This window comes from Mytilus edulis, chromosome 2, assembly GCF_963676685.1.
Source record: "Mytilus edulis chromosome 2, xbMytEdul2.2, whole genome shotgun sequence".
Classification (NCBI taxonomy): Eukaryota; Metazoa; Mollusca; class Bivalvia; order Mytilida; family Mytilidae; genus Mytilus; species Mytilus edulis.
Window position 1 is genome coordinate 80,555,843 of NC_092345.1, and position 119,364 is coordinate 80,675,206.

The 119,364-nt window shown below is 31.1% G+C and overlaps 4 protein-coding genes across 41 annotated transcripts; 1 reads left to right on the forward strand and 3 right to left on the reverse strand.

Annotated features, from left to right (window-relative positions):
* Positions 1-3,733: 3,733 nt before the first annotated feature.
* Positions 3,734-32,459, reverse strand: LOC139513116 (pre-B-cell leukemia transcription factor 1-like). Of its 29 annotated transcripts, none has more exons than XM_071301303.1 (10): positions 31,991-32,410; positions 31,780-31,853; positions 26,432-26,676; positions 24,563-24,652; positions 21,918-22,108; positions 20,077-20,212; positions 14,064-14,196; positions 12,658-12,758; positions 10,629-10,718; positions 6,008-6,507 (listed from the first exon to the last, which is right to left on the reverse strand). In XM_071301303.1, the coding sequence occupies exons 1-10, from the start codon at positions 32,176-32,178 to the stop codon at positions 6,364-6,366; spliced, it is 1,392 nt and encodes a 463-aa protein (XP_071157404.1). In that variant the 5' UTR covers positions 32,179-32,410; the 3' UTR covers positions 6,008-6,363. The 29 variants fall into 29 exon arrangements, with proteins under 29 accessions (XP_071157408.1, XP_071157412.1, XP_071157409.1 ...); XM_071301304.1 differs by lacking the exon at positions 20,077-20,212 and adding an exon at positions 20,249-20,384; XM_071301306.1 differs by lacking the exon at positions 20,077-20,212 and adding an exon at positions 20,249-20,384 and having other exon boundaries at positions 6,232-6,507; positions 31,997-32,391.
* An 18,647-nt stretch (positions 32,460-51,106) lies between these two features.
* LOC139513113 (outer dense fiber protein 2-like) lies at positions 51,107-83,576 on the reverse strand. Of its 7 annotated transcripts, none has more exons than XM_071301291.1 (21): positions 83,490-83,568; positions 82,467-82,579; positions 81,133-81,276; positions 77,910-78,056; positions 75,540-75,727; positions 72,828-72,957; positions 71,863-72,069; positions 71,518-71,589; positions 70,157-70,273; positions 68,824-68,939; positions 67,954-68,133; positions 66,097-66,147; positions 65,646-65,781; positions 63,425-63,535; positions 61,086-61,190; positions 58,720-58,878; positions 57,596-57,696; positions 56,103-56,184; positions 54,772-54,885; positions 53,978-54,070; positions 51,107-52,838 (listed from the first exon to the last, which is right to left on the reverse strand). In XM_071301291.1, exons 2-21 carry the CDS (start codon positions 82,575-82,577, stop codon positions 52,674-52,676), a joined length of 2,529 nt encoding a protein of 842 aa, XP_071157392.1. In that variant the 5' UTR covers positions 82,578-82,579; positions 83,490-83,568; the 3' UTR covers positions 51,107-52,673. The 7 variants fall into 7 exon arrangements, with proteins under 7 accessions (XP_071157392.1, XP_071157393.1, XP_071157394.1 ...); XM_071301292.1 differs by having other exon boundaries at positions 83,241-83,506; XM_071301293.1 differs by lacking the exon at positions 66,097-66,147 and having other exon boundaries at positions 83,490-83,576.
* A 9,178-nt stretch (positions 83,577-92,754) lies between these two features.
* LOC139513119 (uncharacterized) lies at positions 92,755-111,037 on the reverse strand. Of its 4 annotated transcripts, none has more exons than XM_071301336.1 (6): positions 110,941-111,037; positions 104,956-105,230; positions 103,475-103,616; positions 100,167-100,558; positions 98,634-98,775; positions 92,755-97,627 (listed from the first exon to the last, which is right to left on the reverse strand). In XM_071301336.1, the coding sequence occupies exons 2-6, from the start codon at positions 105,213-105,215 to the stop codon at positions 97,589-97,591; spliced, it is 975 nt and encodes a 324-aa protein (XP_071157437.1). In that variant the 5' UTR covers positions 105,216-105,230; positions 110,941-111,037; the 3' UTR covers positions 92,755-97,588. The 4 variants fall into 4 exon arrangements, with proteins under 4 accessions (XP_071157437.1, XP_071157439.1, XP_071157438.1 ...); XM_071301338.1 differs by having other exon boundaries at positions 110,796-110,965; XM_071301337.1 differs by lacking the exon at positions 110,941-111,037 and adding an exon at positions 106,370-106,479.
* A 1,516-nt stretch (positions 111,038-112,553) lies between these two features.
* LOC139513115 (ankyrin repeat and SOCS box protein 3-like) lies at positions 112,554-116,748 on the forward strand. The gene is made up of 2 exons (XM_071301302.1): positions 112,554-112,677; positions 114,151-116,748. Exons 1-2 carry the CDS (start codon positions 112,645-112,647, stop codon positions 115,603-115,605), a joined length of 1,488 nt encoding a protein of 495 aa, XP_071157403.1. The 5' UTR covers positions 112,554-112,644; the 3' UTR covers positions 115,606-116,748.
* The last annotated feature ends 2,616 nt before the right edge of the window (positions 116,749-119,364 follow it).

The window sequence follows — 119,364 nt, forward strand, 5'->3', positions numbered from 1 at the left end:
TTTTTTTGGCAAAAAGAACCCTTCTTTTATTTATGAAATCTGTAATGAGAAAAAATTGTCCCCCGCAGTTTCTTTTTTACCCCTCCCCCAACATTTTTTTTCCACCTCCCCCTTTTTCCAAAAAAAAAAAAAATTCTTTCCCTCAAGATATGGTCATAATCTCAATTTAAATTTCCAATGGAGTTTGCAACCATAATTACCCATTTAAATACATCATTATAAATGTCTTAAAATAGAAAATGACTTACATAATCATGGTTAAAATGAATATTCCTTAATCAGCATGTTTAAAATAGTAACTTCTAAAAATAAATTGACAGCTAATCACCGTAAGACAATACAACATTTCTTTATACATAATTTAAAAGCAGTGTAAGGTAGGTAATCCAAACTTAACATTGCACTTGTCCATTAACAAGGAAATCCTTGTTTTACCCCTTTTTTGCCCATGGTTCCTAAAGGGTTTGAGCCATAACTCCCTTAAACCAATCCCAACCATCCATTTGTGGTATGGAAAGTTATGGAATAATTTCAGAGAGATTCATACACAGTTTCACAAGTTATTGTCTGGATACTAGAAACATGCTTATTTGGACCCCTAATTCCTAAACTGTTAGGACCATAACCCCAAAAATCAGTCTCAACCTTCTTTTTGTGGTAATAAACCTTGTGTTAAAATTTCAAAGATTTCTATGTTCTTATACTAAAGTTATTGGCCGGAAACCATATGTCTTCGGACGACGCTGACGACGACGACGTGATACCAATATACGACCGCAAAATGTTTTGCAGTCGTATAAAAACAAACAAAAGTACACAAAACACAACATCGAAAACTAAAGACTGAGCAACATGAACCCAGCCAAACTGGTGGGGATCTCAGGTGCACCGGAAGGGCAGGCAGATTCTGCTTCACATGCGACACCCGTCGTGTTGTTCATGTAAGTAAAAACCCGGTAATAAGTCTTATTCGGGCATGTTACAATTGTGAAAAGGGGACGGCATTGTAGTTACGACATTGGGAACATGTCTGATATCTTCAGTGAATCGGATGTTCCATGACTGCCAAACAACTCGTGATGGTGTCCGTAAAATTTACAGAGATGTTTTTGATTTTATCAGTTAGAACATTGGTTTAATAAATTCCTTGTGATCAGCAACCCTATATCAAGGAAATCTAACCCGGGAATATCTTATCAATTGGGAGATATCTAATATGTATGCAGGCGCTGATGGAATGTTGCTTCATACAAATGGAAAGTTAAAAATTAGGAGCAGAAATCATCTGTTTTATCGTACATTTTTGTTTTCAACTTACCCTCATTGTCAATTTCTAGGTGTAAGTCAAGATATGAAGCAGACTTAATTGTATCTTGTATTATTATCTCAAGTTCGATGGAAAAGATGCTTTCAACAGGCACCTTTTGGATGATTAAGTGAGAGGACATCATCTACATAGCGGAAAGTAAAATTAAAGGATACTGCTAACTTCTTTTCTTTCTTTCATAGAAGTTCCTGTATGAAGTCAGTCTCTTAAGAATAAAGGAACAAGTCGGCAAGAAGAGGGACACAGTTGGTTTCTTTTTGAATGCCGATTGTTTGTTAAAAAAATTGGGAATGTGTCTATAGGGACACAGATGATGCCCCCGCTAGCATATAACGTTATGAAGGGACATAACACAAGAACTGTAAAAGTAAGCTGCAAATTTGAACTTAAACTGAGTTTAATGGTGTAAAGCATTATATATACATTTCATTAAATTTAATTGAGACAAACTGAAGTTAAAAGAACAGAAATGAAACAAATCATTAATTTTTCCATTTGTAAAGGGGCATAACCCTAGAATGGTAACCCAAGTGCATGTAAGCACTGAATGGCAAAGATTGCTTTAATCTATCAGTTGGTAGTAAAATTGAATACTGCATTGGTTTTAGTTGATTCAACTACCATTCTGGACAACGAAAGATAACTCCAATTTTCAAAGAAGATTTGAAAAAGCTTTGGTTGTTGATTCAACTATAATTATGGACAATGGAGGATAACTTTTAGAATTTTTTCCATTTGAAAAGGGCATAACAGTAAAAGTGACGACACCAAAATTAAACTTGATCCGTATATTGTAGTAAATATCATTGTGTATAAGTGTCATTACATTTGATTGGGGGGAAATTTAAGTTAGAGAACGGAAACAATTTTTTTGCATTTTTTTTTCATTTATAAAGGGGCATAACTCTAAATCAGTAAAATGACGCCCTTAAAATTCAAAACTGATCTGTATTTAGTGGTAATAAGCATTGTGTATAGGTAACATAACATTTGGTTGAGGCAAACTCAAGTAAGAGAACGGAAACCAACGTTGGGGTTTGTTACAATTGCCAGGTTTCCTATCCATACGAACCCTGACGTACAGACGGACAAAGGTAAAACTGAATGCCACCTCCGAAACAACGGGGGCATAAAAACACATCCTCCACACGTAACAAATATTTAGTCTATCAAGCATCTTGATAATTTCAGTTTAAAACAATTGTGTGTTTGAAGCATAGCGATATAAAGTAGAATGTATCTCTCCCGAAGACAATATACCCGTTTCTACATTGGCCATTCTTTTTTTATTAAATAAAGCAATACCAAATCTTTAAATTTGTAATAAAGTTTGAAATGGGGAATACTTGTTAGTCTTGTGTGCGTGTGTGCGTGTTTTTTTTTAAATTTTGGTTCCTTTGTGTTTCGGGGTCATCGTGGCGTCCATTTCACTGAACTCGTATACATTATTGTTTAGGGTTAGCTGAATCCCACCTCTGGCAGCAGGGATTTTTGCTGCGTTGAAGACACATTGATGGCCTTTGACCGTTTTTCTCTTTGATCGAGATTGTTGTCTCTCGGACAACTTCCCCGTTTCCAATCTCTATTTTGGATGAAGGCGAACTTCTTTTCTTGTATTAGGTCACTAGTTTCCGATGTAAAGACTGGCTGCAAGCATTTTACATGTAGATGGGAAGTTTTTTTCTACTGATCAATACACAAGTTATGTTTGGAATAAGTCCCAAGAGTTCAGAATGTTTTTTTGTTCTTATTTGATAAATTCAGAATGTTTTTTTTGTTGTTCTGATTTCATGAATTCAACGTTTTTCCTAGTTGTACTTGCAAGTTTTACTAGGGCTCCATCTTAATATAAATTCAACACGCACAGCTAGGTATGGTTGACGGTAAATATTAGGTTTCATTGTTACTCAACAATTGTTAAATAACGGTTAACCTATGAAACAGCCGAAACTCCAGACAAGTAGCAATATCATTCTCAAAACCTTCAATTTTTTTCTGTTCTTAAATATGAGAAGTTAAAGGAAAGCACACATAAATTCTATGTTGGAGGGCTAAATCCAGCAAATATTTCTTTGCCTTTGAATTTAAATTCACCACGAATCTTTTTTTTTGTACTGATCTAACACTTGCTGACAACGTTGTTATTGGTGACACATGTATCTTTTCGTTTCTTTTTTGTTTTGTTTTACCCTTTTTAAATTTCCAAGAAAACCAATGTCAGCAACCTCCTTCTTGGTCGTTAACTAGTTGACTCCAAAAACACATTACTACTTTTGAATAGGTTCCTATTTTTGATACATGTATATTCCTCATTGGACTAGAACTATAGGTAAAGGCATCTTCTAATTCACTATTATTAAATTAAAAAGTTAAGATGCCCCTCTTTTAAAACAAAATAACATTCACTGGCAAGAATAATATAATTTTGCATCAGTATAAAATTTTACATATTTGATTAACAATAATTTTAAACCATTTACCAAATGAAAATTCACAATTTGATACACATGAATATAAAAGATTTTCACGGAAGCCTGTATTGTTAAAATGTCATCACAAATATAATCCTAAAACTTTAAAATCAGATGGCTCAACTTATATTTATTTCTAGTTTCTATATTCAGGATAATTATCCTTAGAATTGTTTTGAAATTGTGAACAGTTACTTTCAGTTCATATATTTTATTTTCAAGCTGTCAAAATTCAAATAGTTATGGATAACCAATGATGAAGGGAAATAATCAGGAAAGTGAGAACAAAAAACCTCATTTATGTCACTTTTCAGAGATTTTTAACTGAATAACTCTATAAGCAGTGGTGATTCACAATGACTAGATAAAAACTGATTCTAAACAAGACTAGAAACACATAAAGCATAAAATAAATCCTGTCACATGTTATATAATAAGAAATTGCATCTGAAAATCAAGGAAATCAAGAAAAAATTAAAATTTCTCCATTCAGAATTTTCAAACAATTTTAGAAGGCAGCATTATACAGAAAGTAGACAACAAAAAAAAAAATTTGCTTATATATATATACATACCACACTAAAAGGAATGTTCACTATATATATATTTCGAAACTTTTCTTAAATATTCTTCAAGTTAGTGCAATTTTAAAGATCTTTGGCTGATCTGATTAAGCCCTCTTACAATTTACCTTAAATCTTCCCCAACACAAACCCACCATAATCATAAACTTAATATGAAAATATACTCTGCAATCATAATTTTTGCAAAAGTTCTATTTTATCATACTACAGTGGAATGAGTAATTAATGCAATTCTTCATTCTGTTGAACAATGGAATTTAACCATGAATTTTAACACTTCACTTTTATCATAAAAGCATTTTACAAAACATTAAATATTTTAAATGATTATTCATGATTGCAGTCAAAAAACCAGGTGCTCTGCAGTGCGCAGCTATATACGACTGCAAGGTTGAACCCTGAACAGTTGGGGCAAGTATGGACACAACATTCAAGCTTGATACAGCTCTGAATTTGGATTGTGATCAAATTCTTGACATTATATGAGTTTCTGACACAAAACAAATGTCAAGATTTTACAAATATATTATGCAATATTGTGCAATTATAGATTTCTTCTTCAAACTTTTCAAAAATTTGATGTTTGAGAAACTTGGAAAAAAAAATTGAAAACTACTACCGCCTCCCTTTTTTTGTTGCAATAAGTCCAAAACCTGACATTTCTTTATACATTATTTACAAGTAGTGTAAGGGAGGTAAATCCGAACATGCCAAACATTGTATGTTTACTGTTTTTTAATTACCTCCCTTACACTGCTTTTAAATTGTCTTAATTGTCCATTGACCAGAAAAAACTTGTTTCACCCCTTTTTTGTCCCCAGTTCCAAAAAAGTTGGAGCAATAAACCCCCAAAATCATTACTAACCATCCCTTAATGATATGGAAACTTGTGGTATAATTTCAGAGAGATTCATCCACTTAACCACAAGTTATTGTTTGAAAACTACAAAAAAGCTTATTTTGGGCCCTCTTTTGGACCCCTAATTCCTACACTAATGGGATCATAACCCCAAAAATCAATCTCATCCTTCTTTTAGTGGTATTGAACCTTCTGGTAAAAATTTACAGTGATCCATTCATTCAATCTAGTTATTGTTCGGAAAAAAAATTGCGGTCGTATAATAAGTAAGTCTTTAAACAAAATTTTCTATAAATCCTATATTAAGGAAGTTCGCTACTCAGTTTCAAAATAAATAACTTTCCACAAGACTACTATATATTGATAGGGAATTAATTAAGGAAGCAAAAAAGTAAAAAAAAAATATAGAGGTCAATGTGCTTGTTTTCGAGATATTAGCCATTGAAATTTTGGGGGGAAAATGTTCTCTTGATTTTTCATGGTTTTATCATAGACAAGTTAAAGTTCTCAAAAACTATTAAAAAATAAATAAGATTTAATAGGACTTTTACAAATGGCTTATTATTGTACAAGTAAAAGATTTATAAAAAGAAAAATAGGTGTCAATGGGCAATTTTTAAGGCATTCAAATGGATAAAACCAGAGGATCTCCAAAATCTGACAAAAGTTCCAAAACATGACAAGCGAACATCCTTAAAATGGAAAATGCATCCATTATATACAAATGATAAATAAAAATGATGTCGTATAACAAAAAATGTCACACAATTGTAGACTTTGTTCACAACAATTAATGAATCATTCAATGGAAAGAACTATCCAGAAAACATATACACAATTCCATTAACAGATGTCAAGTTTAAATTAAAGATCTCATTGGTTTTGTTCTTTGGACTAATATACTCTTTTGATAAAGTACATGTATAACCTGTTATTTATGGTGAAGTCTGTCTTCAGGTTTGTTAGTTTTTGTCAGTAATTAAAGTACAATTATTACGGAAACAGTATTTTGTATTACCATTACTTTCATAAACTCTGCATTTATATTATTCATGCTTAAAGCTTAGGTTTAATGAACAATGTTATAAATTCACAGAATGATCCAATCCAATGTCTTGTATTCTAAACTTTTGGATTTTTATCAACCTGATCATAGTAACCAGGATCTGCAGGATCCAGACTTTGCATAAATGTTCCCTGTAAGCTATCACTGCTGTCATCTGGTTTACGGTCAATAGGGGAACCAGCGTGACTTCTGTGGGAGGCCTGAAACAAAAAGTGATGTGATTGATCCTAGGAAACAATGTCACAGTTAGAACGTTGCCAGTGGAGAGTCTATTTTTCAATGTTTCGTGGAAAGCTAATCATAGCAATTAAGCCAAATTTTGAATAATTTTGGGAAGGAACATGCAAGTAAATGGTAAAACATGCATTTGTAATTCATGCAAGATAAAGAACCAATCACATCACCTTTATTATTCATTGCACCTTGAAATAAAAGTCACTGGAGATTTTATATCATGATTTTCAGATTCAGTATTATGTTGTTATACCATTAGAAATGTCTTACTTAAGATCTAGTTTTGGCAATAAAAGGTAAAAAGATACTGTAAATGATTAAGTTATTGGTATCTTTTTATTAATGCGATAAGGCAATTGGGTGGGTATTTCAATAATAAGAGCGCTCATTCTGATACTAGAAATTGCTACAGTTAATCTAACATTTTTGGCAATTCTTCAAAATTTGCAATAATAAATGCATCATCACTATTTAAATGAAAGTGACAATTTTTTTTTTTATTCAGCTTTTACAGTAACTTCTTTTATCTGACAAATTTGAAGCAAAATGGTAAGTAACTTAGTAAGAGATATCTACAAAATATATTAGAATTTGAAAATCATTGCATTCTAAATACAAAAATACACTTCTGTATATTATCGTTAATAAATATTTCAAATCTAAATCATAAAGAGCTTCAAGTGCAATTAAAAATGTATCCAAGCACAGTATGCAAAATGAAGCAAGTGCAACATCATTAATTAATGTGTTGTCAGATGTCAAGAGATGTGGAGAAAATAAGAATTAACTAGAAATTCAGGATTTTATTAATCATATTAGTAGAGGACCAAAAAAAAAAAAAAGAACTGATATACATAAAAGTATAAATGATAAAACTCTCCACTGAATAAAAACAGATTGTTAGAGCTGAAATTTAAATTAGCGAACTGATAATAAAGCAAGCAGATATGTTTTAATAATTTATAAATAGAACAATTAGTGTTAATGTTTTATAGATATTATATATAAACCAATGGAAGCAGTTCAAGTCACTTTATTTTTCCTAGGTGTTCACTTTTATAACTAATTATCTTACATACTGGTACGATGGCTTCAGTGGTTTCCAGGCAAATTTTAAGATATAAGAAAAGAGGTCTGCTAAAAAAGACCAGTCTTGCAATAAAACTTTTTTTGAATGTTTAACCTTGTGGTTAACTTAGAATGATCTCATCAAATGATCTAAGCATACATGCTTAAGGCTGTAAGGTAACCTGTAAATTTAATGAAATTCACTTTAGTGCATGTCAGGCTTTCCCATTTGATGGTTTTACTTTAGTAATTTTTGGGGTTCTTTATAGCTTGCTGTTTTCGGTGTGAGCCAAGGCTTCCTGTTGAAGACCCTACTTTGACCTATAATGGTTTACTTTAACAAATTGTGACTTGGATGGAGAGTTGTCTCATTGGCACTCGTACCACATCTATTCTTATATCTATTTTCATAGATAATTGACTCATTGGAAATTATACTACATAATCTTTCTCATTAAATGTGATTGTATACAGTGTAGGTGTTTGTGCGATAAATGCTTGCCTAGAGCATGTTTAACAGGTAAGTACATTCTAGTTATTGGTAAAGCAAAAAGGAAAAAAGAATTCCCGTTACATTTACTAATACAAGAACAAGAAAATAAGAGGCAACATTTCGCCAAAATATAAACAAAAGCAAAAGGATATGCTCATATCTTTTGTTTCAAAAAGTTGACAACACACCATTTTCTGATATAGGATAAAGGCATCACTAATAAACACTGACTTCCAGATTTTCTGTCTTTTATTTGATATTTACATGACAATGATATATCCACATTTAAGTGCTCTATTAACAAATGATGATGATAAATATAATGGTTTAACCATGTTATATTAATAGACTACTACCTATAATTGAACACTGTTTAAAGTATTGACAAAAAATATCTAAGACACCTATATATTTTTAACCATGAATTTGACTACCAATATTTTTATGTAAAAATTTTAATTAGACAGTATTATATTTATGTTTTCTACTATGACAAAATAGACTCAATTTGAATGTTAAAAGATCAATTTGATCATTAGAATTACTATTTAAGAGTCCTAAACTTGGATGTAATAAATTATTAGAACCAGTGTAAAAGTCTGGTTTACACCGACAGAATATTTATCTATTAAAAATACTTCATCTGTCCCGTCTTTTAAAATATACAGGATTAAAATTTGTAAAAATTAAAATCATTATACATTATTTATGTTGATGTTTTGATGTAAAAATGTATGTAATATGAATGACAATGTAACATGAAAAGTTGTCTATATATGATATGGCACAAAAATATGTTGAAATGAAACAACAAATCATATGGGCAGAGCGTAAAATTTATACCCTGCTCCATACCTCAATTCCATTGATATTTAACATCTCTGGAAGTTAAATCCATTCATTGGTTAAGTAGAATGTTGACTTGGGAGACAACTTGACAAACAAACAGAAGAATAAACAATAATCACTATATCATAAAATCTAAATGTTCATTTTAATCCATTTGACATGTTAGAAGAAAAAAACCCAATTGATTGGTTTAAAAATTTCTCTTAAGCACTAAAAACATTTAAATGTTTCACTCATGAACTACATCCTATACATTGAAATGTCAATCAAAGAACTGATCTGCCTTCACAGCATTACACCACTGCAAATTTTATTTTTTCCCTTTCAAATTGGGAAATGGTAAACAGATTACAACTTTACAACTCTTAATTTGAATAACAATTTATACTGCTATCAAAAACTGTGTGTGAGCCTTGAAATCCTAGAGCCTAACATAGGAATATCCTGGTAAGTGAGGGTGATTGGAATAATAGATCATCTCTTTCCAAAAAGAAAACAAGACCACTCTATAACACAACACAAAAGTCACAGTCAAACTTTCTGTAATTGTTCCGAAACGTAAAATATCAATAACTTTCATATGATTAATGAAAATTCTTTTGTCTTTTATTCATAAGCAGACAAATGTGATATTATGTAATGCCTCATAAAGATCTAATTCAGTTCAATCCCATTTAAACAAATGTTTTACATAACACTAACAGTTGTATTAGATTTAGGAGAAATAAGCCAATGAATGGTCCCTCTAAATTACGAAATCACATTGGCACACAAAGTTCTTTTAATAGCAAATACAGCACCCTCTCAGCAAACAACAAAATATGTTATCTTTATATCAAAATATGAATGACATGCTTAAATCTTCTCCTGGTTGTCAGAATAGTCTTGTTTACTGTAGCTGAAATTGACAAGGAAATGATACGTTGACTTAGTCCCATTCTATTTGTGTTTGGATTCCTATTATAGCATGGGAAATAGACTACACACGAACATGCACCAATGAACAAATACGGAACAGACAAACAGGCATATAATTCTTATGATGGCCTAAATAATACTTTACTATAAATTATTCCAAAAATAAACTCAAGTGTAGAAGTTAAAGTAACTTTAATTTTATGTCTCCAATCATATTGAATGTTAAATATTCATTAGAATCAAAGGCAGTCAGATTTGCATCCAAGAGAGAAGGGTAAATGTTCATGCAATAAACAACAGCCATTCAACAACATACCACTCAGTGTCAACAGTTTAATACAGTTGAAATGAGCCACATTATACTACATTCCTGGTTAACAAGACTTAGAGGATATCCTCAGTGGTTAAAGAGTATCTAAGCCCTACACTATACAATAATTAAAATATGTAGTCTTAAATAATCTATATCCTTGTTTGAATGCAATATCAATTTCATATCTTTTTCATTAAATTTTTTTTAATTTAACTAAACAGGTTTTTTTGTTACTCAAACACACCTTTAATCATGACAATATATTTACATGTACATTTTTAACAGTTGAACATCACAAATGAAAAGAAATTTAAGTATGTTGTGACTACATTTCTCCTAAAAAATTTCATTGTGTATTTTAACACACACAATTTTATATATCCCTCCCTATTTCTCTTTTATTGTATAATGTTTCTTATGACTCAGCTACGCGGTGAATGCAGTACCTGTGAAACCTGTGGCTGGTCGTAGGAATTATGCATGCTGTCGTTACTGTAGCCTGCCGACTGAGGCATGACATGCCGTAACGTATTCACCTAAATATAGAATACAGGTTATCAGACATGCAGAAAATATATCTCAAGTAGCATAGATTTTTTTTCGTAACAAAGTCTAAAAAAATGGGTTGTTTTTTTCTTTTTTTCCCCATCCAAAAACTTTGATTTTTCTCACGAGTAAATTAAACTGAGATATGTTTGTAAAATACAAGGCATTCCTATAGATACATAAATACAACATTGATAACATATATATTCTAGTTTTGTGGCATACAAGACTTTTGTTCACTTTTACAGGATATTGTATGGGTCAAAAATTTCAGACAAAAAACTGGATAACTTTAAAACCACCAAAAAATTAGACAATAAAATTCTTTTATTCCGACACAAAACTTATTTATACAACATTCATGTGTAATTCCTTAAGATGTTGAAACAAATAAAAACTAACAAAATGACTATTAAAACTCCATTTAATAACATAAAAATTTGATTTGACATAATAAGATAAATGTTTTACAACAAAAATCTAAAGTTTTTAAAATTATTTTCACAAAATGTGCTTGTTAATTCCAGGCAAGAAAGTCTATCTCAATTTATTCATACAAGTCCAAAGGTCAAGACGTTTTCACATAAAACCAGCATCTTCAACCTACAAGGAATTCAAAAGCAACTAGTTAGGTCAGGTTTTCAGGGTTATTTCTAAAGTCAGAAAAGATGTTATCTCCAAATAAAGCCAGAAAAATCACAGCATGCCACAAAACCAAAGATAACAATACACATAAAAAGACTTGTATTAAGCAATCGTTCTTCCTTGATTTTTACAATAAAGTTTTTTTTCTCAGTATTTTAAGTTTTCCGATCTATCAACAATGAATTTTCCAAGGTCTTATTACAAAAAATCTCAGTATTTTAAGTTTTCCGATCTATCAACAATGAATTTTCCAAGGTCTTATTACAAAAAATCTCAGTATTTTAAGTTTTCCGATCTATCAACAATGAATTTTCCAAGGTCTTATTACAAAAAATAGTTCACCCTGAGGCTATTATTTAGAAAATTGTCTTGTAGTTGCTTCAAACAATTATAAATTCCTCCGGAGAACAATAACATGAGCAATTATATTCCTATTAACCGGTTCATAAAAAAGAAAACAAACAGATTCTGTTATTATTAGCTGAAGTACAAGTCTTTTCATGATAATATAATCAAATCAATACTTCCATGCAACTTACAAATCTAAATGATCAAATTACATGGTGTACCAAATTAGTTTACACATCATCAATTATGCAGTAACTGTCAAAATGCTAATTATCAACATTCACTTTTTAAATAAAAGTAATGAAGACAACACATTTGCTTCTTTATCTGATCATTTTGACAGGTACTGGAATTAATGATACATGCCAAAGACATGCACAGTATTACAGATTATAGACAATACACTAAATATTCAGCAAGCATATATTTAAAACAACAGAAAAGTCACAAATTTTTCAGATTGCCATGGGCAGGGATGATTTTGCTTTCAATTTAAAATTATCTGACATCTCAAAATATTTATGAAAACATATCCATCCCCTTTCAAAAGTGTTTATGCTCTCAATTATAAGTCCAATAACTTTTGAAAAAAAAAAACCTTGGAAGAAAATTGAGACATTTTTTCAAATTACAGAAAACAAGCATCCCTGCACCAGTCAGTCATATTTTTTATTTGTACAGGTTTTTTGTTTGTGTCTGAATTTATGATGCATCTTTCTTTAAAGTTATTTTTGGTTGTATGTTAATATTTCCTTTGTTCAGTTCTTCTAATGATTTGTGATGTATGTCTATCTTGAGTGTTATCTGATTTCTAATTGTCTGCCTTTCAAAAGTATCTAAGAATTATAATTATCAGGCTGCAGTTTATATTCATTTTTTTTTTTATCTCCTTCTTCCCTAAAAATGGTTGTCTATCAGTGTGTGAGTTAGTCTTACCGAGTTGTCACTACTTTGGTAATTATCGCCATTAAGATTCATATACATTCCTCCCCCACCCATTCCAGACTGGGATGAACCAAGGTTGTAACCTGCTGCACCTAAAACATACAAACATTAAACTCAAAAACACACGTCTTTTTCTTTTGATATCATTGAATGTTTCCTTACACAAGTACACGGAGAAGAGTATAAATAGTCTGTGAATAATGGTAAATAGTTTTATTTATTATTTACTCTTTTTCAAAAGCATCTTATAATCATCTAAGCAATTCCAATTTGAAGATGACCACATTTCCTTGTTAAAAAAATAAGATTTTTTTAAAAGACTATTAACCTAATTGTAAATTTATGCATCCTATTTTGTGATGCAAGCTATATTAATACATATACGTGTATTTTGCAAATAGTCCAAGGAAATAAAAAAATGCCAACTCCAATGTAAATTTCATATGATTTTTTAGGTCCTCAACACATCCAGCTTCATATAGACCATACCTATCTAACTTTAGCTTTTTCCATGGCAATATATTATTTTAAGACCAGAACAATCTCTGTTGCAGAGGATCTTCATACCCAGGGGCGGATGCAGGAATTTTCGAAAGGGGGGGTGCTAACCCAGGGCACCCAGGGCAAAGGGGGGGTGCAAAACATATGTCCCGATACAAATGCATTGGTCGGCAAAAATAAAGGGGGGGTGCGCACCCCCAGAACCCCCCCCTGGATCCGCCACTGATACCTTTTATGAAACTGGTGTGGTAATGAACCTTTGTGAGTAAAATGTGCTTATAAATGTGGTTGTTCACATATCTCATATTTAACATTTCATATAAATTGGTATCCCAATAGTTATGAATAATGACTTAATTTGGTGGTAAACTTTTTTATATAAAAACTAAACAGATTTATCTCCCTTAGATAGTTAGATCACAGTTTTAATGTATTTTTTACTGTAGTAAGTCATCCATGACTGATGTGTCACAGTTTAACACAGTTTCTTTTTAAAGAAAGAGATCCATAAACTTGATAAATAAAAGTATCATCCAGGCCAGATAAGTTCTATTATGTGGTAATGTTCATTATTTCTAAACTACTGTACATTCAGAATTATTGATTATTAATGCTTTACTAATTTCTGAATTAACAGTAGTTAAAAGTGTTAAAAATTATGACAGTAGCAGGAAGTATTTAAAGCATCTGGAAATGATTGAATGAACAATACCAGAATAATGGCTCATGTCATATACTTTCTACATAGATTTAAGGTGGCATTAAGTTTTTTTTTTTTTTTTTTTTTTTTTTTTTTTTTTTTTTTTAAATATTTCCAATTAACAAACAATGGAATAAAGCAAACTCCTAGAATATCAAGACAATTGATATCTAAATAGATGTTTTCCAAATCTTACCTTGACCATCATGGCCACCCACATTAGCTGCAGCAGCAGCAGCCGTCTTTGCAGCATACATATTTGCCTCTTCTTGGGCTTTTCCTATATTTTTCTTGTATCTAATTCTTTTATTACCAAACCAATTTGAGACCTGAAAGATATAATGAAGTTGTAAATACAAATTACATAATATCATATGTTCAATTCCAACAGAAATAATCGAATTACCTACAGACTAAGCACTAACCGCTTTGAATTTGCATTGTGAGTTTTTGTTACCTTAAAATCATACATTTCATTGTAGTAGGCAATGAGACATTTTATCCAATATCACAATTTGAGTTATTTCCCTTAGTCCTTTGCAGCTAATCCAGTTGGCTTAAAGGACATAGCTATGGTTCAAACAAAAACAAAAATACTTTGTTTTTTTCTTCAAACATCTGGAATAGCGGAATATTGAAATACTATTTTCAATTACCGGTACATCATTTTGGTTCAATTAGGTCAAAATTATTCCAAACACATCATTTATACTGGCTTATAAAAATTCAACTTGAGGGATTTGAATTTACTTTGTATTCAGTTTAACCCTAAGCTGGAGATATGTTGTACATGAGCATAACACATTAAGTTATTACTAAGAACAGAATGTCAACATTGAAAAGTTAAACAAGGGAACCACCTGGGAGAACCAAAATCCTTATTACCAGTTGATTTAAAAAAAAAAAAATTCTTACAGTAGGCAGTACTAACAGGAAACCAGATGCTCCGCAAGGCGCAGCTTTATACGACCACAGAGGTCGAACCCTGAACAGTTTGGGCTATTCTGGACACAACATTTAAGCTTGATACAGCTCTGAATTTGGATTGTGATTAAATAGTTGACACAACATAGGTTTCTGACACAGAATGAATGTGGTCTAAGAACTTAAACTTAAAAACTGAAAAAATTTTAAATTGGACATTTATCTATTATGGTCCAATATCCAAAATCTAAAAAGGTTAGATTCAGCATATCATAGAACCCCAAGTATTCAATTTTTGATGAAATGAAATAATGTTCAATTTTAGACCCTTTAGACCTTTGGACCAAAATTTGAAAACCGGGCCCAAATATTAAAAATCTAAATACATGGTTAGATTCAGCATATTGAAGAACCCCATATATTCAATTTTTGTTAAAATCAAACTAAGTTTTATTTTGTACCCTTTGGACCTTAATGTAGACCAATTTGAAAACAGGACCAAAAATTAAGAATCTAAATATACGGTTAGATTTGGCATATCAAAGAACCCCAATTATTCATTTTTTGATGAAATCAAACAAAGTTTAATTTTGGACCCTTTTGGACCATAATTCCTAAACTGTTGGGACCAAAACTCCCAAAATCAATCCCAACCTTCCTTTTGTGGTCATAAACCTCATGTTAAAATTTCATAGATTTCTGTTTACTTATACTAAAGTTATAGTGCGAAAACCAAATGTCTTCGGATGACGACGACGCCAACACTCATACCAATAAACGACCAAAAAAATTTCAATTTTTGCGGTCGTATAAAATGAAAACAGTACAGAAGTATATGATATATAGCTATAAAGAAAGAGGCTGCAGGAATATGAAATTGCATTCTTCAAATCCACCCTCTTCTCCAAAAATACAGAAAATCATGAAATTGAATATAGAAATTTGAAGGATTTTTAGGTTTGAGTATGAGAATGACAGCTGCCACAATCCAGAAATCTTAAAAAAAAACTCAGTTCACTGACCTCATAAAATTTGCAAATACACTAACAGAATAGATTTCTATAAATAGTTATTAAACAAAAATTTAAATTCTAACCTACTGCTAAATGAAACAAGAGGCAAGTTCTTAATTTAACTTGGTCTTTCTTTTCATCTTATCTAGATATTTCTTTGTCTTTCTATTCATCTTACTAATATGTAACTCTTTTCTTTCTTTACATTTTATTTAGATATTACTTTGTATTTTTTTAGGTAAGGATCTGGTTTCACACCAAGTACAGTTTCTATGAGTCAAACTATTTAAAACATTTTAACTGTTATCAGTGAATGTAGAATTGTCTATTTCTACCTTCAAAATGACATAAATTATGTAGAGGCCTCATACAGGGTTGTTAAGATTTTGAAAATCAATAAAGTGTAAGCATTTTCTAGCATTTGGAACCCAACTGCAAACAGACTGTTAAATTTCTCTTGCATTTAAAACAAACTTTATTGTCCTTTTTAATCCAAATGTCTGTATTCTGCATTAATATCAATGATATTTACATATTGATAAAGAAAAAATGTTAAAAAGACTCTATTTGAACCAAGCTACTTAATGTCAATAGAATGGCAAAATACAATTACCATTGAGTAGATTAACCCATTTGTATTAACATTTATGGATTAAGTTTTCATTTCTACATATCTTTACATACATACCAAAAAAACATCCCTCACAAGGAACCCCAAGGATGCCCTGCAACTTAGAAAACTGATATAGAAGTCACATGACTAGATGTCAGCTATGACTGATTTGCCTGTCAGAATCACCCCATTTAATTCCTTCCCTTGAAAGCCCCAAGGAAACTTAATCTTCATCTTAAGACCTGTAATTATGACCTCTATTTAAACCAGACAAAAAAATCTGCTAAAATAACCTTCAATTTGCTTGTGAAACTGAAAACTTATCAGATCATCCAGTTGTTGGATAATGCTTTTTCAATAGAGGGGTATCTATAGGGACATAGTATCAACTTGGATCTTATTCTAATGCCTTACAAGTTGTGATGAATTAACAATGAATCAATGATTATAAGACAATTAGAATACACAATTGTCCAAAGCAACAAAAAAAAAGATCTGTCTATAAAGTTTTATGATTTTCCAAAAAAAAATTGTAACCATTCCTCTTTACACCAATAATTTCAAGAATTAACCCATAAGTGCAATTTAGGCATTACAATTAAAAATAATATCTCATTCCCAACGCCTCCAGATATTTTTTTGTTTACTGGTAATTAGAAGTACTTAGAAACCAATGTAATTGTAATTCACCCCCCACTAAACCTGAGAAAGATTCATAATTGATGTGTAATTAAACAGCATACATTGCACATTTACACAAATTGGTAAGTTCAACAATACTACTTCTTTTGCCCATTATATGATTTCTTATCACCCTTCAAATAAATGAAATGAAAAGTGAATATAATCTATTCAGTATCAGGTAAATGTCGTCTCCAGTTTCATTTTAATCAGGTGTTGTATAAAAACACCTTTTTCAAATTGCTTTTAAAATTTTGATTTCTTTTGTATTACTTTCCAGTATTTAATATTTACTTCTTCATTTATTCAGGAATATAAAGGCTTCCATTATTTCTCACAATGTTAGTCCGACTTAGAAATGAAATATGAAACCTACATAATGATTTGTTTAATTTACTCTGCTTCCATTATAAATTCTCAACATATTTTGTAACGTTTCTCCCTTAAAACTTTCAAGTAAGCATGCTTAATTATCTTTCCTAATAATAATATATTATTTCAATATTTATTTATTTATTATATCATTTTTAATAATAAAACAAAATAAATATGTTTTGATTTGACAATAGTCCTTTTCATAATTTATTTTTATTGTTAATCATTAAAGCTGTAAAATAAACCTATTTAACCAGTTCATTATATACTATTGTCATTGTTGTCTATAATTATGATAGTGCAAAACCTATGTTTGTCCTATTTATTGGTAAATGAGCCATTAAAAAGTTTATAGCAATGTAATAGCATTTCCACACCTTAGTACATTCAGTCATGTGTAAATATGCAAACTACATTGTACATGAACAGGTAAACAGATTGAACAGACAGAATATACACCATATATCTTTACTTCAGGGAAAACTTTCATACAAATAACTGGCATTGCTTTTGGAATAAAGAATATATAAGAGACTCTTTTAACAATTTTCACAAACTCAGGTACTTTAACATACAATATATCTTTTCATAATAAATCAGATACCTGTAATATATGATTCATTTTTTGTACCACACTCGTAATCAGGTTGGGTGGGTTTGGTCGAGTGGTGATATAAAAAATATATGATATTTATTTCAAGCTAGATTTCACTAGAAAACAAACATAAGTGGAACAGAGCAAATTTAACAACAAAAAAGAAATTGTTCATCTAAAATCAATTCAGTTGAAAAACTTGTCTCTGACTTTTTGGCTCCAATACTACGGTATCCGTTTGGTATAAGAACTTAATATAAATACTGGAAAAAGTCCTTTTTGTACTAACTGAAGCAATATGACATAAATAAAATAAATATCAATGCATTTGGAAAACATGATCCAATTGATATATTTGGTTACCTGAATTTACACACCAATGCCTCAAATGATTATAAAATGTTTATGTGATAATAAAATTTGCTGAAACTGTTGGTTTTCCTATTCACATGGAAATTAAATATTTCTTTTATAAGTCATTTATATGAGGAGTCTTTGTGTACAGATCATAACCCAAACAAATAAACACTACCAGCAATTTTAATTTTGTTGTCATTTTTATGGTATACTGTACATTGAAATGGCCAATTAAAGGTTTTTTAAATTTTGAAATTGGTCATAAATTTCTATTTTTCTAAGGAATATATAAGGACAAATACACATCTGTGTTATTTTGATTAATAAAATGTCTGCTGACTGTTTAACAGTCTCTATTAAAACAACTTAAATTTTATTCATTTAGTACCCAATTGATACAATTAGTACGTCGTCTTTTTTTCTTTTTAACTAGGACATACCAAAATGTGATAATATAAATGTCAATGCTATTTATTGCAATTCCCTTTAAAAATATTTTCAACACTATGAAAACACGTCCGACACCATTTCTTATTGGATTGACTCATGAAAAAACACTATTTTTTTAAACCACAAAACGATCTAGTTTCCAGAGTCCATATTATTCAATCAATTCACTATTGCAAGGACTTGGAACACTCAATCTTAATAATCATCACTATACTTTTATTCTAATATTAATCAGCTTAAAACTACATTTAACATGAATGTAGAAAGCGAATACCATTTCTGATTGAAATTCATAAAAATAGGGCCTATAATGAATGTAGAAGAGGCATACCATTTCTTGTTCAAATTCCCAAGTTAAGTGTCAAGTAAAATGAAGAAGGACCTCACATACTGATCTTAAAAGACAAATATGAAGACAAAAAGAATCTTGCAGTGTAAAGTACTTACTGCCAAATATGATGCAGAGAGAAAACAACATGTTGCAGAGGTGGTTGTTATTTATAAACTTACTGTCAAATATGTTGCAGAGGGAGTCTAAAATATCCTAATAGTTGTTATTCATAAATTTACAGTCAAATATGGTGTAACATATTTGGTTGTTATTCATAAAACTTGCTGCCAAATATGATGCAGGGGTAGAATAACATATTTTGGTTGTTATTCATAAACTTTCTGACAAAATGATTCAGAAGAAGAACATATTGGGTTGTAATTTATAGAACTTACTGCCAAATATGATACAGAGGAAGAATAACATTTGGTTGTTATTTATAGAACTAACTGCCAAAATGATACAGAAGAAGAATAACCTATTTGGTTGTTATTTATAGAACTAACTGCCAAAATGATACAGAGGAAGAATAACATATTTGGTTGTTATTTATAGAACTTACTGCCAAATATAAATGCAAAAGAGCTCACATAGTTCAGTACTTACCTGACAAATATGGTGTAGAAGGAACAGAACATATTTGTGTTAATCATACACAGTTGTAGATGGAGCTTAGTGTTCATAAATTGTTTAAAACTGCTTTTTAAATGATAAAGGTGATACTTAAAAATTTCAAAAATACTGTTAATTGACATTTATCTCTTTACTACTGCTATTTGATATTTTTGGCACAACGGTTTTTACAGTAAATCCAAGATATCTGAGATACAGTTGACATATCGCCTGAAAAAAGTAATCTGACATTTTTACCTGAGATACTGTTATCTGACATTTTCTAGCCAATTCTTCTTTGGCCTCCTCACTAGGGTAAGGATTACTCAAATGAGAATAAAAATATTCATTTAGCACTTCTGTTGCTTGTTTGCTAAAATTTCTTCTCTTTCGTCTGAAAAATTAAAACAAAGTATAAATCTAATGTTACCTGAGAGACTGTTATCTGACATTTGCGAGCCAATTCTTCTTTGGCCTCCTCACTAGGGTAAGGATTACTCAAATGAGAATTAAAATAGTCATTTAGCACTTGTGTTGCTAGTTTACTAAAATTTCTTCTCTTTCTTCTGAAATATGAAAAAAAAGACGCAACTGAATATTTTGATACCAAAAGCAAAATTCCTCATCCCACATTTCTTTATGATCAAAAGGCAATATATTAGCTAGGTATACACCATCTGCAGCCCAAACCCAAGTTAAACAGCAAAGTTTCAAACAAAGAGCGTCTGTTTCAAAAAAATATTTTAATTTCAAAGTCAAAATAAACTTTGACCTGTCCATTAATAAATAGAATTATTTCATTCATCTGTATCTTTCATTGGTCCTTTTTTTTTTAATTAATAGTCAAGAGAAACAGATGTCATCTGGAAAATATTTGTTTTAGGAATTTTATTTGTATAACAGCTATGTACCTTGAACTTTGACCTATTGACCACAGAATCAATCGGCTTCTTCTCCTTTCCTATATTGTCCACTGCTATAAGTCATTTTAATCAGGCAAGAGAAACTCCAGATTATATTAGAGAATTTTTTGCACATAAAGTTTAAATAAAAGTGACCTGGCTGAACTTTGACCTAATGACCACAAGTACAAGCTTTTTTTCAATTCCATATATTTTGAATTTCCATGGGAGTATGTTTTAGCATACATTATAAAGGGACATATCTCAAGAACAATAAAACTGATGTACCAAAATTTTAACTTGATCTGAGTTCTGTGGTAATAAGTATTGTGTATAGGTTTCATAATGTTTTGTTGGGGCAAACTTAAGTTACAGAAAGGAAACTAGAAAATTTGCAATTTTTTCGGTTTATAAAGGTCATAACTCGATAATGGTTTAAGTGATCCCACCAAAATTCAAATTTCATTTTTGTTTTGTAGTAATAAGCATTACGTATAAGTTTCATAAAATTTGGTAGAGGCAAACTTAAGATAAGAGATTTTTTTTGATTTTTTCCATTTATACAGGGGCATAACTCTAGAACGGTTAAAGTGACGCCACCAAAAATCAAACTTTTGTGTATAAATTTCATGTATTTGGTTGAGGCAAACTTAAGTTAGAGAACAGAAACCAATTTAGGGATGTACAGACGGACAAGGGTAGAAATTAATGCCCCCTCCACTAGGGCAGGGGCATAAAAAATATATCATAGCTAGCAATTGTTTGGTACCAATAGTCAATTTTTATTGTTTTTGTCATTTGATAAAACACTAACATTTAATACCTGACAAAACAGCAACTTTGCTATACTGTTCTGAGATGTGCTACTGTTCTTTGACTTGTTATTTGTATACCAATACAATGAATGTTTATTTCATATTTGTAAAATTTGATTGACCTGTGTGATATCATGATCACATTAGACAAAACTGATCAACTCTAATGTCCATAGAGTGCTATTGCTTCTCAACAGGCCATCCCAGCTCAGACTCGGCCTACATAAATTACTTACAGACAAAAAATTCTATATTTTACAAAAGATGTAAAATGGAGTATTCAACAATTTTTTTAAAACTACTTTTGGCACCATGTGTCACATTAGGCGTGAATGACTGATAAGTATACTACTTGTAAAACATTTCTTTAATGCATCCTTACCTGGCATCTAAAAATCTGGACCTTAAAATCATAACAGCTTCACATGTACTCTGTTTCAACTGCATTTCTATAGCAGCAAATTTCTTACGAATTATTCCAACCATTCTCTCTATTTCTTTTGGAGCTATTGGTCTTGTTCGACTTTGTTCCCTTAACAGGTTGACAACATGCGTAGTAAATTCATTACAGGCCTGAAAATAAACTACATATTGAAAATCATGCAAACATACTTAGGCTACTTTCAGATAGTTGAAGAATCTTTTACATGAAACTTTTTGGATTTTAAAACTTGTCTTGTAATACCCATTTCATGAATAGCTTATCAATTAGTCATCTTTTAAATCTCCATTCACTTTTCTCTCACTCAACATCACCATAGTGTGATATCAAAAAATAGTAACTTATATTTAATCAACTTTTATGCAGCCATCAACGTATATTTGACATCAATCAGAATTACATCGTTGTGCAGTAATTCCTTTTTGAAGAGGAGTAATCCTACTAAGATGCATGCAAAATAATCTAAAGCCAAAAATAGGAAATATATAACCGATAAAGATCTTCAACCAACCTGAAAGTGCTTCTTATCTGCAAATTTATGGAACAAAAAGCAAGAAAGCCAAGCATAATACAAAAGGACTTCATTTTGTATAACAAAAATTCAAATAGCTGGCATTAACTATCTTCTACATAAAATTTAATTGTATATATAAACATAAAACCCTTTTTTTTACCTACCTGCTATGGTTGATGTAAAAGTGAAAATTTTGAGTACCTGAGGTGAATTCATCAGATATGTGGAATGGTCAGGTGTTATTTCACAAAAAAAAATACCACACATTAAAAGTGTTAAACCAAACACATTTAAGCATCTTAACCCAGGAAATAATTCAACTGTTGAGTGTTTAATATCTAACATTAATGCATGTAAGGGTTTCTACATAAAATAAGCAACCAAAAGTGTATGCTTCCAGCTTTTAATACTGAATGATCATCGATTTTTATGCTGTTGGATTTTTTGTTCAATTTAAACAGCTGTCTTAAAAAAAAAGCTACTTCAGGCAAATTAAATACAAAATTAAAACAATAAGTCAAACATAAAAATGTTAAAATTTTACTTGGATAGTCTGATTCAGTCATTAAAAGGTCAGTCTGGAGGGTGATTTAAAACATTTTAATGGATGTATATCATTTTTTACAGCCATAGGATTACAACTGTTTACTTTTTCGTGTGGATCCCAAAGGCTTAATAAAACTAAATCAAAATCCAGAATGAGGAAACCATTATCTAAATACCTTATAAAATGCCCTGTAATTCAAACCTTATCTACTGGAAGCATACATCTACATTTGCAATAAAAAATGGAATTCTACATCTATACTTAAGTATGCCTTCTACATAAAATTCCCACTAATAAATATTAACGAAGTATGTACCATATCTTACTGAAGTTTTGACATCCTACTTTTTCTTAGGTTTCAAAATCAAATGAAATCTTTTTTCAACTAACAGATGTTAATTAAACAGAAGGTTCATAAACTTGAATAATTTAGTTTAGGAGTTGACACATTCATAAATTCCATTAAAAATGAAAATCCTTATAATTCCAATCATATTCTTTTAATCATAAATGGTTTTAATTTTCAAGTGGAATAAAGGGGACATACGTTTTTATTAATAACTTGAAAATGAAATTAGAAAAGTGACAGGCTATCAATTGAGGCTACTGAAACTTGCAATAAATGGAATAATATATATAAGAACAACACCTAATGTATAATTTAAATCAAAACAATATCTAAATGCAATGAAACCAAAAAATAGCGTTTACATGCATGATTGATTTGAAGGAAGTGATAGCTATCCTTATCTTCTGCTCACATGTAAAGAGAGGAAAACAGATAATTGACTAAATAAAAATTCATATGGTTGTTGGTTCCATTCAGTTTCTGTTTATAAAAGACACACATGTGGGATCATACAACGAACATGTTTGTTGTTGAGAGACAAAAATGAAATTATGAATTAAAATCAGTTACAACGCAAATAAGTTTGGAATTATAATGATGACAATGTTTAATTCTGAAGCATTACAATTATACCAATGAAAGTAAAATATGGTAAACAAAACAACAACTAAAACATTACAACAAATGGTACAATTGTATCATGAGTTGTGAATGCTGGTGAAATAAAATTTACATATACTGTTATAATTCCCACCTTTTCTGTGTGCAGTAGTATGCTCAAATGTTTTTTTTATATATAAATTAATCTTGCTTCTATAAAACACTTGTGTATCAAATCTGATTTGTTCATTTTTAAGTTTTTGAACACAAAATTATTATTTTGCTTTTTCAATGCAAAGTTTTCTTTTCTTTTTTTTTTTTAAAGTATAAAGATACATGTATATATTATATATATATATATATATAGGGCCGGTCGGGCTGGAGTATATATATATATAAGATTGATATGAGCACACAGAAAAAAGTGAGAAAAAATAAACCAACTAGAACTAAATTTGTTATTGTTAATAATATTTGAACACCATCTCCCTGTCTGGTTAAAGAGAAACCACAGCCATTCTAGAGCTAAAAACGCTGGCCATGTGATGAAGAAAACAATCATTTTGTTTTTGTACCTGTTCATATTTTCCATATTCTGTTTGGTAGACCTGCCGAATCTGTGCTAGTTTCGCTTCATAGTCTGAATTTTTGATTTCTGATCCATCCTGTCCAAGAACAACAAAACTAGAGTCATGGCAACCAATAGCAACACCTTTTCATATTATTTAGCAATAAACAAATGGCTGTTTTATTTCAGATCTAGTTGTCAAATTTAAATAAAGTGAAGTAATTTGTACAAAAAAAAGTTTAAAGTGATAGAATTTGCAATTTTCAGACTTAAAAATAGTATCTGTGTTTTTGCACTTGTATGTTTTTTTTATAGTTGCATATTTGTAAATTTTAGAGTTATTACAAACCAGACAGGATTTTGAGGAAACAATATACTGAAATTCTACATAATCAATGATAGAGCATCACAATTGTATTTTTTTAAATTGTAATTAAAAAGCAAATAAATTTACTAATTTATAATAATCTGTGCATGCGAAACAAGTTCTTTTTTCAATTAACTGTGTCGACTTGCAAGGCATGCAGGTTTTAGTTTTCACATTCACATAAGTGAAACCATCAAGCAATTTATGATTTCCAATTAACAAAATTACAAAAATTCTTGGGAAAAAGCAGCAAAAACTGGGAAACAAATATGCTAACAAAACAAAATCAACACAATTCACGTCTAATTTAAAATGGCAATTAGTGATGTACAAATGTATAACTGGCCAACCTGTAAAGGAGAAGTTATTAAATTATACTGCAATATTTTTTAAGAAAGTATCCAGAAATCCATAAACTGTAATGAAAAAAGCAGTCAAAGATCTTCATATATGTCAGATCTGAGATGTTTTTATTGTGAGGAGTTCAACAGGGTGAAATTTTTAATGTATTTGCATAAAATCTTGGGGATTTGTTGAAAACTTCTTAATAAAAGCATTTTTTACTTGGTAAATTAATATAATTCTTCGAACAGTATGAAATTAAGCAATCATTCAAGCAACTTTTAAATATCATGCCTTTACAAGACATCACCAAACCATATGCATTTTCATATCTTCCTTCCAGAGCACATGTATCTTCAAACATCATTTTATTAATCATTTTCAATACATATGTATCATAAAAGCAAAATCTTCAGAAAATTCTCTTATGTATGCCTTTATTAAGACAAATTTATGATGAATTTTATCAACAGACAAAGCATGCATTTACTAAGCAGAATAAATTGCTCCGGGCCACATGACCCAAACCAGTCGACAAAACATCATTATTCATTCCAAATTTTATACTGTTATAGCCTCCAGCCTTTGACAATTACTCTAACAAAGCGTCACCTTTGTGGTATTAACCTATGATTTAACCATACATGATAACTAGTGATTCATCTTACTGTCTTTAGCCGATTTTCTTTCTCACCACTTATAAAACTTTTACTTTGTAATTCATCATAATAAAGGCAAATTCTCATTAAATTTCCTTTGACTGTCCTAATTCAAAAATACATTAAAGAAAATGACACATTTTTTGTAAATTGTAAATGATCTGTAGAATCAATGAATGCACAAATATTTTAACCAAAATAACCATTTTATTTAAGATTCAACTTTTTCATTATTTAATTGTTTCTGAAATATGTGTTTATGAGCTCTTGCTTATACACATGTGTGAAAGAAGTCGGTCTTTAAGTCAAATATCAAATATCTATTTCTGCAAAGGTGTGTCTTTGAAAAATTTGTGAAATTGACATTTGACTACAAGTATTTTTTCAGTATTCTTAGCATTTATAAACATATTGTATCAGCAGAAATACACAGAGACAAAACGTGTAACAGCTGAGAGAAGTGTTGAAGACTGGAGGCTAGTAACAGCTGTAAATGATTATCACTCACTTGTTCATATTTGTCTAGTTCTGTATGATAAATTTGACGGATCTGTGCCAGTTTGGCTCTATAGTCTGAGTGTTCAATAGCACTATCTGGCTGGCCACCAGAGGCAGCTGCTGTGGCATTGGCGGCTGCTGAGGAGCCCCCACCTTTCTCTGGACCGGCTACTCCTTCAGCTATTAACATGTTATCTAATCTCATCAACTGCGGATCTGGTGGTTCTTCTTCTTGTGAATTTCTAATACTGAGAACTGAAATCAAATACAAGTGTGTTTTTCTAATGCTGTTTTTATTGTTATGGTGACATATAAATGCAGTGATGTAGATTATATAAACTACAGCTATTAACAATGTATATTCAATTCAGAACATCATTGCACAAAATTAGTTCATGTACATGTTACTAAAAATTTAAAAGTCTTTTTCATGCTCTGTAAATTAACACATTTCACTGAAAGCATGGAACTTCAACACACATTAAAATTATGTACTTTTGTCTATTCAAGGCACATCCAAAAAACTTTTACATTTTGACATTAACTTGTATCCTTCAAAACAACTTTTTTGCTTATTCATGTCCATAACCTGATAACTACATGTATTAGTAAAATAGTTATCAATATAAAGTTTAAGTGAGACCCAACCTTGCAAAAATGTGTAAATCAATTGAATGTAGGTGAATGTGACACTTCAAACTATTTTATCTCCTAACCTTCCCCTCATTGGGTTCAATTTTTATTTGAAGCTGTCTGCATGTAGAAGCAATAAAAAGTTGATTAAATAATTTGATTACATTTCGACATTTATATGATTCTCTTGAATATATTACATCAAATACATGTATGGTCACTGAAATCACTGCTAAAAATAAAACATCATTGGTTCACAGATTGTCAAATTGTAGGCTTTAAAATAGAAATAACTAAGTAGGACTTTCTTCAGATGAGGATCTGATTTCCTTGGTCCAAGAGAATGGATATACACAAAGGAGGAGCTGGAATTACCACAACAATATTGCCATTTGCCAGACATTGATAGATTGTGATATTTTGTGTTTAAAGGTCCCTTTTAAGCACTGCTTTTGTGCTATTCCATGGACTTTGGTGGCCATATTTTTTTTGGTGGAGGAAGCCAGAGACTCAGCCCAGTAAAAACCATGACCTTCGCTTGAAAAAGTGACAATCCTAATCAGTTAAGATTGGAGTAGAGTGCACCCACACAAGCAGGGTTAGAACTGTAGTGTTGATTGGCTAGTGATTACAGTAGTAACCACTCAGCCACCAATCTTTGGATGCAACATTATTGCAAGACATAAAAAAATTAAACAATCAATTTTGAACTTGCAAAATAATTTTTGTAGATGCAAATTACCTAACTTGAGCAAATTGAATCACAATTAAAATCTTTTTCATCTCATCTCCAAAACAATTATTTCAATTTACACATTTTTTTAGTGAACATGACTATTTTAGAAGTTTTTCTTGATCAAGCACATTTTTCGTGTAATATAACAAAATAATTTTTTCAAATCCAATTCTTTCAACTAATAAAAATACACAAATTATACACTTGAATTAGAATTCCAATAATGAATATAGAGGCCTGATCAATGCATTAAATGTGTTGGGTCTTATTTCATTTAGAAGAAATCAATAAAACTAAATTAACAAAGTATTGACACAGCTTCATGAGACCCCAACAGACCTCCCTAGCTAACAACACTTTGACAAGACATATTGATTCAATTCAAATCTTAAATCAGATTTGAGAAAATCATTACAATGGAGGGAGATTATCATGATCGGTGACAGGAAGTGTTGGAGAACAACCCATGCTGTTAATCCAATAATATTGGCATTAATCATTATCTGTGCCACAAAGTGGATCTTCTTTTCCCCTTAAGGTGTTACTTTACTATTCCATATGGCATTGATACTTGTCATATCATGTTATATTTGCTAATTTGAATTTTACTTTGCACAAATTATATAATGGACTTTCTCATTTATTGTACACATACTTTGTACAATTTCAAACCAATATAATTGTGAAACTAGTCAAAAATACAATAAACCTTTTTATCAGTCAAATGTTAGACAGATTAAATTACAACTTTTAACAAGATAGACTTTTCCTTAATAAAATCATTTAATTGTACTACATTTACACTTGAATATTGTAAATGAGAATACTCACATCACTGACAAAAGCTAATTTTGTTTTTATTTAAATATCTTAATTGAAAATACTTTTTTATATAGGTTACAATGACTAAATTAGAAAATTTTCTTCTATATAAAACCAGATTAATAATTTTGATACTTTATCAGAGATTCTTGAAAAAGTTTAAATTGGCAAGGACATTAACCGTTCAGATAAGATTCATGATGAAGGCCATTGAAATTTTGAGCAAGATTACTATGGACACAGGAACCAACCAAACAAAGTACTGGATTAAGTTATTTTGATCTCTCCAATACTTGATTAGATTTTTGACCAAAAGACCTGAAAACGTCTATTTTAAGAGTTGCAAACATTCCTGTAATATAAAACAAATAAATGGGGAATTTGTCCATTGGACACAGATGATGCCCCCTCTTTCATATAGCGCTATCAAGGGACATAACTCAAGATCTGTAAAAGTAATGCTACTCAAATTTGTACTTGATCTGAGAATGATAAAAGTGACCCTACCAAAATTCATACTTGATCTGTGTTTCGCATTTGTCATAAGCATTGTGTATAAGTTTCATACAATTTTCCTGGTTCGATTCCAGTTCAGAGATGAAAATTTCAGGGACTGAATTTTTCGGCTCTCCCGTGACACCATCTGCAAGTATGGTCTTGAGGAAACGATGATAGTTCGTCAGAAGGGGATGATAAATGGCTGACCCGTGTTAAGAAAGAGCTACATGTATATCTCTTGCACATAGAAGACACCCTTGTAGATTTCGAAAGAGAGCAGGCTAATGCTGCTACAAGGCAGTACTCCCACCCGCAAAGTGGAAAGGGATTAATATAAATTGCAAAACTTGTTTCCCAATCCACTATGAATAAATATGTTTAAACTAAACTACCATTTGGTTATTAAGGCAACTTAAGTAAGAGAACAGCAACTAAAAATTAATATTTTTTTCCATTTATACATACAAATGGGAATAACTTTAGAATGGTAAAATTGAGGCCACCAAAATTTAAACTAGATCTGTGTATTGTGGTTATAAGCATTGTGTATACATTCTGTACATGTAACTTTCATAACATTTGGTGGAGGCAAACTAAAGTAAGAGACAGAAACGAAAAAAAAAATTAACAATTTTTCTATTTGTAAAGGGGAATAACTTTAGAACAGTAAAAGTGACATAACCCAAATTCAATCTTGATCTGTGTCTTGTGGTAATTAGCATTGTGTATACGTTTCACAACATTTGGTTGAGGCAAACTTAAGTTAGAATACAGAAACCAATTTGGGACATACAGACAATGGTAAAACTTAATGCCCCTTGGCTATGGCAGGGGCATAAAAATGGTAAAGAGCATGCATTGGTCACCTAGGTACAATACATGTATATTTGCAATTGTGCATCTGAGTCATCTTCACTTATTATCCAAGTTGTAGACTAGACAAGAATTCATGACAACAATCTTTTTTTGTTGATCTTGTTTTGCAGATTTTTTTTTCTATTTTCAGCTGGCTTGCCCATAATACAAATAATTGGGGAATGCATCCCTATGGACACAGATATTGACAATTTGTCCCCACTTTTCATATGATATAAAGTTATAAAGGGACATACATTGTAACTAAAGAAAGGTAATAGTGATGCTACCTAATTTGAACTTGATCTGTATTTTGTGGTAATGAGCATTGTGTACAAGTTTCATAATTTTTGGTTGAGGCAAACTAAGTTAAGAGTACGGAGAAGAAAAATTCAAACATTTTATCTATTTGTAAAGGGGTATAACTCTAAAACAGTTATAGTGATACCACCAAAATTAATAAAAATTGCCCTTTTAAGATCATGACCAGTAGTAACAATGAGATATTGAATGGTAGTGCAGTGAAAACAGTTCACCCCCCAGTGGCGGATCCAGAACTTTTCCTAAGGGGGGGCCCGCTGACTGACCTAAGAGGGGGCCCGCTCCAGCCATACTTCAATGATGCCCTATATAATCAACCAAATTTTTCCCACGAAAGGGGGGCCCGGGCCCCCCAGGGCCCCCCTGGATCCGCCTATGACCCCCTGCAACAGATTCAGTATTAACTTAGCTTAATTCTAAATCTTTTAAAATTATATCTGGATTAACTAATTAATTTGCTTTTCAATATATAGATGGAAGCAAATATAATTGTACATTTGTATTTGCAACTTCAGCTTGATACATTGTTTAATTTGAACCTTGATTAATTTGAACCAAGTTATAATTACAAGTACAGCAACAATTTCAATTGTCCTACGTTTTTGTAGTTATATTCTTATTATATACAGTCTCCCACAAATGTTTATAAGTTATCATGCAATAAAACATTTTGAAAAATAAGCCAAAAACAGTTTTTTCCACAGTTCATTTTTTTTTTGGTTGGAATAGATAGACTTAATTCCCCCCCCCCCCCCCCCCCCCCCCCCCCCCCCCCCCGTTTTTCCTCACTTGAGAACTGATTTTTCAGCCAAAATTAGTCACAAATATTACAACAAGCCATTTGATACCCTGAGATATTTTTTTAATGCTCCCAAAAATATGTAACTATTTCTTTCTAGTTGAAATGGCACATATTCAGTTTAAAACTTGCAAGTTTCACGCTGATAAACACTGATCACTGCTGATTAAAATTGTCATTATTGTTCACAGTAACTAACATTTTTAACTGAAATTTAAAAAAAAAATGTTTTTAACAAACAAAATATTCCATTTTCTTTTAAATGCATGATCATGCATGCTTTTTTGAGTGAAGACTGAATATAATATTGTTTTTCTTAGCATTTGGCTTATGACCTTACATGTATTTCAGGGATAGTTCTCAATATTTGGGAAACTTTTCCCTACTTGGCAAGTTGATCTTTTCTTTAATACTGTCATTAACCTTACTTTGATACAAAACTGTGACTTTATCACTTTATGTGCAACTAGATCACTAAATGTGTATCTATAATACACATAGTTGTTAATTAAGTCACAAATCTTTGACAAAGTATTTGTTTGTTAGTAAATTATATGAATTTACAAATGTACAAACAATGTTTACCAAACTTACTTTTTTTACCAAATAACTAAAAAAAAATACAAAAAAAATATTTGGAAAAATAATATAGGTTTCCATACAAGAGGCTTAAAAAAGGGTAAATTTTACACACCTGTTTTTTCTTTGATTTCACATAATACACTAAATAATGCAGGTTTCATTCTGTGACAGTTCAATGTGTGTTTCCTGCAATAAAGAAAACAAGAGCATTACTAAGAACTAGGAATATTATTTCATAACTTCGCGCTGAAATATATCGAACAGATAAGAGAGTAAGAGAAAATTTGAGAGACGACAGGCATAGAATAAAGGAAGGCATGTACCGGCACCTTGCTTGTGCTTCGTCAAGGCTTTGGTCTGTAATTGTCATTATCTGTTGAAGAATATCACCAATTTCTTGCTTTCTCTGGTCCGAGGGATCGTCTCCCTGTTGAGGAATCCCATACTGTTGAAGCACATTAGTGTTCGCCATTTGTCCCTGGTTATGCATCATTCTTTGCTGGTCGTCCATTATTTCACAGTAGGTTTTATTCGACCTTAATAATCCATTTATGTCTATGTTAAGTCATTAAAACACTTAGCACTAATTCCTACAATGCCTTTGTTTGGATAATAAACAAATCCTAAACGTAAACAATGTCCACACTTATGCCAATCTGGGAGGGCTTTTTGTCACTGCCAGTCAAAATGCCTCTAAACAGAAATGGCGGCTCGTCATGCATGCAAAGAACATCATTCTCTCCGTTAATGCACAAACATCCAATGAAAACGCAGATTCGATATCTTCGTATTTTTCCGTAAGGAATGTTTTAACTAGATATAAATAACAGCCAATGAAATGAGGAAAAATTAGTCCCGATACCACACGCCCTTGACGAAGATTGACAGCTCGGAGATGATTATGAGATGACTATCTATTAGAGGCCCCAGGAAGGATAAGCACAATAAAAAACAAAAATGCTTCGCTACGTATTTTCACCTTTCGCAATGCATTCCAATTAAACAATTTTTAAAGAAAATCCGTTTTTTTTAATTAGAAAATGAGATATTTTTTTTTGTGATAAAGGATAAGAATTATATTTAAAAATCGACAATCATCAAGTCTTTAAATGAGGACAATCTGAAAGGAGCTGTATGATAGTGCTACGCATTAAATGCAACCTATAGACAGTTTTAGTAATGTAACTTGCATGACTAACAATAATCCGTTTAAGTTTATGCAAAATTACCTTTTAAAATATCTTTCTGTGTGACCAACCATGTACCCTTTGTCAGGCTATACTGAAGTCCAAGAGGCTTCCAACCATTTTGTGTAAACTTTACCTCATCTTCAATAAACATGAAATAGTTGCAAATAGACATTTATGAATTGAACTAAAAGGTCAAAAATAAAATTATATGAAAGTTATTTCACATTGACAGGTTTTTTAATATACATGATTGCAGCCTCACAAGTGTTGATATATCCTGATTTTTTGGGGGCTTTTCTTCTTCATGTCCAATCTTGCATTTATTTTTCAAGATTTTGTTTCACTTTGGCATTTAGTATACCAAAAGAAGATGAAAAAAAACAACATGGTTCTGAGGTCTATGAACTTGTAGTATCATGCTTACTGCGGTATTTAATTGAAGAAAAAAACACCCCACAAAACAGAGTATAAGGATACACACAATTTTTTTTCTTCAATTTTTAAGAAACCATCAAATTGACACATTATTGCATAAAATCAATTGTCAATAAATCATTCATGTCAATCTTATTGACAGCTAAGTTAAACATGGATGAAAGTTAATATGACGGACACAAAACTCCTATGGGCACTCATATACATGTACTTACAGAGGAGCCATTGGCTTCGAAAGGCCATTATAACTGAACAAAACATCATATGAACGATAACATCTAGAATTTTAGGTCAAATGTTTAGCCTATTGTTTCAAAAGCTGCTAAATATGTAAAAATGGTAAACAATTCTCTAAATATTGTTATAGGTCCTATCTATCTTCGGGTTATTGGTTTAATCGTCTATTTTAATTTTGTGCCAAAGGATATAGCCGCTTTGTACATGCTTTTATGTAGCCATATGCATGTGTATCGAAATATCAAGGGGCCTTTTTAAAATTCTAAATTTGATTAATTTGATTAAAAAAAGGAATAGAAAATGATGAATGTCTCCAATAAGGCAATTAATTGAACTTGAATTAAGCTGATATGTTTCGGTTATATATATTGGATTGTAAAGAGTTTGTCTTAGTTTCATATTCAAAGCAATATAGATTGTATTTGTTTCACAAACTAACCAGAAAGTCTTGATAAGTTCGGGTTTATGCAATATGCGTAAGGGTCGAAGTTATCAAGGCTAAGTCAAACCCTTTTGGGTTAACAAATTTATTTAAGTGAGATTTCGTTACGACTCGAAGCTGATATTTTATCATTACAGCATACATAAAACCTGTCGGGATTATTGATCTATATGTGGGAATTGCAGTGGCAGAACTAGCAATTTTTTAGAGAAATGTGGGGGTCCAAAATATATGTCCCTATTTAAATGCATTGATCGTTAAAAAGGGGGATTTCAACCAGACCCTTACTTAGATCCCTACTGACATAACTTCGGAGTACCAAAGATCAACCACTGTTTTAAGTGGGGTACATGTTGCTCAGTATTTAGTTTTTTATATGGTGTTTTGTATTCTGTTTTGGGCTTTTTTGTCTTTTTCTTTGTTTGCCATGGCGTGGTCAGGTTATTTTTGACTTGCCCTTTTTGACTAAATTGAGTATCTTTCGCCTCTCTTGTAATGAGAAATCAAAGTGCAAAATCAAATATAAGCCTAAAGAAGCCTGCAATGCTCACTTGGTGTCTATTCACCAAGACTTACTCTATGTTGTGGGGAACAAAATATAAAGAATTTCAATCTAATTAAAATATTGATCTTTGATTACGTTATACTACACTACATATGTAGTATAACGTAATCAGAGATCAATATTCTAATTAGATTCAAAGATTTTTTGAAAGTATAAACTCTTCGAATCCGACCTTCTCAATAAATAAAGAGAAATTCGAAGCACAAACATTTCCAGATGATAAAAAAACAGAATATGTGGTATGATTGCCAACTTCTCACCAGAGACCAAATGACGTAAATGTAAGCAGGTATATGATGCCTTCAGCAATGTATAGTATAGAGTAGGTTATAAAAGCCTCGACACGAAAAAATACAAAAGAGACATCTAACGTGTTATCAAGATTTACGACTCAGTCATTTATGTAAATAACATGCAATGAACGAAAAAAACAACAACCTCAAATTGTCATTTTAGAATCAGAATCCTCAAAACTTATTGAGTGCTTCAAAATAAACAAAAATGTATTCAAACTCGGACAAATTTCCGGTTTAAGCAGTTGGGAATAAGACGTTTAAAAAATCCATGTATGCAGATCTCTCACGAGAATCAACTATAAAACTTCTTTAAACTGACATGCATTTAAGAATTGAATGCTTCTTTTTGTAAATTTATTGGGGTGTAAAAGCGTTGACCGAAGTACATTTTGTATGAAGCGCGGAAGCGCTTCATTCTAAAAATGTACGCACGGTCAACGCTTTTACAACCCTATAAAGTTACAAAAAGAAGCATTCAATACTTATAATTACATTTTTTAGCTATGATCATGAAAACACGAATTTTATATATTTTATTATTTAATTCACCTGTGCACTTTATTGTTGGAGCACGTGTTATCATGAATGAAAAGTTGTATTGAGCATTGCAACTGCTTACGGAATAACACGTGATGTGCAGTTAGCCAATCAGAATAAAATATTATAATGAAACATACATCTAATGTAATTATTGATTAATGTTATCAGTTAAATCTTGGTTAACATTGGTAAAATATGCAGAAAATTAAGGCACCCAAGCAACAAAATATTCTTTAACGTGTGTCGCCTAATTTCAATCATAAGCAGCTTACTATATTCCATATATTTATTTCTTTTAGCAATTTTCTTTTTTTGCCCTTAAGCATGGCTTAACCCTACTGAGAAAATAAGAATATCGAAGAAAGAGCACTAAGGTTGGTGTGCGAAGACCATCTATATTACGCGAAATGCTAAAATTCCCTCATTGCAACACAGAGAACTATATATGGCAATTGAAACCTCTTTATGAATATTGTCTGTTTACGTGTTTGAGATATAGTATAATTGTATATAAGTATCTGACTATTTTTTTTTAAAGTTTGTTAATATTCTTCTAGAAACAATAAAACCCTGGATATTCCCCAGGTAAAATCAACACAGTTCGTTTAGAAAAGTTTTATATTTGCAGCTGCTACTCGGTGGAATAGCCCCCGGGTCCGTTTCAGAATTGCATAAAGTTATTAATTATAGATTTTATTTCAAAAGCTTGTTTTAGTTCTGGAATTGGTCAGAATGAAGTGCTTTTGCATTTAGACTAGTTATGCACTCATTGATAGTTTGTGACCGATGCGTTTTTCGAGATGTTCATTCATCAGAAACGTCATTTAGCCAAATATTTGAATGTATAAATACTTAAATACGATTGGGCTTATACAAGAATCTACTTAGTACATATTGGTCCAAGCATGGAAGTATTATACTTCCATGGTCCAAGAAAAATATGAAAAGCTATATGACCAAAAAGGTCATACAACCAATATCCAAATCTATCTAAAGTCAACTTTGCCTGAGGGAGTTGAAGCCTTAGTTTCTTTCAAATATTCCTAAAGGAGTAGGTTCAGTAAGACCCCTTTTTGGCCCCAAAATATAACAGTTTTACAAAATTGTGAAAATGTAATCGTTAAGCTATTTATTGTAAAGTAGAATGCTTCTGCTACATAAATATGAGCTGTTTTTGACAATACAATGCACATATATCGGGTACTAGCATAATGAAGTCATGCTAAATTACTGAAATCTCCTTAATTTTAGCATTTTAGTTAAATTTTAGACGGTTTCCGTCTTAAATGAAAGTGGCCGCATTCGTGTTCATTCATAATATTGAAACGTAAGTTGTATTTGATGATAATACATAATATATATAAAGATTGAGGATGAACACGGATGCGGCCACTTTCATATTTGACAAAAACCATCTGAAAAGTGGCGATTTTTGGCATATTTGATAGATTTTTCATATTTAAGCTTGCATCGGAGCGTTTTTAATGACCTAATCAGTTAAAATCTTTCACATAAACTAATTGAATCAATTGAAATAGACACTGAAGTGTTTAACAAGTGTCTAAAATCTTTCGTTAGATAAACTTGAAAATTGAGGCCAAAATCGGCCCTTACCGGACCTACTCCTTTATAAATAATTTAAGAGAGGTATGTTATAAATCTTATGTTTTACCTATCAAAACACTGACTATTGAGCTGATGAAACCCCAGAGTTCATTAGTCCACTAGAAGCGGCATCGACCAGTGCTATACAAAATGAACATTTAATTTCATTCATCATAAACGCATTTATGAATTTTATCTAGTCAGGATCCCTAAAAGCCAAATAGTTGAACGCAAAGGATGTTTAAGTACCGAAACATGCAAAAAAGCTTAAATTTATGGCCACACAAGATCTAAACCGATAATAGCCAAATCCATCTACAGTTAAAGGGGCACTTTCTGTCAAATTCACGTTCACCGATTTGACTTAAATTCTCATATTCTATTTATAACATATTAAAACGTATATCCGATGTATCGAAAATCTAAAATAAACAATTCACAATGCATAGGGTCGATAATATGTGTCAATATTTCGTGTGTATTTTAGTCTGGACACCACCGTCGTGTTGACTTCCGAAGGCTGCCTGGACAATCATATAACCGCCAACATAAACATATATACATAGATATATAGCTGACACAATTGGATTTTTCTAGGTCTGTTTAATTTCATGTTATAGATTAACAAGAGTGCACACCACGGCTGAAATGTCTCGCCTTCTGTACTAACCATTGATATTATGTTGATAGTCCAAGAAAATGAGGTCATGTGTATATAAACCAAACGAGAAATACATGTACACCTTACAATCATTCAATTCATTAAATATCGTTGAACGATCGATTATAGTATCTAAGAAACACACTTAACCAAGAAAACTAAACATTGAGGAACAATGAAAATGAGTTTAAGGTCAGATGAACCATGCCAGGCAGACATGTACAGCTTACAATCCTTCCATACAATAAATATAGATGACCTATTGCTTATAGTTTAAGAAAAACAGACCAAGACACCAAAAACTTAACACAGAGCAATGAACCTTGAAATGAGGTCAAGGTCAAATAAAACATGTGAGACTGACATATACATCATAAAATATGTCCATGATTGACATATTGCATATAGTATAAAAAAAAATAAAAAAATCACTTAGTCCACTGAACCACAAAAATGAGGTCAAGGTCAGATTCCAACTGCTAGTTGGAATCGACACCTCACAATCATTATATTCACTAAGTATAGTACACATATTGCATATAGTTAAAGAAAAAGAGACCTGAAGCCAAAAACTTAACTCTGACCACTGAACCATGAAAATGAGGTCAAGGTCAGATGACACCTGTCAGTTGGACATGTACACCTGACAATCCTTTCACACATCAAATATACTAGACCTATTGCTCATAGTATCTGAGATATGGACTTGACCACCAAAACTTAACCTTGTTCACTGATCCATGAAATGAGGTCGAGGTCAAGTGAAAACTGTCTGACGGGTATGAGGATCTTGCAAGGTACGCTCATACCAAATATGGTTATCCTCGTCTTCTTCCAATAAGCGACCACCTTTCACCTGGTTGACTCTTCTGCCATATTTGTGGAGTGCGTGCTAGATACAATTCAAAATTTAACAAAAACAAAATAGCTAGGTGAAATTTATATACAGATGCAAATAAAAAAAATGTCAATTTAATTTACTGACGGAGCTGAGCCTTGAAAGATTCAGGACTTGGGGCATAAACCTTACAGTTGGGCACGGTGTTCCATTCTCTTATTGTTCTAAGATAGAACGACTCCTTCCGAACTGTTGTTTTATATAATGCTATTCTGAATGATTTTTCGTTGTTATTCCTGGAAGGACGTTCATTTGGTATCAGCTTATTTGATGTATCGATCTTTACCATTTCATTCTATCCTATTGCTCATAATAAGAGAGAAATTACCATTAAAAAATCTTAGTCAACTTATCAGTAGTCACTGAACCATGAAAATGAAATCAAGGACAATGGACAAACAGAAACTTCGTAACATAAGGCATCTAGATATAAAACTTTTAAGAACTTAGTTAACGCCGCCGCCGGATCACTATCCCTATGTAGAGCTTTCTGCGACAAACGTCGTAGGCTCGACATAAACAAAACTTGAATTTGTGAATCGAATCAGTGAATGAAATGGCTTAGTCTTTGTTTTAATTCAAATGTTGACATTCTAATTGAAATAGTGAAATAATAATTCGCTTTGAGAAGCCAGTTCAAAAATTACCTCCAAATTTAAAGAAACCACGCAAATGGTCCAGAGAGAGCTTCGCAGAGCATACTGGCATTATATTGAGAACATTGTAACACCTAAACAGGAAAATAATCAATACAGTAGTATGAAACAGTTCGGGACGTACATAAAACACAAACGAGAGCAGTGGAGTGGCATCACTACGTAGTGAGGGACTACTACACTCACACCCAGTAGAACAAGCAAACATCGTTAATAAACAGTTTCAATCGGCTTTCTCCACCAAAGAGACATACAACCAGCATGAGTTCTCATCTCGATGTCAGATGTCAGGAAAATACCCGTCCGCTGAAGAACTTACCATAACAGAGAATGGTAAAATTACTTATAAAAATCAATCCAAACAAAGCAGCAGGACCTGACAACATAACACCAATATTACTGAAAGAACTGGCGAAGGAAATAGCCCCCGTACTCACACTGTCTGCTTGGATTTTGTTTTTTGATTTAACTCATTATGATGGTTCATTGGTAAATGTTAAGTTTTTGTCCTTTGCTCTTTTTGTAAAGTACTTAACGCAATAGGTCAACTTAATTTGGTGTATGGAATAATCGTAATGTGTAGATGTCTGTCTAGTAGATATCATCTGACCTTGACCACATTTTCATGGTTCGTTGGTCAGTGTTTAGTTGTTGTGTTTTTGTCTGTTTTACAAATTCTAATAGCTATATTTGATGTATGAAATAATTCTAAGGTATACATGCCTGTTAGGTATCATCTGATCTGACCTCATTTTCCGTGGTTCGTTGGTAATGTTAGGTTTGTTTCTCAAGTAAATTAAACAATTAAAACGTCAACTATATTTGATATATGGAATGCATGATTGTAAGATGTGCATGTCTGTACAGCACTGCAAGTATTATCTGACCTTGAGTTAGGCCATTTCAATTGATATTTTATAGCGTCTTTCTTTGTTGTTATGTTCCAATATTACTTCAGGTTTGGGTGAAGCCTGTTATAACGTTAAAAACCTCTGCATTTGTTGGCACCTGTCCTTAGTCAGGAACCTGTGGTTGTCGTTCGTTGATGTGGTTCATAAATGTGGTTCATAAATGTTTCTCGATTCTCAGTTTTATATAAATTAGGCCGTTGGTTTTTATGTTTGAATTGCTTTACACTAGTCATTTTTTGGGCCAACTTTAGCTTGCTGTTCGATGTGAGCCTCTGAAGACCGTACTTTGACCTATAATTGTTTACTTTTTACACATTGTGACTTCGATAGAAAGGTGTCTCATTGGCACTAATACTTCATCTTCTTATTTCTATTGACCTTTGATAGAAAGTTGTCTCATTGGCACTCATACTACATCTTCTTAGTTCTATTGACCTTTGATAGAAAGTTGTCTCATTGGCACTCATACTTCCTCTTCTTATTTCTATTGACCTTTGATAGAAAGTTGTCTCATTGGCACTCATACTTCATCTTCTTATTTCTATTGATAGTAAGTTGTCTCATTGGCACTCATACTTCATCTTCTTAGTTCTATTGACCTTTGATAGAAAGTTGTCTCATTGGCACTCATACTTCATCTTCTTAGTTCTATTGCCTTTGATAGAAAGTTGTCTCATTGGCACTCATACTACATCTTCTTATTTCTATTGCCTTTGATAGAAAGTTGTCTCATTGGCACTCATACTTCATCTTCTTAGTTCTATTGACCTTTGATAGAAAGTTGTCTCATTGGCACTCATACTTCATCTTCTTAGTTCTATTGACCTTTGATAGAAAGTTGTCTCATTGGCACTCATACTACATCTTCTTAGTTCTATTGACCTTTGATAGAAAGTTGTCTCATTGGCACTCATACTTCATCTTCTTAGTTCTATTGACCTTTGATAGAAAGTTGTCTCATTGGCACTCATACTTCATCTTCTTATTTCTATTGCCTTTGATAGAAAGTTGTCTCATTGGCACTCATACTTCATCTTCTTATTTCTATTGCGTTTGATAGAAAGTTGTCTCATTGGCACTCATACTTCATCTTCTTATTTCTATTGCCTTTGATAGAAAGTTGTCTCATTGGCACTCATACTTCATCTTCTTAGTTCTATTGCCTTTGATAGAAAGTTGTCTCATTGGCACTCATACTTCATCTTCTTATTTCTATTGACGTTTGATAGAAAGTTGTCTCATTGGCACTCATACTTCATCTTCTTAGTTCTATTGCCTTTGATAGAAAGTTGTCTCATTGGCACTCATACTTCATCTTCTTAGTTCTATTGACCTTTGATAGAAAGTTGTCTCATTGGCACTCATACTTCATCTTCTTAGTTCTATTGACCTTTGATAGAAAGTTGTCTCATTGGCACTCATACTTCATCTTCTTATTTCTATTGCCTTTGATAGAAAGTTGTCTCATTGGCACTCATACTTCATCTTCTTAGTTCTATTGACCTTTGATAGAAAGTTGTCTCATTGGCACTCATACTTCATCTTCTTATTTCTATTGACCTTTGATAGAAAGTTGTCTCATTGGCACTCATACTACATCTTCTTAGTTCTATTGACCTTTGATAGAAAGTTGTCTCATTGGCACTCATACTTCATCTTCTTATTTCTATTGACCTTTGATAGAAAGTTGTCTCATTGGCACTCATACTTCATCTTCTTAGTTCTATTGACCTTTGATAGAAAGTTGTCTCATTGGCACTCATACTTCATCTTCTTATTTCTATTGCTTTTGATAGAAAGTTGTCTCATTGGCACTCATACTTCATCTTCTTATTTCTATTGCCTTTGATAGAAAGTTGTCTCATTGGCACTCATACTTCATCTTCTTATTTCTATTGCCTTTGATAGAAAGTTGTCTCATTGGCACTCATACTTCATCTTCTTATTTCTATTGCCTTTGATAGAAAGTTGTCTCATTGGCACTCATACTTCATCTTCTTATTTCTATTAACCTTTGATAGAAAGTTGTCTCATTGGCACTCATACTTCATCTTCTTATTTCTATTGACCTTTGATAGAAAGTTGTCTCATTGGCACTCATACTACATCTTCTTAGTTCTATTGACCTTTGATAGAAAGTTGTCTCATTGGCACTCATACTTCATCTTCTTATTTCTATTGACCTTTGATAGTAAGTTGTCTCATTGGCACTCATACTTCATCTTCTTAGTTCTATTGACCTTTGATAGAAAGTTGTCTCATTGGCACTCATACTTCATCTTCTTAGTTCTATTAACCTTTGATAGAAAGTTGTCTCATTGGCACTCATACTTCATCTTCTTAGTTCTATTGACCTTTGATAGAAAGTTGTCTCATTGGCACTCATACTTCATCTTCTTAGTTCTATTGACCTTTGATAGAAAGTTGTCTCATTGGCACTCATACTTCATCTTCTTATTTCTATTGACCTTTGATAGAAAGTTGTCTCATTGGCACTCATACTTCATCTTCTTAGTTCTATTGACCTTTGATAGAAAGTTGTCTCATTGGCACTCATACTTCATCTTCTTATTTCTATTGATAGTAAGTTGTCTCATTGGCACTCATACTTCATCTTCTTAGTTCTATTGACCTTTGATAGAAAGTTGTCTCATTGGCACTCATACTTCATCTTCTTATTTCTATTGATAGTAAGTTGTCTCATTGGCACTCATACTTCATCTTCTTAGTTCTATTGACCTTTGATAGTAAGTTGTCTCATTGGCACTCATACTTCATCTTCTTATTTCTATTGATAGAAAGTTGTCTCATTGGCACTCATACTTCATCTTCTTAGTTCTATTGACCTTTGATAGAAAGTTGTCTCATTGGCACTCATACTTCATCTTCTTATTTCTATTGATAGAAAGTTGTCTCATTGGCACTCATACTTCATCTTCTTATTTCTATTGCCTTTGATAGAAAGTTGTCTCATTGGCACTCATACTTCATCTTCTTAGTTCTATTGACCTTTGATAGAAAGTTGTCTCATTGGCACTCATACTTCATCTTCTTATTTCTATTGATAGTAAGTTGTCTCATTGGCACTCATACTTCATCTTCTAATTTCTATTGACCTTTGATAGAAAGTTGTCTCATTGGTACTCATACTTCATCTTCTTATTTCTATTGACCTTTGATAGAAAGTTGTCTCATTGGCACTCATACTTCATCTTCTTAGTTCTATTGACGTTTGATAGAAAGTTGTCTCATTGGCACTCATACTTCATCTTCTAATTTCTATTGACGTTTGATAGAAAGTTGTCTCATTGGCACTCATACTTCATCTGTGATATAGATACAATGGATAAGCGTTGATTCTTGAAAAAGAAACCATGAGCCCGCAGGGCGAATGGTTTGTTTTTCATGAATCAACGCTTATCCATTATATCTATCACTTAAACTATTGTGATAATGTCTTTTGAAAATTAAAGTCTATTCTTAATTAGAAGGTATTGTAAGTGAGTTTAATTAACCATGATATTGTGTCAATCGATCCATTACAATAAATAAGTTATCACAATTAAATATTTAAAAAAAATACAAATATATTATAACACAACACGTCTGCCCTTAAAGATCTTCATATCATCAGGCATCCGAATGTTATCTGTTTTTACAAAATAAGACATATTCGAACTTATTTCTATTTGAATTGATCTAAATGGAAATGGAGAATGTGTTAAAGGGACAACAATCCGACAAAAACATTATATATAGTGCATATAATAAGTATGTTTCCGGAATTTCTAGCAATAAGCCTAGCTAATTCAAGACATATCACGATTTTCTAGCATAGGAACTTTGCGAATTAAAATTTGTAAAATTATGTAGTAAAACAGATGAAATCATATAATATTAATTTATAAAACAAAAATGGACCATTATTATGCAATCCATTTTTGTTTTCTTTGAAACATATGGAATAGCCAACCATTATCCGATAATAAACGACCAAAATCGCTTTTTTACACAAAATATCCACAATAACATTCAAAACAAGAACAAAAACTGGAAATCTAGACTAATTTGGAACAACAAAAAGAATTCAGGGATTCGAACCTAAACAGACAAGTTCTTAGCCTTAACTCATTTATCTTAACTGCGAAACCTCGTGGCTATCAACTCATACTATACGATTACCTATTATGTATATATTAAGGTACAAGCCATGTGTGTCCGTTGTACCGATGTATATCATATATTCATTTATATATATAAAATAGACTTTTAAATCGTAACCGATTGGTAGCCCAGAGGTTTCGTCGATATGTTAATGTCGCTAACAAGTTACAAAACTTATGGACGGGTTCGATTCCCAGTGAAGGCATATAGAAATTACAAAAATTAAAGGTAAGTTTTTAAAAATAATTGCATTAGTGAACAGAAATCAGAAAATTAGTCAATTCAAACTTAATGATATTAGGAACACAAAGGAAACAATAGAATATAATCTGGTGAGTCCATTTCAGCGACGGATTTAGGAAGCGTTGATTCTAGAAAAAGAATCCACGGTAAATGAATAGGCTGACGTCACCACAATGGTTTAATCTTATTTCTATTGACCTTTGATAGAAAGGTGTCTCATTGGCACTAATACTTCATCTTCTTATTTCTATTGACCTTTGATAGTAAGTTGTCTCATTGGCACTCATACTTCATCTTCTTATTTCTATTGACCTTTGATAGAAAGTTGTCTCATTGGCACTCATACTTCATCTTCTTATTTCTATTGATAGAAAGTTGTCTCATTGGCACTCATACTTCATCTTCTTATTTCTATTGATAGAAAGTTGTCTCATTGGCACTCATACTTCATCTTCTTATTTCTATTGCCTTGATAGAAAGTTGTCTCATTGGCACTCATACTACATCTTCTTATTTCTATTGACCTTTGATAGAAAGTTGTCTCATTGGCACTCATACTTCATCTTCTTATTTCTATTGATAGTAAGATGTCTCATTGGCACTCATACTTCATCTTCTTATTTCTATTGATAGAAAGTTGTCTCATTGGCACTCATACTTCATCTTCTTATTTCTATTGACCTTTGATAGAAAGTTGTCTCATTGGCACTCATACTTCATCTTCTTATTTCTATTGACCTTTGATAGAAAGTTGTCTCATTGGCACTCATACTTCATCTTCTTAGTTCTATTGACCTTTGATAGAAAGTTGTCTCATTGGCACTCATACTTCATCTTCTTATTTCTATTGCTTTTGATAGAAAGTTGTCTCATTGGCACTCATACTTCATCTTCTTATTTCTATTGCCTTTGATAGAAAGTTGTCTCATTGGCACTCATACTTCATCTTCTTATTTCTATTGCCTTTGATAGAAAGTTGTCTCATTGGCACTCATACTTCATCTTCTTATTTCTATTGCCTTTGATAGAAAGTTGTCTCATTGGCACTCATACTTCATCTTCTTATTTCTATTAACCTTTGATAGAAAGTTGTCTCATTGGCACTCATACTTCATCTTCTTATTTCTATTGACCTTTGATAGAAAGTTGTCTCATTGGCACTCATACTTCATCTTCTTATTTCTATTGACCTTTGATAGAAAGTTGTCTCATTGGCACTCATACTTCATCTTCTTAGTTCTATTGACCTTTGATAGAAAGTTGTCTCATTGGCACTCATACTTCATCTTCTTATTTCTATTGATAGTAAGTTGTCTCATTGGCACTCATACTTCATCTTCTTAGTTCTATTGACCTTTGATAGAAAGTTGTCTCATTGGCACTCATACTTCATCTTCTTAGTTCTATTAACCTTTGATAGAAAGTTGTCTCATTGGCACTCATACTTCATCTTCTTAGTTCTATTGACCTTTGATAGAAAGTTGTCTCATTGGCACTCATACTTCATCTTCTTAGTTCTATTGACCTTTGATAGAAAGTTGTCTCATTGGCACTCATACTTCATCTTCTTATTTCTATTGACCTTTGATAGAAAGTTGTCTCATTGGCACTCATACTTCATCTTCTTAGTTCTATTGACCTTTGATAGAAAGTTGTCTCATTGGCACTCATACTTCATCTTCTTATTTCTATTGATAGTAAGTTGTCTCATTGGCACTCATACTTCATCTTCTTAGTTCTATTGACCTTTGATAGAAAGTTGTCTCATTGGCACTCATACTTCATCTTCTTAGTTCTATTGACCTTTGATAGTAAGTTGTCTCATTGGCACTCATACTTCATCTTCTTATTTCTATTGATAGAAAGTTGTCTCATTGGCACTCATACTTCATCTTCTTAGTTCTATTGACCTTTGATAGAAAGTTGTCTCATTGGCACTCATACTTCATCTTCTTATTTCTATTGATAGAAAGTTGTCTCATTGGCACTCATACTTCATCTTCTTATTTCTATTGCCTTTGATAGAAAGTTGTCTCATTGGCACTCATACTTCATCTTCTTAGTTCTATTGACCTTTGATAGAAAGTTGTCTCATTGGCACTCATACTTCATCTTCTTATTTCTATTGATAGTAAGTTGTCTCATTGGCACTCATACTTCATCTTCTAATTTCTATTGACCTTTGATAGAAAGTTGTCTCATTGGTACTCATACTTCATCTTCTTATTTCTATTGACCTTTGATAGAAAGTTGTCTCATTGGCACTCATACTTCATCTTCTTAGTTCTATTGACGTTTGATAGAAAGTTGTCTCATTGGCACTCATACTTCATCTTCTAATTTCTATTGACGTTTGATAGAAAGTTGTCTCATTGGCACTCATACTTCATCTGTGATATAGATACAATGGATAAGCGTTGATTCTTGAAAAAGAAACCATGAGCCCGCAGGGCGAATGGTTTGTTTTTCATGAATCAACGCTTATCCATTGTATCTATCACTTAAACTATTGTGATAATGTCTTTTGAAAATTAAAGTCTATTCTTAATTAGAAGGTATTGTAAGTGAGTTTAATTAACCATGATATTGTGTCAATCGATCCATTACAATAAATAAGTTATCACAATTAAATATTTAAAAAAAATACAAATATATTATAACACAACACGTCTGCCCTTAAAGATCTTCATATCATCAGGCATCCGAATGTTATCTGTTTTTACAAAATAAGACATATTCGAACTTATTTCTATTTGAATTGATCTAAATGGAAATGGAGAATGTGTTAAAGGGACAACAATCCGACAAAAACATTATATATAGTGCATATAATAAGTATGTTTCCGGAATTTCTAGCAATAAGCCTAGCTAATTCAAGACATATCACGATTTTCTAGCATAGGAACTTTGCGAATTAAAATTTGTAAAATTATGTAGTAAAACAGATGAAATCATATAATATTAATTTATAAAACAAAAATGGACCATTATTATGCAATCCATTTTTGTTTTCTTTGAAACATATGGAATAGCCAACCATTATCCGATAATAAACGACCAAAATCGCTTTTTTACACAAAATATCCACAATAACATTCAAAACAAGAACAAAAACTGGAAATCTAGACTAATTTGGAACAACAAAAAGAATTCAGGGATTCGAACCTAAACAGACAAGTCCTTAGCCTTAACTCATTTATCTTAACTGCGAAACCTCGTGGCTATCAACTCATACTATACGCTTACCTATTATGTATATATTAAGGTACAAGCCATGTGTGTCCGTTGTACCGATGTATATCATATATTCATTTATATATATAAAATAGACTTTTAAATCGTAACCGATTGGTAGCCCAGAGGTTTCGTCGATATGTTAATGTCGCTAACAAGTTACAAAACTTATGGACGGGTTCGATTCCCAGTGAAGGCATATAGAAATTACAAAAATTAAAGGTAAGTTTTTAAAAATAATTGCATTAGTGAACAGAAATCAGGAAATTAGTCAATTCAAACTTAATGATATTAGGAACACAAAGGAAACAATAGAATATAATCTGGTGAGTCCATTTCAGCGACGGATTTAGGAAGCGTTGATTCTAGAAAAAGAATCCACGGTAAATGAATAGGCTGACGTCACCACAATGGTTTAATCTTATTTCTATTGACCTTTGATAGAAAGGTGTCTCATTGGCACTAATACTTCATCTTCTTATTTCTATTGACCTTTGATAGTAAGTTGTCTCATTGGCACTCATACTTCATCTTCTTATTTCTATTGACCTTTGATAGAAAGTTGTCTCATTGGCACTCATACTTCATCTTCTTATTTCTATTGATAGAAAGTTGTCTCATTGGCACTCATACTTCATCTTCTTATTTCTATTGATAGAAAGTTGTCTCATTGGCACTCATACTTCATCTTCTTATTTCTATTGCCTTGATAGAAAGTTGTCTCATTGGCACTCATACTACATCTTCTTATTTCTATTGACCTTTGATAGAAAGTTGTCTCATTGGCACTCATACTTCATCTTCTTATTTCTATTGATAGTAAGATGTCTCATTGGCACTCATACTTCATCTTCTTATTTCTATTGATAGAAAGTTGTCTCATTGGCACTCATACTTCATCTTCTTATTTCTATTGACCTTTGATAGAAAGTTGTCTCATTGGCACTCATACTTCATCTTCTTATTTCTATTGACCTTTGATAGAAAGTTGTCTCATTGGCACTCATACTTCATCTTCTTAGTTCTATTGACCTTTGATAGAAAGTTGTCTCATTGGCACTCATACTTCATCTTCTTATTTCTATTGCTTTTGATAGAAAGTTGTCTCATTGGCACTCATACTTCATCTTCTTATTTCTATTGCCTTTGATAGAAAGTTGTCTCATTGGCACTCATACTTCATCTTCTTATTTCTATTGCCTTTGATAGAAAGTTGTCTCATTGGCACTCATACTTCATCTTCTTATTTCTATTGCCTTTGATAGAAAGTTGTCTCATTGGCACTCATACTTCATCTTCTTATTTCTATTAACCTTTGATAGAAAGTTGTCTCATTGGCACTCATACTTCATCTTCTTATTTCTATTGACCTTTGATAGAAAGTTGTCTCATTGGCACTCATACTACATCTTCTTAGTTCTATTGACCTTTGATAGAAAGTTGTCTCATTGGCACTCATACTTCATCTTCTTAGTTCTATTGACCTTTGATAGAAAGTTGTCTCATTGGCACTCATACTTCATCTTCTTAGTTCTATTGACCTTTGATAGAAAGTTGTCTCATTGGCACTCATACTTCATCTTCTTATTTCTATTGACCTTTGATAGTAAGTTGTCTCATTGGCACTCATACTTCATCTTCTTAGTTCTATTGACCTTTGATAGAAAGTTGTCTCATTGGCACTCATACTTCATCTTCTTATTTCTATTGACCTTTGATAGTAAGTTGTCTCATTGGCACTCATACTTCATCTTCTTAGTTCTATTGACCTCATTTTCATCTTTCATTGATCAATATTATTATTTTTTTTTTTTATCTGTTTTTCAAGTTCTAATAGCAATAAGGTCAGTTTAATATATTTGGTGTATGGAATAATAATAATGTATGCTTGTCTGTTTGGCAGGTATCATTGTCCTTGTATATGTTTTTTGTGTTTTGTTCTATTTTTCAAATACTATAAGAGGTAGGTCACTATATTTGGTGTATGTAATGATTAAAAGATGTGCAAATAATGTCCGACAGGTGTCATCTGACATTGATCTCATCTTTGTGGTTCATTTGTCAATCAAGTTTTTGTGTTTATTTGTTTTCAATAAATCAACTATACATGATGTAAGGAATGATTGCAAGGTAAAGATGTCTGTTTTGACCATATTTTCGTGGATCTTTAAAAATGTTAAGTTTATGTAATACTTGAATTTAAACCTTTATCTTTTTAAAAGATTTTCAACATAGAATCAATGGTCAGTAAAGTAGGTAAGAGATTTCAGTGTGAGCACTCTTGATTGTTTATACCTCCATTCCACAAAAAGAATCAAGTGTTTCAGGGAGGAGGGGGCATGCCAATGATCTAGGATTCAATTTTTTTTCATAAAAATCTAGAGCCATTTTTTGTTCTTATAGGAGGCTGTTCTGAATGTTCTGTTACTTTATATGAAGACCAAATAGCATTCGATGTCCAGCTAGTGTACAGCTGAAACAAACAAAATATATATATAGGATTGTCATTTTAACATAATTCTGGATATAAATAAATGGGGAATGTGTCCGTAGGACACGGATGATGCCCCTGCTTGTATCTTGGTCTCCAGCAGTAAAAGTGATGCCACAAAAATTCAAACTTGAACTGTATTTTGTGGTAATGGGCATTGTGTATAAGCTTTATAACATTTGATTGAGGCAAACTAAAGTTAGAAACAGACACAAAAAATCAGCAACTTTTTCTTTTGTAAAGGGGCATAACTCCAGAATGGTAAAAGTGGTGCCACCAAAATTCGAACTGGATATGTATTTTGTAGTTATAAGCAATCTGATAAGTTTCATAACATTTAGTTGAGACAAGCTAAAGTAAGAGAATGGTAATCATTTTGTCGGACGCACATACAGACAAGGATAAAACTTAATGCCATCTCCGGTACGGCAGGGGCATACAAAAGTTTGTGATCTTTTTGACTGGAAGTATTCCTCAACATACGAATGAGAATATTCTTTGGAATCTTTGAACTTTGGCCAGGTAGAGATACAAATTTTTAAACTGTCTAGTTTCATTATTTTGTTCCTTTTGTCAAACAAAGTTATAATTGTTGGTCACTTGAAAAGTAAAATGGAATATTACTGTGAAAACAGTTGAATCAGAATGCACAATGCCTATCCTTAAGTTATCAAATTAGTATAACCTAGCTAACACCTCTTTAGAAAGGTTTCATTGTATAAATATTTGGAGCCTAAAGAGTAAAATAATTTTGCATTTAAACTTTGTTCACAAGAAAAACAAAACCATGTCTTTAGAAATTAAACTTATGTGAGGTCCTTCACAACACATATGCAATAATTTATGGCATTAAAAAAAGAAAATAAAGACAAAAAGTGGTAAAATTCTTTATTCTTTTCTAAATTTAGTATACAGATAAAAACAAACATAAATGCAGTAATGGTTTGGTCAGATTTTACACATTGGGAAATTTATATGCAGTACTAGACATTTAATGAAAACATATGTATACATTTGACTGTACAAATTAAAGATTTTTTTTTGTAAATTAACTGGAAAGATATGAATTATACCTAAACTGTCATAAAGCCTTAATGAAAATTAATAAACATTGATATTATGTTAAGTTTCAAAGTATTTTTTTTAGTCTAGATTTGATGTTGTAGCAGGCAAGGTAAATGAGATACCAACAGATAGTAAAGGCAAAATATGTCTCCCTTTGTAATGTTTAGAGATGTAAATAATTATTGGTGAAACCATAAAAAATACCAGTTAAACCTGAAAATCTTTTTAAATATTTTACATTATTTCTGACTAATTTCAGTTTTATATATTTTTTTTTATTATTTTGCATGATTAGCATTGACAAAATCATTCCTGTTTGTATCTATTTAGTACACAGTTATCATAATTGCAATTATAAATAAAAATAATGGATAAATATACATATAAAAGTATATAAATAAACACAATAAAAATATCACAGACAATACAATGTAGAATGACCTGCAGTCCTGTTTATAAAACTGGCAGTATGTAAAATATGCAATGAAGCTGCCTTGCCTCTGTTGTGTTACAATTGTTTTAAAACTTTTGAGTGTTTCGTAGTTAAAACATTTCGGACAAAAGCATGGAATTTTTTACACCAGTATTTTTTTTTATATCAGACTAGTGAAGTATAGTTGGTTAATCCAAATGTTAATGTTTTTCTTCCTATTATTCGAAAGAAGTAATGGATAAACGCATTAATATCTATATTTCACCAAGCGCAGGAAATTAAAAATAATAAAAGAAATGCAAAATATCTTTTTAAAAATAAATTCTAAAATTAAATTTGATTGTAAGTTATTCTGAAAAGCAACAATTCACAATTATTTTTTGTAGTAATATTTTTCATGAAAAGAAATATAAGTTTATACATGAGAAACTTTCTTGTCAAATCTCAACTACAGTAACAAAAGTGATGTTTGTAGTGTAGACATTTAAAATGAACTTTGTGATTCTAATAAAATTATACTTGCAGAATGCTAATAAATAAAGAGAAATAAAAGTAAAAATATTTGATAAAATCATTATTGTTTAAAAATTGTTATCAATATAAAGGCTACACAGGTGCAACTGTGTCGAAGCATTGTTATTATGTTATGGACTAGGTACAACTACATGTCAGTATACAGAACTCATCTTTAAAATTCATTGTAAAAATGTCAAACGGTATACATAACATCCAGATAGACACAACCTTTCATATTTACATTAAATTTCTTTTGTGATTATTTCTACCAACAAAAATTCATCTGACAAATTGTTTAAAATCTGTTTAGTCTACTTTCTTAAAGATTCTTTCAATACACAATCTTGTTTTACTCTGTCTATTCTTGAGACTAACTTTTTTATGATATAATACTATAATTTGAGCTAATATTTCAGTCCATGTCTCAGCTTATAGGTGTAGGTGGATATGAGGTAACACTATCCCCGAATACATTAGCATAGGAGTTTTTCAGGAACTGTACATAGTTTTGCATGCTTCTGTTTGTGCTGTGGGACTGTTCTAATCTGTCTTTGATATCATATAATCGGGAATTAAATTTTCTTTCACTCTGAAAAAGAATCAAATAATCATGAGGCTGTCTTCATACAGGAACTTCTTAGGAAGAAAGATAAGAAGTTAGCAATATCCTTTAACTCTTCTTTCCGCTATATAGATGACGTTCTATCACTAAATAATTCAAAATTTGGTGACTATGTTGAATGCATCTATCCCATCAAACTAGAGATAAAGGATACAACAGATACAGTTAAAATCGGCCTCATATCTTGACTCACATCTAGAAATTGACAATGAGGGTCGGTTGAAAACAAAACTTTACGACAAAAGAGATGATTTCAGCTTTCCAATTGTGAACTTTCCATTTCTAAGTAGCAACATTCCAGCAGCACCTGCATACGGGGTATATATCTCCCAATTGATACGATATTCTCGTTCTTGCATTTCCTATCATGATTTTCTTGATAGAGGGTTGATGCTCACAAGGAAGCTATTAAACCAAGATTTCCAAATGGTGAAGTTGAAATCATCCCTTCATAAATTTTATGGACGCCATCACGAGTTGGTTGACCGTTATGGAATAACCGTTTCTCAAATGATATCGGATATATATACAATCCCCTTCCCTTTCATGAATGTGACCTACTGAATTAGACTATTTATCGGATTTGTTATAACATAAGCAACACGGTGGGTGCCACATGTGGAGCAGGATCTGCTTACCCTTCCAGACACCTGAGATCACCCCTAGTTTTTGTGAGGTTCGTGTTGCTTATTCTTTAGTTTCCTATGTTGTGTCATGTGTTCTATTGTTTTATGTTTGTCTTTTTCATTTTTAGCCAGGCTTTGTCAGTTTGTTTTTTGATTTATGAGTTTGACTGTCCCTCTGGTATCTTTCGTCCTTCTTTTTATTAGTTTCATTCACTTCAAAACTTCAACCATTTGTTTTCAACAAAAAAAAAGTCGAAATTTTTCAGTTACTTTTAAGTATAAAAGTTTGAGCACATTTTCGTATTCAAAGTCTCCCCATGCAAATGGGAATTGACTAATGTTACTGAAGGGCAATAACTCTTTTAAATGGTCTTCAGATAATTTCAGACTCTGGTGGACAGTTGTCACATCAGCAATCATGCCACTTCTCTGCTTGTTTTTATAGTGGGATGAAAGTGTTAAAAGATTAATTCCCCTTACCTCCTCTTTCTCTCGTCTAACTTTAGCAATCTCAGCTCTGGCTTGACTTAACTGAGATTCCAAATCAGTGATTCTGGCTTGATATGTTCTTTCCTGAAATATATTTATTAAGCAAAAAATCAAAGACTGCCAAAACTATACAACGTGACACACAATGATCCCCAGGTTGACATTACAATCCTGGAAACATATATACATATACAATAAGTACATTATCAGAAAAAAATACAATTTATTTGTCCCAACTTCAGCAAGAAGCTTTTCTCCTGTTCTGTGAGTAAACAGTGAACTAGCTCAACAGTGTTACAAAGTGACAAGTAGTTGATATTTTGAAATATCTTTATTAGGAAAAGACTGTATTTGTGTGGCATTCATGACTTCACCAATTTGTTTTGGCTGAAGAAGCTAACCCAGAGAAAAAATGTCTCTGGGTTGTAGGTGATTTGAGATCTTACAAAGGGCTGATCATGAGCAGGTTGGTACAGGTGAAAGGAAGACCATGAATGATTAACAGTTCTATGTAATATTGTTTCCACACTTGATCAAAATAATTAATATTGAGACACATAGTCATAAGGGAAAATTTTCAGTATGTAGAACACATTATAGATACACCTAAACTATTTTATTTGTTATTACTTTTTAGTCCTTTGGTACTCAAAATGTCCACATGGCTATGACACTGAAGACTAGTTTCCACATTTCAAGTACATAATGAACATAAATTAAACAATGCAATTCAAGATATATCAAACAAATATCAAGCAACCATTTAATAGACTACAATACATTACCTTTTGTCCTTGTTTGTCTCTAACATTTTCTGATTGTCTTCGAAGATCTGTCAAGGCATTTTCAAGTTGTCTTGTTAGACCTGCATTCTCTCTCACTTTCTCTTCTAACCGTAACTGAAATGGATTGAGTTCATTAGAAAAGACACTTTTAAAAATAATAAAGAAAAAGAAATCTTGATAACTTCAATCTTATCCCCTTGCAGTCTTCATCTGGAATTCTTTATGCATTAAAGGTCACAGAAATTACAATTTTAAATAGAAATTATTGCGTGCATTTTTTATTGCGATTTTGTCATTTTAGTCTTAAAATGCGATTGTTATTTTTGCAATATTTTGAAAAATCCTGTTTGATTCATATAAAGAATTTCAAAATGTGAGTTTAAATTATTGCGATTATATCCCCGTCGCATTTGTCACAATAATAAAAACATCCCAATAATTTCTGAATTTACAGTATGAATTTGCAGTCTTCTAGTTAAACTCCAAGAGCAAGAAACAAAACAGGCATTTTGTGCATTTACCATTGTAATGTAAAATCATTCACACCAACATATATAAAAGAAGATCTTTTTTCTGTGCTTCTTATGTAAACTAAGCGATGGTATTTACTACAGTTTTCCCTTTATTTAGAGTAGTAACTAGTTTAGGTAGAAATACACAGTTAGGAAAAAAACTTAAAATAGACACTCATAATTTTTAAAAACCCTCTTTCCCCTCCTGTCTAACAAATAAGGCTTAATATTTGTGTTATGCATGTATATATTTATAGAAAGAGAATCTTCCATAGATTTGATTTCTCATGGTCATAATGGTGAAATATAATCCCTTTTGGGTGTAACCATGGCAACAATCTGCATTTCTTTGATACAAAATATAGCAAAAAGGGGGGTGAACATGTCACAAAAGTCTCCAAAATTTGGTCCAAAGGAAGTTTTCAATCAATTACAGTGATACCTTTCATGAAACCATAGTTTATATCTAATCAAGTGGTCCAAAAAAAACATATGCATTTCTGCTCGTTTTTCCATAAAATTGAATTGAAAAGATCGAGTGCAAAATCTTTGTTGATAAACACTTCAAATAATTTATGGACCTATGGGCGGACAGATAGGAAAATACGGACTGTCAAACAGATAAATGGCCTATAAAACATGCTAAAAACTATCTTAATGTTTATATAAACCCACTAAGAAGGCTATATTATTCTTCAATTATCTAAAAATCAATTTTATTGTACAAAAACTTTCATATTTAAAAAATTCACCATGGCCATAATGCGAAACTAAACTTCTAACTGTGTATTGCTACCTTAACTTTACAGTTATACATACATTTGTTTGATGTAGAGCTTCATCTCTTTTGGCAATATTTGTGGACATGTCTCTATTGTGGTCCTCAGAATCTCGTAGTTTTCTAATAAAACATGATAGATTTATTACCTTAGTTTCATTTTAGGTTGAAGCTTTTGTTAGGCAACAAATTTCATTTGATCTAATTAAGCAAATTTCACAAGTTATAATTGTTTAAAATCACTGATGCACTGATGAATTTTTCCTATTTGTTTTGAGGTGTAACTGTCATTTCTAAAGCAAGAGTAGTTGTCTTTGTAATTCTAACAAATTAAACCCGTTATGATCAGTGTGATATTTTTTTTTTCTCATGATCTATATTTTGATGAAATTGTCTTATAACATTCTTCAATAATTTAATTTTGGATGTAACACGTCTTCTGATTGGCTGACGTTGTTTTATTTATCAGCTCATAGACATAATTTTGTCACGTGACCGTGATGTCATCAACGTTTTTTTATGGTTAAGTCCGGTCTAAAATAGAAATTTTGTAAAAACAAATTCTGTCTATTCCAAATTACCATAAAAAATGTGGTGACACTTTAAAATAACCTGCTACACATTATTTCTTCATAGACAGAAAAAAGAATGTGTCCTCCGTACACGGATGCCCCACTCGCAACATCATTTTCTATGTTCAATGGACCGTGAAATTTGGGTAAAATCTCTTATTTGGCATTAAAATTAGAAAGATCATATCACAGGGAACATGTGTATTAAGTTTCAAGTTGTTCGGACTACAACTTCATCAAAAACTACCTTGACCAAAAACTTTAACCTGAAATGGGACAGACGGACGGACGGACAGACGGACGAACGAACGAACGGACAGACCAGAATACATAATGCCCCTTTACTATTGTAGGTTGTGCATAAAAATATAACTGTCATTCCTTAAATGGTAATTGCAGTTTTGATGTTTACAGTGATCACACGTCAATAAAACCAGTCAGACAAAATTAACAAGATTTCCATACAGAAATCTGTTTACAAGTTACATGACCCTAAAATCTATTTGCTAACCTGACAGAATTGAAAGTACAAATCTTATTCATGTTAGGGACGACATCTAAAGTTCAAGTAGGATAAAAAACTTCATACAGTTTTTTCACTGACCCCCCTACCCACCCCCCTCTTAACTTAATTTGGGAAAAATTGATTGACCAATAAGGCTATATATAAAATCGATGTCAATTAAACAAAACTTGCTGCGATTTTGACCGCCACTCCCAACACTATTTGAATTAAGTTTTTTATCCTACATTGATTTTTTGATGTTGTCCCTAATATTGTCATAATGATAAACAAATATTAACAACCTTTTCATGATTTCCCCTGGTCTGATGTAGGAATTTTTAATTGTTTATTTTGTTACAAAAAAAAATGGGCAATATATTTTATGATCAGAACAAATAAATAAATTAATATTAATGAGAAAAAAAATTGACATATATATATTGTATCTGTTGCATACCTTTCTAAAGCATCGACTTTGGTTCCAAGTAGTTTGTTCTCATCTTGAGAGTCATGCCATTTGTTTCTCATCTGGTCCATTTGTTCTGTAACATGTTCCACCTAAAAAGATTTGTCACAACATCACATATAAATCTGTTTATTTAACTACCTAAATATATATATGAGCTATTCCATGAAAAAAGTGCAAAAATGCCACATAAATAAACTAAGGTAATGTATGGGGATTCGACATATTTGCAATAAAAAGAAAACATATTCTCTTCTCAAATCAATTAAGATATAAGCTATACACTTAATTGCACTGCTCCCACACCTACAGAATTAGACTTATTACAGGGTTTGTACTAACATGAGCAACACGGTGGGAGCATAAATCTGCTTACCCTTCCAGAGCACCTGATATCATCCCCCAAGTTTGTGTGGTTTTTTTTAGGGGGGGGGGGTTAATGTTGAATAGTCTTTAGTTTTCTATGTTGTGCAATTTCGCGTCTGTCCCAAGTCAGGAGCCTCTGGCCTTCGTTAGTCTTGTATGATTTTTAATTTAGTTTCTCGTGTAAATTTCGGATTAAGTATGACATCCATTATCACTGTACTAGTATACATATTTTTTAAGGGGCCAGCTGAAGAATGCCTATGGGTGCGGGAGTTTCTCGCTACATTGAAGACCCATTGGTGGACTTCGGCTGTTGTCTGCGCTATGGTTGGGTTGTTGTCACTTTGACACATTCCCCATTTCCTTTCTCAATTTTACAATTGTTTGTCTGTTTGTTTTTTTCTTTTGTACCCATGGTGTTGTCGGTTTATTTTCCATTTATGAGTTTGAATGTCCCTCTGGCAAAATGTTTGGTATCTTTGCCCCTTTTTTACAATACAAATGTTATTCAAATCCCTTCTGAACTGGTACAATGAAAATGTAATGCCCTATTAAGTTAATCATCATTTTATCTTGCATTTTGGAACATTCTTGTACTGTAAAGATACAGATCAATATGATAGAGTCACCTGTTTATTTTATAAGTTTTAGAATGATAACAATGATGCTGAAATGGCTTTTATATACAATTTATCTTCAAGGTTAGATAACTAAATGATTAAATCAGTTATTTATTTTCTGTGACTAACCTTAGCTGTCAACTCTGATATAAGTTTTGTACTCTCTCCATTTTTCTTCTCGTAAATATTCATCCGTTCTTGACTTTCATATAGCCTAAGTTCTGAGGATTTCAACATTTCTGGTAAAGGCTCTAACTCTTGAAGACGCTGATGTAACCTAACTTTTACCTGTAAGAAGGCAAATATTTTTCATTATAACTATATACAAGGATTAAAAGAAACTCTGAAAAATTGAACCATTCACAGGTTATGCTGTGTGATGGGTAAACAAATCATATCTTGCCTTGACCTTGATTATGGTGTTATAAAATGCCTGACATCGTGATTATTATAATGATACCATTAGATGGAATTATAAGATAGGTATTCAATGTGTTTAAATTTACTGAAACATGTTACAGAAAATAAATTTCCTTCTCACTAATGGATGTTAAACTATAAAGATGATTACCTGAAGCATAAAAACAATGCATTACAAATAAGCCTTAATACAACATAACCAGCCAATGAAGGAACGAAGTGAATAACAAGGAATTTGTAATAACCAATCAAAAGTGCTGCTGTGACTACTCATTTTCCATAACAACTGTAACAAGGTATCAGTGTATATAGATGTTATGATACAAAAACATAAAAATATATAAAAATAATTCCAATTGACAAATTCAGGACTAATATATCTAATCAATCATAAACCATAACGGTTAGTTCTATTTATTTACAATGGCTTTTGTGATATAAAAGAACACAACCTAAAATTAACAATTATCATGCTTAGTGACTTGCTGTTGTGTATTGTGAACACAGAGGACTTACCCCTGGGGCTTGTTGTGTGGGATATCTCCCACTTGACTTTAGAAATGATATAAACAGATTAATTAATTTGTATATTATATTCATGCACAGTGTGGAAAATGCTATTATGAAGAAGTATTCACTTATATGTTACAAGAGTATATATCAATGATAGTTGTGATTATGCCTCAAATCTCAGAGCAATCTTTAGGCAACTGTATAGAATGGTGGTTAATACTGAAACAGAACATTTATATGTGACTGAAAAAAAGCTATATCACTCAAGCTATATATGTATATAATTATTGTTTGAATATAACAGTATATAAAAGTAACAGGTACATAAATGGGCAATCTCAGATTTTCCGAAATTCAGCAATCAACTAGAGCATGTGGAAATGCATGTTTTTCTTTTTCTGAGCTCTTTTAAAGCTGTACAGAAGATTCAACTATTCCGACTTAATGGATGAATTTTGTATCAACAAAACAGACATTTCAAAAGCAATTACAAATCTTTTTTAATGAAAAATCGTTGGAGAAATATTTTAGTTTTAAGTTAAAATTCTGAACTTTTTACATTATATTGCTTGCACTAATTTTTCTTGGATATGAGATTTGCAAAATCTCAGAAAGTATAAAAGTTATATATATATATATAATTTTTTCTATGTTAAAGATCTAGTTACATGCAAAATTTCATAAAATTCCATGAGGTCACCAAATATTTTACCTGTTACCTTAAGCTCCAAAACAGTGCAGTCAAAGCATGCTTAATAAAACCATGAATGGATTGTGTTTTTAGACAAATTAGGAGATAACTGTATTGTATTTTAAGCTGGTATTTGCGACCATCAAATCCCAAATTGATGCCGTCGGGAGCTTAAAATACAATATTGTTATCTCCATTCTAATGAACCTGACAGAAAACAACGTTAAAACATGTATTTAAAATCTGTCATATGCCGTCTGCCTTTGCGCATACGTCCCATAGCATCAATTGTCAATTGATGCCACGTAAGAAAGTGACGTTATTCAATCAAAATGAACGTTACAAACGTTGTTGCATTAGAATATCAAATCATGACTTTTCTGGATTTTCTAAACCACCCCAATAAAAAACTTCAATATTCAAAATAACTTAATACAAATACATTCATGATTTTATTTTAGTGAACAATGAAGTGGTCACTTCAACTTGAAGTATTTCACTTATAACATCCATCACCAATGATTAACAGTTTTTTGTCATCCCTGAACCAATCATTAGAAACTTTTGAATAAGGACAAACAATCTTTACAGCAAAAATATTCATAAACATTTTAAAATCAAAATTCTTGAGATAAAACGAAATCTTTGTCACAAAAACTGTCTCCATTTTTTTTTTTAATCAATATTCATAAATATCATAGGTTTTGTAAGGCTATCATCAGAAACAATGATTCACAGTTGAGAATTTCTTTACTACTTTTTCAGTTAAAATTTCTTTTTATCTCAAGTATAGAAACATAAACAAATAAATTAAGAAGAGAAAGGAGAGGAAAGTTTGGTAGTTATTTTGTCTACTGGCATCTGGTCTTGCCTTTTCTAATTCGATTTCTCCCTCTCTTTGAGCCATGTGGGACTCTTGTTTAGCCTCATCTAATTCTGCCATTGTTTCATCTGCCTCACGACGAGATTTATTCATCTGTAAATATAATCACCTTTCTGATACAGAACCATCATCCATAAGAGTCTTTGATCTCCATACTTGTCCATAATGTTTGTTTTAATTTCATTAGTATGTAGGTTTCCAAATTTACTTATCTTATACAAAAAATAAAAAATCCTTAACTACACAGAATGTTCTGGGTCAGAGCACGGTTCTTTACATCTAATCTATGTGTTTCTATGTGAATATAATGGACTTTGGACTTAAAATTTAACATTGACAACATGTATTCTATACCATTTCCTAATAACATTGTAAGCATTTATCAAATATTAGCATTCAGTTAAATAGTAAGGTTACATATTGTAGAAGCACAATTTTATTTTAAAATATGATTTTGCTTTAAGTTTTAACTTTTTCCCACTTTTTTTTAAAAACATTTGAAAATTTCCCATCGATGACATGGCAAAATAAAAATATCCTGATTTCGTCAATGTGCTATATTCAACAAATGCTTACAACTGCTAAAACATGCAGGTATCTAACCATTCTTTAAGCAGTGGTATGACTAATGTTCACAATTAGGTATTGTTAAGTGGCTTCTTTTCGGCGTATTGCGTTTTCCGCTAATTTTTCAAAGTCCCAATACTACATTTCCGGAAATTTGAAGTATACGTTTCCGCCATTTGTATTTATTACTTTTCCGGAAATTTACCTGGTAAATTGTAAATATTTGAATATATATTAGATAAATTATTTATTTATTTATTTAATAAAGAAAAGGTTTTGATCTTATATCTACAATATACTAGAACTAGATATAACCTAGGTAGTTCATATTGACTTAAAATGTGCAATGCATACTGCTGTTGCGAAAAAAAATCCTGCTGCTACAATCAGTTGTTACAGATTTCATTTAGGACAAAGTTGGTGGCGTAAAATTCAGTCGTTTGGTCTGAGTGCCGATTACAAAGACATAGATTCAGATTTTGGTAAATGGCTAACACATTTCTTTGGTTTGGCTTACTACCATCCTAACATTTTTGTCTTTGTCGATGTGTTATTGAAACTGCAAACAACATCATACATAAAGATGAAAACTCTAACTGTAAAACATATGAAAAGCAGAAGATGGACTTCCTTCTTGAACAAAATACAAAATTTGTAAACGGTGAATGTAGTACAGTAACTGTGGACTTTGTACAACTTGTTGGCTACAAATATTATGCCAGAACTGACTTATGAACTTATGATATATCTGATTAGTTCTGACTTTTGAAAATATGTTTTCATATGTTTTCAAACATTTTACTTGCATGTTATGATGACCTTTAACTTAATAAATATTTATTTTTTATTATGGCTTTGCTTTCGTTCAACATGTATTCCTTAATTATTTGCGGAAAAGTAATAATTTATTTTTTCCGGAAAGTAAGATATTTATTTGCGGAAAGGTAGACTTTTTTATTTGGAAACGTCATCTTTTTTTCACGGAAAAGTAATGCCAATTTGCGGAAACATAAAACGCCGTTCTTTTCAACATTCAGAGTTGTAAAATAATCTTTTTTTTTTAATTTAATTCTTTCGAATATAAATAAACTTTCTTTATAAAGTAGCCACTTAAAAAAAGCCTCTAAACAACCTAAATGTGAAGTGTATGTATTCGAAATGAAATACTATATATCCATAAATATGTAAAGTTGTATTGTGGTCCGACACCATTGAGCATTGTGCATTTAAATATGAAGGCTTGCTTTTGTACTTTATAAATTATAAAAATCCTTCTATAAAGATTCCTATAGGTTAGACACCAAGGAACCAGTCAAAAACTTATTTAAATCAACTTTTTTCCCACATCTAATGATGTTTTTTTTAAATTTCAATGATCAAATAAAAGGTTGTTTACTCTTGAAAATTCAACCAGTACATTCTTTGGAAGATGTTATTGTGGATATGCTATAATACAGTGAAATTACTAAAATTAAGACATTTTTTTAATGAAATGACTTGACTATTACTTAAATGAATAGTTATAATTATGTTAAAATGTATGGTGCTTGAAAGGGGGAATTGTTATCATTTTGCTGCGATAAATATGATCGTGATATTCAAATAAGATAAAGAATTAATCATGTCTGAAGCCTGGATTTCTATTTTCATTTTTGTTGCAATATAAGATCACAATTACTTTGGTGACAGATTAGTGAACATCTGACAGTAAATGTACTGGACCACTAGCCAACTAGTATCTATCACTTCCATTAACAAACCTGAGATTTATACTCTTCAACAAGATTTTCATATTGTTTCAGATTTCCTCGTAGTTGTACCAACTCTTCATCAGCTTGTCGAAATTTGGCTTCAATAGTAGCGATCGATGACTGCAAAATACAGGATATCATATGGCTTATTGCATAAAATTTCTAAATACATTAAAACATACACAATGAAAGATTGAAGAAGTATGACAGCAGTTTTCAAAACTTTTTCGAATGGCATTTTATAACCCTCATGATATTTCTTCTCCAAGATTTCAGACTAACTGGTCGCATTTTAAAACAATAATTCCATAACTAATTTTTGATTGGAATTATTGTTATAAACAACTGCAGTTTTAGGGAAAAGAAATAAAAAACTGCTGGACCATATTGGGTATCAAAACACAAAATCTGAAGGTAATCAATAGCAAGAAAACTTGGAAATGACATTCAGATGCCAATCTTTGTAAAATTGCCTCAAACAACAGTGAAGACCTTTGAAAAAAGTTTACTATGGATAACATATGCAGATGGGCATCGAATTATGGTAATATGATAAACATGCTTATATATACACACAGCAAGAACTTGCATGCTTAAATATTCTTGAGAATTAAGAATGCTGTCCTAGGTACACACTCTCTTACTGACAATTTGATTTCAAGAAATATTAGAGAAAGATACTTTGAGCTAAGCAATTCTGATACCTATGAGAGGCATGCAAAGATACAGATTGTTTAATGATGTTGTATTAACAGTTTTTTTGCTTACTATATGTTAACTATATTTACTAACACTACAAAATCAAAAATATTCTATACCCCCAAACAAATCTATGTCGTCTCAAAGCATAAAGATTATATGAAAAGTTATTTTATTTATAAATATATTTATTAATAAAGGATCTCATTTTTACAAAGAAAAAGAACTACAGTGGAAGTTTAGTATAGATATTTCATAATCCATCAAACAAAGCTGATTGGTCAAGTGAAAGTAGATGTAAATAAGTAATATAATCGACAATAAACTGGACTAGTTATCTACAGAATGAGAAACGCAGGTTCACAGATAAAAAAGATACAAAATAAAGGAAAAATAACATGCTAGTACCTTATTAAATCTTTTCTGAAATCAGATTAACTCAACTTTAAATTTATCAGGGATTTATCAATATATAACTATTTACAAAAATAACTTGACTTGTTTGAACATTAAAAAAGACAGTGGTCTGTCGGTACTCATGAGGTATTTACCTAACAATTTTACTCCTTAACCAAAGCACTCACAAATTTGAACATGAACCTGTTACTCACAATGTTGTGTTAAGCATACCTAAGTCTTAATTTAAAGAATCAGAAAATAGGAAGTAGAAGTCCGGCATATCCAACATTTATTCACACATTACAACTCTCCACTCTCAAGCTGCTGACTAAGTCATTCTGTTATCAAGTAGTTGTTGAGACAATTGTAAGGAAAACAAATCACTATGTTGAAAAATTTAAAGCATTCGCAAACAGGAAGTATGTGTCCCACAGATTCAAAAAGGGCTCTCCCATTACAACTCCTCATTTTCAAGCTGATGAACAAATATGAAATTTAGACACTGTTCCATTTGGAAGTACTGGAGAATTGTGTAAGGTCCATTAAACATATTGAAAGTATTTGCAACAGGAAACAGCTTTGTTTTAACATTAAAACTCATCAATGTCAAGTTGCTGAACAAATTTTCAAGTTTTACTATTATGAGGTTCTGAAGAAAATAGTGATTGAAATATTTGTAGTACAAATGTACTGATGAGGAAACAGCCCCCATGTTTTGGAGAATATAAATGTTTTTGGGTTCAAGTGTGCTGTGACCATCATATTTTTTAATATAAAATACTAATGTAAAGTTCGATTATTTTGGCTGGTTCACATAATATGCAGTCTATACATTACGATTTTTTTTTTAAATTGTTTTGGATTGATGATTGTCGAGAATTGGTTACATAACTAATATTTGACATTTTTAACAACATCATAGGAATAATTTCTTAAAAGTGTCTTCCAGATAAAACTGCCTATATATAAAACTTGATTTTAACAGCATTTCTTTAAATTTTCTTTTATCTCTTAGCAAAACCTTAAATAAAACATAAACTAATGCTTTCAATGGTTTATAATTTTGAATACACTGCCATTAAAAGAAATTTATTCCTCTACAAATATGCTTTTAATTTCCACTTAATTTTACCTTCAACTTCTCATTATCTGCCTTGAGATATGCAACTTCTTGTTGTTTTTCTCTTAATTCTACAACAATGGTATCTGTGTGTGATTTAGATGAGTGTTCTACTCTGTCCATTAGGGCTTCTACTTCTCCAAGTCTCCTAAAATTTTAAAAAGCATCAACATTCAATTTTAAGAACCAATATATGAAAATATAGTGGTAGCTGAATGATCTAAACATCTGTGAAACATGAACAGAAATCCTTGTATGAACAAGAAAACTATACACAAATATCATCAGTATATAAAATGGAATATCATAGTTTTGATGTCAATAATCAGGTAAACAACAGAACAGCATGTAAGATAAATAACAATGTCTTTGTTTGTTTTACATAACATTAAAATTTCAAACATATTAAAGGATAAACATGAACAAGTTAACAATTTGAGTTTCAACCGATACATCAAGTCACCTAGAAATTTCAGTCTTTTCTTCATATCTCTCCATAAAACTGTGGAAGGCCCTAGAAATAATATTCAATGGCATAATAGCCTATTCTAATTTCTTGTTTGCCATTGTCAAGATCAATGCTATCTTAGACAAGTTGGTAGTTTGCTAGATGTCATCAAATTGAAATAAGATAAGATAGATAAGATAAGATATTTTATTTTCCAATTATGGGCCCCAAAGGGCATTAACATTACAACATCAATAATTTTTTCATAATACAATACAAACAATGAGATAAAAAAAAAAAAAAAAAGGTCCGGTCATTGTCGATGTTGGTCCTGTCAATCAGCGATGGTCATGTCACGTTTTCGAAAGTTTTTGAAAATAAATCTATAATTTTTATAACATTTTGGTTTCAAAATATGACATACCATTTTATATTTCAAATCTGAAATAATTCCTTTGAAAAACAAAAAAGTTATTAGCAATTTGATTTGGTCCTGTCATTCTCGATGTTGGTCCTGTCATTATCAGAGTTGGTCATGTCACGTTTTCTAAAGTTTCTTACAAAACTTTTTAATTTTTTTCTTAAATCTATTTATCAAATGGTGAAATCTTATTATATTTCAAATTTGAGATCAATCCTTTGAGAAATGAAAAAGTTATTAGCATTTTTCATTTGGTCCTGTCATTCGGTCCTGTCATTCGGTCCAGTCATTAGTGTAACCCAAAGAAAGATAACTCATGTTTGCACTGTTTTGAGCGGGAAACATAAAAGATGTATTCCGATCCCGGTAAAACGGGACTCGTCGTCAGTTGTCTGAAGCGTGAATCCCGGTAAACCGGGACTCATCGGCGAAAGGGTTAAATCAAGCATATAATTTACACAGATTTTACTATAATTGTATTTATACCACAAACCATTAAGCATTAATTAGTTGGGACACAAACACTTTCTGTTAAAAGATGCAAACAAATCTTGTGAATCAACATTATCTGTGAAAAGCAGTGCAACAAAAAGCATTAAACATATAGAGGAATGTGTGAGATTAATTCACTTCTGCTGATGACAAAAATCTGCATATTGTTTTTTCTTATTCTAAAAATGCATCTAATTAAAAATGTATTCTAAAAAAATATGCAAGCTTATTTTGACTTGCTTTTTTACAAATAAAAAAAATCGGTTTAATGTGCAGATTCATCCATAAGACAGAATACAAAATACTGTAAGCCGACTTATTTTCACAAGAAGCTATTTATGCGACATTTTGCAGTTCAATTATAACAGGAATTAAAAATGACAAGAATGGAAATGTCTGCTAGAAAACACTTGACACCACAGTAAACCACATGGAAATAACTTGGCTTACAATAGGTATTTTGACAGAATACAATACATAAAGCCATAGGTTATAAAGTGCAGTGCTTATGAAAGAAAAACAAAACAGTTTTGCTACTACATGAAAAATGATTAATGAAAAGTATATGAAGTGTTTTTATTTTAATTCAATGTTTAAAGAATTTTATTTAAACATTGCCTCTTAATTTCCTGAGTGGTATTTCTAACCTAACATCTATACATCTTTGTTCAGAACTAGTTGTACCATAAACTACTACAATTATTACTACAGGGAAAGGAAGGTTTAAATGAATAGTTATTAAAAGAGAGTCTATCCTAATGCAATCTTATTTGTATAGGTTAAATTATCAAGCATCAATAGCAAGACCATCTAAATACTGAATAGCTTAAAGCAGATATTGTAAATTTCAGTTGTTACTCCAGGTTTATCTAAATACTGAATAGCTTGAAGCAGATATTGTAAAGTTAAGATGTAACTCCAGATTCACACAAATCTCAAAAAAGTTGTGCATCACTTACGTCTTTAGAGCGGAATTCTCTGCCAATATTTGTGATTTTTCTTTGCAGACTTTATCATATCGTGGGTGGATCTGTTCAAGTTGAGAGCGTAACTCCTCGTGATGTGCATCTTTTTCCAAAAGTTGAGAATTTAGCTGTTCAAGAGCATCATGACTTTTTGTTGCCCTCTGTTTCTGAACTCTAAATATGAAAATGATGAAATCCATTGTAAGGATTTATGCAAGCCATTCATTGGAGTATCAGATGATAAAATAAGAGTTAGTGACTAGCCAGAAGCATACAACATTGTTTCGGTTTTATTCCCCAAAATGATTGGTAACTTATGTTTGTATGAGAATTTGATAAGACTCTGTGAAAATATTTTAAATGAGTTTAATGAAAATGTTAGTAATTTACCACATCCTAATGAACTGAAACCAACCATGCATGTTACATCAATCCCAATCTTCTGTTACTGTATCATACTTCACCAAATGATTATAATGTAAATATCCAAAACCAAATGATAAATATATTAGTCCATATGATTTACAAGTTTAGTTTTATACATCACATCACCCTTTAGACTTGCTTGCACAAAGTTAAAGGATAGAGCCTTCAACGTCCTGCTTTTCACACTAGTATTTGTCATGTGAAAAAATGACTGACTATTAGCATTTACTGCCTTATTTCTATATTTGATTTTCCACTTTTTGAGTTATTCTAATCTTGAATGTAAAAAAATGCATAAATTTTTCAAATACTGATGGAAGTTTAAAAAAAACTGGTCTAAACAAGAAAAATGCAAGGGAGGTAATTGGGAATAACTGGTCAGGTGAAGGTATCTAGTGATGGAAGGATCATGCACACTATTTATTATATATTATTAACCTTGTAGCCTTCTTCAAAGCTTCCTTATCTCTCTCTGCTTTATCTTTAGCTTTAGCCAACATCTCTGTCAAATGTTCTATTTCTATCTTATCTTGTGCTCTTGAACTTTCAACAGTCTGAAAAATAAAATCTTAAGTAAATTATATATTTCACATAAACCTCCCAGTGAGTGAGTGTTTCCTTTTGTTATAGTTTAAAAGGACACTTACTCTAAAGACATTAAACTAATCTGCAAAAAATATCAACATGTTATTTCAATCAATTCAATGCATATTACATTGAACAAATATTACTGTGGCTACCATAGATAGATTTCTGAGGAAGTAAACTCATGTTGAGGCTGCTTTCATAATTAACTGTTATTTATTATATATTTTGGCAGCTTGCAAACAGTATAAAACTTAATCTTTTAACAAAACTGATGAACCATAAAATAGGGGCCGTCTTATATAGTCGTCTTATAGCATGTATTCGGATCCCTACAAAGTTTAATAGTTCTAATATCATGAATATGTACCGATTATCAGGTTATCTGCATGTTGATATTGTAAAATATCAGCTGCGAGACATAATATGAAGCTTTTTGTCGAGTGAGCGTAGCGAACGAGATCAAAAAGCCTTCATATAATGTCAAGCAGCTGATATTTTACAATATCAATATGCAGATAATCTGATAATCGATTTATCAGGCTATATTTGCATGTTTCAGAAGTGTTTTCTTTGTTTCACCAGCACACAAAAGATGACTTGATAAGTTCGGGTCAAAGTTATTAACATCGGTTCAAACATTATGACGTCGCTGATATGTCCGGGTCAAAGTTATTAAGGCCGGGTCAACGTATTTGATGTCAAAGGAACATGATACGGAATAATATTAAGAGCTGAACAGAGTGATATAGACAGTGGGACGACCGATAAGAGGAGGTAACACTCATGAATGTCAAGTGTATTCCAAATAATTTTCCTTAAATTAAGTAGAGGTGAAATAAAAATGAGCAAAATATATTATCTGCACAACACAAGTATTAGGTTTTTATCATACACAGATACATGTGTAAACAAAGATAAAGAAAAAATACTGGTAGACATATTTTAAACAAATTATAGTCGATGATAAAACTCATGCTGCACCAAAGCTCTAATATGCCAAACTAAGCAACTAAGCAAGAAAATAGTGCTATCATAATAAATTAATTACAAATATAAAATGAAAGGCGAAACATGTTATCTTCCTCGTTGCGATCTTATAATACTTGAAATAAAATCAAACAAAAATAATGTTCAAAATTTACCTTGAGTAATTTGTACCATAAAACTTAACAAAACAACTTACCCTAACTTGTACGGCCATTCTGTTACAATCAGCCTCTTTCTGACGTAATTGTTTTTGTAAGTGTGCTCGTGTTTGTTCAATGGAATGCTGTAGTCCTGAGAGGGTAGCCACCTCTTCCTACATAACACATTAGGAATTATTTTTATTTTTAAAATGTTATTTCTTCATCTTTTCTATTTACTATATACTAAAAGTTATTACATAGTGTAATGGTGGGGGCCTAGCTTATACATTTATCAAATACAATATGTATACATATATATTTAAAAATTCTATGAACTTAATATTTTAATTAGTGACAACAATGTTCCCATTTTGGGGAAAAAGTATAAATTTCTCAACAGTAATTTCCTGATACAATTGGCATGCATAAATTGCATAACACTTTTAAGAACTAAGTCACTGAAGCATAACTAAGATGGAGCCTCATATATTGCACACAATTATGAGTTCTCATTTTTAAATGTACCTTATCAGAAAACTTAACATTTACAACAAAGCTGGCAATGCAAAGCTAAGCCTTAAAACAAACTGCTTATAAGTTTTAGACAGTTCCTGACCAAAACAATTTCAAGTATTCAAATAGCAATGTATTTTCAAATTAGACCCTTTTAACATCTTCTTCATTCATCAGCTATCTTAAAACATTTTAAAAAGCAGCTTCAATTAACAAATTAGTCTTGGTTTTAGGTTTCAGACTTTCAAACCTAATGTTAATAGGCAATTCAAGAATAAACCAGTTTAACAAATAACATCCATTAAAGTTACATTCATTGTCCACAAGTTTAAATGGAAAAATTATTTAGTAAATGTTATTTGAAAGGACCACTGAAATGTTTTACAGCCACTGGTTTGAAGTCTAAGTAAAACTAAATGGGATATGTTTCATGTTTTTTAAGATTTTGCATGCAAAACTAAAATAATAAAACAAATATATACTTCTATATTCTTTTCATTTATAACAGATAGGTTTTTCCTAAATTATTGTGTGATTAATATAAAATAATCACAGGGTCTCATTTTTATATTTCTTCTCTAATGATGTGTATGTTTAAATGAAACAACCTGAAACAGTGAGTCTGTAAAATATGCTTAGTACTTACATCATTATCTTTAATCTTGGTCTAATAAATGTAATCTCATATTAAGCATCCTTAGGAAAATTCAGTATTGGGCGCACATGACTTGAATTAAAATGAATATCTATAGATAATTTTCTTTTTATTAAAACTCCTTTAATAAATTCTGACCTACAGAAACTGTTTTAAAACTAATTCTAGCAGAATGATAGCAATTGTCTACATGTGAAGTACTAGAACTAAAAGATTCACTAGCAAAACATAAACATATCAACTACATACCCGCTGAGCTGACATTTGACCTCTTAACTCTCTAATATGTCTGTCTCTGTCCTCCAACTCTATATGGATTCTCTGTAAAAAAAAATATACATCTAATTCTAATACACATTAAACTGTTCAGTCCATATCATCATATTCATCTATCAATAGAACTTACATAATTTTGAAATGATTGAATAATTTTACTAATTCTGCTATTGTACATGTAAAATCAAAATATTACTTTTACAGTTAAGTGGGATGGAAACTACATCATTTCATATCAGGCTGGCATTTAAGCATCATAATTTTCATTTTATTTGTCCTTAAGAATATTGACCAATGCATGATTCAACATTAATTTACCTCATTTCTTCTATCAGAATCAGCTAGTTTCTTCAGTAGAACATCCCTTTGTTCTCCAAGCCTGATAGCAGCTGCCTCATATTCATGTTGTTCTCTTAGTATTCTCCTCAAGGCTTTATTTGTAGCCTCAAAGTCTGCCATCTTTTCCATTAAAAGATCTTTGTGTCTGGAAAGTCTAGTGCTGTCAGTAGATGAAATTCGGTTTTCCTGATATTCGAAATTTTTTTTATTAAAACAAATGAAATGAAATGAAATACAATTATGTGTCATCATATTGAATGATTTTAAAAAGAGGCTTCCTAAAATTCCTAAAATTAACAATCTTTAACCCCCCCCCCCCTAATTTATAAAGGAGTTGGTTCACCAATGGTTAAAATGGCCCTATGATTTAGAGTTGTCTTTTATCTGGACAAAATTCTACAATGGTTACATAGAAATAGTTGTTATATTTAACTAGTAATACACAACAACTTTTTTTGTCATATCACATTATAAATTATGTAGTTATGATGTCTAAACTTGGCATTATTTATGTTGTAATTATTTATGTTGTATAATGTCAGTTTTTGTCCAATATTCATAATCCATTTAAGTTTTTAGCATAGTTAACTTTGGCTGCAACCCTTGATCGAGAAAACTTTCCTTTCTATGATATCTATAATGAACCGTTGCACTTTTTGTTCACAGAACAATTTTGGATCATAGGTGTTTGGCAAAGGATTTTCAGTGGCATTTAGGCTTGAAAATGCACAAAATCTTTGTTATGTTCTAACTATACTAGTTCAAAAGTAAAATAATGTGTATAATATCCGAAAAATGTTTCATTATTATTTTAAAGATTAATAACTAATAAATTACACTTGTTTGTTCATGACTCACTAGTGATTTCGTCATGATTAGTTAGCTGTAATAGCTACTGATTAGCAACCAATCAAAATTAAAAGTTTCACTATGAAAGTGTGTACCTCTCTGAGTCTTCTGAGAGCATCTCTTAACTCTCCTATCTGTTTTACTGCTGCCTGCCCATCCATTTCTGTCTCAATTAATTTCTTCATCAGCCTTTCTCTCTCACTACCTAATATTTCTGTATCATATCTGTGGAATAAAAATATTTATTTACAAAATTTAATTAAGCTTGGTCCATTTCAGAAATTATATGTGACAGGACTACTATCAAAGTATCAACCCAAATACATATTTATTATTAATGCTTTACTAATTTTCACTTATATTAGAAGAACATAAGAATTTGCTAAACTTTTTTTCTGGTTCAGATATAGGGCTAGCAACAAAATGCCAACAATGTAATCCAAACTACTCAAAACTGGTTCTTAAGTTATGTTTTGGATGACAAAATATACCAGGTTAAACTGAAAACAGTGTACTTTGATTAAATCAACTACCAACTGTCACAAGCGTGTATCACAATGACACGTTTTTGTACAAAACAATCAAACAATAGGTCTTAAAATGGGTTGTTAAAGTCTGCATATAACCCAATTGAACTTTTATATTTCATTCTAATATGACATGCTTCTTTCGCTTTGAGAATAAACCCATGCTCTAAATCCAATAAAGTTTGTTTGCACATGCGTATATTGACTGCAAAATAAAGAATTTTATCAAATTGGCATGCATTTAATATATTTCATTAACTTAAAGCAATGCCAAACTCTTAAATAATGCACATGTTGTTACTAATTCATTTATCATGTCTGCAATGTGGTGCAATTCCAAATTGACATATTTGACCTAGATATGACAACCGTTCATGCAGCCTGTTTAAAACCCCTCCCTCTGAAAAATCAGATTGACAGTTGTTTGCTTGTCTACAAACAAACAAGGGAGGTTCACTGAATAGCCTTCACAAATGCTCTACACTTATACCCATGGGACATAGAAATGACTAAATTAGAATTGAAATAATTGATGCAAGCTATACTTTATTGTAGTTTTAACATGGGTAGGCATTATATTCATGTTATTTCAGCACTCACTATGGCTCGGGCAAAAATAATCACGAATATAATGCCTACCCATGTTTAAACTACAATAAAGTATAACTTGCATCAATTATTTCTAAACTAAACACTTAGGCCACACCAATTTGATTCCTTGTTTGACGGACCCGCCCGCACCTATTTTTTTCAAAACAGAATTTTTTTATTTTTTTTTATATTCCCGCTTCCCGCATCCGGAAATGTAATCATGTCCATTTCCCACATCGTTTTTTTTTTGTAAACATTATAAAAAGATATCAACATTTGTTTTTAAAATCACAGTCTAACCTTTATATAACGATTTTAAACATAAAAGCACGCCCAGCACACTTTGTAAATATCTGTGAGAATATTTGTTTCAGCATGAAACCTACTTATCCAAAACGGGAGTGCTCCGATCAAGGATTTGTATCTCCGATATAAATCTATATCAGCGGAAATACTGGAGTAAAGAACAAAAAATTGGTTACTTTCCCCCTTACTTATATTCCCTATCAAAACATGTTTGTTGTTAGAATTAAGTACAAAGAACTTCTGAAGGATTTGCCTTCAACTGCAATTATATTGTATGCTAGCGAAACAAAACTATCCATAGCCTCTGCATGTTTATGCACCTGTACTGATTGATTGAGGGCCTGTCGTTCAGCAGTTATCGTTTGGTAATTTGTTCATTTGTATTTTCCCGTTTGGATATACATGATATATAAATTAGATCGTTGGTTTTCCTGTTCGAATTGTGTACGCTAATAATTTTGGGTCCTTTATAGCCTGCTGTTTGGTCTGTATCAAAGCCCTGTGTAAAAGGCCGTACTTTGACCTGTGTTTGTTATTTATATCAGGTTGAGAACAACCCTCCCTCAGACAACATGGTCAAGGGGTCATTTTACTGATGTAGAAAAGAAAATAGAAATACCATTGTATTTTGTACTCAAAAAGAGGAGAGGTACATCATATTTTAAACAACTTTTTCTAAAAGAGGGGTCCACTTTATATTTTGAATAATGTTAAACTGTTAAAGTAAATGTTTTAACATGGTTAAAGTCCAGGAATATTACAAAATTCTTGGACATGTTTTGACCATTTAATACCAGATAGATATATAGTTCTTTGAGAAAATATGAGCCCTTTTGTACAAACAAATATATTATAACTTATATTGATCCCTCATAAAACATGTAGAAGGAATATTAAGAAGTTGTCCCCAAACTGATTATGACTTGGATGGAGAATTGTCTCATTTTCAGTCACACATACATGTCATACATAGACCAGATTTAATTATTTCTTGGTGAACAGAGAAAAAATACTTCAGAAATTAAAGAAATGTCAAACTACAAGTGATAAATCAAGCTTTAATATTGTCAAAACCTACTATTTTATGTTTACAAAAAAAAATTATAATCGCTCGCCTCTACTTTTCAAGCTTCGCCTCAAAAATTTGCAAATTAAATATTTTTTTATTTAAATTTTCAAATCGCTCGCTCGCCCCAAATTTTGAAGTCCAAAAATCCGTAGAACAAGAAATTAAATTGGTGTGGCCTTATATTCCTAGTTCTCCTGAATCATCAATATTTACCAAGTGCACAACTAAATAAACAACTTATAACACAAAAATTTTCTATTTTTAAAAGCAATAAGATTTATCTTAATCTGCTTATTGGTTCTATTTTACTTCACCTTGCTTCGTCTTTTTCGTCTGCTAATAATTCTACACTCTTCCTCAAAAGTCTATTCTCTCTTTCTGTTAGGGTCAACTCATCCATTGTTTTGTCTAGTTCTCTGGATTGTTCAGCCATCACATGTTTGGATGCCTCTAACATATCTTCTCTTTCTTCTAGTTCTTTATATGTGTGTTGTAGCTCTACCTGCAAAAGTGTCAAAAGAACCTTTACTAAAGTTCAAGTTAATCGACAACTATGTAATGCTATCATTTTGGAAAGTAATAATATGCTGCCACTTAATTACATTAATGCTACAGCACTATTTTCAAGAAAGTTAAGTTGATTTAATTTTTTTCATCTTTCTTAAATCTATGTTTTCAACCTTTAAACATAGAGACATTGAGTGATTAAATGAAAATTCAATTCAAAATACAATTTTCTTCAAACAAACAAAAATGTTTACCAAAATGTTGACATTAACACCACAGAACACATAAGCCACACGTTCAAACCAAAACCTCTTATAGCTATGAATATAATTTAGCTTTTCGTAAATGCAAACAACATTCTAGATAAGTTTTTATCAATATTCGTTCATTCTAATTAAGAGGTTAGAAGTTACATAACAAAATGAATTCAATATAATGCACTGAACAAATCTTTATTTGTTAATCATATCTTTTTAAAAATAACGGAGCTGAATTAGTTACTTTTATTTTACCCTTATTTAAAGTTTAAAGAAATTCATCTCAGAGTTTGAGTTGCACTTACTTAATTCATGGATAATAAACATGATGAGATAGGGGGATTGACATAACGATGGATAGGCAGACAAATAAACAGGACCAATCACTTAAATCTTATCCATACCCAGTCATGGTAGTCAGCATAATTTTATTATTTCCAAAACAGTTGGGTCTAATACAAGTAAAATAAAGGGATACCTTAACACGTTAATTAGTCTAGCAAGATATGACCACAAAACGTCAACTCACTTAATTACCTACCAGTTTAACAAACGCAAATATGAACAAATTAATTTGAAACTATCTTTCACCCTCATTTCTGATAAATGAACCATTTAAAAGTTATGACAAGAGAAAAAGTTTTGCATTCTGTTAAATCAAAAGAAGGTTTTCTCAAGCTCAAAAACATTTCTATTAAATAGTTATTAAACGATGAATTCCACATCAAAACAACACTAGCTTTACCCTTCGTTTTCCTTTAGAGTTCTACAAGATAGATATGAAATCAGCTACATTAAAAATACACTAACCTCTAGTTATTTTTTTACAGACTGATTTACTTATAGACTTTTACTGATACTATTACATTTATTTTTTAAATGGAAAAAATACACATTTTTATAAAGAATGACAACTTAAACTGTTAATATTACTTCATTACGGGAATACAATACAGAGGATATTTTCATAGTATTATTATTTTCACTGACTTTCATTTAATACAATGAGGCCACTTCAAATGCAGTGCTTTCAAAATTTCTACAACCAGGTTGATGATATCAGTGTTGTTTTCTTGAAAAACTTAGATGAGCTGTTTTTAAAGTTTGAATATCCCTATAGCTATTAGTAATCATATGTAAACAACATTCAAAACTGTATATGAAAAAGCTGCTTATGTACATTGCTTTCCCTGTATAATGAAACGTTTTTCTACTGAAAAAAATTATACTGGAACACAGGTTTTTACTTGAATTGATGAAAAAATCTACCCCAGTAATAATTTTTTTTTAAATGGGGTATGATTGCCAATGAGACCAAATGATGTATAAATTCCAATTCTTAATTGAAATCAGAATTTGTTCAAACTGACCACAAATATATGTGAATTAAAATGACCACAATTGCCAGAGTGTTTGTTGGCTTACCTCTTCTTTCTTCTAAATGTAAAATATCAAACATCAGATTAAACTTAAAAAACTATTCAAAAAACTTGTGCAATATGAAAATTGTGTTTAAATTGATGTATACAAGTCAACACAATAAACCATGTACATTCAACATTGTGCACTACAAACATGATTTCAAATAATATTAACCAATTGATTGAAACATACAATTTATGAAAGAAGGAAAAGCAATAATATATGCCACTTTGACTACAACATTAAACAATCATACTGCAGTAACATCATGCTATTGAATGGTGTGTGTACATTTTTGATAATTGTAGTCACAGCAGGATTTAACATTGGTAAGTTAGATTATGTAATAAGTTGTTAAAAATAAAACAATGGAACAAGAGGCTGTAAAGTATATATCATTCCACATTATGTTGATATTCTTATGTCAATGTTATATCATCAACAGTCAATAAAATAAAAATAGGACTTATAAATATGCTTTCTTCAATGATGGTGTACCTCATTTTTGAGAGTTCCAACCTCTGTCATGAGACTGTCTATTTTTTTTTCATAACCTCTCATTTGACCATGGACTTGTTCTTCCTCATCTGTAGAAAGGTCCTCCACTCTGGTAGGGTGGTTTATTTCAAGTCTGTGAGTAGGACCCTTTAAAGACAAATAGTTTTTATATTGTATTGTACCATTTCATGGTTTAAAAGGCAAACAGATTTGAAATATTTGTGTTTGCTTTAGAAAATTGCTTATGACTTATTTTTATTCATATTTCAACAATTTTGGACAATCAGTCTCAACAAGTATGAAATGGCTTCTTACTCTTTAATTTGAAACACAAGATAACAGAATATAAATGAATAATAGGAAATGGAGATTTAATTTAGATTCATTTTTATTATAACTTGTCATTTGGATGTGTATGACATTCTGAGTAGTAAGCAGATTAGACAACAAATTTAAACCAGATGGCTGGCAGTCACAATAAAATGTCCATGCTCTAACAAGAGATTTTCTAGAAAGCCTCAATTCTATGATTTCAATTTTTGCATTTTGATTTTTTTTTAAATATGATTTAATCATCTGTACACACCATAGATAAAAAAAAAAAAAAGAACACAATCTTTGACAGGCTTATTTAATTTAGAATTAATGAGGAGTTTAGTATGGGATTAATTTCACATTTACTGCCATCTTGTAACATGTACCCATGTGCTATGCATGGAGTATGTGCAAACATCATATGCAAATATGATGTATATAAGTCAACACATATTAATATAATATTATATTCAATATTCAACTACCTGAACCATATAGTTTCTTCGGAAAATTCTTTGGCATATGATATATTCACTAAATCTGTAGATTCAAACCCTTGGGTCATAAAGGTCAAGAGTCTTTTGAATGAACTTGGAATGTCTTATATCATCAATAACTTTAATTATGTTAAAGGTAATTTAAATTCTATTAAACAAAGAATTAATGACCAATGTTTGCAAGTTCAAAATGCAAATATATTTGAATCCAAAAAGTTAGACTTTTTCAAAAGTGTCTACATAATGGGCAGAAGACCACCCTATGTTGATATATTAAAAAACAGAAGTGACAGAGCTGCAATATGTAAGATCCGTATAAGCGCTCATACACTGATGATTGAAAGAGGGAGACATCTAAATATTCCCAGAAATGAGAGATACTGCTCTGTATGTAATTCTGGTCAAATTGAAAATGAAAAACATTTTCTTTTACATTGTGAAAAATACTCAACTAAGAGGGACATATTTTACCATAAAGTTTCAAATATAATCGTTGATCCTACAAAATTTCAAAAACATGAAAATAATATAATCTTTTTATTAAATAATAATTCATACACAATCCTAAAATTAACTTCCTCTTTCATCTCAGACAGTTTGAACCTGCGTAAAGCAGAACAAACTCTATAAAATTGCTAATAATCATTGTTCATAATATTACATATTAATATAGTCATTATTTTCAATACTTAATATGTTTGACCAACTATGTAATTGATATATTTTTTTTTTAATCATTTACTGTTGATGATATTGATATCGTTCGATGATATTGTTCTAAATATGCCTATTGATATTCTATGCATTATTACTATTTGAATACCAGTTGTATGGGCCATTGCCAATTATTGTAATTGTGTTTGTGCCAATAAAATATTTGTTTATTTGTATTTGTATGTGAAAATAAAAACTACTACAACCATGACAACAACAAAAACTGTTTCAAACAACTGGCTGCTGTATTTTTTAAAAGTTGGACAGACAGAAAGCAGGTTAAATTGTATCAGGTCATTTGTGGTGCTAATTGGAATCTTATTCATTAATTCATATTCTATTTTCTGCAGATATCTTGAATTTTCAGATTATTACAATTGGTAGAATGAGATTTGGTAAATTCATACAACTTCATTATGCCCAACCTGACACAGCACAAAGGTTCGTATAATATTAACAGGAACAGTTTTTACCACATGCCCATAAGACACCATCTAATATACCAAGTACCAATATACAACCTTGTTAAAATTCTGTATAGTATATACCATACTGTCGAAGGGAGTTATGGTAGACAGCTACCATGACTGACTACTCAATGCAAACATAAGCTATAAGCTTTACAATAAAAATACTGGATGTCTTTGTTTGAAAACAAATTTCAACATCTGTTTGTCATTCAATATCATTGAATGCAATATTTGAACTCCCCTGTACCTTCATTGCAATCATGCAAAACTAATTATTTATCATGCTTTTACATCCAACATATTTTGCACAGCTAGTTACTTTATTTAAAAAAAAAAATGTAAAGTTAATCACATTTACTGTGACACATATAAAACTTTCCACAGACAACCATGCTTATACTACCTTGTAGTTTTTAAACAATCTTAAATTTTTTTTCTTGTCTGGTGTTACAATTTGACAAGGTTTATGCTGACAAACTGAACAATATTTATTCTTCTTTGCACATCGTGTTGGAAACAACACTCGACATGGCCATGTCTTACAAACTGAACAATATTGATCCTGAAAATGGCAGCACAATTGTGAAGAATAATGCATTGATATCGAGAAAACTAAAAACAGGACACTTCAATAATTTTATAGCAAAATTTGCTTCAACAATAAAAATCAACATAAATTGATATGAAATATAATGTAAAAACTGATGAAGTCTAATAAATGAAACAATTCTTTTTTTCATGCATCAGCTAAACAAATAATTTAAGAAGTTTTAACTTCTGCAGCAAAAATTAATTGAAATAAATCTAAAAGAAATCTCAAATCTGGCTCCTTCTGTCTTTTTGTTTAAAAGGGTTTGGTCAAATTCTGATTTATAAGCAATCAAAACTTTTTTCAGTGACAAAAATATTTACAATACAAGTGTTTGACTTTTTATTTCCAACCAACCAGACAAAAGACCATTCCAGAATCCTAGACAGTTTGTGAATTGATTTAATAGAGAAGATATCTGACAAACTCACATATTTATACATGGACAGCTATATAAAGTATGGACATGTGAGAGATAAAGACAGAAAAGGTCAATGCTAAATACTTAGTTCAAACAAATAAACATGTGAACTTCATCTATTGTACATTGGTATGTACAATTACTTAAAATATTCAAGCAAATGCATCAATTGTTACATATATTATAATGATATTTTTGTTAAAATTATTGTACATACCTGCCATGTGACCTTTTGACGACTTGATGACTTTGCGGGAGCAGGAACCCATGGACCTGACTGGGCACTTTTCACTCGAGCCTTGGCGCTACATGTTTTTTTGGTGCGTCCAGATGATGATCTAGCAAGATTTGTATTTGAGGTCTTGAAAGACAAAGAAATTACATTTTTTGAATGAAGGTAAAAATGTAATAAGGCATTCTTCGTTATTCCACTGAATATAATTGATAATTTAATTGTAGAGCAAATATATAATCTGTATACATATAAAAATGTTTAAAGCTCAGTATAAAATAAGAAGATGAGGTACAGTACATGTTGTATCTATTATATTTTGCTTTTATCTCAAGAACTTCTAAAGGATTTTCAAGTTTTAATATCAAATTTTAATTTTTCTTATGTTCAGGAAATTCAAATTCTTTTTAAAAACATTACTTCAGTCAGGGGTACTACTTGTACAAGTTATTATCAATTACTTGAAGAAGTAATATTAATATACTTATATAAATTTGTAGGATACTTATACAAGTGAATTTTATTTACTTGTATAGGTAAAAAAATATTGGTTGAGTTATGTCCTTTAGACATTCAGATTTTTTTACTTGTCGAAATAAAAAAGTCATCCTATCTTCTTTTATTGAATTCTTATGATTTCTTTGCTTTAATAGAATTTTAAATTATCTGCCCTTTGCAGATGTCTGTAATTTCATGGATGATGTAAATCCCATTTGTCTGTTATCTTCAGAACACTGCTCATTTACAAGACCCCAAGGAGCAATTTTTGAAGGCCTTGCCAAATACTTAAGATCTTTGCGCAATCAGTTTCTTTGTTGAATTAATGAGATGAAACATTGAACTCTAATAAAAAAAATGAGCAAACCTGGGAAAAATCATTAAAGGCATGAATTTACATCTCAAAACTGGAGGACCTTTGTGGGATTGTAAGAAAAATTTATACAAGTAAATTTTTGAGAAAATTAAGGGGAGATTATTCAAACATTATTTATTTACTTATGTGTGTACATTTTTTTTTAACTTCTTCCAGTGCTTTTTGGCCTGTGTCAGTATGGGAATAATAAACAAAAATATTCCCTTTATAGCTTGTTGTTAGTGTGAGCCAATGGTTCATGTTGAAGACTGTACTTTGACCTATAATTGTATTTCTTTTACAAATTTTGACTTGGATGGAGGGTAGTCTCATTGGCACTTATACCACATGCACCATATCTCCTTTTATCTTTGTGGTTTAATTGTACATTTGTATAAAGAACAGTAGCAATAAGATCATACAGTATTCTGGCATTTTTTTTTTCAAATCAAAGAAGATAACCAACCTTTGCGGCTGCCTTCTTAGTTTTGGTTTTCTGTTTCACATGAACATGTATGGGGACATCATCTTCAACATGTACATGCACTGGTGATGTTGCACGTAAACCCCTCTCCATTACTGAAAGAACGAAATTATACAACACATATATATATAAAAATAAAGGAGACTCAAGGTTTCAAACTTAGCCACAGACCCAGTGTCCAGGCTTGTAAAATTGCTTTTGAGCCTGTAAAATCTAAACAAGCCAATAGAATTTAACTAAAATATTCCCAAAAAATTAGCTCTTGGCTTGTTGACTTATAAGTTAATCATGAAGACTGCAGGAGATATTAATCACAATTCTTATGTAAATTTATCGATGATTGTAATCATGGTAATGGCTAAATGAAGTACTGCACCCTATCATGGTTCAGGTTTTATCAAAAGGTGGAGGTCTTTTTCTACAGTCACTGGGACTGGTGCAAAATCACACAACAATTTATGGTTTTGAAATTTGTAGAGAACACATGGACATGGTACATGTATGTAGGCATTTGCAATTGAAATTCCATGCAGTTAAAAAGACAAAAATATCTCACACATCACCAAATTATTATCACAAAGTGGAAAATAAAATCCGAGGCAGGTTTTCTCTGAGATAAATTTTTATCCCTATGTATGGCCCTCATCCGCGGTAAAATTCATATTCTTGTTGCAGCAAGTTGCACATTTATCAGTGTGAACAAAACGTGTATTGCACAGAAATGAACTGTTAATAAGAGCTAGAAATGTATATTACCTGGTCGATTAAGAGTTTTAGGAGAAATAAACAATAAAAATACACATTAATTTTGCATGAAAACATCTGTCCGAACTTGTTTGGTGTTGTAAACATTTCCTGATCCATTCGACTTTACACAAATATTTAGCACCTAACCATTCAACTAACTGAATTGATTGGTGTGAAAAAATAATTTGTAACGTTTAATTTCCTTAAAAATCATATAAATCAGAAGAAAACACATTTATTTTATGTATCTGCACCTACTTTCATTCCGTACGTTTGTTGATCTTGGAGGCAGTCCTGATTGGTCAAAGAAATTCGACGTCACATTTTTTTCAGCAAATTCTTTCAGGAGATTTTCTTAAAGGGACTGAACTCGTGACTAATGAGGCTCCATACAGGACTATCTGGGTTTTTTTTAAAGCAATCCGGAAAGATTTTTCATATAAAATGGTTATACTGCTAAATTGGTAAATCTGGTAAAAGACTGTCAATCGTAAATTTTGATAATAAATAAAAATAGTTAAATAAGCTTTATTTGGAGTCAGCATTGCATGCAAGATGGCTGTCATAGTCCTAAAAATCTTTCAAAGGGGCCTGCAAATACATTTTAATGTTGTTTTTTGGCTTCTTCAAACTTTTATAAGCCTAAAGTCATTGTAAAATTAATTGTTTTGTTTAAAATAAAATTGTGGACAAAATTGCTCTATCAAAACTACAATTTGGGGGGAAATCCCCTGCAAATAGTGACAGTTTCCAGGTATGTTTTTGTTTGATGAACCTTAGGGAGCTACCATTTGATTTTTAGGGGGGGGGGGGGGGGCTAGGATGAAATTTGAAAAAAATAGGTAGGACAGGAGTTTTGAGTAAAAAAAAAGGCAGGATGTGACACTTGAAAAAAAAAGTCAGGACGACAATTTAGGTAAAAAAAAGTCAGGATAAATAAAAAAAAAAAAAGAAGGCAGGACCGATTAGAGTGAAAAATAAAAAGGCAGGACAGAGATTACAGTTAAAAAAAATGCAGGACAAAATTTTTCATCCTAGCCCCCCCAGACTAGCCAGATTATAGGCTGATTACAAGGAACCCTGATCAAATTAAAAAAATAAGTTCCTAAATTATTGATTTTTTTAATATTTTGCATGTCGTAAAAAGAGGATGCTGCAAAAAAAGGTATTGAAGTTTACTAGTGTATTGATACTTTTGATAATCAAAATCGAAGTAGTGATGGGTAATTTGTACAAACATGGAAAATCTGATATTTAAATTAATAAGAATAACAAAAAAAATCAATGAAAAGAACAAAAAGGGGGGGGGGGGGGGGGCTAGGATGAAATTTAAAAAAGGCAGGGCAGAATAGAGAGGAAAATAAAAAGGACAGAGATTACACTAAAAAAATGCAGGACAACATTTAACATACTAACCCCCCTCCTCCTTTTAAAAAAATCATTTATGACCAGGGTTACAAACACGATATATTTTTTTATATATAAACTGATCGATGAGATTACATATTAAACTTGAATACCCAATTAAAAAGACAGATAAAGAAACGATCCCACAACACAACATTTACATATTGTTTCAGAGCATCTAAATTATGCATTCATATCTGTATGAGTATAGTAAGTTGTTGGTGCACTCAAATACTCCTGTTTGTAATGTACATTTCATCATGCGTTCAACAATAATAAACAACTATATGATATCATAACATATGTTACACTTTTATACGTATATCATCGATACATCATGAAAACCATTTAAAATTGGTATATTTAATGCATTTTTCTCTATTATAAGATTGCATCCGAATACAATTCAAACATATTAACCATTACAAAACAACACCTTTTGGTTTTAAGGATGTACTTAGGTAAGGTTAGGTGAAAATTAATAAATCAAGAATTTAAAATTGATACTATAAGCTGGTAGAGCATTCTTTAAGGATAAAAAATAAGCGAAAAATATTGATAGGTCATGGACCCCCTTTTCGAGATATTTGAGATTTAAAACAAGGCGGGAAAAGGCTAACTCTGACTTTTACCGTATATTTGCATTGGGATTATTTGGGTCCCAAAACAAAAGAAAGAAAATCAAGAATCTTCCAAAATTTTGGTAAATGAACTTTCATGGGCCATTAAGTCTTTATATGAAAAAATAAATGGGTGTTATGGGGCAAAATATTTTACCTAGTATTGTATGGAAAAACACAAAGGAGTCCGAACATATGACATGAACTCCAAAACCTCACCTAAGTACATGCTTAAGTACATTTGTAAACATACAATTACCGCTCCTAATATGTTCGTTCGTGGAGATAGGTTTGTTCATCAATATCCTGGTCATCTCTATTAGGACGAAAACATGTCAATGTGATATTGATATGTATCCTGCCTTGTACTAGACCAAAGGGCTGAACCTTATATTTTAAATGGGCTAGTTCACTAGATAAACAGTTTCAAGGAAGACCTGTCACCCTATCATGACACATTATTTTTACTCTAAGCCAACCAGTCCTTGCTCTCATTCCAAAATGTTACATGCTTAGGAGAAAAGTCTCAAATAGCAATTTTCAAGTATTTAGTTTGTCTCTTTTGCTGATTCAAACTCTACTAGCTGGAATAAGGCTTTTAGGTTTTGTTTTAGTGTAAATAAGGCAATACATTTTTCAATGTATAATATTTTGTGTACTATACAGTATGGGTTTTGCTCATTGTTGCTTTTGAAGGTTATATGGTGACCTTTAGTAATTGACATTTATCTCCTTTGGTATCTGGTGGATAGTTGTCTCATTGGCAATCATATCAAAAAACAACTTATCTTTTTTTTTCAGTATTTATTCTAATATTGTGATTTTACCTCACTTCCTTCTCTTTGAGATAGATAAATACAATGATTAATTGATTGTTGGTCGCTTAACGTCCAGTGGCAAATATTTCATGCAAGTTCAGGACTATAGATAAATACAATAAATATCTATGATACAAGTGTTGAATCAAAATGGCAACATTCATTCGACAACTCCTTAGCAACGTCTTCCAACATGTACTACTCAAACGTCAGAATGCATTTTGAATATTTTTCAACACAAAAAACTATATTCCTAGTGGTACCAACAATTATGTACACAAATATTGATATATATTGTTAAAGGACACAAGAAATTCAAATTCCAACATATTTGTCATGTAATGTTTCAACTTTCAATATAAAATGGTTTTGTTGATCTATACTTTTTAAATTATTAAAAATCCAAATATTTTTCACTTTAATACCCATATATATATATCAAAGCAGAATAAAAAATATATATTGAATTCCCCATTTAAGAAAAAATATATACTCCAACTGAACCTTTTCATAATTTGGTATAAATTCCATACTGCCATCCAATAATGAAATCAACTTTAGTTTAGAGGTTCAAGATGGCCGCTGAGCTGATAACACTGTGAAAAGTCAGCTCCCAATTTTTGCAATATTTTCAGCAGTTTAATTGTCTGAAATGGATTAATTTTATGGCCAAGAAGTAGTTTTTGAAGTGATGCATCCATTGATATGCTTTTTGTGTGATATATTTCAAGAAAATAGGAAATATTAGACATTTTCAAGGATTTTATTGTGTAAACTTGAATGATTGGATTTAGCTACAATAGACATATATAATTATATTGTGTGCAATATGCCTGGAGGTAGTAACCCTTCAAATAGACTTTCAAGTCAATCAGCAGATAAACAGAAACAAGTTAAAACTGTTCAGTCTTTATTAACAGCTAAGAAAGATAAAGATATTAGTAAACAACCTACAAAGAGAACTCGCTCAGATGTGTCAACAGATTCCAATACAAGTATGGATTTATCAGGGATAATTAATTTTCAAAAAGACCTAGATGAAATCAAGTTTAGCCTCAAGGATGTAACAACAAAAGATGATCTGAATGAAGTAACAAAAGACCTTGTCAAAACAGCTGACCTTGAGAATATGGTTACTGGTATTGTGAAAAAACTTTTTAGTAAATTTGAATCCACTTTAGATAAAAAGATGAATGAGAGATTGAATAAAATCCAAACAGAAATGCAAGAAAAGGTGGAGGCCTTATCGATTGAAAATGAACATTTGAGAAGGAAGATAGATCAAAATGAAGCCAAAACAATATCAATTAAAAAAGAACTGTCTGAAACAACAGAAATTGCTAAAGTAACAAATATAAGCAGTAACTACAATGAACAATACTCCAGAAAGAATAACATCAAGGTATTTAATTTTCCCTGGAAAGAGCAGCAAGATCTCCGTCAAGATTTTATACAAATGGTAAAGTCTGACTTAAATATAACACTGCATGACCGAGATATTGTAGCCATCCATCGTTTACCTGCACAGCGAGAACCACGACCATTAATCGTAAGGTGTTTTAATACTGACGTAAAGAGGAGTATAATGAGAAAAAGAAAAGAACTAAGAAACAAAGTAAAATTTGTAGATGATGTTACCACCAGAAATATGGCTCTTATAAAAAGACTTGAAGATAGTGGAAGGTTTGATCAGGTGTGGTATTTCAACTGTGGCATTTATGGCAGAACTGATAATGGTCTCCAAATGAAATATGGGTTGTATGATGACATCAACAGAAGACTGAGAGAAGGGAAGTAACTCTGACTTTTTGGAGATTAAGAAATATACATGTATTTGTTGATTTAGACTACTCAATACTGAAAGAAGGGAGATAATTCTAGATACTTTAAAAAAAAAAAAACACAATTATTACTTAAAGTTTGTATATTATTTCGAAATTTCTGATCTGATTATATATTATGTCAATCAAAATAAAGATTTATTAAGATAGTTGAGTGAATATTTAACTAAACAGAGAAAAATATTGCAAAAATTGAAACTGCATCATTACATTGTATGCAGAAAACAGGAAGAATGCCTGTTGTCTTGATACTGTTTATAATTTTTTATCTCATAGTTTCATCACTTTTTCAAATTATTTTTTTTCCTTTTTTGTTTTTTTTGTTAAAACAAGATACTTTTTCAGTACAAATAACCCATCTGATGAATATTGCTTTTAATTTATTGTATTCTTTTTGGACTTCACATTTTGTTCTTCTCATAATTGAATGGGGTCTCTAAAGATATTATCAGTTAACTGTCAAGGTCTAGGTGACATTGAAAAGAGAAGAGATGTATTTAATTTCCTTAAGTCTAAAAAATGCAACATCTATTGCATTCAAGATACACATTTCACAAATGAAAGTGAAATGAATATTAAGACCATGTGGGGCTATGAGTGTTATTTTTCATCTTTCTCCTCAAACTCTAGAGGAGTTGCTGTAATGTTTAATAATAATTTTGAGTTTAAAGTATTAAAAGAGAAGAAAGATGTAAATGGTAATTATCTAGCATTAGATATTGTTATAGACAAGGAGAGAGTAACACTTCTATCATTGTATGGTCCTAATGCAGATAATCCTAATTTTTACCATCTTATTATGTGTATTATAGAAGATTTTGGAAATGAAAACTTTATAATATGTGGTGATTTTAATCTTGTATTGTATCCCAATATAGACTATTGTAACTATTTACATATTAATAACCCTAGTGCTAGAGATAAAATTTTAGAAATTATAGATCAATGGAACCTTATAGATCCTTTTAGGGAACTTTTCCCAGACTTGCGTAGATATACATGGAGAAAAAAGAAGCCCTTTAAACAGGCTAGGTTGGATTTTTTTCTTTTTACAGATAATATGTTAACAAATTTACTAAATTGTAAAATTGAACCTAGCTATCGCTCAGATCATTCTTTTGTAATTTTAGAGCTACAATTTAACCCATTTATAAGAGGTAAAGGACTGTGGAAATTCAATAATTCCTTATTATATGATCAAGAATATGTAAATATTGTTAAAGATAAAATATTTGATGTCAAGAAACAATATTGTGCACATGTTTATGATTTGGAACATATTGATGAAATTTATGATGAAAATTTACAACTTACTATAAACAAGCAATTATTTCTTGAGACTTTATTGATGGAAATCAGAGGAAAGACTATTTCATATGCAAGTTATAAGAAAAAAGAAAAGGATAAAAAGGTTCTAGATTTACAAAGGGAAATTGATTTATTAGAAGCAAATTTTAAGGAAGAATTAATAAATCAATTAAAAGATAAAAAACAAGAACTGGAGGATATAAGGAAAGAAAAGATGAAGGGTAAATTAATACGTTCAAGGGCAAAATGGATTGAGGAAGGAGAAAAGCCAACTAAATATTTTTGTGGTCTTGAGTCAAAAAATTTTACTAGTAAAATTATACCAAAAGTCGAAACAGAAGATGGAAGGATTATAACAAAGCAATGTGATATTTTAAAAGAAACAAAAGTATTTTATGAAACATTATATAAAAATAGGGACTGTAGTTTAAATGGCTGTAAATTAGAACAATTAGAAAATGATTTAAAAAATTTAAATTTTGAAAAATTGACAGAGGATGAAAAAAATAATTTAGAAGGGGAGATAACTATAGCTGAGGCAGGTTTAACATTACATAAAATGAAAAATAATAAATCTCCTGGATCTGATGGTTTTTCGACTGAGTTTTTTAAATTTTTTTGGAAAGATTTAAAATATTTTATTGTAGAATCTCTAAATTATGGATTTCACATTGGATCATTATCAGTCACTCAAAAACAAGGTATTATCACATGTTTGCCAAAGGATAACAAGCCACGCCATTTTCTGAAGAACTGGCGCCCAATTTCATTATTAAATACAGTTTATAAAATTGGGTCAGGGGTGATCGCAAATAGATTTAAAAAAGTTTTAGATAAACTTATCAATTTAGATCAAACTGGCTTTATAAGTGGGCGTTATATGGGAGATAATATCCGACTTATATATGATATTTTGCAGTATACCGAGGAAAAAGATATACCTGGTTTATTACTGTTGATAGACTTTGAAAAAGCTTTTGATACAGTATCCTGGGATTTTCTTTTAGCAGTTCTGACTTTTTTCAACTTTGGGAATTCCATAATCAACTGGATAAAAGTACTTTACAATAATATTAGCTCTTCAGTCATTCAGGGTGGAAATTTATCAGAGTTCTTTGGTATTGGACGAGGCTGTAGACAGGGGGACCCATTATCACCGTACCTTTTCATATTATGTGCAGAGATTTTGGCAATAAAGGTTAGAGGTAATAAGAAAATACAGGGTATAGAAATTTCTCAAGTTGAACATAAACTATCTCAGTTTGCAGATGACACTTCTCTGATTTTAGATGGAAGTGAAGAATCTATGGAAGAAGCTTTATTAGAGCTAGATTGGTATGCGAAACTTTCTGGACTAAGGATAAATTTTACAAAAACTCAAGTAGTATGGATAGGAAGTAAAAAATACAGTAGAGAAATGTTATGCCAGAACAGAGATTTATCATGGGGGTCAACTTCTTTTAAGCTGTTAGGGATAAACTTTGATATTGATCTTGATAAAATTTTAAACTTAAATTATACTGATAGGTATCATCAGATAAAAAATTTGATAAATACATGGTCTAAAAGAAACCTAACAGTTATTGGTAAAATATCTGTGGTTAAAACTCTTATTCTTCCAATACTTAATCATCTCTTTTTAACATTACCAAACCCAAATGCTGAGATGATTAAGAAAATTAATGATGCTATTTATTATTTTTTATGGAACTCACCAGTTCATAGAGTTAAAAAAGAAGTGTTACACATGGATTATAAGAATGGTGGTTTGAAGATGATAAATATTCATCTATTTATGATAGCTTTAAAATGTACATGGATAAGAAAATTGTTTAGTTCTAACTGTAAATGGTCAACTATTTTATTTACAAATATAGATAAAGAAAAATTGTTTAAACTAGGAAATAGTTACACAACAAATACTATTTCGAATGTCAAAAATAAATTTTGGATTGATGTATTTAAAGCATGGCAATATTTTGTAGATAAAGATATAAATTCTACATGGGAATATTTTCTTGCTAGTCCATTATGGATGAATAAGAATATAAATATCAACAATAAACATGTATTTTATAGAAGTTGGTATAATAAAGGTATTGTTTTTGTAAATGATGTGATTAGTAATAGTGGAAGTTTCTCTCATATGGGGAAATAAAAGACAAATTTGATATTTCTGGGAATATAATGATGTATAATAGTATCATTTCAGCATTAAATAAGACAAAGAAGCTGTATTCAAGGGGAGATAATAAGCTCACAGAACCTTTTATTCCCTCTTTTGTTCAAACCATTTTAAAAAGGAAAAAGGGAACTAAAGATATATATTGGATGTTAATACCTAAAGTGGTTCCGAATGGGGAGAAAAAGTGGAATCAAATTTTGGAACTTAATGAATTGGAATGGAGAGAAATTTTCAAACTTCCTTTTGCAGTTACTAATAACACAAAATTACAATGGTTACAGTTTAGAGTAAATCATAGAATATTAGCTACAAACAAATTTTTGTGTAAAATTAATGTCATAAATAGCCAGCTATGTAATTTCTGTAAGGAAGAAATAGAAACTATAGAACATGTACTATGGAATTGTGAAAATGTCCAGAATTTATTAGAAGAAATAGATATATGGTTTTTATCTAATGGTATAAGTATTTCATTCACCAAAAAGAATTTTTTGTTTGGTGATGTCTCACATGTTTACAAGGGTGAAATTTCAAACCTGATTTTTCTGTGTCTTAAACAATATATTTATAATACAAGATATTTCCAGAAAGTTTTATCAATTCATGCTGTGAAGAAAGTACTAAAAGATCTATATAATCTAGAGAAGTGTATAGCAGTAAGAAACAATAAACTTGAGAGTTTTAATAAATTGTGGATTCTATTTACTCATTTGTTTCAATTGTAATTAAAGTCCTATTAAAATTCATATGTGAAAAACATGATAGAATGTTAATTTTTGAACTATCAAAAAAGCTACATCAAAAATATTCATCAGAAAATTATATTTATTTTTATTTTCTTTCTTTTTCTGTATTAATTTTTTCTTTTTTTTTTTTCTTTATTTTAAATTTTGATTAATTTAAATTGATTAATTTAACCTCAAATTTTCCATTCTTAAAAAAACGAAAAAAATCTTGAATATCTGTATGTTTGTTAAAATGATTATTCTAATATGATGAATTCATGTATTTGTGGTCCTTATTTTTGAACTTTTATTAAGTTATTTTTTATTGCAAATAAAAAATGTTGTATTATATTGTAACTACAGCTGATATATTTTTTTATAAAATGAACTAACAAATACTAACACATATATATATTTACATGATCTATTGCTAACATTAACGAGGCCGGGATAAGGTACCGGTATTCGATGTTTTCATTACTAACAAATGTACAGATTTCAATAAAAAAATGAAAATTAAAAAAAAAAAAAAAAAAAAAAAAAAAAAAAAAAAAACTTTAGTTGTGTTGATGTTGACATATTTTTTTTTTTTAAATATCCCAGTTATAAAACAAATGGATTTTATTTGTATCAATTTTTATTATTCAGATCACATACATACTACATATATAATGGTATAAATTAAAAGTACATGTTGTAAACAATATTTTAAGATGAATATCATTGTAAACAATTTACATAAATTGACTAGTATTTATTTATATGGCCAAGTATATAATAACGTATAGATTCTCAGTTATCTTCAGGAAATATAAAAGAGAAAATTCTTTCTTTATTTAATTGCAAATTTATAACTTTTCCAACATTGATTGTTGTGACCCTTGTCAAAATGGTTAATATCTTTTCCTGCCTTTACATAAATTGTGTTACATGATTTTTTAGGTGCCATTTTTTTTTAACAATTTGATATGTTAGATTTATACATAAATGATTAATAAATCTGTTTGACCTGAAGTATAGGTTCCTAAAAACCTCCTGATTTGCTCATAAGTAGGTTTTACACAGAAAGAAAAGAGGGACGAAAGATACCAAAGGGACTGTCAAACTATGAAGAGGACAATAACATATATTTATCTTCAGTGTTATAATATATTGTTATTATCATGGTGGAAGTTGGTTATATCCTTGTCTTTTAGTGGATAGTAATTTCATTTAGAATCATAACACATCTTCACTTATTTCAAAATGGCAAAAAGGCACTGTAGTTTTGCTTTTTATAAACATGTCAATCTAATGCAAAAATAGTATGAGATTCTTATGAGATCTGATGGTCTTTTTCAGGATTATGGACCTGTAAATTAAAAAAAAAAGTCAGAGAAATGTTGCACAAGTGTAGAAGAGATTCTTATTATGCTTCAATGGAACCACCATTGTTTCATTAAAAAATAATGAAGCCAAATTTATACAATCATAGACAACCTCCTTAACTTACAAATCAAAACCCAAGGAAACATAAATGTATTTTCACAATTTGTTTCCCTAATTTCTTGTTTCTTTTGAAATTGCCTAAACGAAAGGTCAATTAAACTATGAAACATATGACTAGTTATATTTAATTTTTTATTACTAAATATCACATGACATTAGAGACAGTTAAAATTCATGTTCCAATAGACATAGTCACGTCTTAAAAATCCATTTTGATTACTTCACTTTAATGCTATTGTCCATGGTTTATTTTGCTTTCTTTTTAATATCAGTTCATAAAAACAAAAATCATAAAAAAAATTAAAATACTGTAACATATAGGAATGGCTAGACTGCAACTGCAAATTTGATTGAGTGTGTCATAATCACATATTTAGTACTCCAGTACCTAGATTAAACTAAAATCTTTATATAAAACAATTCATAAACATTTTAAAAATTTGACAAGACACTTTTTGACATATAACAGATCATATTACAAAAAAATACATCATAAAATGCAACTAGTATCCAGTATAAAAACACATAAAAATATATATTGAAAAAAACAATTAAACATTTGAACAATAACATTGTAAATAATAACAATTTTCTTATAAAACACCAACAAAATGTTTGAAAAATAAAATTGGTCCCCTTTTAAAAAAATTATCTTTAATAATAACTGAAAATTGCATACGAAAAAAGAATAAAGGACGTTTTGACTTTGATAGTGATTCCATCACAGTGATATACCAAGCAGGCCAAATTATTCTGGCTGACAAAAAAATAAATCCTTTCAGCCATTATATTTTTTTGTTGGTTTTTTCTGTGTGCTTGTAATTACTAGAATAAGAGAAACAGTTTCAATCCCTGCATCTCATTGGACAAAATATTTCTACACTTTCAACAGTTAAAAATATTAAATATTGAGTATGCTTAGCAAGTGTTCATTTTAAATTTGATTTTGCTGGGTTTACTGGAGACATGTTTCATCAAACTCAAAGTATGGTAGAATCGGCAACACTCCTTTTGCGCCAATTACTGTTTTTCAGGGGTATCATTTGCGCCAAATTTTTTTTTCCAAATGTATCAATTGCGCCAGTTTTCGGAACTCATTTGCGCCAATTTATCTGAACACATATTGATCGTACATATTAAAGATTAATATATATTTAGTATCATTTTTGTCTGAGTGGAAATCTTGCATATATACACCAGACAGACCCACAAAAGTTAGCGCGTCAAATACTACGAACAGCATGCAAAAGAAAAGCTACAGAAAATATATCCGAAAGACCAGCTAAGATCATATGTTCGGAGCTATTCCATCATGAAGAAGACATCTACAGAAAAATGACTTGAAGTGCATAAGACAGTCTATGTACAGAGAGAGAAGATAACTGTACCCTGCCCAACCAAAAGTTCAGTAGAATTTCACGAAATTTTAAGTGAGGTAAGAGTGATCACAAATAAAGAAGAAGAGATGCGGGGCAGAAGATGCTTTTGCTGATGGAACATTTAAGTGTTGTCAGAAGTATTTCCAGCAATTGTATACAATACATGGATTCAGGAATGGACATTTAATTTATATTCCACTTTTATATTGCCTTTTGCCTTCCAAATCAGGAAACTGTAATAGAAAAATGTTTTCTTTGCTTAAGGAATGTTTTTCTCTAAATTGGCGCAATCGTATATTTTATCTTTGACGCAAATGATACCATGTAATTTTAAAACAGGTGGCGCAAACGTAGCATTAGAGAAAAAAAGTTGTGGCGCAAAAGGACGCATTTTTGGCGCAAACGGATCTCTTCCGTAGAATCTGCATGTCAACTTTCGTTGTTAGCCAGGTAAAAATTATGGAGATTATTATTTATACCCATAAATTTATACATTTTGTCAACTTTTTGCAAATTTCAGCATCTATTTATGCTTAAAAAAAATCTTATTTCAACTGGTTTTGTCATGTCAATTGTAAAATCAGGCATATTAACAAAAAAATGCAGAGCTTTTTGTTTATAATTAATTCCAAATACTTTGTGAAAAGTCATGCTACAATAAAAACAAAATCTTTACCAAAAATATGGTTATCATTTGAAATTTCATTGATAAAATGTCTCTTCTTATTATTACATGTATTACTTTATTTGAACTAAAAAAGGAAAGATAAAACATTTGGTGGTAAAAATAGAAATACATGTGCAACATATTTGATCTTGCACTTCAGAAAATAATGAAATATTTTCTACCATGTCACATATTACATGTGGTGAGACTTTAATAAAATATTGAATCTGTATGATAAGATCATAAAATATACAATTTACAATTGCCCTAGATTTATTAAACTTGAGTGAAGTGTGAATTGTAAATATCCTCAGTATGAAATAACGATTTGTTTTTTAGTTTCTAATGATGCATAATACATACAATGTTGAAAATACACAGTGGCGGATCCAGCCATTTCAAAAAGGGGGGTTCCCAACCCAGAGTAAAGGGGGGTGCCAACTATATGCTCCCATTCAAATGCATTGATCGGCAAAAAAAAAGGGGTGTTCCAACCCCCAGAACCCCCCGATACATATGATTCTACTGCACTTATTATGTCACTCTATCATGAAGATGCTCACACTACAAAATATAATGCAGTAATTTCTCTGCAATTCAAAGAAATTTAGAAATGTTAATAAATATCTGAGATTCTTAATTCTCTTTCCACTAATTAAGGATGAAATGAAAACTAAAGGATCTAATAGCCTTTTCATTCAGCTTACAAATATTTTATCTGATTAAATATGTACCAAGTCTATTTGCCAATAACTGATTTTATTCTATTATCACACACTTTTAACCCAATTTTAGACTGGTTCTGAACAAGACCAAATTAGTTGATACCCATGCAAAGCATAATAAGTTGGCAGTGATATCTTGACAGTTTTCACAATTTTTATGAAAAATCCTGTGGATTCATTTATTTTCGTGGGCACCAATTTTCCTGGATTGTGGAAAGCTTGCATATTCATGGATATTTTACTTCGTGGTTTTGATAAAGTCTGCATACATTCCTTCAGAATATTTGTATTTTGTTGAACATTTAAATTAGAGGTTTTCCTGTATCCACGAAAATTGGTATCCAACACGAATATTAGTGAATCCACAATAACTTCATTATAAAATGTTATTAAAAGATTTGAAAAACTTAAAACAAAGCACACATTACATATACATGTATATGAATTTGCTCTTTCTATTAGCTCTTCATTGTCAATGAGAATTTCTGTCACTCCTTAGGGAAATACCCGAACAACTATATCTCCAATTACAAAATCAATTATGGAATTGGCAAACAGACTATTCAAACTTGAATACATATAAATAGGAAAATCACAGAATAAAAATATCACTTATATTGTAAGTTTCACACAAATAAACTTAGTTAACAATATGTAGGGACTATTCCAGAGTTAACTATTAAGGTCCTTGGGAACACTTGATTTATGATCACACCACCAACAACACTATAAGTGCCTTAATAAACACAAAAAATGGAACTTTCCAAATATCTGTATATAGATATTTGTATTTATTGTTTATATCCAAAAACTAGTGTCTAAATTTAGAGGAATGTTCCAAAATTGATTGTTGAACTTATTTTTCCTTTTAATTTTCTAAGAATTAATTTATAAAATAAGAAAATTATATCATTGGGGCTGAAGATCTTAATAAAGTGTCTCAAGCTTTAATTCTGGAACAGCTTTTAACTTTTTAAGTACAATTATTATTATAACAAAAACATGGCAAGAAATATGACTGCATCAATCACTCTGTTATGGATGGTAAAGAAGAGCATACATCTCTTTTAAAAGCTTATGTAACTGTATCTGTGGTTTATTACTGTCATGGTTTAACTCTTGGATTTTTTCTGTCATGTAAAAACTATTCATACTGCAATTAACATGAGCTTTGTTAGTTTCTTTATCAGATGGTTATTTTACATGAGACCTGGTTCCTGATGCTGAAGTTATCTACAAAAAAAAAAAAAAACATCATTAATAGTGGAAAAGTCTATACTGTGGATTCATTTATTTTCTTGGGTATCAATTTTCATGAATTGCCGAAATTTTGCATATTCATGGATATTTGATTTTATGGTTTTGCCATATACAAAGCCTATTGAAAATATGTTATTAGTTGAACATTTGAATTTGTGGTTCACCTGTACCCACAAAACCCATAAGAATATAATAATGAATCCACAGTATACAGAATTGTCTTTTGTTTTTTATGCAGATGAGTTGAAGTCTAAATGAGGAAATCATCACATTCTCTTTTATTCTAATTATCTGCTATACTTAAAGAAAAATATAGTTATCTTTTGCAGTCATTATAACCCAGGAAAAGAAATCAAAATTACTGGGAATTTGAGGACATACTTAAGTTTTAGTTTAAATTGTTAAAACCATTTGGATACCAACACATTAAATAATAGCAACAACTCAAAAAAGATTAATCAATGTCCTGTACATGTTTTTTTGGAAGGTTAAGTCAACTAATTAGTTCTTTTTAGCAAATTTTTTGAAGATGGCCCTGTTTTAATGTATGATATAGACCCGATGATGATTAAAATATAAAAATATATGCATTTACATGGCCCTTTTTAAATTTTGTTGATTGCAGATAACTAAGTTTTAGAGTTTTGTTGAGTGCTGATAACCCAGTTTTGAGTTTTATTGAGTGCTGATAACCAAGTTTTAAGGTTTTTTTAGTGCCAATTACTAATTTTTACAGTTTTGTTTAGTGCCAACAACCAAGTTTTTAGTTTTGTTGAGTGCTGATAACCCAGTTTTGAGTTTTATTGAGTGCTGACAACCAAGTTTTAATGGTTTTATTGAGTGCCAATTACCAAGTTTTAGTTTTGTCGAGTGCTAATAACCCAGTTTTGAGTTTTATTGAGTGCTGATAACTAAGTTTTATTGAGTGTTGATAACCAAGTTTTGTTGAGTGTTGATCACCAAGTTTTGATTTTCTTACCTTATCCATTACAATTCTTTCAGATATATCTGATTGTTCTGTAGCAAACAAACTAACATGGTAAGGACTAAAAGTTTTCTCTATAACACCTTTGTTTGTTGATACTTTAGCCTTCCTCATAGGTTTTAATTTACCACCAATCCTGTAAAAAAAAGCAATCAAAATTATTACTGTACTTATACTGTAATCTCAATTATGATACAAATCAAGTTCCAGTGTCCCCCACATTGCACATATTTTGTCTATCCAAGGTATAAGGGCAATAACTAAAAAAAAACATTTTTTTGTTCTTTCAAACATTTCATAAATATCTTAGAGAGATGAAGGCTTCTCAGCAAATACAATGCATACCTGTAGCCAGGGGGGTTCGTCCGAACCCCCCTTGAAAACAAATAAGCACTGTTAAAGTGAACGTTCGGTTAGAATTGTGACTGTTAAAGTTGATTTCGTGAGTCCAAATAACCCCCCTTTGAAAATTCCTGGCTACGGGCCTGTAATGCAATTTCAATTATAATTAATTTTGCCCTCAGGTCTGATATTGGTTTCTTGTGGTGATACAGCATGCAATACAGATTTTGCCATGTATTATTCTATATGTATACACTTTGGTCTTACAATGGATGTAATGTCAATACTCAACTGTACTACATGTATATAACAAGGACTACCTATGTATAAAACTTGATTGTAACAGTGAAACCTACCACTGAATATATGTAAACTTGAATGTAACAGTGGAACCTATCATTGAATATATGTAAACTTGACTGTAACAGTGAAACCTACCACTGAATATATGTAAACTTGATTGTGACAGTGAAAACTACCACTGACTATATGTAAACTTGATTGTGACAGTGAAACCTACCACTGAATATATGTAAACTTGGATTGTAACAGTAAAACCTATCACTGAATATATGTAAACTTGATAGTAACAGTAAAACCTACCACTGAATATATGTAAACTTGACTGTAACAGTGAAACCTAATTGTACCATTTAATATATGTAAACTTGATTGAAACAGTAAAACCTGGTACTGAATATATGTAAACTTGACTGTCACAAGGAAACCTACCACTGAATATATGCAAACTTGACTGTAACAGTGAAACCTACCACTGAATATATGTAAACTTGACTGATACAGTTAAACCTACCACTGAATATATGTAAACTTGACTGTCACAGTAAAACCTATCACTGAATATATATATAAACTTGAATGTAACAGTGAAACCTACCACTGAATATATGTAAACTTGACTGATACAGTTAAACCTACCACTGAATATATGTAAACTTGACTGTCACAGTAAAACCTATCACTGAATATATGTAAACTTGATTGTGACAGTGAAACCTACCACTGAATATATGTAAACTTGATTGTGACAGTAAAACCTACCACTGAATATATGTAAACTTGATTGTAATAGTGAAACCTACCACTGAATATATGTAAATTTGACTGTAACAGTGAAACCTACCACTGAATATATGTAAACTTGAATGTAACAGTGAAACCTACCACTGAATATATGTAAACTTGACTGTAACAATATCATCTACTTTATCTGTAGTCCTATATAATCCATACATTGCTGAATCATCACATAAGTGGGACTTCATTTCATCAATGTTTCCTGTCCCTGTAGACTCTAGTACTATTGGAGATTTAGGGTCACCACCTTCATACTGAGCCAACATCCATGTGGTGTCATTGCCGTCTGCCTTTACATCATGAACGGCAGTAAGTACTTCAGGGGCTATTTGTATTTCTGCCCCACCTGTAGCAATTCCTGGCCCACTTTTAGTTGCAGGACCTCTCTTTGGAAGCTGAGTTTGTGTAAAACCTCTTTGTTGCATACCAGATGTGACAGTTTCTATTACTTTTGATTTTTTACCAGTATTTTCTTCTAACTGGAAAAAAAAAATCATACATGTTTAAAGATTTATTGATTTTGAAGACAATTTTTCATCATGTTTATGTTCAATGACACAGTTTCTTTGAATATCATTTGTATTTCTTTAAACTTAGTAATTTCTGATGAGATAACATTTTACAGAGTCAATAATGGCTTGGAAAACTATGGGTAACATTTTAACAGAAAAAATTGTTATATATGTCACCAAATTGTCATGTTGTTATTAATTCAAAAAAATATATAAAAATGATAAAAGGAAATACCAAAAATAACAGACAGTAAAAGAGATCACAACAACACCCGAATCCTCTGAATAAAATATATATGTTCCTGACCGTATGAGTATTTGGACCGTACGCATACTTTTCCAAAATACTCATATGGTCGGACCGTACGCATAGAAGTTGGTCAAGTTTATTAGATACAAATGCATATAACAGATCAACATAACTTAACTCTCAAATTAATATAAAATAGTTCAATTTTAATTGAAATAAAAACTTTATATTTTAACTTTTTTTTAAATTCACCCTTATTGTAATTTAAAATCTGTTAATCTCTACTTGTATTTAGCATGTCGATCTGAAATACATTAATTAATTGAATTTTGATCACTGAAATTGTAGAAATCAAAGTAAACATAATGTGGGAGGACAATTGTTTAAGAATATTTAGCAACTTTACAAAAAAATGCAAATGCAAAGGAACATGCATGAACTGCAAACATGATAATATAAAAAATATTAAGAAACTTGTGTCACCTTGGGCGAGAGTACCAAAATAGGATTCAGATATACAATTAAACAAATATTAAATTTCAATTGTTCGTTTGTTTATTTTATCCATCTAATTGTAATAATAACAGTTTGTAAAACTAAAAAGAAAGATTGTGATAAATGTTTGTTTAAATTTAACCCATATGATCCAATAACATGTATAATCAGCTTGTACTGGACCATACGTGTACGGTCCAAATACTCATAGGGTCTGGAACATATATACAAACAAAGATAAACTATCAGAACACCACAGGGTCTAGTTTCTCTGACATGGTACACGAAAAAAAAAAGAGTGTGGTTAAGCCAGTTTCATCTACGTACAGAAACTGTTTTTTGCTTATCTGGACCAAAGGTAAAACATGCAATAACAAATCACTATTTATGTCTAAAATGGGCAAAGACACATCAAAACAAGATTTGATTTAATAACACCTTTAGATATTGGATGATATTTTAGCTCTCAATAATGACGACTTCAGTGTGTTCACTGTCATTAAAGAGATTTATCCTGTTGAACTAACTTCAAATAAATGTAATACTAACAATGAATACTGCCCTTTCTGGATCTTGATATATATGTATATTTATATAACGGGAAGCTTATTACTAAAATTTATAATAAAGGAGATGATTTTCCCCCCTTCATTTAAATTATCTGTTTTCAGATGTTGATGTTCCCTGGGCACACATACATAATATATATATATTTTAAAACCAGTTGTTGGCACGATATGGGTTATGTTCCTCTCCTATAATTTATGATAACATAATACTAAACTCCTAACAGGAAGGATTGATTATCATATAATGAAGACATAATCTGTTGATCAGTTTAATAAAGGTCTGGACTAGTATGACAGTAGCTGTTAGCAGTCATTTGATTATTGTTATTTTGCTTAGTTTCTTCTGTTACCTTTTCTTTCATTAGATTCAGACTTCTTAAAACTAAGTTTTACTGTGCATATTACTGTGTGTTTGTTTACTCTACATTGGCTTTAGGTAAAAGGGGTGGTTAAGAACTCACAAACACGTCTCATAAGCCACATCTGTCCCAAGTCAGGAACCTCAAGTCTAGCCTAGAATGCTAAAGTCTAAAAAAAATCATTGAAGCAAGACAAACACCTACACATTTCAGCATACTATCTCTTATGACATTTTAAGTTTCAGCAATATATGCCACATACTCTGACCAAATTGATCTTTAACATAATCTGTATCTTTATTTAAAGGGTTAACAGTTCTACCAAAAGAGTCAAAAAATGTTAAAAGTTTCTTTAAAATTAAGTAATGGCTCAGTCAAACTCAATTCTTGTTAACATTGATGGAACCATGAAAGAAGAAGACACAGGGCCAAATAATCATTAATGAAAGCTAAGTGTAAATGTAAACTGTACCAAGTAAACTATGCAAAGGGTTCAAAGTCCAAAAAACCATGACTGAGGGAATGGAGCTAAACAATAATCAATGGATATAAGGTGTGCAAATATTAATACAAGTGCATACCAAATATAGTTGACTTACCATTTGTAGTTCCCCTTAAACTGACCTAAATGTAATTTATAAATCATGTAAATACTTGTACAAATTAAAAAAAAAGTCAAAATGTCTTCAAGGTTCTTGGAGGTTAGTGCATGCTTAAAAGCAGTTTTATACGTGTGCAAAAATGAGTCCTATTTCAGATTTTCAAGAAATTGTATTGAATATAAAAAAAAAAGAAGATCCATATACATATTTTTCTGGAGAAATAAATATTGGTGGGATAGGTTTATAGTTGCATTTAAAAAGCATTCAAAACATGCATTGTGTACTTCAAATTGTGATTACTCAATAATGTATTTACAGTATTGTTTCAAATGATATATTATTGCTGAGAACTTTCAAGATTAAATGATATGAAATATTAGGGTATCACCAGACAAATTCTTGATGTATAAATCAGTTAGGTTTGGATGTAACCCTATTAAATAATAAGTTTGCAAGTCGAAGGCTTCACCACAATGCAGGTATTTTGTCAAATCCAAAGCTTTTCTTACTTTACACATTGAGAGACTAATTGATTTCTACAGTAACTCTTTGACTCTTTGTTTATGTTTTTAAATCTGTGGACATATTCCTAGGGAATGGTGATTTACCTGCTGTAATATTTTATCTTTATCAAAGTCTTCTTTACTACTCGTCTCTATAAACAGATGGTAAGGACTGAGTTTTTCTTCCACACTTCCATGAACTACACCAAACCTTCCTTTCTTTACATATGAAACTTTATCTCCTACCCTACAAAATATACAATTTGATATTAGAACATGAACAATTTGTTTTTACATATTTTTTCCCCTGTTATATTAGATTAAAATGCAACCATCCATACCAGCATTTCCTAGAAAGATTTACATAACAAGACAGATAAATTTGTACTTATTGCACTGATTTATTGCAATTTGAATGATTGAACTGAAGGGAGACATGCAGTGACCTATAGTTGTTCATTTCTGTGTCATTTGGTGATTTTGGACTCTTGTGGAGAGTTGTCTCATTGGCAATCATACCACGTTCTTTTCTATATATACAATTTATTAACCTTTTATTTCAATTATTTCAGATTATTTTAGAAAAAGAAGTTTATTGATTTCTTTTTAAGTAAGCACTGAAAAGATAATGCCAAATTTTAGATATACTTGTTTTATATTGGAAATTGTAATATTATGTAAATGTTTTATAAGAGGTGAGACTCAAATAAAATATTGTATTGTCTTGTCTTGTCTTGTCTGTATACATTGTCACTTTTAAAATAACATCCCTAGTAAATGTTAAATTTCTTTAATTTCAAGGACCACATTTTTGAAATGAAGTCAAATTTCACTCAATCATGTTACAAGGGTCAATCAATGAACTGAAGATACCCTTTTGGACATTTGCAGATTGGCAATAGTGATCTCTTATAGTTACCTCATGAGACTTAACAAATAATAAAAGCACAGGTGAGAATCATCATAAGGGAATAGGTGATATATTAAAATGGTATCATTAAAACTGACTTAACAGCTTCAATATTTTAACAGGTGTTTTTTTCTTAGCAGTAAGCTACATACATGTAATAACTTGACAGGTATGATTTACCTACAACATATAGGTACAGTATGTGTGTATGTCCACAGGACAATCAATGATTCAAATCTAATTAATTTTTCTTTAAATTGAAAAAAAAGCCTTTTTTAAACACATGTACATGTACATATATTGTGAAATTTCCAAAATCACAAAACCGATATTCAAACTCATAAGTGGAAGACTGATGAAACCATGGCAAAACATAGTTGTACACAATCCATGGTGATAGCCTATCTTACAAATTTCAAAAATAATTTCAGGTGTACAGTTAATTTCATAACTTATATACTGTAAATTTAGAAATTATTGTGAGTTTTTTTTTATAAAGCGAATAATGCAATTTGGAAAATATTGCACTAATAAGAACTTACACTTTGATATCTGATACCTATATCAGTATTTTCCATAAAATTTAGCATTTTTGTCCATTTTTATAAAAATCTTAATAATAGATGCACACAACAATTTCTGAATTTACAGTATAAGGCTCAAAAGAGATACTTACCAATGAAAATAAACAAATTTAACAGTTGTTGACATATCAAAAGTGCTTTCATATCTGGCTAATGCATACATCATCTGTGTGTCATCAAAGAGTTCTGGCATATCTGACACATCCTCTCCTACTTTTAAAACAGTGAGTCTATTTGGGTCATTTTCTATATGGCCCACAACAATATAATTTTCTGGACAATTATCATCCCTAATAGACTTGATGCCTTCATCAAATGATACTTGATCGTCAAATTCAGCTGATGTACTCATTTTGTTTGGCTATTCCTGTTAATAATAAAAGAAAACACATTTCCAAAAATTGTCCATCAAAATATATATTCTTACATTAAAAAAAAGTTCTATTTCTATTTCGTTTGATCTCAGGGTTAAGGAAATTTGTTCTGCCAAGGTCATATTAATGTAAAGGAAAAACCAACTGAAATTTTATGGAACAAAATAAATAAATGTATTCTATTACAATGATTTATTTGAACAATTTGAAGTTTGTAAGATACTTGAACTTCTATAACAAAACTGCCATTAAGAAAACTCATTATTACGTTAACAATTATCTCCCCTTACACTGAATTTACTCTACCTAAATTAAAATTATGTGATGATTTTGAAAATATAATTGTTATTTTATTTTTCACATGCATGGAGCCTCTAGTAACGATAATTCAGATATATGCATCATTTAAATCATTAGCAACAGTGGAAGGCATCTTTCATACTTAGTAAGATTGTGACCTGGTTTGATCTAAATCTACACAGACAGAATAAAATCAAGTCATTTAAGGAAAATTACCCAAATAAGGATAAAATTTTTTTATTGCTCTCCATTTACATAGAAAAAACCTCTTTGTCTTTAAAAAATAACTTAAAATTGATCCACTTGATAATCATATTTTTGAAGGTAACTGGGTAATTTTTTTTAATGCATTGCATAGGGAAGAGCAAATGTTAAAAACATTAAGGAAATTGTTAAAATATGAGTAACAAAAATCATTAACTTCCAGAAAAGCTTCTTTTCTAATGCACTTGGTTCATCTGTATTCCTACATGTATTTTATGCTTTGGTATTAACTGAGTTATAACAAGAAAAAATTTGAAACAAGTAAAAACACTTTTTGGTGTGCAATTTTTCAGCATCGTCTAATTTTAAAATTACCTTCACAACTCACTCAGTTATCTAGGATAATGAACCAATGCTATATGTGTATCATACAAATATTAATAATATTCAATCTCTTTTGTATTTCAATCTGTGTAGTGGAATGTTAAATATTTTTTATAAATATATGACACCGTCAGACATAATTTATATTTTTATAATACTAGTCATGTAACTGTTATTTTTGTTAAATGCATTTTGCTAGATTTTAACATTTTCATATTTAAGCATAGAGATTTAAAAACCCTACCTATATATCATAACAATGCTCTCATTACACCTGGAAGTACGCCCCTTCCTTCCCTATATAGACACTTCCTACGACTTGTTACAACTGTAATTATATACATTCCTCAAGTGTGATGGTACTTTAACTAAATTGTCTATCTTTTCACAAGGGTCAGCTGTTTTGACCTTGCATAACTTAGTTATAAGACAGTTATATTTAATGTGAATGTATTTAAAACTAAGTAAATACATGTAATTTGTTCAAATTTCATAATACATGTGTATACAATAAAAGATGTACATGTACTGTAACAGATAGGTTAGGTAAGGCCCAAACATAGCCCCCCATGTCTAACTAAAATTTCAGATTAGTATAGTAGTCTATAGTATCACAATGAATCCTAGTAAAACAATGACAAGAGGTAAATATAAAAACAAGATGTGGTTTGATTGCCAATGAGACAGCAATCAACCAAAGTTCAAATGAAGAGGATGTTAGCAATAATAGGCAACCTACAGCCTTCAACAATGAGAAAAATATATATTTTTGAAAAATGAGCAATCAATACTGTGTATAATATCAATTTCAATTTTCCAATGTATTCAATGAAAAATTCAAAAAATGTTCACAGCCTGGAACTTATCATTATGTATGTACATATACATGTCATTTAGCATGTTATGATTGTGTCCTGAAAATAGATCTTGTTACAATAAACTAATAACATTTCTGACTTGAATATTCAGTTTTTCTAAACCGTGCATTTTATACTTCATAGACCATAATTTGGTTCAAAACTTGAAATCCTGGCTCAGATTTTTTTCTAAATTTGGCCTATTTTTAGTGTAAGTGATAGCATTTCATTAGCAAAGTTCTACAAAAAGTTGCTGTATCTAGAACTAACTCATTCATGTCATACGTTCATTCATCATCTTGAAACGTTTTGTTTTGAAATAACGGACTTGATTTTTGGAGTCAAATAATGTTCTTACAGCATCTACATGTACAAAATGTACCCATTAACATATAAAATTATAACTTAAAAATCAGGAGGATCCTGTCATTCTTTCTCCTATAAGCATTCAATTGAGATTAAACGGTCTTATTTGTAGATCTTATTTTGCTGAACACTTTAGCTTTTACAATTTCTTCTATCTATTATCATGATTATAGTTTCTGTAAAAACTTAAAAAATAAGTTAAAGTAGACTAGTCTTTCAAGGGCAATGATCTCCCAATTGTTTTGTTCATTTTTACTATCAAAATTTCTCTTATTTTTTTTTGATATTTTTCAAGATAATCTAATACATTGTACCTAAAACTTTAAAATTTCGAAAAACAAGAGTGCACACACTGAAATGTTTCGTCTTCTTTACTTACCATTGATATCATATTATGGTGGTAGTCCTAAATATAAAGCTTTACTACAACTATCACATTAACATGATCCAAGAAAATGAGGTCAAGGTCAGATAAACCAAACGAGAAATACATGTTTACCTTACAATCATTTAATACACTAAATATACACGTACATGTAGTTAACTTTTTGCTTATAGTTTCTAAAAAACAGACTCAACCAAGAAAACTCGACATTCATGATTGACCAATAAACCATGAAAATGAGGTTAAGGTCATGTGACCGATGCCAGGCAGACATGTACACCTTACAATCAATATATGGATGATTATGGATTACATATAGTTGACCTATTGCTTATAGTATCTAAGAAACTAATTTAACCATGCAAACTCAACATTGACCAATGAACCACCAAAATGAGGTCAAGGTCAGATGATACCGGTCAGACAGACATATACAGCTTACAATCCTTCTATACAAAAAAAAAGTGAACTTTTTGTTTATAGATGTATAGCTTAAGACCAAGCATAAAAACGTAACACTGAGTAATAATGAACTGTGAAAATGAGGTCAAGATCAAATAAAACCTGTGAGACTGACATGAACTGTTTGTACATCATAAAATATTTCCATACAACAACTATTGTTGACCTACAAAATGTATTGCATTATAGTATTAGAAAAAAAAGACTAAAACTCAAAAACTTTACTTTGACCAATGAACCATGAAAATGAGGTCAAGGTCAAATTAGTTTACACCAGCCAGTTGAACATGTACACCTTTAATACAGTAATTCCATACACCAAATATAGTATACCTATTGCATACAGTATAAGAAAAATAGACCAAAACATGAAGTAAAACATTTTGAATGCAAATTAAACTATTTTAAATTGGTTAATGTGAATTGAATTATTTGTGAAAGCAGCATAAAAGTGTATTGAGTATGTCTGTAACTCCATGGTGTTGTGGTAAATCATTACAGTCCCTGGGAAGAAAGATTTTCTGTAGACATGTTCTTTCTTGGTAGACTAGAAGCGGTTTTTACCTCTGGTTCGGTTATCATTTGTGGTTAAATATTGGTGACGGTCTATGTCTATAAGATCATGCTGGATCTTGAATAGCATGCATGTTTTCCTCCTTTCTTCAAGGCTTTCCCATTTTAGAGTTTTTACCATATACATGTATATGACACAACCTGTTCAATGATCAATTGCCTTGATCTTTTTTTGGGGTTATTGTGCATGCAAATTCCACTGTAGGTCTCACCATGGCAGACTACGCGAATGAATTTTATTTTTACAGGACATTCGGTCTGGTAAGCATCCTAGCTTTACCAGACCGAATGCAATTTTACCAGACCAATTTTTTTTACATCTAATTGTATATTATCCGACAAAAAACAAAAAACATATGACTTTGTTGTGCCCTACTCCTCCCCAAAATGCACAAATTAATTAAAACAAAATGATGTAACAAGAGGGGATATTGTTATGAAAGTTGTGCACAATTGCTTGAATGCATTTCAGTGAAGAGTAATGTCCCATTTTATTGGATTTTGACAATGTTTGTGAACTTAACATAATTTAGAGTTTCTGTATAAAATATTATTTCCTGTTTCTTCTTTCTTTTTCATATATCTTTTGGTTTTCAATTCTTGTGGTTATATTTCATAGCTAAATTTTGTGATCTGCTTGGATTTTTATTCATTTATTGTATTTAAATCGGCAAACCCGGAATTATCCTTATCCGTTCCCAGAATCTGATCCGGTTTAATTTACATTTCCGGCTGTGCCAATGATGGCATCCATTGTTGTTTTTGACAGTCAGATATGTTTTTACCCGGATTTACACATTACTGGTTGGCGATGTTCGGCATAAAGCTAGCGGTTGAACAAAATAAACATCGCTGTGATGAATAATAAAGATGAAAATGAATTTGAGATCGTTTGGCAATTTTGCTAGAATGTTAGAAAAATCCATGAAAAAAAATACACTGTACATTCGGACCGGAATTCAACAAAATTTTACCAGACCGATCCATTATTCACCGGATTTGTCCGACGGTCCGACGTATTTCGTGTAGTCTGCCATGGATACATATATGTATGCAGATGCCATTATAGGTTTTGTACAGCCTTTAAGATTTAATCCTAAAGTTAGATTACCAATGCCTACTATATTATCTATGTGTTTGTCCCAGGTTAGGATGTTGCTGATGGTTACTCAAGTAGGTATTAGCTTCGACTGTATCTAAAGTATGACCGTGTAGCTGGTATGATGTTTGTACCACTGGACGATTTTTTGGTGATATTCTTATGACAAGACATTTTTTGGTGATATTCTTATGACAAGACATTTTTTGGCATTGTACATGTATCTCATCTGCCATTTGTTTTCCCAGTCTTCTCATGCTGATAAGTCTATCTGGTGAAGTTCTCTGTCTGCTTGTTTGGTAATGGAATGAAAGAGTAGGCTGTCATCACATATAATTTGGTCTCTGATGTACATGTAGATGCTGTTTCTGGCATGACGTTAATGTCGGCCAGGAACAGTAATGGTCCAAGGACTGTGTCTTGGGGTACACCAGAGAGCACTGGTACTTGGGTGGAGACAGCTCCCTCGAGTATTACGCTCTGCTTTTCAGTATGTAGTAATGAAGGAAGGGGGAATCCATTTGTTGGTTTGGGGGTTCAATGACACCATAGTGGATTTGGAGTGTGATGCCAAGATATTTTTCTGAATAGGTAGATTCAAATGTATGGTTGAGAAGAATCTAATAATGTGTGATATCATTTTCTTGTTTGAAGCAATGAGTACTGTACTTTTATCTTGTGTAAGGCCTTTGGGATGGACAGACACAAACTTTATCTAAATCAGCAAATGTAAGACTCGACTCAGTGCTTGAGATAGAAGAAGGCATGCATTGGATCAAATGACATTAGAGGCCATGAAGCCTAAAGCTCCGAACTATTCTATCTGAGACAGTTTCTTAATCTTTAGTTTACAGTAAATGAATCGAAAAAATTGCCTGAGATCAGGATCCGGTTTGTTGAAACCTGCCTAAAGCACAAACACTCTTACCGGTCTGTCTGACACTTCCTAATGCCTTCAACGGAACTGAAGATAATGCTTTCTAATCAGAAGCACAATTGTCACATTGATAGAAATTATTTGTAAAGTAAAAACCAGTAAAACCGTGTGGTTCTGTAAACTTACAGACACTTACCACGCCCAGTGTTTACGGAAGTTCCAAAAATCCCGGCAAACCTCGTTTTCGTCAAGTTACAATACAAGTTATCTCCCTTAGACCGTCTCAATATTTTGTGGACTGGTGAACAAATCGCCACAAGCCCGCTCGTCCTTTCTAAAAGTACTCGAATGCAAACAGATATACTTATCTCTGTTAAATGGTATGTGTGACAAAAATAAAACAAAAAAACAACGAAAAAGTATCAATCATTATATAATCTAAGATAAGACTTAACCGGACTGGAATGGAGTGAGTGATTGACGCGAAATGATTGTAAGTTGTATGTTCTATTTTTTTTGGTGTTTACCTGATATAGCCCCATAGGGAATATAGAGCATACATGTATACATAAGGAGGGTTTATTGATTAGTCATAGATACAATGAATTTAACTCGCACAATCGCAATACAATAAGACTGTAACAAAACCCTTAGTATATTGTATATGATAAAGTTACATAAAAAAAAATCTAACTCATTTTGACTTTGATAAATTTCCCAACAGCATTAAGGACCGGATTGTCCTCATAGCTTAATAAATAAACGGATTATTGCTGTCTGTCCAGTTTGGTTTTTTTGGCAAAGAAAGTCAAAGAGAGCATTATCCATATCTATTAGATTTTTTTTTACATAGAGTTACAATATACATTTCATGATCTTCTTCATCTCAGCCATGCAGAGGAGCATTTTTTTTTAAAGATTCTTTCATTTCGTGGAATATTTGAAAAAAGGCCAATATCAATATGAAGCACATGAGCAGATGTATACGTAATTTGCAAATAGCTCTTCTAAAGTCAAAGTTCTTAACCAAAGAGAGATAATTTTCGTTACCAAAATTTTGTTTAAATTTCAAATATTGAACAATTATCCATCAGAAACATTTTTTTGAATAACATACCAGTTGGTAATATATTTAGTGTGAATGGATTTGCTATATATATATTCAAAAATCTATCTAAAACAGAATGTTTGGCTTCTGGTTTATTATTTTTTTTTTAATTTAATATTTTTTTTTACAAGTTATATAAAATTTGAAGCTTTTGGCTTCATTTATATAATCTGATTTAAGAATGCAAGGTCTCTTTTTGTCACCCATTGAGTAATCATTGGGAATACGAAAGGTAACTGTAGTTAAGTTCCTCCTTTCTCATTATCTTTTTTTATTTTTTATTTTTTACGATACATGTATTTCATTTTGTGTTATCATTAAGTCATAGATGTTTTTTTATTGAAATTTTGTCTCTTCTAACAGAAACGTGTTTTTCTGGATGTGGGGTCTTCTATTTCACATGTTTCAATAGAACTTGGATGCAGCAAGACAACTTTTTATCTAACATTTTGTTTTTTGGAATAATGCCATATAAAAGTCATATATAATTTTGGTAAGTGACTATCGACACCAGAAATAACAACAAGAAAATAGATGAAAATTAATACTTGATTTCCAACGTTATTCAAAATGGCATTTCAACAAGCAATGAGAATTCAGATGTAAAATGAAAAATATAGCTTAATTTAAAACACAAGCTTCATAAAATGGTTCGTATCAACATATATAAATAATACACCTGTGCACGGCAGTAAATATTTATTATTATCGGGTTATACCCCCAATAGTAACCTCTTACGTTCCTAATTACATATACGCGTGTGTGTTTTGATACTGAGCTATGTGAAGAAGATGGCATCAGTTGATGAAAGTACAAGTAACAAGGTAAATTAATTCATGCAACCCTTGTGTAACGATTTTTTCACTGATTGATTGCAAAATATTATTCAATAATTGAGGAGGCGATACATAATGGAGAAAAGACTAAATCAAATCTTCCATTCGTTTCTCCTTTCTATTTATACATTAAAAAAAAACAAGTAAACATACGGCTCGCTATAGTTCTATTATCGCTTGTCGGGTCTTGTTCTCCGTCTTGTCTGACTTGACTGCGTACTTTAAACGACAATAGTATGACCAGTATTTTATTGATAACAAACATGTTTATACCAAACTAGTTCAGCACATTCATCTGATTCCATTTGACCAATATTTTGTTAACTGATTAACAAAAATGTAGCAAAAATGCTACAAAAAGGTCAAAATGTTTCTGTAATATGGAGTGAAGTGGCTGTTGTTTAAATCCATGTTTTTCAACCCTACTGTAATCCAATTGTCTAACGTTTTGGCAGTTGCTCTTTTTCTGAAAGAAATACGATAATGCATTTTTTTTTAATAAAGTCTTCCAAAATACAACATAAATTGAAATTCCATTTCTAAAACATATTGATTAAAATTTAATGTTATAGTTATAGTTTTATTCACTTAACCGATGTAAACTATGCAGTTTCTCCCAAAATAGCTTGTTGCACTTTCTCCCAAAATAGCTTGTTTACAATAATACAAAGAGTCTTGGAAATATACCAAGTTCGAATTGCCTATTGAGTGATCCACTCTTGTTCAGTGCATAACACATTTTCTTTTCTTTTTCTGAAGTACAAAGTTGAAAAAGTTCCGGAGGTCTTAAATTCTAATATCTTTCCTTTTTTGTTACAATTGTTCCAATATGCTACACATATGTTGATCATATGGCAATGATAAAGTATAACCTACGGTTGATTTTCCTGGTTTTTTTTTTCTTCAAAAAAGCTATTTTTTAAGGGGTATTTCTTCTTGGAAATGAGGAGACCAGGATGGTGGCAGTGCACAGACACTTTTCTCAGAAAATAAATTCTTTTTACCTTAATATGTTATACTAAGAAGGTTGTCCTATATGAACTATTAAGGAATATATCGGATTTTTTTCTGAAACAAGTGCCTATGCGACTTTGTGTATCATGCGCAAATAAGAATGAAACCTGAAATATCAAAGGAAACGTCAAACAAAAAATACATCCAGTTACAACTGTGTCAACTGTCTAAATTTTTAGGCAAATGAATAACGTTAAAGGATGTATATATTGCGACAAAATTTCACTCTATAGTCCAAACAAGAGGCTGAGCGTCCCAAACACTAAGTCTTCTTTATATTAGAATTTCACCGAGAGAGAAAAAAAAACAAAGATGCTTTAGACGTCAAACACCATACAATCCTCTATTCATAGTATCAATTTTAAAGCAACTTGTTGAACATTAACTTGCTTAGCACTTTCAGAAGTAATTATTTTCAAAATGATATAAAATATATCTTTTATTTAGGACGAGGGAGAATTAAATACTAAAGATGACTTAGAAGAAGATAAGCAAACGTCATGGTCCTTAGAACAAAAACAAAGATTGCTAGCAGATGCCATCAGTATGAAATCGCCCATTGATGATATAAAATCAATTCTAAAATGCGGCGCTGATATCAATGGACCCGTTAAAAAGGGATTACGTCCTCTTCATTATGCTGCATACGTGGATTATGTCGAATGTGTCAATTTTCTCATTGACGAGGGTGCGGATGTGAACACTTCTGATGAAATTGGATATACACCACTCCATTTGTGTGCCCGGAAAGGTGTATACGGCTCAATGAAGGCGCTAATCGAAAAGGGTGCGTTGGTAAATTATTGTGATGCTGATGAAAATGAACTAGCGGAGAATGTCAGAGCAATCGGTTATCTAACGATGGAACCATTAAACTTAGCCATTGAAAACAACAATGTCGATTGTGTTAGACTTTTGTTGAAAAGCGGGGCACGCCCAAATCACCAGTATTTCATTGGATGCCAGTTAAACGTCATGAATCTTGAGAACTTGGAGTGTTTGGAAATTTTATTAGAAAATGGTGCCGACCCAAATTCGTTTAATAGATGTGGCATTGCTCCATTAATGAAAGCTTGTCGAGAACATAATATTGAAGCAGTAAGAATTTTGATTAAACATGGCGCGGATATAAATGCGCAATGTCCGTCAAGATTTGACCAGAAATTTCCGATACATTTTTCAATAGAAAGTGGCAATATTGCTATAACGGAACTTCTTATCAAAGAGGGAGCACAATTAACCAGATCAGAAAACTATAGATATAGCCCGCTGCACGCAGCTATTTTAAAAGGCCGTTCGGATATCGTCTATTTCCTGCTTCTACATAATGCAGTTGTTGATGAAACAACAGACGATGGTTGTACTCCACTTATGCTTGCAGCAGGAACTCCCGAACTGAAAGAACGTAAAGAAATCATCAAGATACTGCTTGAACATGGTGCAAATGTAAACGCAAGTGCTCAGTACATTAGCTACATGCATCCTTGCATGTCACCCATTGTCGAATACTTAAAAAATTCTCCTTACAACGCAGAAAAGGACATTTTATTATTGCTGCTCAAGTATGGAGCAAAAGTCAATATTCGTCTGGATGTATTAAGGTATCGCAGACAGGATCCATTCGGAATACTCAACTATTTAGGTAACTGTTCAGACAAAGAAATGATGGATATACTGGTATATGCTGCTCAGGATATACATAAAGAACATATACAAAAGAATGATATTCTGAGTCCAGTGGAGCGTCGATACCTTCTTAAACATGCTAACACACCAAGACCTCTCAAGCATACAATACGATTGTTAGTTCGAGATCTCTTAGACGATAAAGTTCTAGACCGTGTGGACCAGCTGCCGCTCCCGAGTTTCATTAAGAAATATTTACTATATGAAGTAAATTAAGAAAATAATTGAAGGATCTCAAAACTTCTACATCAGTAGAATATTTGTGTTTCGCTTGTTTTTCGTTTGATAATAATTTTTTTTAATTTTTAAGACAAGAGGATTTTGACAGCTATCAAGGTCCAAACTATACCGCCGCCTCGATATAGTCAAGGCTGTAAACCGCTATACTAATTAAGCAACCCAACTTTACTTAAGTCAATAAAAATGACTAAGGGGTGCAGGATTTACAATTCTCTAAAAGTTTGCTACTGCCAAGTTCAAGTGTTGTATACATAATGTGATAAATTTTGCCATTAAAAAATTAAACCGAAAAGCAAAAAAAAAAGCAATTTAAAGGAAATACGGGAGTTAACAAGGGGACAATCAAAAATCAAAAGCTCATTAGTCGAAAGGACTTTGATAACGCCATGGCAAGAAACGTAAGATTACGAAAAGACAAATCATAGGTATAGGAAGATGTGGTACGAGTGCCAATGAAACAATTCTCCATCCAAATAACAATTTATAAAAGTAAACAATTATAGGTCAAGGTACGGCCTTTAATACGGGGCCTTGGCTCACACCGAACAACAAGCTATAACGAAAGAGCCCCAAAATTACAAGTGAAACCATTCAAACGGTAAAACCAACGGTCTTATTTATAAAAAAAAACCGAGAAACATGTGTAAATTAAATAAACAAACGACAACTACTGTACATCAGATGCCTGACTTAGAACAGTCAGGTGCAAACATTTGCAGCAGTACATATTACGCTTAAGCTACAGACTGAGCAGTATGAAGCACGCACAAAATACTGGAAATAATCACAGGTGCTCTGGAAGGGTAAGCAGATGCTGCTCAAATTTATCTGGTGCGAGTTTGATAAAGTGATGCAAGTTGTAATAATTAGTGTCAGGAGTGTTTGAGTGGTACGAATTGGCCGATGACCGAGATGTCGGACAGTACATCAACTGAGCATGCTCGAAAGCGTACAAGACACTGATCGATAACGGTCTCCGAATTTGGATATATTCTCTAAAATTGGCGTTTTCTGTGAAAAAAAAGATTATTTCAAAGACAGATTTTTTTATGGTTTCAGAGGAGTTGCAGCTCAATGAAATCGTTCTCTTCCTTTAAAAGTAAAGATATATTTATCAAATGGTGTTTTGTTCAGTAGATATTTGAAGCAATGCCATAAACTGGTACAGTAAACGGTAAGGGATTAAATCTGTAATAATTGGGCCACAGCTAGAATTCATAAATTTACTAATCACTTGTTGATATATTTGATCAACCCCCCAAAAAAACATTAATTATCTCTAGCCAAAACATATAGCCCGGTGACCAAAGTCGGAATTGTGAAATTTGAATAGTCAAAAATATTACACGGCAGGTTTGGCTTTTTGTATTCCTTCGTTTCTTGCTATGGCGTTTTCAATGTTCCTTCTACTAATGGACATTCAATAGGTATAGTAAGATGTGGTATTAGTGCCAATGAGACAACTCTCCATCCAAGTCACAATTAATAAAAGTAAATCGTTACAGGTCAAGCTATGGTCTTCAACACGGAGCCTTGGTTCACACCGAACAGCAAGCTATAAAGGGCCCAAAATAATTACTAGTGTAAAACCATTCAAACGGGAAAAGTTTAACAAACAGTCTAATTTATATAAAAACGATTAAACTGACAACGCCATGGTAAAAAAGGAAAAACACCAACAGACAAACAATAGTACACAAAACACAACCTTGGATACCCGTGACTTCAATTTCCTGACTTGAACCGGCTGTATGTCTCTAAGAAACATTAGAGGCAAGAGTAGTTAATCGGTTGCGTCAACAGCATTCATCACGTGCCATGCGAATCAAAATTATCAACATGTAACAAACAGGAATGAGATACAAATGTAACATGCATACCAATTTGGCTTGTTGATAGTATTAGCCATGTATTAACTTAAAGCATTTATCGTATAAACATCTCAAAACAAAACCTGTTCATTGTGATGGTTAAGAAGGTTACCTTGGTTATGCTGAAGGACAAACCGACGAACATAAGCCATGTTACATTTATAAGTTATATAAGGAGGAAATATAGTAGCATATATAGTCATCCAACTGTTGTATGAGCATCTATTTTAATCATTATTGAATTTCGAAGTTAAATTTATATACAATAAGAAGCTGAAAAATAATGAATGGTAATTTCTTTGCCAATTTTGAAAACCTCTAGAACCGTGTGAATGTGGAAAGATACATACGAGATTTTCACGAGAAAAAACGCATCACCGCATTTATTTCACCGTTCATTTGTTTTATGACATACGGTGATTCCAAACATGTATATAGCGTATTACATGACAATCTAATATTGGGCAGAATCAATTTGCGCCAATTGCAGTTTTGAAAAGATATTAATTGCGCCACTCTCTTTTATTTTGATGGTATTAATTGCGCCAATAAATGAAATGAAATTGCGCCACATTTACCTGTTAATATTTGTTACCTATATCATACCTGTACATGTTTTACCTATATCAAGACAAGACAAGACAAATACTTTATTAAAGTCTCGCCACTTGTTACATATAAAATATACAGCTGTTTAAAACACAAGTTAACAACAAGAGCCACTCTATAAAGAGTTTTCAGAGACTATAAAAAAAAAATTCTTAGGCCACACCAATTTGATTCCTTGTTCGACGGACCCGCCCGCACCTATTTTTTTCAAAACAGAATTTTTTTATTTTTTTTATATTCCCGCTTCCCGCATCCGGAAATGTAATCATGTCCATTTCCAGCACCGTTTTTTTGTAAATATTATAAAAAGATATCAACATTTGTTTTTAAAATCACAGTCTAACCTGTATATAACGATTTTAAACATAAAAGCACCCCCACCACACTGTGTAAATATCTGTGAGAATATTTGTTTCAGCATGAAACCTATTTATCCAAGGGAGTGCTCCGATAAATTTACAACAGCGGAAATACCTGTAAAGAACAAACAAATGGTTTCTTTCCCCCTTACTTATATTCCCTATCAAAAAATGTTCGTTGTTAGAATAAAGTACAATGAACTTCTGAAGGATTTGCCTTCAACTGCAATTATATTATATGCTGGCAAAACAAAACTATCCATAGCCGCTGCATGTTTATGCACCTGTCCTGATTGATTCAGGGGCCTGTCGTTCAGCAGCTATCGTTTGTTGATGTAGTTTATTGGTATTTTTCCGTTTGGATATATAAATTAGATCATTGGTTTTCCTGTTCGAATTGTGTACGCTATAATTTTGGGGTCCTTTATACATGTAGCTTGCTGTTTGGTCTGTATCAAAGCCCTGTGTAAAAGGCCATACTTTGACCTGTGTTTGTTATTATCAGGTTGAGAACAATCCTCCCTCAGACAAGGGGTCATTTTGCTGATGTAGAAAAGAAAATAAAAATACCAAGGATTTGTCTAGTTCTTCTATACAAAACCTTTGAAAACTTAGGATTTTGTACTCAAAAAGAGGAGAGTTACATCATATTTTAAACAACTTTTTCTAAAAGAGAGGTCCACTTATTTTGAATAATATTAAACTGTTAAAGTAATTGTGTTAATTTAACATGGTATAAAGTCCAGGAATATTACAAAATTCTTGGACATGTTTTGACCATTTAATACCAGATAGATATATATAGTTCTTTGAGAAAATATGAGCCTTTTGTACAAACAAATATATTATAACTTATATTGATTCCTCATAAAACATGTAAAAGGGATATTTATAAC

Coding starts and splice junctions, on each gene's coding strand:
- LOC139513116 (XM_071301303.1), bottom strand. CDS start 32,178: ATGGACGACCAGCAAAGAATGATGCATAACCAGGGACAAATGGCGAAC. Junction 31,854..31,990: donor GAAGCACAAGCAAGGTGCCG/GTACATGCCTTC, acceptor TCTTTATTGCAG/GAAACACACATTGAACTGTC. Junction 10,719..12,657: donor ACCAAAGTAGTGACAACTCG/GTAAGACTAACT, acceptor TTCTATATTTAG/GTGAATACGTTACGGCATGT.
- LOC139513113 (XM_071301291.1), bottom strand. CDS start 82,577: ATGGAGAGGGGTTTACGTGCAACATCACCAGTGCATGTACATGTTGAA. Junction 81,277..82,466: donor CTAAGAAGGCAGCCGCAAAG/GTTGGTTATCTT, acceptor TTGTCTTTCAAG/ACCTCAAATACAAATCTTGC. Junction 75,728..77,909: donor TTGGAACTCTCAAAAATGAG/GTACACCATCAT, acceptor ACACTTTTGCAG/GTAGAGCTACAACACACATA.
- LOC139513119 (XM_071301336.1), bottom strand. CDS start 105,215: ATGAGTACATCAGCTGAATTTGACGATCAAGTATCATTTGATGAAGGC. Junction 103,617..104,955: donor AAATTTGTTTATTTTCATTG/GTAAGTATCTCT, acceptor TATATTTTGTAG/GGTAGGAGATAAAGTTTCAT. Junction 97,628..98,633: donor AAAGAATTGTAATGGATAAG/GTAAGAAAATCA, acceptor TTTTTTTTGTAG/ATAACTTCAGCATCAGGAAC.
- LOC139513115 (XM_071301302.1), top strand. CDS start 112,645: ATGGCATCAGTTGATGAAAGTACAAGTAACAAG. Junction 112,678..114,150: donor ATGAAAGTACAAGTAACAAG/GTAAATTAATTC, acceptor TCTTTTATTTAG/GACGAGGGAGAATTAAATAC.